This window comes from Odocoileus virginianus, chromosome 19 (genome assembly GCF_023699985.2).
Source record: "Odocoileus virginianus isolate 20LAN1187 ecotype Illinois chromosome 19, Ovbor_1.2, whole genome shotgun sequence".
NCBI classification, from domain to species: domain Eukaryota; kingdom Metazoa; phylum Chordata; class Mammalia; order Artiodactyla; family Cervidae; genus Odocoileus; species Odocoileus virginianus.
Window position 1 is genome coordinate 41,399,408 of NC_069692.1, and position 144,179 is coordinate 41,543,586.

Consider the following 144,179-nt stretch of genomic DNA (forward strand, 5'->3'; position numbering starts at 1 on the left):
AGCAATATATAATACAGTGGTGTAAAAAGAAAAAGTACATGGAAGGCAGTAGGTGATTCTTGCTCTTATACCATTTGCCTTACAGTTTAGTGGGTAAAACTTTAAATGATATTAATGATAATAAGTGGAGATAGGTAAGAAGTGAAGAAGGTAAAAAACATAAAATAAAATGGGCTAAGACAGATAGTAGATAAACTGAGAACAGAAGAAACTGGTTGTGTATTCAAATCCAAGGTAGCCAAAATTGCTGGCAGAAGAGGTGAAGTTGGCAGGCTAGATGAAGCTGGATCTCATAGTTCATAGTAAGGAGTTTGAGTCCTATTTGAAGTAGAATAAGGCACTATTGGTGACTTTTAGTAGACAATTGTTAACTAGAAAATTCACTGCTGACCTTTCCAAAAGGAATATAAAAATAGTTTTATTCCATCATTACATTAGCAATAGAAAGTATTTCACTTAACCAGGTTTGAACACAACTTTTTAAAATTGTATCTTTTAAAAAACCTGTGAGCAACTATGTTAGGTAAATGACTATGATGATTAGTTAATTTATATCTTTTCTGTCAAATTTCTACTTATGCAAAGAAACCCAAGTGCTGCTTTTACCTCCAAAATGTGAAATAATTCTCACTATGATACATTTTACAATTATTTGGAGAGGATTCAGAATGCCATACAAGTCAGATGGATTTATCAAGGGAGAAGGGACTTAATCTATGCAGATATGTAACTAATAGGATGTTTAAAGACAAGGCCAGAAACTAAGAGCTGTTGAGGACATTAATGAAAAAGGAGGGGGCTGGGTTTGGGCAGCCAGATCTCACTGGTGACAGCAATAAATGAGCTTACTTTGAGTTTCAGAACTGTTTGGCATGTACCAATCTACTATGTGAGATATAATCTTCAAAGGGAATTGATAAAAGCCTAAGCTTTGGGGACTTCTAAACTCAGACTGGATAACACATTAGGAAGGATTTTCAAGGAATCAGTTCTGCACTAGGAAGAAACTGAACTCCATTGACATGCTTCATCCTTATACTTTTCTACTGTTCAATAAAACTTTAAAGAATAGGGGAGGGGGAATTATTCATAATTCTTTTTATCTTCACATATACACAGTTTTTTCAAGGATAACTGTACTAGTACAACTAATAAAAGTGAAAATATAACTTGCATTATACACTGCAATTTTAGATGTACAGTGGGTTGTATGACATAAAAGCAATAGTTGCAATTTTCAGTTGACTGGATTTTAAGGAATCATGATTCTTTAATGAGACCTGAGGAAAATTATTTAGCTTTTTTACCACTCAGACTTTTCAACTATAAAAATGGGGGGAAGTAAGGGTGAAATTCTATACAGCATGTTTACATATCAGGGATTTTTGTCTGTGTTGCTCACTTAAACCCAGATTGTGAAACAGTTCTTGAGATATAATAAGCACTCATAAATATTTTTTGAAATAATGAACCAGTGAGTTCACACATATGTAGAAAAACATGTATAAAAATATGTTAATGGTATGCAAGTTCACCAAAACTCTGTTATAGATTGCAACAGCATTAAAAAAGAAAAAAAGGAAAAAAGCTTAAAAGAAGCTTCTTCATCTTCCATGAATGATTTGAATGGAAAGAACATGAACTGTGAAGTCACACAGATCTGGATTGATTATCACAGGTTCATCACTTATACTAACTCTGTGATCTTGGAGGACTGATCTGGTCTGCCAAAGTAGGAGGTGCAGGAGACACGGGTTCGATCCCTGGGTTGGGAAGATCCCCTGGAGGAGGAAATGGCAACACTCTCTAGTATTCTTGACTGAAGAATCCCATGGACAGAGGAGCCTGGTGAACTGCAGTCCATGAGGTCACAAAGACCCACAGCTGAGCACACTCCACATGCAGGCATGCAATGACACTGACGCTGTCAAATATGGCACAACTGATATTTGCAAGAGAATTTAACTGAGCTAAAACATGAGAAAACACTGAATATTATATTGCCTGACACGTAATGAGCCTTCATTTTAATGGTCACTTTTTCTCTTCTTTCAATTAAATTCTGTATTCCTATATACAACTTGGCCAATTACTCACTGATTACTTTCAAATAGAATCTTTGCTTTCCTGTTATTCTTGGCTGGGGCTGTTTGATGCTCACAGCATATAAAAGCAGGAACTTGATATTTGAGTTCTACATGTTTAGCCCAGTTCTCTCTTTGGTAAATTTTTATATTCAAATGTGTTAAAGTTAAAACCCTCAAAAGGAACCCAATAATAAACAAAGCTCTTAAAAAAGAATGTTAAATATTAGAACATGTCTCTGTTAATCACGGATATATTTTTGTTCTTACAGATATAAACACACATAAAATAAAGCATTTATTTATGAATTACGGCTTGCCAAGATTTGGCATCAATTACAAAAATCCAAATTGAAAAAAAAAATTAGGGAAATAATATAACGTAACCCACATCCTTACAAATACAAACACAAATAAAACACAAACAAAAAGTCCACCTAATTTTGAAATTGTTACATTTTTGCTTGCTTTAGTTGCTATAATTCTAAAAAGAAAAAATAGATGAGTCACTCAAGTGGATTAAGTCCAGTTAATATACATGTTATCTTTCACGAATCGTCTAAAGAAGTATTTGTGGCAAAGATAATCACGGATGGTTGAGTTTATTGGAAAAACTAATTTTGAAGTAGATCAGGAATTCCTTCAAAGCAGTAAATACACTTAAAAACATCTAATTTGTCAACTGTAAATGGAGGAACAGTGTTGATCCTGCAAAATTTTTTCACTGCCGCTCTGAAGTAAACTAAAAAGAACCAAGAAAATGGTCAGCACCATGAAAACTATAAATTGCTTTTAGGATTTATATTTTTCCATCCTTCTAGAAGTAGCATTTAATAAAATAATCTGGTTCTTACTCCAATTCAATCATTGTAGAACAGAGATTCTCAAAACCAATTTGCTTTTATTTCTTTACTGAGTTTTAAGCACCTTTCATCCTTAGAACCAGAGTCTTGTTATCAAAAAAAAAAAAAACTGAGGTATTTGTCCATAAGCTCAATAAGATTTATGAATTTTTGAGAGAAAATAGCAATGGCCTGCAGTGGAGATGTTCTCCCTCCTAAGTCACTTGCATGGACAGCCCATAAAATGACACTAATCCCTGGGAATTTGCTTGACCTGCATTTGTGGGGGTTTTACTGTTGTTCATCTCTTGATGGAGAAGAGCAGGCAGGGAGCTGGTATTTGCTGAGAACTTACTCTGTGCCATATACTTTACATACATTATAACATTGTATCCTCAGACAACCTGAGCAAGAAGAAGTTCATATGCTCACTTTACATTGGAGAAATTGAAAGTGGCAGAACCTGACCGAGGCAGGGCTTGAATCTGTTGACTTCTATCTTTCCAATAAATCATCTCCATGACACAACTTCACCTGCGAAGATAGCTGAGGACAGCTAGGAAAAAGATACACTCTGCCAGGAAGGTGTGGAAGGCCTGCACATTTCGAAGACAGGTAATTATTTCAGCAAACAGCCTAAAGTACAGAGCTGGCATTAGCAAAGGAGTTGTAAGAGCTTTACTTTAGCAAAGTAAATTTTCAACTCTTCATGAATTCTTCTTGTCTGCTCTCTCATGTATCCACAGATACCACAGATCATTTCAGGCAAATATTCACAAACATTTTACTTCAGGTGTGCAGCTAAGGGGATAACAAGAATCAGATTTCATTTCAGCATCTCCCACTGCTGTGGTCAGAATCATAGTAAATTCAGGGTGACAGTAACGTCTTCCACTTGTTGAGAGATTACAAGTCATTATGCTAAGGGCATTGCAAGCATTGTATTAATGAACCTTCAACAACTTTTTGAAGTAAGAACTATTACTTCTCCCACTGAAAGGTGTAGGTGATATGGCTTAAGAGGTTAAGCGAGCCGGCTGAGATCCCACAGCTGGTGAGTGGCAGTTTGGAGATCCAGAATCTCGTACGTCGGGCTCCCAAATTCATGCACATGGTGCTCTATGCCCCCGTCACTACTTGGCTGCCTTGGTCTCTCCTCCCGAAACTTCACCTCCACCCAAAGATGGGTTTTTATTCTGGCTTCAGAGTGGGTACCACAGAAATGATGGCTAGAAAATGTCAAATTTATACACTAATTATCTTCTGTAATTTATAAATTGTATGCAGTTTATACCAAAAATATTCTGCATTTCCTTTTGTTGAAATCAACTTTTTACCACCTTGCCAGGCCCCACATAGTCCAAAATGTGTCCATGATATTAAAAAGTTTTCCTAAACCCAAAGATAAGAAGGGGTTACCTGTCTCTCAAGCAATATGATTCAGAAACAAAAGAGGCCACTCATGAGAGAGACAAAAATGTGTTCCTATTCATTTTCTTCATTTATCTTTTTTGGAATATTTTCCAATTTCTTTGTTAAAGGAGTGCCTTGGTATCTTTCCCCTTTTATTACATTAGCTCTTTCAGACTTCTCTTGTTATCAGCATTTTTCCCTATCTTAAAAGCAGAGTTATGAGTTTTCTGTCCCTTTAGACTTTATAAGAGAGTAAAAAAATATAACTCTAAGGAGACTTTGCCTTATTCAATTTTTTACTCAACTTGCATGTCTGAATCAAATCATTCCAGTGTTAATTGATTGGAAATAAGTGTTTACTAGATCGCAGCTAGAAATAAAATTTGATGGATTTGACCTTGTTCCTTAGGACATATATCACCAAATCCTTGCTGGGAATTACATTTTTAGAGATGGCAAAAATGGAAGTAACTGGATGAATTTTGTTGGTGTCTGAGTTCAATGGATGTGTGTCAGAATGTGGAATACACTTGTCGATTCTCACAGACACTCTGGACACACTGTTATGTGTTATGAATATCTAAAATAATGATTTTCTTCCCCAGTGGCTCAGAGAGTAAAGAATCTGCCTGCAATGTGAGAGACCCAGATTCGATTCCTGGGTTGGAAAGATCCCCTGGAGAAGGCAATGGTTACCCACTCCAGTATTCTTGCCTGGAGAATTCCGTGGGCGGAGGAGACTGGTGGGCTACATCCCACGGGGTCGCAGAGAGTCGGACATAACTGAGAAGAAAGCTGGCTTCTCCTCATTCACTCAGCAAGCTCCTTCTTACTTTCATAGTCTCTCTATGTATACATCAGCGGGAGTATCTGCTAACATGTCCACAAACTTTTAACACCAGAATATTGTGTGACTTCTGACAATTTTTAAAACTCACAACTTTGGTAAAGAAAATACAATCTCTGTTATTAATAGTAAGTTTTCTTGTTTTTCCTGCCAGTCATCCTGATGACTTGAATTACTAACAGGACGACTTCCTTTTAACTGCGGAAAATATCCTCTCTAATTTGGGTTTAAAGGGGTTTCTAAATTACTTGTATTTCCTATTCACATGTGGAGAGTAAATACTCTATTGAAACTTGAGACTCGCTTGCAAAATTAAAATGAAGCAAATAATGCTTTAATGATATAACTTCCTTGACTATTTTTTTTTAACCAAGTGAAATAGAGGACCATCAGTTAAAGCTCAGGCACTCCTGTGAAGCTGAAAATACTTAGCGTTCAAAGTAAAAAAAAAAAAAAAAAAAAAAACTGCTGTAGGTGGGAGGTTTCCACTTCTATCTTTGATATAAATCAACCGGAAAGTCTCAGGAAACAAAACTAGGGTATTATCTCATGGTCTGGAATCATCTGGCCACAGACCCTAATTCAGAGCTTCTGGAAAGTTAAATATGGACAGCAGGTGGCTTTGGTCACGGCAGATCCCAGCTGGGAAAGAAGGAAGCTTCTGTTTTTGTCTTGGATAACCTGACATTTCTGTCCGTCTCTCCAGCTATAAAATCCACATTAAATCCTTGCTATATAGAACAGTCATGCTTTTAGGATTACTAGGGAAATATCAGAGCCTTAAATACTAACTAATTGGCTTTCAAAAAGATGATTTGATATCATGACTGTAGAGTGCCAACATAGTGGGAGAAAATGAAATCAGTCTGGCCTTTTCTCCGAAGGCCCCCATTTTTCAGGATCTGGGAAAATTACTACTATTTCAGTAGTAACAGAAATAACAATTGTTTTTTTGTTTTAAGTAAGAGGATAATTAAAAGCAGCTTTAAACCTCTCTACAGGGTCTTGTGGGTTTTTTTTGTTTGTTTCTTTTTTCCATGTTCTCTAGTCTTCAAAGATTATATTATCCCCAAATGTATTTCATATTCCCAAATAATGGTTCAAAACTCCATCTTCATGACCTCAAGAGTCTAATATTTTGCCAAATCCTTCTCTCCACTGAGGATCTTTTTATATGTTCAATAAACAATTAGTGAAGCAGAAAGACACACTGTTCTGTACACAGAAATGGTACATGAAGAGTTTTCCAAGGAATAATTAAAAGCAGAATTTAAGGGCTATTTCTATGTCATTCACACTGTGCCATTTAAATTGCATTTCACCTCATATCTAGGTAGGATCCTTGCTCCCTGAGCGCTCAGGAGACAGTGTACATTCCTCTGTTATAGATGGTACTTAGCATGGTGGAGTGTGAAGGCTCCCCTTTGTGTCTCTCTTCCTATAAGACTCTGCAAAGCATGCCAATATGTCTGTTTCATAGTCCTGACATCTATCACAATTCTCAGCATATTAACAACAATCAATATATATTTATTGTTAATATATTGCATCCTTGAAAGGAAATCTTTAGAGTTAGAAATTTAGTTGATATAGCAACTGTACCCAAGTGTTTATTTGTAATAGACTTAAGTTTCTTCAAATTTGATCTGCTCATAGATTAAAATATTATAAATATCTCCCCTATATTGTTAGAAGACTCGTAGGGGGCTTGGTTGCCTCGGCAACTTTGGTTTTACATTCATGGGAAAGTCAGAATAACATGAGTGATGGTGTTTATTGACCACATGCTGTGCTGTTCTAAGTCACTTCAGTCAGTGTCTGAATCTGTCCAACCCTATGGACTGTAGCCCTCCCGGCTTCTCTGTCCATGGGCTTCTCCAGGCAAGAATACTGGAGTGGGTAGCCATGCTCTCCTGCAGGGGATCTTCCTGACCCAGGATCGAACCCATGTCTCTTACACTTCCTGCATTGGCAGGCCAGTTCTTTATCACTAGCACCACCTGGGAAGCCCTTATCGATCACCTAAGTGAGTAGTGAAGTCGCTCAGCCGTGTCCGACTCTTTGTGACCCCATGGACTGCAGCCCACCAGGCTCCCCTGTCCATGGGATTTTCCAGGCAATAGTACTGGAGTGGATTGCCATTTCCTTCTCCATATTGATCACCGCAGTTCGGTTCAGTTCAGTTCAGTCGCTCAGTCGTGTCTGACTCTGCGACCCCATGAACTGCAGCACATCAGGCCTCCCTGTCCATCACCAACTCCCGGAGTTTACTCAAACTCATGTCCATCGAGTCAGTGATGCCATCCAGCCATCTCATCCTCTGTCGTCCCCTTCTCCTCCTGCCCTCAATCCCTCCCAGCATCGGGGTCTTTTTAAATGAGTCAGCTCTTCGCATCAGGTGGCCAAAGTATTGGAGTTTCAGCTTTAGCATCAGTCCTTCCAATGAACACCCAGGACTGATCTCCTTTAGGATGGACTGGTTGGATCTCCTTGCAGTTCAAGGGACTCTCAGGAGTCTTCTCTAACACCACAGTTCAAAAGTATCAATTTTTAGGCACTCAGCTTTCTTCACAGTCCAACTCTCGCATCCATACATGACCACTGGAAAAACCATAGCCTTGACTAGACGGACCTTTGTGGACAAAGTAATGTCTCTGCTTTTTAATATGCTATCTAGGTTGGTCATAACTTACCTTGTGCTAAATACAGGAAAGAGAGAGAAAGAAACTGATTTAAGTCACTTAGCATTGTGAGGTAGATGTTGAATCTGAGAGAAAATAGATTGAAAAGTATAAAAGGATTTACTGCACAAGTCAGACATTTTCATGTAATTGAGATTCTAAATAATATATTTTTAAAAACTAAAATGATCACTCATGTTCTAAAATATATTCTTGCTGTTCAAAAATCTTAAAGTCTCTATTTTTTGTTGTTGATTTATATCTCATATCAAAACCTGCTTCAGGTCTCTCCTTCAGCATCCACTGTATAATCTGCATTTTAGATGTTTTTTAACAAGAGGAACAAAGTATTTGTGCATGAAGTTACATTAAATAGGCCCATCTCATTTTTTACAAGATCGAAAATGAGTGTACTCCCAGCACCTCTCTATTTGAATATAAACCCTGAGGGTCAATAATTTGTTAATGTTTTATATAGTCTCAGAAGCCTTACTTCAGACAAAATCTTACTATAATCTCTCAAAACAAAAAAGTGCCTACACGGCTCCACTTCCCTAGGCTGCTGCTAGGGCTCAAGGTAAAGCTGAAAGCTGTTGCCCTAAAGATAAAGCTGATTCCTATAAGAAATGAGCTCTTAGAAAATCTTCAGGTAAATAAACATCAAGCCCAGTCTTATTGACATTTATACATAAAACAAATTACTGTGAAAAGTTTATTTATTGTAATTAGTTTATCTAAATAACTTCTATATTTCTATGATGATGAGAATAGACATTGGTTCCCTTGTGTCTGTAAAAAGGCAAAAATGAGAAAATGAAGTAGTGATTGAAAATTAATGTGTTCAATTATTCTTCTCATTTTCATTCTTCTAATTTTATTTGGTTTCCTGGGATTGTCAGTATGTTATTAAAACAATCTTACAGTGCTAAACATACATAAAAAATGTCAGGTTATAGTAGCTCTATATCAAATATTAATGCACAATGTATATTTCATTTTATAGTTTAGAAATTTCTTTCACATGATACTTAATATTTGCCTGGTCCTTGGCAGCAACCATCCCTATTTTTCAAATAAAGAAACTAAGGTTCTTCAATGTGGCTAACTATAAAACAGGCATTTATAGCAGGCTCAGGATTAAATTGTTCTACCCAAAAAGACAATTTTTTCTATTCTGCATTGTTAATAAATAATTTTTGAAAGGGTAAAATTATGACCCTCAGAAAAAGATAAATGAATACATGCCAAAGGTTTAATATAACTTGTTAATGAAGTAACTAGTAAGATGCTAAAACCAGTCCAAAGGTCACTTAAGTATCTAGATCTATGAAGGCAATTTAACAGATAGCTGAATTAGACACAAAACTGGTTAATGTCCAACATAGCCAAACCCCACAACTTTGGGTATTATCTGTCTCATCACACAAAAAGCATTTACAAATCTACCACACAAAACAGCAAGTTAACTACTGCCGATACATACTTTAAAAAATAGCCAAAAAAATAAAAAGTCAAGCTCAGCTCTATGATGAAAGAATACCCAGCATTCTCTCTTGCTTATTTCTACATTTCAGATAATTTTTGACAGTATATTATAGCTGCTTTACTAGAGACAGAAGAAAACTTAAAGACACATTGCCTTGAATGTCCAAATAATGGGAAATTGGCTATGAAAAGATGAGAAATTATAGTACAGGGCAAGCTTGGCCTGAAGGCTTTAGGAACAGTAGCTATTAATTTTCAGTGAGGGAATCAAGAGTGTCTGCCTAAAAGGAAGAATTGCAAATAATGCCAGACTTGGAAAATAACCAGGAGAGCCATAAACCAAAAGTTTGTCTTTAAGAATCCATTTTTATTTACTATTTCACGGGGTTCCTGCTTTGTGCCAAGAGAAAAGAGTGCTCAAACAATAAAGTCCCTGCCTGCCCTTCAGGCCATCCCTGTATTGAGGGGAAACTAGCTCTTCAGCAGTAATCTGGTTATGATACTAGTTAAGTTCCTATGGAAGCATAGGTGAGGGATTCCATCTGGGACGTGAAGAAAGCAGGAAAGACTTCCTGGAGAAAGTATCTAGCCATTGAACACTGGTTTGAGGGAAGCATGGAAGTTATCTGGGAGAGGGGTAGGGAGTACTATGGGGAGATTCATGGGCTTTTAAAGTGCTGAGGGTTATAGAGCAGAAAGTGAGGGTGAGGTGAGAAATAAGAAACGAGATTGGGGAGCCATCAGGAGGAAGACAAGTTAGGGGCTTCTCTGCGCTGCTGAGATCACTTCATCCTGCAGGCAAAGGAGCCTATTGTGGCATTTTCAACTGAGAAACATAGTAGGTCTCTGGTGGCAGGATGAAGAAGGGGCTTAAAGGGGAAGGGAACAGAAAGACCAATTAGGAGACTGATTTGGTTATAAAATAAGGAGGTGATAATGGAGGTAAGAAAAGTGATCCAAGACTGTGGTAAGAGGCTGGGGGAAGCGGTTATGCTTCCTGGGGATGCTCGCCTGACTAGCTGACTTTCAGCTTGCTCTGTCTCCCTCTGACAGCAGCGGAGATGGTTTCCTGCTGTATGGGCTGGCGTAGCTGGAAGAGAACCGAGGTCAGGTCTCCCCTGGGAGCCATTAGAAGCAGGTGTGGGGGGGTGGGGGCACGCAGGCTTCCCTCAGATGCCTGTGAAGCCCTGACAGTCCCTTGCCTTCAGGACACCCCGCTGCACCCTCACTACTCTGCTCTCCGCTGATCCCACTCCCTGACCCGAAGTCACAGGCATTTAGTTCTTTTCTTCACTTTTTAGTTTTCACACTCTGGGCTCCATCAATGACTTCTGAGAGGAAGCGCTTGTTCATAAAAGAGCCATCCATTTCCACACACGGCAGACAAAGGAACTTCAGCAGCTTTATTCTGCAGTTTCTTCACAATTACCCATTTCTTTCTCAGGGCCAAAAAAGTTTAATCGGCTTTGAAATCCAAATGAAACTCCCCAGCACTTGCTAGGTACTCCATTTTGAAAGTAAGGGAGTCCAGGGGAAACAGCTTTCTTCAGGCGCCAAAGAAAACTGGAAAGCCCCTTTCTCCACCTAAATCCATCAGCTCTCTCAGCCTTAGTTCTTCCTCAAACTTTTCTGTCTTGACATCTCCAAGGAAAATGCACATTGTCAGCTTGACTGTTGTTTGTTTTTTGGTTTTCTTTTCTTTCTTCTTCTTTTTTAATTTCTTTTCATGGTACTCAGCCAACTCAGTAAGAGTTACTCAACCGGTCTCCTGACATTCTGAGTTGTGCCGAAATGAAAGCACATAGACCCAGCTGAAATGCAGAAACAGCCCATGGGCGCTGAGAACCTCAAAGATGCTTTCTAAATTTGCATCCTTCAAGGCTTGAGACCTTTAATTAAGAAAGGATATAAATATAGCAAATGTAGATGAATTCCCTGAAGTTTCAAGTAGGGACCCCAAGATTATGCCAGGGATAAAAACTGTGCCTTGAAAATTCTTGATTGACTCCACTAATGAGAGCCTGAGATTTCTCCGTCATAACCCCATGCCTATCTCCTGATTAATTTCCTTCCAATACTTAATCTTCAGTGCCTGACACTTTAACCACTAAGCTTATTATTCTAAAAATAGTATTCTAGCTGTGCCAACTTAGCAGATACACATGTGACAATCTCATTTCTACATCATTTCCTTAGGTGTTTAAATGTTAATATCAGACTTGTACAAAATGTGGTAAACAGCCATCCTAACAGAGATGAGTAATTTTTCATCCAGCACAATGTCCTAACTCCTATATGTGAAAGGATTTCCACAAGTTTTTCCACTCTGAACCCTGAGTGGAATGGATAAATGTTCTTTTATGGGAACAAAAAGGAAAGCCACTATATTTCCGTCTGTGAACAGGAATGGATCTCTAGCTATACAAACCGATCAAGGTAGCTTATGCCACACCACCTTGGGCTGTGCCATGTCAGTGAATTTTTATGACAACGTCTAAGATAAAAATAAATTATGGAGGATTTTTATCGAGACTCTAGGTTAAGAAATTCATTATGCCGGGGAACAAGGCAAGAGTCAGGCATCAAGACAAAATCAGAGGGAACAATTTTAAGTTGGGTAATAAGATGAGATTTATGTCTCAATCCTTTTTCCTCTCTTGGCAGTGATAGGTGAATGGATACACAGGAAGATATTTCTGTTCACATAAAACCTTTACTAGGAAAAGGAGACATCGTTCCACCTCACTCTAGTCTACTGAAAGCCCAGCACTTGTAGTCACGAATGTGGCTGCCTCGGTCCACCTGATTTTCCTATTAGTATAATGTGCCGCCTGCTATCACCACCTGCTGGAAATACTGCTGGAAATACTGCCCTGCTTCCTGGAAATACTGCCCTGCTTCCTGGGCACACCGCTGCCTCCCTCACAAGCAGAAGACTACAGTTGCTGGAAGAAATATGAGTTTGGATCCTTGCCAGTGTGCCCAGGAACAGGTAATCAATAGGAAAAACACACTGACCTTGGATTTCTCCTTTAGCAGTCTTTTAAATGAAGGTCTTCACTTCACCTCACCCTCTGCTCCACCCCCCCCCAAAAAAACAAACAACAAAAATCCCTGTAAATTACACATATAATATTGGAGGCAGCATTGTAATATACAGTTCTCAAAATGCCAAATCTCCATGGCATGGTACAGCACACCCTAAAACTTTTTCCCTTCCTCAATGTCATATTAATAACTTTTTAACTTCAGTGGTTCAGATGTGAAAGAAGGATCATTTCATATCCATATGAAGGCATATTCACTTCATATGCTTCACAAGTCTGGGAAAGCATAAACACAGGTGAACGATATTGTACTGTCAATATTTTCCCATTCAGACCCTAACTAAGTTGCAGTGAGCTATTTATACTCTTGTGTGTTGTGCAAGGACCCTTGAAATTGCACCGCTTAATTAAGTGACAACTACTTTAAGACAGTCAGAAAATATCCCATGCATCTCTCTTTATCCTCTTACCCACCACAACAAAATAGAGAAAAAGATGGGACATGTGCAAATTAAAAAATCTTTGGGTAGAATATTGCCTAACATAATACATTGCTGCCATGTTTCCGTAATGCAACAAACTATCGGTGTCATCGGGACCTCTGTGCCACTCTTAATGCCTTCAGTTCTGTGTCCCCAGCTCAGGGTTGCATTCTCTCCCTCTGAGCCCAGCATTATCCTGTAGGCAAGACGCAAACCACCCAAGATGACTCATGCAATAACTTGCCTTCTTGGTTCCTTGTAGATCCACTTTTAAGGACATTCTCTCATTTATACACAGCCATCCATTTCATGTCCATATTATAGACACTGACTCCTCCACGTCTAAATTATAAACGTAGACATTTTGCTCTCTCACCACAGCTTTGTAATGTTCTGGCATTCTTAGGCTTCAGTACAAATGAACTTTTCTTCAAGCTTTCTGAACCACAGCCCTATCTTCTCTCTCCATCTTTATCAATCCCCTCCAGGTTTTCTTTTCTTATCCAAGTGAATCCACCACTCCCAGAATGCTGCTGACCATATCATCAATTTCCTTTTCCTATCACCTTCCTGTCCACCCACTTGGCAAAATCCAGAAAATACAGTGTCTGTCAAATGAGGCAGATTGCTGCCAACATTAAATAGTAGTCACCAGTCTCAACGGGGAACTCAACAGCATCTAGATATTATGCTCTCTTTCTCTATCATTCTCTCCAGTTCTCCACCAGAGCTAGTTCAAACATTATGGAACTGAAGAGATGAGGCTTGTGTGAGATACAGGTGTTGGGGTTATTGGTATACAGGTGGTAAGTGAAGCCACTGGATGCAATTGTCCAGGGAGAATTTGAGGAGTGGGAAGGAAATGGGCTCAGGGAGGAACTTTGAGTAACACCAGTATTGGAATTGATGTTCAGAAGAAGAAAGCATTGACCTGCAAAAGAAACTGACAAGAAATGGCTAAAACTGGGGAAGAAAACCAAGGGAAAAGTGGCAATGGTTTTGTCAAGCAAATTGATTATAGCAAGAAGGAGAGGACAATGAAAATGTCAAATGTTATTGACAGAACACATAAATGTTATAGACTAACCCTCCAGGTTAAAAGACAGAGATGTCACCGAGGATGGTGGAGAGGGAGTTTCAGTGGGAAAGTGGGCAGATGCCAGATTTCATCAGGCTGGAGCCTGAGAAGGGTATAAGGAGTAAGGGAAGGGTATAATCAGGTCTGACAAGATGTGTGGATGGGAAGGTAGACTCAGGAATACTAATTGAGAAGCATCAGATCTTGAGATAGAGGGTTGCTATCAACCCAAAACCTACCTTTTAAGTATTTAAGAGTGACTGGAGAGTCTGCAGAGATGACCTGAGATTTCCTCCAGAGAAAGGGAAAGAACGTCCACAGAGTTGAATGGAAAGGGGCAGTGGTGAGGAAGATGGCGTTTTCTCTGTGCATCCATCAAAAAGAAAAAACAAAAATACTGTTCACTTAAGAAGACTTTACTAAATCCCTTGGTTGTTTGCCATTGCTGTCAGCATATGCTCAAACTCTTTAAAGTGGCTTAAAGCCCCTTGCTAAACGCTTGTTCCAGTCACTGGGGACAATTTCTGGTTCTTGGAATGTTCGTCCCTCCCATCCTCCCCTCCATGGTTTTGGATACAAATTTCCATCTTCCAGGAACTCTATCTCCGCTATTGTCCTGGCCAACATATACCTACCTCTCATTGTAGAATTGCTTCCTCAAAGGAAGGTTTTCCTGTTTCCAAAATCAAGGTCAATGGCCCTGTCTCCACATTCCCAAAGCATCCTGCACTTGCCTATCACGCCTTCTTTCACAGGTTACGCTACAGCTGGGTCTGACTGTTTCTTCTACTGCAGGTTAGACCCCATGAGAACAGAGGCCATATCTACCTGAGTACCATTATATCCCCAGAACCTAGGACATGGTTTGATGTATAATTGCGAGATAAAAACAATTACCCAGATGACAAATGGATACAATTTAAAGAAAAGCTAAAGCATTTGTTTAATCATATGACAATTTTGTTCAAAATTAGCTGAGATTCTTGAAAATAAGAGTGTTTTATCTATTACTACCATAGTTTAAACATTTTCGATGACATCTAAAACTTTTTACCTTACTTTAGTCATTTTTATAGTACATTTCATATTCTAATATGGGCTTTCCAGGTGGCGCTAGTGGTAATGAACCTGCCTGCCAATGCAGGAAACATGATTTATTTATTCATCATGCTGACTGTGAGAGCTCCTTCTCTAGAATGTAAGCTTCCTGAGGCCAAAGACCCTTTCTGTTTTGTTCACTGATGCATCCTCATATAACCATGCCCTGGAACATGAATAAAATAAAGGGATGAATGTAATGTTTCTCCATGTTCTTTTCATTAATTAGGAATCTTATAAGATTTTTTTACTCTATGTCTGAAATTATGTAAAATAACTTACATATCAAACATGGTGCAACCTAACTTATTTCCATTTAAAATAAATTCATTTTATTATGCTAAGTGAAACAAGTCAGAGAGAAAAAGAGAAATATTGTATGATATCACTTATATGTGGAATATAAAATATAAAACAAACTAATGAATAGAATATAAAAGAAACAGACTCATAGATACTGAGAATAAACTAGTGGTTACCAGTGTGTTGGGGGGGTGGAACACAGGGGCAGGGAAGTTGGAAGTACAGACTATAGGGCGTAAGATAGGCTAAGGATGAATTGTACCACATGAGGAACATAGCCAATATTTTATAACTTTAAATGGAAAGTAACCTTTAAAAATTGTTTAAATTTTTAAAATTTAATTTTGAAAAAGAAATAGCAACAAATAAAACAAACAAATAAAATAAACCCAGTCCATCCAAAAGTAGCAGAGGTACTCTTTCCAATAGTTACATTTGAGAATATTACAGTTGGGGACAATAAATTCAGTACTAATTTTAACAGTAGATAAAGTTAACTGGGAAACCTGCAGTATTATATCGTTTTTACCTCCCTGATAGGAGAAAGGATAAAACTTTCATCTGCAGAGTCAAAACCGTTCTTGCAGCTGTTCTCATATAGGAATTTATGGCAATACTCCTTGCATAAAGTACACAGAGTCTTACAATGGATAATATCTAAAAATTACATTTTTTCACTAAAGGCATAAATAAAACGGGCAAGAGGACAATTCTCACATCAACAGAGGGCACACCACTTTTTCATAACTCAGCAAAGGCATTTTTGTAAAAGTCTGGTGAAATAGTCTAGACATTCTACTTTTGTTAGTCTGAAAATACAGAGAAAGATAATCTTTGTTGATTAAAATGAAAATAGAGGCAAATTAACATTTTATTGTAGACGTTTAAGAGGCAAGTTTTTTAAAACAGATAAATAACTTTTTCATATTGAGACAGCAGTACCACTTTCTTGGTCAAAATTTGAGGAGTAAAATAATGTACACATGCAAAGTACCCCAAATCCTGCCACTCTAAGAGAACTTACTGTAGTATATTCACTTGCACATCAACCCAACACACACACACCTTTTCACTCAGCTACATCTGAAACGAAATTATAGCTCTCCTTGAAGTTTATGATTCACCTTACACTACATAATTATATGTATTTTATATTCCAACTGAAATAAAATCTTAGTATCCACAATATTTTTAATTTTGTTTTCTCTCTAATTATAAATACACTGTGACCACCATTCACTTCAGACCAGAGAGCATGTGCTTTATACAGAGTGTCTATACATCTGATTCTTGAATAACATGAGTTTGAACTGTGTGGGCCCACTTATAAGCAGACTTTTTTTTTTTTTCAATTAATAAATACTACAATTGGTTGAATCTGTGAATGTGGAACCACAGACATAAAGGAACCATGGATATAAAGGGCTAACTATAAAGTTATACTCAGATTTTCAGTTGTATCAAGGATTGGCACCCCCTGACTTCCATGTTGTTCAATATATTATACAAAATATATAGTTTAACTTTCTCACATTTCATTACTAATGAGTCATTGTGACCTCAAAGTTCTACACTATATAGCATAAAACAAGATCAGGTGAGTCTGAAAATGCTTTAGATTTGTTTAATTCAACTGTCCCCTCCATTCAAAGAAGTAAAGTATCACTAGGACTTATAGCTATTACTTTGTATTTTCAACAAAGAATGTCACTAGGCCAATCAAAATATTTTACCTGCAAAATACATGATGTAAAGTAATTAGCCTCCAACTAATAAAAATAAATAAGTTAATATCAGTCAGTCAGTCAGTTCAGTCACTCAGTCGTGTCCAACTCTTTGTGACCCCATGAACCACAGCACGCCAGGCTTCCCTGTCCATCACAAACTTGCAGAGTCCACCCAAACCCACGTCCATTGAGTCAGTGATGCCATCCAGCCATCTCATCCTCTGTCTTCCCGTTTTCCTCCTGCCCTCAATGTTAATCTGCTGACCAATATATTCTAATCTTTAAAACAAAGTATGCTTTCAGCCTAAAGGAGAATGCTAAATTTTAAGGAGAATGCTAATCTCTCTGGGATAACCCAATATCCTTTATGGGCTCCCCTGATGGCTCAGAAAGTAAAGAATCTGCCTGCAATGCAGGAGACCCAGGTCTCTGGGTTGGGAAGATAACCTGGAGAAGTAAATGGCAACCCACTCCAGTACTCTGGCCTGGAGAATTCCATGGACAGTGGAACCTGGTGGGCTACAGTTCTTGGGGTTGTGAAGCATCAGACGCGACTGAGTGACTAACATTGTCACTTTTGTTTTTGATATCCTTTATATACCCAATTTCTTATGAGAACAAACCATGGTGCAAATTTTAAAACCACAGCTCTAATTTGGCACAAAAACATTGTGTGCTTCTATTTCCATTTTTCCGAAGTCTCTGAATTGTTTACCAAGTTGTTTCAATAAAAGGCTTTAAAAGAGCAGTGATAAGATTTTGTTTGTTTTATACACTTTGAAATCACATTTTATGAGACCATTTCTGCCTGTTAAGAGTTTAGCAGCAGTATTTAGAGACATGTTTACAAATATATATACTATACTACATAATAATAAATAAATCAAATAAAACATTAAATATTGAGCTTCTACAATCTGGCCACACAGATGACTCTTATCTGTTGTGCCAATGTTAATGATGAGTTGATGAACGCTGAAATATCCTTGAGCTATTCTAATAATTTAATCAATAATATGAAAGAGAAACATCAGTGATTAACATAATTGTGTCTGAATCTAAATCACTCTTCATACAAAATATTACTTTGAGAAATCCTAGCTCTGTAATTTAGGCTGTTGAGGGAAATGTAGCATGTTTTTCTAAACAATGTCTAATAAAATGATTGGTCTGTTCATCTGAGATAATGAAGTATTTTAGTCTTATAGATGAGATTGGCTTTGATTTATATGAATCTTGAAGGAATTAATTCCAGCCAATGGTTTAGCAAGGAAAAGAGACCATTCATAATTCCGGTAAGCTCGGGTGGTCATAACAAAATGCCATAAACTGAGTGGCTTAAAAAACAAAAATTTATTTCTCACAGTTTGAGGGCTGAAATCCAAGATCAGGATTCTAACAATGATCAAGTTTTGGTGAAAATCCTCTTCTTGGCTTGCAGAAGCTGTGTGCTTACCTGGCCTTTCCCAAGGGAGTGCAAGTTAAAAAAAAAGAAAAATCATTTCTTCTTCTTTTTATAAGACCACTGATTGTATTGGATTGATCCCCATCCTTATGACCTCATTTAACTATAACTGCCTCCTGAAAAACTTTCTCCAGATATAGTTACATTATGTATTAGGGCTTCTACATGTAAACGGAAGGAAATAATTCACTTCATAGCATTTTCCAAAACAGTCTTTGAAGAGTCTAGCAGAAATAAATTTTCTTAGCATTTAAAATTTTATTTTGACAAAACAAAAATGTAGGGCAAATAAAGTTACTAGCTCCTTGGATGGAAAAATTTCTAGCACCTAAGAAATATGTAGATGATTTTAGGGGATGAATTTTTGAAACAAATATTGGTTGAAAGAGATAGAGATTTGAGTTTCATAATTCTTCTTAACATTCACGCAATTCATTTAACAGATATATACTGAGTTCCAAAGATGTACCAGGCATGGCCTGATGCTTTTAGTATGTTTCCTAAATAAAGCAGACACAAACCTCTGCCCTGATTTAGCTTACTTTCTAGGATAGGACAATAAATGACTGATAAACTTAAAAAATAATTATTTTAATAGAACATTAGATGTTCAGCACTGTAGAAAAAATAGAACAGGGTAAGAGGAGAGGATAATTGGGGGTATAATTTTAAACAAAGTGATCAGAATTAGGACTCTTGGAGAAGATGACAGCTGTATCATATTTAAAGAACACGAGGGAGTCACATATGTGAAGATCTTATCAGAAAGCACATGAGCACACACTCACGGACTCTCAAATTGGTTCCAAATAGCTAAGGAATTATTGCATAGTGTATTCATATAGTCTATGTACTATGGATTTGTAAGAAAGCAAAACAATACTGAAATGAAGACCATCCTGGATGGTTCATTCAATATAAAGACTTTGGTCAAGGCTGACGATAAATAGACATGAGGAATGGTCTTCGCATGACAAGGCTGATTTAGCCAAATATTTGGCATAGAGATAAGTGTTAGCAATGGTAGTACACCAAGTGAATCTAATGGCCTAACAGAAGTTTTTGCAGCAAATTCTATTCTGTTGAGCAAATTCTGTTAAAGATATAATAAAATTTGAAAATCATATATAACTAGAATATCAGTTACATTTTGCATAAAATAATCCAATTAACAAGAAAAAAATATTTTAGCACACTGAACTAATGGGTTATTTTGTTTGAAGGGCTTATTAGTGGCCATGTAGGGTTCTCCACTCAAATGAAGAGGTCAGGAGAAGGGTCAAAAGGACTGGGATCCACATGGAACCTTCTGTCTCTCCATCCCAACATAAAGCGATAGTTCACTGGGTCCCAAAAACATATCTGTCAACTAATAACAGCCAAATGCAGCCAGAGAGAAGAGAAAAGTAACAAAGCCTTAGAGATGTAAAAGGAGCATCTACATGGGTAAGAGAAAAGAGATCAAGAGAGGATGAACTTTATGCTTTTTAAGGTACAAAGGCTAAATCTACTAATAGCTGCAGACTCACTAATGTCTTAGAGCTGAACAGGCAGATTGAAAATTTCCCCTCCATTGTGAGAAGGCTTAAAGAGGGTGATTAGAAGTGCCCCTAAGGGGACTTCCCTGGTGACCCAGTGGTTATGACTCAGCCCTTCAATGCAGGGGGTACAGGTTCGATCCCTGCTTGGGGAACTAAAACCCCACATGCTGCATGGAATGGCCAAAAGAAACAGAAGTGGCCGAAGGGAGGGAGAAGAGCATTCTTGCATCTTCTTCTTAACCCACCGAACACAGTAATGTTTCTGATTAAGGAAGGATGTGGCTGTTTCCAGGAAGGAACCCAACAGTATGTCTGGGGAGACGTGGTCCTCCTTTACTACAGCCATTTCTCAATACCTACGCGGCTCCTTCATCCTTTTGAGGATATTGAAATGGGTCTAGCCATGGTGATGGACTGAATGTCAAATGGGAAAACTTCTATGATATTAACATAAGTCCAATACAGAGTGAACAGTGTTGAAAGGTCATAAACACATTTTACCTGAATAATAGTTGAGATAATAACTGAAGACATTTGACAACTGAGATAATAACTGAAAATATTAATTCTATGAAAAAGAAGGCACAAAGAGACCAAAAGAATTGTATAATATTTAATTGATTGTCAAGTAAAAAGCAGATTCGATGTGCTCTATAAGATCTCAGAGGGTTCAACTAGATCTTCCTAACAAAGGTTATAAAAAAACTTAGTGAAATGTAACAGGGCTGTAATGATTTACTCACTCATAAAGGAGATTTGCCATAACATCAGTCACTACTGGAAGTGCTAGGATAGAGCAGTACTGAAGACAAAAGTCCTCTCCTATCAGCACATTCTGATAGGGGAGATGCACAGATAAAGAAAGTAGCAGTAGTTATTATTCTTCAAAAGGATGTGACCAGGGAAATGTGAGAACCTGTAACCAAAAGACACCTTTCTTAGGAGAGCCAGGGAAACCTTTTTCACTGAGGAGGTGATAGAATCAGCTGACCACAAGAGGGGCTGGGAAAGTCAGAGCAGGAAAGACAAAGGATCAGAAGCATGACGCTTGTCCAAGGCACAGAGAGAAGTCCCATGAAGTACGAGTAGAGGGAACGAAGAGTAAGGATGGTGAGAGGCGCAGTCAGAGAGGAATAAGGCGCAAGTCAGATCCGGCAGGACCTCGTTGGCTATGATGAGGATTTCCAATTGTTTCCTAAGACCATTGGGATGCCTCTGATGAACTTCAAGCAGAGGAGTGAAATAAGCAGAATGTGTGACAGGAAAAGAGTAACAGAAGACCAGCAGGAACATTTGAGACCATAAATAACTGTGAATGGCTTCTTTGTCTAGACATAGAAGAAAAAGAATGAATGAAGATGATAGAGTCAGTAGGAAACAGAAGAGAAACATGGCGGCGGCTGCTAAGTCGCTTCAGTCGTGTCTGACTCTGTGTGACCCCATAGACGGCAGTCCACCAGGCTCCCCCGTCCCTGGGACTCTCCAGGCAAGAACACTGGAGTGGGGTGCCATTTCCTTCTCCAACGCACGCATGCATGCTAAGTCGCTTCAGTCATGTCCACCTCTGTGCGATGCCGTGGACAGCAGTCCACCAGGCTCCCTGTCCCTGGGATTCTCCAGGCAAGAACACTGGAGTGGGGTGCCATTTCCTTCTCCAAGAAACATGGCAGCCATCCACAAAAATAGCTGTTTCCCACCTGATGGAACTCACGAGGGTTCTGTGACATGGAGACAAAAGAAAGAACCAGGGGGAGCAGTGGGTGATGACTTCAGGGCACATGAAAGGGGGCTAAGGAACGAGAAATTCCCTGGGGTGAAATAGAAAAACCTTTTTATTCTTCTCTATCACTGCAGCATGCTGGTCTGAGATGCTCAGTTCAGGGGGAGTGAATTACTGCTCATCCCAAAGAAGAGACAACAACTCTGTGCTAGAAAGAGAGGATTGCCTACACGTTCAGCCTTGCCCTAGAAACACTGGGAGCCTAGCAGTGAATCCAGAGAATCCCAATGATCCATGCTTGACCAGAAAGAAGGAAAACATCCATGGTTGTTACTTCTGAGGCCAAGTTGACCGTAGGAGATGGGAGTGGTATGTTATGCACTGAATGTTGGTGTCTCCCCAAAATTCGTATGCTAAAAGCCTAACCCCCAAAGTAATGGTATATCGAGATGGGGCCTTTGGATGGTAATTAGGGCTAGATGATGTTTTTATGAAGCAATTAGGGTTCAATAGGATCAATGCCTTTCTAAGAAGAGACACCCAGAGAACTTGCTCTTTCTCCCTGTGTGTGTTCACACAAGGAGGAGGTCATGTGAGTGGATAGCAAGAAGGCAGTCATCCGCAAGCCAAGGACAGATCTCTCACTGGAAACCAATGCTGCCAGCACTCTGACCTCCACCTTCCAGCCTCTAGATGTACGAGAAAATAAGTTTCTGTTGTCTAAGCCATTTTCTCCAAGAGCCATCCTTTGGACTTCATGGTCTTTTATTTCTGTAGGTGGTTGATGGATAATTCTAACTCATTTTGGAAACAGATGTGGTTCCTGAAAGCATTTTTTTTTCTTTGAACCAAAGGACTCAATATTGATGTTGGCCCTAGTATTGAAAGGAACTGATATGAATAAATATTTTTATATCCTGCACAGATTAATGTAGGCTAGCATAGTGGAGATAAAATAAACTGGTTAGAGTTTATGGCATTGGAAGTATCAATGAAAATGCATAAAGGAGGCCAACTAGAGGTTCTGAAAGGCATAGGGTCCACATATCTATTGTCTCTTGAATTTAAAGAAATAATCCTTAAAATTCAAATACAGGAAAAGGGTGATAAGAGGAGAGCCAAAATACCTTGTATTCAAGTGTCTTTCCCCAGTACTCAGGTAAATAAGCACAATTCTCACATAATTCCTGACGATCCAGAAGGCAGCCTAAGAGTCAATCTAAGTGGCTTAAACTTCCCAAGTGATGTCACTTGGTGATGTCACAACATCAATCAGTTAGAGGAAGTAGGAGACATAGAGACTATAAACTGTGCTAGCCTAATTTGAGCTTTACAATGAATTTTTATGTGCAAATTATCTTGTAACAAGATAGAGGGACAGATCATGTTACCAGCAGTATCTGGCAACCATCTGGTTGATGTGCTTTGTTTGGGTAACCGTCTGTCAGTGGTGGGCTAGGGACATGAAACTTGAGAATCTCAAAGGTTTCCGCATCCACGTGAGAACTGCAGTCACTTCAGCATCCCAGGCCTCACTCTGTGTGTGTCCGCAGTCAGTCAGTCGTGTCCGATTCTTTGTGACCCCATGGGCTATAACCCCCCAGGCTTGTCTGTCCATGGGAATTTCCAGGCAAGAATAATGAAGTGGGTTGCCATTTCCTTCTCCAGGGTGTCTTCCCAACCCAGGGATTGAATTTGTGTCTCCTGCATTGGCAGGTAAATTCTTTAGCTCTGAACTACCAGGGAAGCCCCCCTCTATATGTACAAGTACATTAATACTACAGCAGCTCGAGGAGGTAAGTTGAACTATTATCCCCAAGTTACTGATGAGACTGCTGCTCTTCTACCTTGAACTAATGGTCTCTGGGTTGTCACAACTATCAAAGCAATTCTACGAGTGGAACTCTTTCATGTACCTTACGGTACTCTGTCTCTTGCAGAAAACATCTGCCTGGCAGTTTCTGGCTACCTGACAGAGAGTGGCCCCAAAGAAGGATGGGTCATGGTAAGGAGTTCTGACAAAACGTGGTCCACTGGAGAAGGGAATTGCAAACTACATTAGTATTCTTGCTTTGAGAACCTCATGAACAGTATGAAAAGGTAAAAAGATATGACACTGAAAGATGAACTCCCCAGGTCAGGAGGTGCCCCATATCAGGGGAGAAATAACTCCAGAAAGAATGAACAGAAGGAGCCAAAGCAAAAACAACACCCAGTTGTGGAAGTGACTGTTAAGGGAAGTGAAATCCAATGCTGTAAAGAGCAATATTACATAGGAACCTGGAATGTTAGGCCCATGAATCAAGCTAAATTAGAAGTGATCAAACAGGAGATGGCAAGAGAGAACATTGACAGTTTAAGAATCAGTGAAAGAAAATGGGAGAATTTAATTCAGGTGACGATTTTATCTGCTTCTGTGGGCAAGAATCCCACAGAAGAAATGGAGCAGCCCTCAAAGTCAACTAAAGTATCTGAAATGCAGTTCTTGGTGCAATCTCAAAAATGACAGAATGATCTCTGTTCATTTCCAAGGCAAACCATTCAATATCACAGTAATCCAAGGTTTTGCCCCAACCAATAATGCTGAAGAAGATAAAGTTGAATGGATTGGTGAAGACCTACAAGACCATCTAAAACTAACACCAAAAATTCATAGGTCATAGGGGACTGGAATGCAAAAGTAGGAAGTCAAAAGATATCTGGAGTAACAGGCAAATTTGGCCTTGGAGAACAAAATGAAGCAGGACAAACGGTAATAGAGTTTTGCCAAGAGAACACACTGGTCATAGTAAACACCCTCTTCTAACAACACAAGAGAAGATTGTATGCATGAACATCACCAGATGGTCAACACTGAAATCAGATTGATTATATTCTTTGCAGCCAAACATGGAGAAGCTCTATACAGTCAGCAAAAACAAGACCAGGAGCTGACTGTGGCTCAGATCATGAACTCTTTATTCCATATTTCAGAGTTAAATCAAAGAAAGTAGGGAAAACCACTAGACCATTCAGGTATGACCTAAATCAAATCCCTTATGATTATACAGTGGAAGTGAGAAATAGATTAAAGGGATTGGATCTGATACACAGGGTGCCTGAAGAACTATGGACAGAGGTTCGTGACATTGTACAGGAAGCACTGATCAAGAGCATCCCCCAGGAAAAGAAATGCAAAAAGGCAAAGTGGTTGTCTGAGGAAGCCTTACAAATAGCCGTGAGTAGGAGAGAGGCTAAAGGCAAAGGAGAAAAGGAAAGATATTCTCATTTGAATACAGAGTTCCAAAGAATAGCAAGGAGAGATAAGAAAGAGCTTCTCAGCGATCAATGCAAAGAAGTATAGGGAAACAATAGAATGGGAAAGACTAGAGATCTCTTCAAGAAAATTAGAGATACCAAAGGGGACATTTCATGCAAAGATGGGTACAATAAAGGATAGAAATTGTATGGACATAGCAGAAGCAGAAGATATGAAGAGGTGGCAAGAATACACAGAAGAACTGTACAAAAAAGATCTTCATGACCCAGATAACCATGATGGTCTGATCACTCACCTAGAGCCAGGCATCCTGGAATGTGAAGTCAAGTGGGCCTTAGGAAGTATCACCTCTAACACAGCAGGGGGAGGTGATGGAATTCCAGTTGAGCTATTTCAAATCCTAAAAGATGCTGTGAAAGTGCTGCACTCAGTATGCCAGCAAACTTGGAAAATTCAGCAGTGGCCACAGGACTGGAAAAGGTCAGTTTTCATTCCAATCCCAAAGAAATGCAATGCTAAAGAATGTTAAAACTACCACACAATTGCACTCATTTCACCTTCTAGCAAAATAATGCTCAACATTCTCCAAGCCAGGCTTCAACAGTACATGAACCATGAATTTCCATGTTTAAGGTGGATTTAGAAAAGGCAAAGGAACCAGAGATCAAATTGCCAACATCCTCTGGATCATGGAAAAATCAAGAGAGTTCCAGAAAAACATCTAATTCTGCTTTACTGATTATGCCAAAGCCTTTCACTGTGTAAATCACAACAAACTGTGGAAAATTCTGAAAGAGATGGGAATACCAGACCACCTCACCTGCCTCCTGAGAAATCTGTATACAGGTCAAGAAGCAACACTTTGAACCAGACATGGAACAACAGACTTGTTCCAAATTGGGAAAGGAGTACATCAAAGCTGTATATTGTCACTCTGCTTATTTAACTTATATGCAGAGTACATCATGCAAAATGCTGGGCTGGATGAAGCACAAGCTGGAATCAAGATTGTCTGGAGAAATATCAATAACCTCAAATATGCAGATGACACCATCCTTATGGCAAAAAGTGAAGAACTAAAGAGCCTCTTGATGAAAGTGAAAGAGAAGAGGGAAAAAGTTGGCTTAAAACTCAACATTCAATAAATGAAAATCGTGGCATCCAGTCCCATCACTCCATGGCAAATAGATGGGAAAACAGTGGAAACAGTGACAGACTTTATTTTCTTGGGCTCCAGAGTCACTGCATGGGGTGACTATACCCATGAAATTAAAAAATGCTTCTCCTTGGAAGAAAAGTTAAGACCAACCTAGACAGCATATTAAAAAGCAAAGACATTACTTTGCCAACAAAGGTCTGTCTAGTCAAGACTATAGTTTTTCTAGTAGTCATGTATGGATGTGAGAGTTGGACTATAAAGAAAGCTGAGCACCAAAGAACTGATGCTTTTGGACTGTGGTGTTGGAGAAGACTCTTAAGAGTCCCTTGAAATGCAAGGAGATCCAACCAGTCCATCCTAAAGGAAATCAGTCCTGAATATTCATTGGAAGGACTGAAGCTGAAACTCCAATACTCTGCCCACCTGATGCAAAGAGTTGACTCATTGGAAAAGACCCTGATACTGGGAAAGATTGAAGGCAGGAGGAGAAGGGGACGACAGAGGATGAGATGGTTGGATGGCATCAATGACTCAATGGACATGAGTTTGAGCACACTGCAGAAGCTGGTGATGGACAGGGAGGCCTGGCGTGCTGCAGTCCATGGTGTCACAAAGAGTTGGACACAACTGAGTGACTGAACTGAACTGAACTAACAGAGAATAGTTCCATAAGTCAGAGTTCCAAAGAATGACACTCAGAGCCCTTCCAAGATAAGGAAGCATCTAAGTTATGAAATTCAATCTGGGCTGTGGCCATGCAGCAAGGTAGGAAGAGACTTACTTGCTAGCTGTAAACCAAGGAGGGTGACGGATCCAGATGGTGGCATCCGTGGGCAAATTCAAAACAAGGGCAAAGGTTTTGTTCAGGAAAACAAATGTCAGAAAATAAGACCACCTTTACATCCCTAACTTAAATCCCGGTGGAAATTCTAACTTTTGGATTTAGTCTTTCCTCAGACTCATGGTTTGATTTTTCTTTTTTGGTGGTTGGTGGGGAGGAGGTCAAGCATGCAGGAGCTAGGGGCTGCCATATTCAACAAAATACTAAAGTGATTTCTTAGGGCGGTAAAACCCAACGGCCACTTTCTGTGTAGAAATTTTCAACAAAGCTTTTGAGGTTCTGTCTTTCCCTGTGACTTTCCTAGGGACTTTTGTTCCATAAAAGCTATAGACTTGCTTTGCTTTCTTCTGTGTTCCTAGCTCCTTCCTAAACTGTATCTGCTAATAAATATTTGTCAATTAAAATGAACTGAAGGAAACTGCAGAGTGAGATTGGAGGAGCAGACTTCTTTTTTTTACCACATGAGAAAGGAGATCTAGGTTACAGTATTCAGGTCTCTTGGAGACACAGCCGTATACATGAGTTTCTAGAATCCTCAGAGACACACTACATCATAACTTACCCCCGGCAACACATCAAAAGATTGTCAGCAATACCTTCAAAATCCCTCCCCTACAGACGCATACACTAAGAGATTCACTCTTATCACTCACTTCTCCCTACTCCTTGCATCGTGATGACAAGACTTTGGCAGGGGGGCGGGGTGGGGAATTAAAGTATCTATGTCTTCATTAAGTTCCTTTCAAAGTGCTCAGGGACCAGTGACAGAAGGAAACAGCCCTGTTAACAGTTCCCTTAGAACTTCTTTTTGATCTGAGCTGTCCCCTTAATAGAGAGCCTACCACTGAAAAGCATTTGCATCTCATATCTTCCACTTCCTAGGTAGTCCACGGAGGTCCATCAACCACCCCCGGTAGCAGGTTAGATCCCAATGGGATACCCGGGAGCTATCTGGAAAGGCAGATAAATCTAGCCTCCCTGTTTGAGAAAACAAAAATTGTTGAACACAATAAAATTGGTTAAGATATGTGACACAATATTCTTGGCTATATGAATCTTTAGAAACCTTGTAAGTAATAAAATGAATTGAGAACTATATTATGAATAACTATTGTACAACAATAAATTAACAAACAAGAAACTCAGTATCTGACATTAATTAATATGAATGTGCCAGTAGCAGTATACAAGGAAAACACACAAAATGTAGGTTATCCTATCTTTATATGAATGAATCATAAAGCAAAGAGCACCACTGAGCTTTCTAGTTTACTTATATTAACTTCAGATATTAGCAATTACAACTTGTGCATGCAAAATTCCATAAAAATGCAAAGCTACCATGAAATAGAATTAACAAGGAGCTTTAGAAATTCATTAAACAGAACTTGAGTAGCAGCATCGCTTTTTTGGCTAATACAGGAATGTGTGTCTCTGCATACACTATTTATGACACCATTTGAGACTTACATAAAATATAAGTTGAGAGAATGTATTACCTTCAATAATTTACAAAGGTAGAAAATAATAGCAAAGGGAATTGAGAACAAACCTTGCCTTTTCTTATACTGTAATATACAGATATTGCATCTGTAGCTTCCAGTACAGATTCTTAAGTTGAACCCAGACAAGACTTGCACTGTGAAAAGATTAAAAGGTATCTTAAAAAGAAAGTAAAGATGCTGTTTCTGGTACATAATCATGTTTGCAAACATGTTAATCAAATCCGGGTGCTTGATAACTTGATAATTAAATTTACAAATGATTGGAAATATTTGCCACAGAAAGATTTAAAATCATTCCTGAAATCCTAATGACAGCCCCAGCAATATGTGTATGCCTCTTGAGGGCCCAGTGAGGACAGGTGGTATTAAAAATATAATTGGTTTTAAAGTACATTAGATTAAATTTTTTTCCTATGATTCATTCACTCTTCTTTATATTCACCTTTCAGGTCATTTCCTGCTTCCTGAATAAAGAATCCATAACTCGAACTGCCATATGAATTTGCTGATTTTTGTTCTATCCAGTCAGTTCCAAAATATTCCATGTCCATTGAAAATGATGTGTTTTGAAATGAGAAGATTAAGCTTTTGCATTAAATAATACTTAGAGCTATCAACAGATTTGAAATCTGACAAAAGGCGTGTTGTTGAAAATAAATTAATAAACAGAGTAGAAAGCAATTGAGAAGTCAGTTGAGGTCACTATAAATTTTTTTAAAAATTAATTTAGTTGGTTCTAATTTTAGCTCTTTCATGCAGTTTCATACCAGATCTGATATATTACAGTTACATGACAAAAGTATTCTGGTTGAATCAGAAGTTTTAAAATGATGCATGAACTTTCAGTTGAATTAAATGAGTTCTAACAGAATTTCCAATCCCTTGTTGTTGAAAAAAAAAAATGCCAACTTTCCAATTTTGGGTGGCTGCAGCTAGCAACACCACATGGAATGTTCTTTTGAATGCACACACTAAAATGGGGTCAAGGGTCTTAGGAATAAATTGGTTGGCAAACAATATCAGTGGTGCCCTGGGATGACCTTGCATATAATTGTTTGCATAGCAGAGCCGAGGAGCAGCAGCATGGTTAATCTGTACATGTTTATTTCTAGCCATCCAGGGACCTCAGGGGTCAATATGATTTACTAACAATCGCTAAAGGTTATTAAAATTGTTGTACAAAGTTGATGGAAAGGTGTTATTGCTTTTGTAATAAAAAATGACTTTCATGAAACAGTTTACACATAATTTTTTATTAGATTGTACTTCTTGTCCTCCTCCTCACCCCTTTAGAGTTTCACAGTTGATAACAGTTGATTATTTGTGCTGTCTAGTGGCATTCTTTATTTTTTATTTGTATAGTACCATGGATGGGATTGTACTTTCCAGGACTTAAATTATAAATGAGGCAGCTCTCTGCCCCAGATAGCTCCAAGGCTCCTGCCTTCACAAAGGATACCAGGAGGAAAGTAGTCCATTTGCCCTCAGAATAAGATGATCATGGCAACTGTTCAAATTAAGAGATTTGAATGATACTGGAACTTTCATACTTCTCCAGATTATTCCAGGCAGCCAAAGAGATGCTCTTTGAAAATGCATCAAATGAATTGCTAACCTTTTCCCCCATGAAAATAGAACCATCATTTTAGAAAAACTCCATAGTCATCAGCACACTGAGATAGAACAGCCCAGAAGTCTAGCAAAGACTACATGTAGGTATGAAAAAAAAAAAAAAGAGGAAAAAATGAAACAAAGAGGAGGAACAGAAGGCAACAGAGCATTACCATCACAAAACATTTATTAAAACGGCATCAGGCAAAGTACGACATAGATACGGTCCCTGCCCACTGGGAATTAAACATCCAAGATGTCCCTTGAGGAAAAGCCCAAGAAAAAAAACAGAAAAAAGTTATTCAAGAATGAACTTATGCAGAGAAAAGATATGTGAATAAAACATAAATGTAGGAACTTGCAGAAAAGATGGTTTTTAAGAGGTTAGTTCAATTCAGTTCAGTCAGTTGTGTCCAACTATTTTCAACCCCATGAACTGCAGCACGCCAGGCTTCCCTGTCCATCACCAACTCCAGGAGCTTGCTCAGACTCATGTCCATCAAGCTGGTGATGCCATCCAACCATTTCAACCTCTGTCGTCCCCTTCTCTGACAGATGGTTTTTAAGATATTAGTTCAATTAGAACACTATTATGGGACATAGGTTATGATCATATGTATCTAATATAATCAATATAATACTATCTCATTACTTTACCATAGCATGTTTTATTTCCCACCGAAGTGAAATGTTAGTCATGTCCGACTCTTTGCAACCCCATGGACTGTACCCTGCCAGGGCCATCTCTCCATAGAATTCTCCAGGCAAGAATGCTAGAGTGAGTAGCCATTCCCTCCTCCAGGGGATCTTCCTAACGCAGGGATCAAACCCGGGTATCCCACATTGCAGGCAGATTCTTTATCATCTGAGCCACCAGGGAAGTCCCACATATGCGTAAGGGGTAACTAAAGAAAATATCTCCATGTCTGGAAACTATTTTTTAAAACTGGCAAAAATTTTAAGTAGGAATATGATTTTAAAATAAGTAGGCTCGTCACTCATTATCAGAGAAATGCAAATCAAAACCACAATGAGGTACCATTACACACAGTCAGGATGGCTGCTATCCAAAAGTCTACAAGCAATAAATGCTGGAGAAGGTGTGGAGAAAAGGGAACCCTCTTACACTGTTGGTGGGAATGCAAACTAGTACAGCCACTATGGAGAAGAGTGTGGAGATTCCTTAAAAAACTGGAAATAGAATTGCCATTTGACCCAGCAATCCCACTCCTGGGCATACACACCCAGGAAACCAGATCTGAAAGAGACACGTGTACCCCAATGTTCATCGCAGAACTGTTTATAATAGCCAGGACATGGAAGCAACCTAGATGCCCATCAGCAGACGAATGGATAAGGAAGCTGTGGTATATGGTGGTATATGGTGGTACATATACATCATAGAATATTACTTAGCCATTAAAAAGAATTCATTTGAATCAGTTCTAATGAGATGGATGAAACTGGAGCCCATTATACAGAGTGAAGTAAGCCAGAAAGATAAAGACCAATACAGTATACTAATACTAATGCATGTATATGGAATTTAGAAAGATGGTAACAATAACCCTATATGCAAAACAGGAAAAGAGACACAGATGTACAAAACAGACTTTTGGACTCTGTGGGAGAAGGCGAGGGTGGGATGTTTCGAGAGAACAGCATCGAAACATATATATATTATCTAGGGTGAAACAGATCACTAGCCCAAGTGGGATGCATGAGGCAAGTGCTCGGGCCTGGTGCACTGGGAAGACCCAGAGGGATCGGGTGGAGAGAGAGGTTGGAGGGGGGACCGGGATGGGGAACACATGTAAATCCATGGCTGATTCATGTCAATGTATGACAAAAACCACTGCAATATTGTAAAGTAATTAGCCTCCAACTAATAAAAATAAATGAAAAAATAAAAAATAAAATAAAATCAGTAGGCAAACAGATCTCTCCATGCTTCTCTGGTGGCGGCTGCTAAGCCAATTCCTGAGCCCCACTCTGTGCCCCCCGGGGGCTGTGGCCCACCATGCCCTGGCAACTCGTCTTAAAGCGGTGAGGGGGAGAGAAGAAAATGCACCGTCCCCAGGGAAATGGAGATGCCTGAAGCTCTGGATCGCAAGCTGGGAGGAGGCTCTAACAAAAGCACTGAAGCTCAGCAAGGATGTGGGACGATCAGGATCCAGGATGTTCGAGGCTACAGATAGCAGGGACAAAAAAGATGGCCAAATACAAATCTAAGAGTGTCACACCCTATTTAAAACAAAACAAGGCAAACAAAAACCAGTAACTTATTTGCAATCTGGAACAGGTTTGTGGGAGTGTAGGCAGTACTTCACTTGACTCCATCTGGCACAAAGTCTGGAAAAATGGGCTTCCCCTAATGGCTCAGATGGTTAACAATCTACCTGCAATGCAAGAGACGTGGGTTCAAACCCTGGGTTGGGAATTTCCCTTGAGGAGGGAATGCAACCTACTCCAGTATTCCTGCCTGGAGAGTCCTATGCACAGAGGAGCCTGACAAGCTATGATCCATAGGGTCACAAAGCGTAGGACACAACTGAAGCAACTTAGCATGCTTGAAAAAATGGAGAATGGGGCTAGCTCAGCCTGGGGGCAGGCTGGAAGCAGTAGAGGGAGAAGAGGAAAGATCTGGCAATGTGAACAGATCCAGAGTGGGTATCACATCTCTCTGTCTCACTCTGTCTCTCTGTCTACACACACACACACACACACACACACACAGCACACACACATAAAAATGAACAAACACACTATTCATAACCAGGATTTCAGCTATCCTTGGCACTTCCCCAGCATGAACATTCTACAATAAATGGTCAAGAGAAAAACTCTCCACAGTCAAAAATAGATGATATAAAGAGAACCAGCAAAAAGGACGTAAGCAACAATGCCACAAGGAAAAAATAATCAGGGGAGCACTTGGGATTCACATAGAAGATGAAAAATGCTCAGCAAAAAACAAAAATAGAAATGTAGTAATGAGCAAATAAAAAAGACATCACCTGGATTTTCAAAATTTAAAGAGACAGCTTGCTATGTCAAAGAGAACAAGGAAGAAATATGGATAATCAAGGAAGCAATCTTAATAATATAGAGGATGAAACCTGTTGAGGTGGAGAAGCAGTGTGGATAATAGTAGCAATGAATTATCTGACTAAAAATTAGAGATACCAAGAAAACATTTCATGCAAAGATGGATACAATAAAGCATAGAAACAGTATGCACCTAGCAGAAGCAGAAGATATTAAGAAGAAGTGGCAAGAAAACACAGAAAAACTATATAAAAAAGATCTTCATGACCCAGATAACCACAATGGTGTGATCACTCACCAAGAGCCAGACATCGTGGAATTCGAAGTCAAGTGGACCTTAGGAAGCATCACTACGAACAAAGCTAGAGGAGGTGATAGAATTCCAGCTAAGCTATTTCAAATCCTAAAAGATGATGCTGTGAAAGTGCTGCACTCAATGTGCCAGCAAATTTGGAAAACTCAGCAGTGGCCACAGGACTGGAAAAGTTCAGATTTCATTCCAGTCCCAAAGAAGGGCAATGTCAAAGAATGTTCTAACTCCTGCACAGTTGCACTCATCTCACATGCTAGGAAAGTAATGCTCAGAATTCTCCAAGCCAAGCTTCAACATTACATGAACTGTGAACTTCTAGATGTTCAAGCTGGATTTAGAAAAGGCAGAGGACTCAGAGATCAAATTGCCAACATCTGCTGGATCACAGAAAAAGCAAGAGAGTTCCAGAAAAACATCTACTTCTGCTTTACTGATTATGTCAAAGCTGGTGGCTGTGTAGATCACGACAAACTGTGGAATATCCTGAAAGAGATGGGACTACCAGACCACCTCACCTGCCTCCTGAGAAATATGTATACAGGTCAAGAAGCAACAGTTAGAACTGGACATGGAACAACAGACTTGTTCCAAATTGGGAAAGGAGTACATCAAAGCTGTATATTGTCACTCTGCTTATTTAACTTCTATGCAGAATGCATCATGCAAAATGCCAGGCTGGATGAAGCACAAGCTGGAATCAAGATTGCCATGAGAAATCTCAATAACCACAGATGCACAGATGATCCCACTCTGTGGCAGAAAGTGAAGAGGAATAAAGAGCCTCTTGATGAAAGTGAAAGAGGAGAGTGAAAAAGCTGGCTTAAAACTCAACATTCAAAAAGAAGATCATGGCATCTGGTCCCATCTTCATAGCAAATAGATGGGGAACAATGGAAACAGTGACAGACTTTATTTTCTTGGGTTCCAAAATCAATGCAGATAATGACTGCAGCCATGAAATTAAAAGACCCCTTCTCTTTGGAAGAATAGTTATGACCAACCTAGACAGCATATTAAAAAGCAGAGACATTACTTTGCCAACAAAGGTCCATCTAGTCAAAGTTATTGTTTTTCCAGTAGTCATGTACAGATGGGAAAGTTGTACTATAAAGAAAGCTGAGTGCCAAAGAATTGATGCTTTTGAACTGTGGTGTTGGAGAAGACTCTTGAGAGTTCCTTGGACTGCAAGGAGCTCCAACCAGTCCATCCTAAAGGAAATTAGCTCAGTTCAGTTCAGTTCAGTTGCTCAGTCATGTCCGACTCTTTGTGACCCCATGAACTGCAGCATGCCAGGCCTCCCTGTCTATCACCAACTCCCGGAGTTTACCCAAGCTTATGTCCATTGAGTCGGTGATCCCATCAAACCATCTCATCCTCTGTCGTCCCCTTCTCCTCCTGCCTTCAATCTTTCCCAGCATCAAGGTCTTTTCAAATGAGTCAGATCTTTACAACAGGTGGCCAAAATATTGGAGTTTCAGCTTCAACATCAGTCCTTCCAATGAACACCCAGGACTGATTTCCTTTAGGATGGACTGGGTGGATCTCCTTGCAGTCCCAGGGACTCTCAAGAGTCTTTTCCAACACCACAGTTGAAAAGCATCAATGCTTCAGTGTTCAGCTTTCTTTATAGTCCAACTCTCATATCCATACATGACTACTAGAAAAACCATAGCCTTGACTAGATGGACCGTTGCTGGCAAAGTAATGTCTCTGCTTTTTAATATGCTGTCTAGGTTGGTCATAACTTTCCTTCCAAGGAGTAAGCATCTTTTAATTTCATGGCTACAGTCACCATCTGCAGTGATTTTGGAGCCCAAAAAAATAGTCAGCTACTGTTTCCACTCTTTTTCCATCTATTTGCCATGAATTGATGGGACCAGATGCCATGATCTTAGTTTTCTAAATGTTGAGCTTTAAGCCAACTTTTTCACTGTCCTCTTTCACTTTCATCAAGAGGCTCTTTATTCCTCTTCACTTTCTGCCACAGAGTGGGATCATCTGTGCATCTGTGGTTATTGAGATTTCCCCTGGCAATCTTGATTCCAGCTTGTGCTTCATCCAGCCCAGCATTTCTCATGATGTACTCTGCATATAAGTTAAATAAGCAGGGTGACAATATTCAGCCTTGACATACTCCTTTTCCTATTTGGAACCAATCCGTTCCATGTCCAGTTCTAACTGTTGCTTCCTGACCTGCATATAGGTTTCTCAAGAAGCAGGTCAGGTGGTCTGGTATTTCCATCTCTTGAAGAATTTTCCACCATTTATTGTGATCCACACAATCAAAGACTTTGGCATAGTCAATAAACCAAAAATAGATGTTCTTCTGGAACTCTCTTGCTTTTGCAATGATCCAGCGGATGTTGGCAATTTGATCTCTGGTTCCTCTGCCTTTTCTAATACCTGCTTGAACATCTGGAAGTTCACAGTTCATGTATTGCTGAAGCCTGGCTTGGAGAATTCTGAGCATTACTTTACTAGTGTGTGAGATGAGTGCAGTTGTGCGGTAGTTGAGCATTCTTTGGCATTGCCTTTCTTTGGGATTGGAATGAATACTGACCTTTTCCAGTCCTGTAGCCACTGCTGAGTTTTCCAAATTTGCTGACATAATGAGTGCAGCACTTTCACAGCATCACCTTTTAGGATTTGAAATAGCTCAACTGGAATTCCATCACCTCCCCCAGCTGTGCTAGAGGTGATTCTTCCTAAGGCCCACTTGACTTCACATTCCAGGATGTCTGGCTCTTGGTGAGTGATCACACCATCATGATTATCTGGGTCATGAAGAATTTTTTTATACAGTTCTTCTGTGTATTCTTGCCACCTCTTGTTAATATCTTCTGCTTCTATTGAGTCCATAACATTTCTGTCCTTTATTGAGCCCATCTTTGCATGAAATGTTCCCTTGCTGTCTCTAATTTTCTTGAAGAGATCTCTAGTCTTTCCCATTCTATTGCTTTCTTCTATTTCTTTGCATTGATCACTGAGGAAGGCTTTCTAACCTCTCCTTGCTATTCTTGGGAACTCTGCATTCAGATGGGTATATCTTTCCTTTTCTCCTTTGCTTTTTGTTTCTCTTCTTCTCACAGCTATTTGTAAGGCCTCCTCAAACAGCCATTTTGCTTTTTTACATTTATTTTTTCTTGGGAATGGTCTTGATTGCTGTCTCCTGTACAAAGTCATGAACCTCTGTTCATAGTTCATCAGGCACTCTATCAGATCTAGTCCCTTAAATCTATTTCTCACTTCCACTGTATAATCATAAGGATTTGATTTAGGTCATACCTGAATGGTCTAGTGGTTTTCCCCACTTTCTTCAATTTAAGTCTGAATTTGGCAATAAAGAGTTCATGATCTGAGCCACAGTCAGCTCCCAGTCTTATTTTTGCTAACTGTATAGAGCTTCTCCATCTTTGGCTGCAAAGAATATAATCAGTCTGATTTCGGTGTTGACCATCTGGTGATGTCCATGTGTAGAGTCTTCCCTTGTGTTGTTGGAAGAGGGTGTTTGCTATGACCAGTGTGTTCTCTGGGCAAAACTCTATTAGCCTTTGCCCTGCTTCATTCTGTACTCCAAGGCCAAATCTGCCTGTTATTCCAAGTGTTTCTTGACTTCCTACCTTTGCATTCTAGTCTCCTATAATGAAAAGGATATCTTTTTTGGGTTTTAGTTCTAAAACATCTTGTAGGTCTTCATAGAACTGTTCAGCTTCAGCTTCTTCATCGTTACTAGTTGGGGCATAGACTTGGATTACCGTGATATTGAATGATTTGCCTCGGAAAGGAACAAAGATCATTGTGTCATTTTTAAGATTGCATCCAAGTACTGCATTTCAGACTCTTTTGTTGATTATGATGGCTACTCTGCTTCTTCTAAGGGATTCCTGCCCACAGTAATAGATATAATGGTCATCTGAGTTAAATTCACCCATTCCAGTCCATCTTAGTTCGTTGATTCCTAGAATGTTGATGTTCACTCTTGCCATCTCTTGTTTGACCACTTTCAATTTGAAGTCTTGGATATTCATTGGAAGGACTGATGTTGAAGCTGAAACTCCAATACTTTGGCCACCTAATGAGAGGAACTGACTCATTGGAAAAGACCCTGGGCTGGAAAGATTGAAGGAAAGAGGAGACAGGGAAAACAGAGGATGAGATGGGTGGATGGCATCACTGACAAGACGGACATGAGATTGAGCAAGCTCCGGGAGTTGGTGATGGACAGGGAAACCTGACGTGCTGCAGTCTATGGGGTCACAAAAAGTCAAACACGACTGAGTGACTGAACTGAACTAAACTGATTGTGACTAGAAGCAACACAAAAAGAGACTGGAAATGGGCAAAATTCTATAAGGATGGTAGGAGGATGTGATGAAGGAAAAAACAAAGTGAAGTGAAAATGAAGACTCAGAAGGGATTTGGAATGAAATTATAAAAGATGGGCAAAGAGCACTTGTGTTTACAAGTAATGTTTATGTGCTCAATCCTGTCTGACCCTTTGTGATGCCACGGAGTGACTGTCTGTAGCTCACCAGAGTCCTCTCCTTGTAATTTTCCAGGAAAGAATATTGGAGTGGGTTGCCATTTCTTTCTCCAGGGGATCTTCTCATCCCAGGGATCAGACCCAAGTCTCTCATGTCTCCTGCAGTGGCAAGCAGATTCTTTACCACTAACACCACCTGGGAAGCCCTTACAAGTAATAAGTGCTGGTAAATAAGAACCAAAATAACAGAACAAAATTAATATTTAAGGCCATAATTAAAGAAACTCTTCAGAAATAAAAAATACAAGAATATATAAAATATAAAGGCACACTGTATTACAGAAAAAGAAAAACTGATTTAGAACAATCTACACAAACACACACCCTAATAAAGTTACTGGATTTCAAAGATGGGAAAATCCTTAGTAAGACAAAAAAATCAATACATGTATAAAATGCACACACACAAAAAAACACAACTTGTATTAGATTTCTCTCTATAAACATTAAAAGAGTGGGCAATTTCTATGATATATTCAAGAAAAGAAGATTTGACTCATAATTATATTCCTAGGCAAATAGTTTTTCAAATAAAATGAAAAGACACAAGTATTTACAAACATGCCTTTGAAAGTGAAATTAAATAGAAAATAAATTTCAGCCAACAAAGTGATAAATGGAAAAGCTATGTCAAAATGTCTGGCAGTGAGCATTGAATCAATTTAAGAGTAAGACTAAGATCAAAACAAATGTGAGGACTATGATTGCAGAAGAGAATAAAAATGTCATACATCTTGACAAAGAAGAAACGAGAAGGCAAAGGGGAAACTAAGACTTTTAGAGCCAGGGGAGGTCAAGATGTTTTAGTTGGTAAATGAAATACTAAGTTGGTAAATCAAATAAAAGAGCTATACATTTATTTGAAGTTACAAAGATAAACACTGAAAAAGGAAAAATTAACAGAAATCAGTTTTGTCATTATTTAGAATGTATTAACACAAAAATATGACAACAAACCTAAGGCAGAACATATATATTTTATATAAAAATGCAAATAAGATGCATTCAATCTTTAGAATAGACTCTCAGATTGGACTAGAAAGCAAATCTCAACTAAACGCTACATTCAAGAGAAATACCCAAAACACAATAACTCCAAAAAAATGATAAAAACTAATAAATAAATCTGAGAGTTGTAAATGATGAATCACTAAACACCTAGTCAAGAGAAAAAGTAAGAGAACACAAACATGCAAAACAGGGAATAATTATACAAAAATGACCCTAAACATAGGAAAATAAAAGAATCTTAAAATTTAATATGCTTAGTTGTTATAAATAAATTTAAGAACCAGAATAAAAAAGATTGAAAGTGAAAAGTGAAAGTGTTAGTCAGTCAGTTGAATAGTCAGACTCTTTGTGACCCCATGGACTGTAGACCACCAAGCTTCTCTGTGCTTGGGATTTTCCAGGCAAGATACTGGAGTGGGTAGCCATTCCCTTCTCCAGGGGATCCTCTCAACCCAGGGATTGAACCTGGGTCTCCCTGCATTGCAGGCAGATTCTCCTTCATCTGAACCACAAGGGAAGCCCTAAAAGATTTTTTATTGGAAAATACAAATCTGATAAACATCATAGAAGAGAAAGTCTGTGCAGAAATAGAGAACATTACTCAAGCCCAGTACACCGGCATTGTGCTGGGAGCAGAGAGATCCACAGGAGAGACCAGGGGAGCAGATAACTCTAAGGTGACTTTAAAAGATCCATGGCATAGAAAAACAATGAAAACTTCCAAAATCTTTTTAGAAGAGAAGAACTAAAGTATTTCCAAATCATTCTCACTTTCAGGCATGGTTGCAAAAAACACTACATAAAATGTTAATAAACAATAGAATAGGAAATAAAAAATTTTCTGTGAGAAGATGTGGTTTATTTTAGGAATACAAGGAAGTCCATTGTTAAATTTATTTGCCTTAATAACATATTTAAAATGAAAACCTATACTATCACTTTTATGGAAGCCTAAGAGTCATCTAATAAAATTCAGCACTTAATCCTGATAAGACCAAAATTCTTAATAAAACATAGCTATGTATTTTTCTAGTAGCATAATATATATCTTAGTATGATAATTATCAAATTTGACTTAGAAGCAAGCATTATGCTTTATAGGGAAACACCAAAAGCTTTTTCACTAAAGTCAGAAACACAGTATGAATATCTTTTATTTCCACTATTATTTAATATTTTCCTAGAGTTACTGGACAAAGCAATTAGAGTATATAGATACATAAGAGGGATAAGAGTTACAAAGGAGTATATGAAATAAAAATTTTTATAGGTAATATTCTTAATCTGGATAATTTAAGAAAATCAACACTATTGTAAAATCTATGAGGAGGTGATTTGGCAAAAAATAATTGACAGAATATAACCTTCATATTTAAACCAACAATCATTTAGAAGATGTATTAGAAGAAAATAAAATATTTTCATCACAACCAAAAAGATGAAAATTTACAAAGACAACTAATTAGATCCCCAGCCTTTATTCTCTCCTTCCGTCCGAATAACCGAACTCTCTGAGTTTTGTTTCATGCATGTTTTCCCACCTGAACAAGACTTTCTTTCAGCTAAGTGCGCTATCTGCCTATTTAGGGGGCCAATAAGAGTGTGCAAAAATAATATGAGAAGCTTCCTGATCATCTCCTTAAAGAATCTAAGTCTTTTTCTTTCCTCTCCAATAGTCTTAAAGATGGATTTAATGCTAGTAAAATTAATTTAGCCACAAGAACAAAACGAATACCCTGGGATTCCCAGGTAGCTCAGACAGTAAAGAATCCGCCTGCAATGCAGGAGACCCAGGTTTGATCCCTGAGTCGGGAAGATCCCCTGGAAAAGGGAATGGCCACCCACTACAGTATTCTTTCCTGGAGAATTCTATGGATAGAGGAGCCTAGCAGACTACAGGCCATGAGGTCGCAAAGAGTCAGACATGACTGAGCAAGTAGCACTTTCAAACTGAGTTTAGCCACAAGAACAAAACTAACACTCTAAGATAGCAGAACAAGAGAGAAGCAACCAGTGTTTCTGAACGATCTAGTTGAGCCCAGAACCACTCAGCTCTGAAATGTTACATAAAAACAAATTTATCTTGGTGTTTTGTTTATTTCTTTACTTGTTTGTTTAGACAGCTATTGTTTGGAGGCTGAGTTCATACCGTAACTAATACTCTCAAACAGGTGAAAGTTCTGTATGCTCTTTGTGCTGAAATTTTTAAAGTACTAATAATTGGCAGAAATTTTTTGAATAAGTTGAGAGTGGAAAGTCACATATTGTTTTAAATAAAATGACAACATACCAAAGATATCTCTTCTTCTCTGGCTAATTTACCAACTTAACACAATTTCAACAAAAATTTCAATGCACTTTCTTTGCAAATAAGGATACTGAAATGGAAAAATTAATAAGTAAAATTCTCCATATAAATTCTGTCAAATAATATAGAAAGGAACCTAGAACTATCAAATAATAAAACATATTGTAAAGTATCTATTGCTGCTACATAAATGGGACAAATCAGTGGGTCAGAGTACAAACTCCATAACAGATATCAGCAATAAATCTGATATTTCAAATCAGTGAGAAAAAGATATATTGAAGATAAATGATACAGATATAGCTTTCTAGCTATATGAGAAAATAACATTGGACTCGTATCTTAAAGATAAATTCCAAGTGACCAAAGATTATTTAAAAAAATTTTAAATAAAGCCCCCAAAATATTTAGACAAAACATTTTTAATAACAATTTCTCCAAGATTGAGAAGGAATATGTTAAACAAAACTTAAAAACTAGATGCTATAAAAGAAAAATTAATAAATTTTACATTCACAAAATATAAGGTATAAAAGCACCTTAAATAGCCAAATGACAAAAGCAAATATGGTGAATATTTGTAACTCATGTCACAGACAAAAGCTAATTTTCTACTATTTAAAAAATCCGTATAAATTGATTAGAAGAATACCAACAACACTTTAGGGAACACACAGGCAATACTTTGGCCACCTGATTCACACAGACAACTCACTGGAAAAGCCCCTGCTACTGGGAAAGACTGAAGGCAAGAGGAGAAGGGAGAAGCAGAGGATGAGATGGTTAGGTAGCATCACCAACTCAGCGAACCTGAATCTGAGCAAACTCCAGGAGATAGTGAAAGACAAGGAAGCCTTGCATGCTTCAGTCCCTGGGGTCACGAAGATCAGACACAACTTAGTGACAGCAACAACAAAGGCAAATATTCAGTTTAGAAAAAAATGCAAATGGCTATAATAATGTGCTAGTCTTTCAGCATGAGAAATAAAAGAGGGCTTGCAAAGAATAATTGCTGATTTCAGGTCTGAGGCAGAAAATATACAGAATGTACCTGGTATACCTGGTTGTGCCAGGAAGCAATGAAATTATCAAGGACTAAATGGTCCATGACAGAAGGGACACAGGAGCCAGTGTGAAAGACTGCCTTTGGCCAATAGGTAATGACTGGAGCTTGGAAGGGAGTAATGAATGCAAATGACCGAAGCACAAAACATAAAAACTCAAGAGTTCTTACTGACAGCCCCTCAATAGGCAAGAGAGAGGGGGAATTCCCTGGTGGTCCAGTGGTTAGGACTCCGGTTTTGTGTTTTTGTTTTTGTTTTTTAAATGCCCAGGGTGCAGGGGATTGGGGGGAAAAGAGAGAGAAAATCTAAAATTTAAACAAAACTAATAGAACATCACTAGAAATAAGTAGGGCCCCAAATCCCTATACTGAAAATGGACAGTTATAAAGAAATAATTCATTCTGCCTTTCTTCTATGAAGTATACCTCAGGGAAATTATTTATCCCTAATTGATAGGAAAAGTTATTGCTTATTCAGATCAGTGATTCAATCATATCCAACTCTTTGTGACTCCATGGACTGCAGCACGCCAGGCCTCCCTGTCCATCACCAAGTCCCAGAGTTTACTCAAACTCATGTTCATTGAGTCAGTGATGCCATCCAGCCATCTCATCCTCTGTTGTCCCCTTCTCCTCCTGCCTTCAATCATCATGGTCTTTTCCAATGAGTCAGTTCTTTGCATCAGGTGGCCAAAGTATTGGAGTTTCAGCTTAAGTATCAGTCCTTCCAATGAATACTCAGGTTGGATTTCCTTGCAGCTAAGGGACTCTCTCAAGAGTCTCCTCCAACACCACAGTTCAAAAGCATCAATTCTTTGGTGCTCAGCTTTCTTTATAGTCCAATTCTCCCATCCATATATAACTACCGGAAAAACCATAGCTTTGACTAGGCAGAACTTTGCTGGCAAGCAATGTCTCTGCTTTTTAATATGCTGTCTAGGTTGGTCATAACTTTTCTTCCAAGGAGTGTCTTTTAATTTCATGGCTGCAGTCACCATCAGCAGTGATTTTGGAGCCCCCAAAAATAAAGTCTGTCACAGTTTCCACTGTTTCCCCATCTATTTGCCCTGATGGGACGAGATGCTATGATCTTAGTTTTCTGAATGTTGAGTTTTAAGCCAATTTTTTTCACTCTCCTCTTTCACTTTCATCAAGAGGCTCTTTAGTCCTTCTTCGCTTTCTGCCGTAAGGGTGGTGTCATCTGCATATCTGAGGTTATTGATGTTTCTCCAAGCAATCTTAATTCCAGCTTGTCCTTCACCCAGCCCAGTGTTTCTCATGATGTAGTCTGCATATATGTTAAATAAGCAGGGTGACAATATACAGCCTTGACAGACACCTTTCCCGATTTAGAATAAGTCTGTTGTTGCATTGTTGTCCAGTTCTAACTGTTGCTTCCTGACCTGCATACAGGTTTCTTAAGAAGCAGGTGGTATTCCGATCCTTTTCAGAATTTTACAGAGTTTGTTGTGATTCACACAGTCAAAAGCTTTGGCATAGTCAACAAGGCAGAAGTAGATGTTTTTCTGGAACTCTCTTGATTTTTCGAAGATCCAACAGATGTTGGCAACTTGACCTCTGGCACCTCTGCCTTTTCTAAATCCAGTTTGAACATCTGGAAGTTCACGGTTCATGTATTGCTGCAGCCTGGCTTGGAGAATATTGAGCATCACTTTCCTAGTGTGGGGCATGAGGGCGATTATGCGGTAGTTTGAGCATTCTTTGGCTTTGGCTTTCTTTGGGATTGGAATGAAAATTGACCTTTTCCAGTCCTGTGGCCACTGCTGAGTTTTCCACCTTTGCTGCCATATCTAGTGCAGCACTTTCACAGCATCATCTTTTAGGATTTGAGATAGCTCAACTGGAATTCCATCACCTCTATTAGCTTTGTTTGAGATGATGCTGCCTAAGACCCATTTGACTTGGCATTCCAGAATGTCTGGCTCTAGGTGAGTGATCACACCATTGTGATTATCTGGGTCATGAAGATCTTTTTTGTATAGTTCTTCTGTGTATAGTGGCCACCTCTTCTTAATATCTTCTGCTTCTGTTAGGTCCACACCATTTCTGTCCTTTATTGTGCCCATCTTTGCATGAAAAGTTTATTTAATATTGCTTATTAAAAAATTCTAACTAAAACTTGGTGAAGGAAAGGTAGAAATTTTAAAATTGCCATTCTGCCATTTATCACATAATAAACTATTCAAGCAATAATCATATGCATGAAGCCATTTGATAAAATGTAAATGAGAAACTTTACAAGGAAGGGATCAGGTTATCACCTGTGTCCACTGGTCAGCAGTCTGATCATCACAGAAAGTTCAAGAACAGGTTTGTATGCCTTATTTTGATGCAATATGAAGCCCTGCCAACATGTGGAGCCTGGGTTGGCCATAAATTATTGGGTTGGCCACAAAGTTACTTAGGATTTTTCCATACCATCTTATGGAAAAATCTGAACCAACTTTTTGGCCAACCAAATATATTTGTTGTTGCTGTTCATTTGCTAAGCTGTGTCTAACTCTTTGTAAGCCCTTTCATACTGTTCATGGGGTTCTTGGGGCAAGAACACTGGAGTGGTTTGCCATTTCCTTCTCCAGGGGACCACATTTTGTCAGAAATCTCCGCTATGACCCACACATCTCGGGTGGCCCTGCACCCCATGGTTCATAGCTTCATTGAGTTATGCAAGCCTCTGTAGCACAGCGAGGCTGTGGTCCATGAGAGGAGGGATAACTTACCAGCATAGGCTTAACCCAACATATGCTGGGTGTCAATGTTTCTCTACGGGGAAGAACCAGATGAACACCAGAAGGAAGCAAGCAGACAAACCCAGAATGTAGGACCCTGCATAGGACAATTGATCTAGCTTCTATAAGCCAGTATCAGTAGGTCAAAATGAAAAGTTACTGGTCTAATTTGAAAGAGAGTTAGGAGACATCAAATTCAAATGTAATGGGTGTAACTTGTATAATTGAACAGATCAGCTTATAAAAGCACAATTTTTTTTTCACATTTGGGAAAATATCAGCTGATAAAAAGAAATTACTTTTTATTAAATGATATGAAGCAATAGACGTTCATTAGTCAAGATTGCAGTTTTGTGGTTACACAATAAAATATCTGCATCTTATAGAATGAAATGAAATGATATTTGGATCTTTTTCTAATACTTCAGCATTGAAAAATTAAAATGTTAAAAAAAATAAGAAGAGCAGAGAGAACACTGAAACAAAAGTGGCAAAATTCTGGTAACTGTGACTATGACTGGTGGTTACAGGAAGGTTCATTCTTTTTATATTTGTGTATCATGAGGTCTATTTTTTAATCAGTTTTAATTTAAACCCATGTAAGGAAAATTTACTTTCCTATAATTCCAGAGGGAGGGTAAATCATAAATCCTATGTGGAGAATATGGCAGTATTTATCAAAATTTAAGTTACACATACCCAGCATTTTTACTCTTAGGTGCATTTTCTGAGGAAATACTGTCACACATATGAAATGACATTCACTGGAGCATTGTTTGTAATTGATTTAAAGCCACTTTAAGGTCCATAACTAAAGACTAATCTAACAAAGTATCACACAGTCAATGAAACACTCTGAAGCCATTAAATAAAGAAAAGTAGGACAAGCAAAATAACAGATAAGAAAATCTCAATACTACGTGTTTTTAAAGCAGTTAAAATAATCTGAAGTCCTTTTATGACCATGGATAAGCCTTCCAGAAGGTAAGAAAATCCCTAAGACTAGAACAAAGCAGAAATAAGAGTCCAGGGCAATAAGCTGAAGCCACTGGCTGCCCTGAGCCACCTCCAAGTTCTGTCTGACCTAGAACACAGTTTCTCAGTCCCTGTTGGTGACTAGTGAGATTTTGAGGCAAACAATTCTCTGCTGTCTGTCCTGTGCATTATCGGATACTTGGAGCATCCCCGGTCTCTACTGGGGCAACAGAGGATGAGATGGATGGATGGCATAACCGATTCAGTGGACATGAACTTGGGCAAACTCCAGGAGACAGTGAGGGGACAGAGAGGCCTGGTGTGCTGCAGTCCATGGGTCGCAAAGAGTAGGACCCGACTTGGCAACTGAACAACAGCAACAATGATCTCTGCCTGCTGTCAGAGGCATCTTTCCCCAGCCTGTTATGTTAGCCAAAAAGTCTGGATTTTGCCAAAGGAATTCCGTGAGGCCAAAATTACCCCCAACTGAGAATTCCTGATGTGGAGAATCAGTGATAAGGGAGTTCTAGAAAAGAAAAGTATGAAGACTTCCCTCTCTCAATAAGGCTGAAATCCATTGAAAAGAGGAGTAAATATAAGATCTAATCAGTAGAGTAAGACAGTAAGGAATTATCTATCTTTATATTCTTTTTTACAAGGTCCAAAGAAATAAAACACAAGTTAATAATTTAACTAAACACAGACATACTTTGGTAGTAGCAACTGACAAGTAAAAACACCCTCAGAAAGAAAGTAACAAAAATACAATCTTCAAATAATTCCCAACAAATTTCCAATAAACAGAAGCTCTCTGAATGTAAATAAATCCACAACCAAATACATGATTAAACAAAATACCATAAACAAGAGTCAGTAGAAGCAACAATCCATAAAACTAGGTACAAAATATAAACAAATATAGCAATTATCAAATACAAACTATAAAATAAATATATTCAGTATCTTTAAGAGACTGAAAGAAAATGGAAAACACTAATTATATGATAATTATGAAAAATTGGCAGAGACTTATAGAATAGTTTAAATAAAACTTTTAGAAATTTACTACATAGAATGACTGGAGATTCCACTGAAATGAACAATCAGAGTAGTCCAGAAAGGATAAAACCATGCTCGATGCAGCACAGAGAAATTGACTTGTAAACTGTGAAATCAAGCTTAAGACTCATAAAGGATAAGATAAGGATATCTAATATACATCCATTAAACTTTTAGAGGGAAGCAGTAGAAAGAACGGAAGGAGAGTAGGTAAGGGCTTAAAATTTTCCAGAATGGTTGAAAGACAGTAGCCCTCAGATCCACAAACTACAAACTATTAAGCAAGAATAGTTCATATTCTAAAATGCCATCATGACAGATAGCAATAGCATTAGCTCCCAGGTTGAGTGCTTACTCTATACTAGACACTATACAAAACACAGTGCATAAATTCTCTTAATTAGCAAGTAACTTTTTTATAAAAGGAAGACAGATGGATCGACCTTACAAATTAAAGATAATACATTGCAAGAATCTCATGAGGCAACAGAAGCCAAATGCAAACTTCCAAACTCATTCTATGAAGCCACCATCACCCTAATTCCAAAACCAGACAAAGATGCCACAAAAAAAGAAAACTACAGGCCAATATCACTGATGAACATAGATGCAAAAATCCTTAAAATTCTAGCAAACAGAATCCAAGAACATATTAAAAAAATCATACATCATGACCAAGTGGGCTTTATCACAGGAATGCAAGGATTCTTTAATATCCACAAATCAATCAATGCAATAAACCACATTAACAAATTGAAAGATAAAAACCATATGATTATCTCAATAGATGAAGAAAAAGCCTTTGACAAAATTCAACATCCATTTATGATTAAAACTCTCCAGAAAGCAGGAATAAAAGGAACATACTTCAACATAATAAAAGCTATATATGACAAACCCACAGCAAGCATTACCCTCAACTGTGAAAAATTGAAAGCATTTCCCCTAAAATCAGGAACAAGACAAGGGTGCCCACTCTCACCACTACTATTCAACTTAGTTTTGGAAGTTTTGGCCACAGCAATCAGAGCAGAAAAATAAGTAAAAGGAATCCAGATAGGAAAAGAAGAAGTGGAACTCTCACTGTTTGCAGATGGCATGACCCTCTACATAGAAAACCCTAAAGACTCTACCAGAAAATTACTAGAGCTAATCAATGAATATAGTAAAGTTGCAGGATATAAAATTAACACACAGAAATCCCTTGCATTCCTATACACTAACAATGAAAAAACAGAAAGAGAAATTAAGGAAACAATAACATTCACCACTGCAACAAAAAGAATAAAATACTTAGGAGTATATCTACCTAAAGAAACAAAAGACCTATACATAGAAAACTATAAAACACTGATGAAAGAACTCAAAGAGGACACAAACAGATGGAGAAATATACCATGTTCATGGATTGGAAGAATCAATATTGTGAAAATGACTATACTACCCAAAGCAATCTATAGATTCAATGCAATCCCTAGCAAGCTACCAACAGTATTTTCACAGAACTAGAACAAATAATTTCACAATTTGTATGGAAATACCAAAAAACCTCAAATAGCCAAAGCAATCTTGAGAAAGAAGAATGGAACTGGAGGAATCAACCTGCCTGACTTCAGGCTCTACTACAAAGCCACAGTTATCAAGACAGTATGGTACTGGCACAAAGACAGAAATATAGATCAATGGAACAGAATAGAAAGCCCAGAGATAAATCCACAAACCTATGGACACCTTATCTTCGACAAAGGAGGCAAGGATATACAATGGAAAAAAGGCAACCTCTTTAACAAGTGGTGCTGGGAAAACTGGTCAACCACTTGTAAAAGAATGAAACTAGAACACTTTCTAACACCATACACAAAAATAAACTCAAAATGGATTAAAGATCTAAATGTAAGACCAGAAACTATAAAACTCCTAGAGGAGAACATAGGCAAAACACTCTCCGACATAAATCACAGCAGGATCCTCTATGACCCACCTCCCAGGATATTGGAAAGAAAAGCAAAAATAAACAAATGGGACCTAATTAAACTTAAAAGCTTTTTCACAATAAAGGAAACTATAAGCAAGGTGAAAAGACAGCCCTCAGATTGGAAGAAAATAATAGCAAATGAAGCAACAGACAAAGGACTAATTTCAAAAATATACAAGCAACTCCTGCAGCTCAATTTCAGAAAAATAAATGACCCAATCAAAAAAATGGGCCAAAGAACTAAACAGACATTTCTCCAAAGAAGACATACAGAATGCTAACAAACACATGAAAAGATGCTCAACATCACTCATCATCAGAGAAATGCAAATCAAAACCACAATAAGGTACCATTACACTCCAGTCAGGATGGCTGCTATCCAAAAGTCTACAAGCAATAAATGCTGGAGAGGGTGTGGAGAAAAGGGAACCCTCTTACACTGTTGGTGGGAATGCAAACTAGTACAGCCGCTATGGAAAACAGTGTGGAGATTTCTTAAAAAGCTGGAAATAGAACTGCCATATGACCCAGCAATCCCACTTCTGGGCATACACACTGAGGAAGAGATCTGAAAGAGACACATGCACCCCAATGTTCATTGCAGCACTGTTTATCATAGCCAGGACATGGAAGCAACCTAGATGCCTATCAGCAGATGAATGGATAAGGAAGCTGTTGTACATATACACCATGGAATATTACTCAGCCATTAAAAAGAGTTCATTTGAATCAGTTCTAATGAGATGGATGAAACTGGAGCCCATTATACAGAGTGAAGTAAGCCAGAAAGATAAAGACCAATACAGTATCCTAACACATATATATGTGGAATTTAGAAAGATGGTAACGATAACCCTATATGCAAAACAGAAAAAAGAGACACAGATGTACAGAACAGACTTTTGAACTCTGTGGAAGAAGGCAAGGGTGGGATGTTCTGAGAGAACAGTATCAAAACATGTATATTATCAAGGGTGAAACAGATCACCAGCCCAGGTTGGATGCATGAGACAAGTGCTCGGGGCTGGTGCACTGGGAAGACCCAGAGGGATCAGGTGGGGAGGGAGGTGGGAGGGGGGATCAGGATGGGGAACACATGTGGATCCATGGCTGATTCATGTCAATGTATGGCAAAAACCTAGGCAGCATATTAAAAAGCAGAGACATTACTTTGCCAACAAAGGTCCATCTAGTCAAAGCTATGGTTTTTCCAGTAGTCACGTATGGATGTGAGAGTTGGACTATAAAGAAAGCTGAGCTCCGAAGAATTGATGCTTTTGAACTGTGGTGTTGGAGGAGACTCTTGAGTCCCTTATACTGCCAGGAGATCCAACCAGTCCATCCTAAAGGAAATCAGTCCTGAATATTCATTGGAAGGACTGATACTGAAGCTGAAACTCCAATACTTTGGCCACCTGATGCGAAGAACTGACTCATTTGAAAAAACCCTGATGCTGGGAAAGATCAAAGGCAGGAGGAGAAGGGGATGACAGAGAATGAGATGGTTGGATGGCATCACTGACTTGATGGACATGAGTTTGAGCAAGCTCCCGGAGGTGGTCATGGACAGTGAAGCCTGGCATGCTGCAGTGCATGGAGTTGCAAAGAGTTGCACATGACTGAGTGACTGAACTGAACTCAACTGAACTGTAAGCCAAAAGAAAAAAAAAAGTATAAGTAAATTGTCAACAACAATCAGACTTATGATACAGATTTAGTCAATCATTTCTATTATGCAAGCAGTTATCCCAAGGACTTTAACATTGAATACAAAGAAATTTTCAGTTTTATCAGACAATTTTGTAGCAAAGACATAAGAAATGTATTTTTCAAGTTTTTATTTAAAACTAAGGTGTTAAACAATATGCCGAAGGGACCAAACCACTCCCGGACTCCATCAATACTCCACACAAATTCCTAATTTATAAGTGATGTTCTCTGAAGAAGAAAATTTCACATGCTTTTCTTACAGCTTCCAACAGAAGGAAATAGAGCAAATCTCTTTCTGAATCACCACAGTCTAGCTCTTATTCTCAAATCAAGAGAACAAAAATAAATCCAAACTGAGCCCTAGGAACGGGTTTACAGTCAGGGATCATAGAGGGTGGGTGAGGAGGTAAAGAAGACCAGAATCACCATCAGTGGACACTGAGGACTGGTCTTTCATATGAGGTGAGCCTAGGATAAGAACCGCTATAGGAAATAAGGAGGTTCCAAAGTGGTAATAAATAGGTCCATGGACTGTAGCCCGCCAGGCTCCACTGTCCATAGGATTTCCCAGGCAAGAATAATGGAACGGATTGCCACTTCCTTCTCCAGGGTATCTTCCTGACGCAGAGATTGATCCTGGGTCTCCTGCATTGTAGGTGAATTCTTTACTGATTGAATCACCAGGGAAGCCTTCTGAACACTGTTGTAGATACCATCACAGAGGATGCTTTATGTGATGCTTTTCACAACAACCCCAGGTGCAAAGTGTCCTGCCTCTTGCTTAAAGAGGTCAAGTGAGACAGAAGAACTTGAAGGACGGACTGAGATTATTCTACAGTAAGTGGTTGAAATGCCGTTTAAACCCAGAATGTCTCTAGATAATCTTTCGATGACTGGTGATTTTGGTAATTTGCCTTTAATAGATAAACCTATATACTGAAAATGAGTGGCTTAGCCACAAATGTGTGAAAAGTCAGTCAATAAAAATGGCTTGGTGGTATCAATTTCAAGTAAATTTCTCTTTGGTTAGTACTAAAAGTCAACTTTGCTACTCCCCACACCATCTCCAAGTTCACATAAATTGTTCCTATCACAGATGAAAAATAACTATTTTTGAAAATCACTCATTCATCTATTCAACATATATTTACTAGGCTCCTAACTATCCCACAGTTGTGTCGTACACTGATTGGCACAATGAGTGCAAATAGCACAGACATGATCATACATAGCTTACGGTCCAGGAGGAGGTCACTTAATTATCTTCATCTGAAATATGGAAAAACAGATCTTTAAATATTGGCTAATTTATTCCCATAACCAATAGCATTTTTCCTCTCCATTTACCAATATAGTTATACAACTTCTTAGAGACACAAAGGAAACTGAACGGAATAAAATCAGATATTATGACTTTGGAATATAGATAAGTATCGTACCATCAAGCAATTGTCCAACTCAAATAACAGTGAATAACAAAATCAAATTTGGTCATCATACAGCTTTCTCAGGTTTTTCAAATTGGTTTTATTATCAACAAGATGCATCTTCTAAAGCAATTAATGGTACTTCTTAACTTTGAATTTGGCATATTCTGTGCTTCAAAAGTGCATTGTTAATAAACGACTACTTTATTGACTCGTTTCAGAAAAGTGTCACTAAACTTACCTTATCCATCTTCGCTGCACACACAGAAAAAGGGATTTTGGCAAGCACTGATACAACTGCGTAGGAGGGAGATTAATGGAGAGCAAATTGGAGCGTAATTAATCAAGCTGCATAAGAAAGGGAAAAGAAGAAACAAAGATGCAAGGTTTGACGGGAAAATTCTAAGCTCTTTGTACTTGGCACCAGTCAAAAAAGAGAGGCATAATAGGGCTGAAAAGTTCATGAATATGCTCCAATTAGTCTGTATGTGCACTGAAATGCTTTTTAGTTTGGTTCATTTAAATCTGAAATTCCCTTCCCCATTGATGTCAGCTAGTTAGCCAAGATGGCGCATTACTGTTATGATCACTGCAGCGCACATAATTTAGATTTATCTCTTTGGGGACTCAGCTCCACCCCCTGCTAGCTAATATGCTCACCATGTTTAATGATGCAAAAAATTTCCCTGAGTACAGGTTATTTATCTTTATCAGGGGCTGCATTTGGCTGGCTGTCTGTTATCAGCCAGAATATTTGCTCCTAAATGGTTGGTTCTCATCCATATTCCAGGGCAATCCTGAGGCCCATATTATCACTCAGATTTGCAATGAAAGTGTTTTAGTTCTTCAAATATACCTTAGTAATACTGATTTATGAGTATGAAACAACTGAAATTATGATTCATTCTATGAACCCTAAAATCACTGTCATGAAATACAAAATCAATACAAAATCTAAGAAAAGATTTTCTTTGGGGGTGGTGAGTGGGTCTGTAATAAACAATAAAGGAATACAAATACATTGCAAGGAAAACAGTTATAAAGGATTTTTAAGTAATGATGTTGCCAAAAATATAACCGGAGAAGAAAAACCTAGGGATAAACAAGTAGGTTCAAAGAAATAAAATCGTCAATAACCAGGGGCCATTATCATCATCTCTCCAAAATTAAATGAAGGAAATAAGATTAAAGGTACTTGACTAACTGGTGAAGAAACACAGGCATTCGTTCCCTCACATGAACCCAAACTCAAACTCAGAGATGCATAGTATTAAGGGGGATGTTGGTAGTTCTGAGACTATAATTTAAAATGACAAGAAAACTTTAAGAAGATAGAAGATTTTGAAGTACAAGAGCATAAGAGGGCTTCAGGGAACAATGTGAGTGTGAAGGGAAAATCCATAGTTAAGTTCCTTTTTACCCTCAAATATCTTGGGTGAATCTCTGCCCACCCATTTCAAATGCAAAGCAGACAGACAGCAATGTCAGCAGCCTAGCCCAGGCTAGGTGGTGTGGGAATGCCAGGGCAGAGCTCTACCTGGCTAAGGTAGGGGTTAGGTAACATTTACAGGCAGATGTGGAAGCAGTGACAGATTTTATTTTCTTGGGCTTGAAAATCACTGCTGACAGTGACTGAAGCCATGAAATTAAAAGACACTTGCTCCTTGAAGAAAAGCTATGACAAATCTAGACAGTATATTAAAAACGAAAGACATCACTTTACTGACAGAAGTCCATATAGTCAAAGCTATGGTTTTTCCAGTAGTCATGTCCATTTGTGAGAGTTTGACCATAAAGAAGACTGAGTGCCAATGAATTGGTGCTTTTGAACTGTGGGGTTGGAGAAGACCCTTGTGAGTCCCTTGACAGCAAGGAGATCAAACCAGTCAATCCTAAAGGAAATCAACCCTGAATAGTCATTGGAAGGACTGATGCTGAGGCTGAAGCTCCAATACTTTGGCCACCTGATGTGAAGAACTGACTCATTGGAAAAGACTCTGATGCATAAATCACAGCAGGATCCTCTATGACCCACATCCCAGGATATTGGAAATAAAAGCAAAAATAAACAAATGGGACCTAATTAAAAGCTTTTGCACAATAAAGGAAACTATAAGCAAGGTGAAAAAACAGCCCTCAGATTGGGAGAAAATAATAGCAAACGAAGCAACAGACAAAGGACTAATTTCAAAAATATACAAGCAACTCGTGCAGCTCAATTTCAGAAAAATAAATGACCCAATCAAAAAATGGGCCAAAGAACTCAACAGACATTTCTCCAAAGAAGACATACAGAATGCTAACAAACACATGAAAAGATGCTCAACATCACTCATCATCAGAGAAATGCAAATCAAAACCACAATGAGATACCATTACACGCCAGTTAGGATGGCTGCTATCCAAAAGTCTACAAGCAATAAATGCTGGAGAGGGTGTGGAGAAAAGGGAACCCTCTTACACTGTTGGTGGGAATGCAAACTAGTACAGCCGCTATGGAGAACAGTGTGGAGATTTCTTAAAAAACTGGAAATAGAACTGCCATATGAACCAGCAATCCCACTTCTGGGCATACACACTGAGGAAACCAGATCTGAAAGAGACACGTGCACCCCAATGTTCATCGCAGCACTGTTTATAATAGCCAGGACATGGAAGCAACCTAGATGCCCATCAGCAGATGAATGGATAAGGAAGCTGTGGTACATATACACCATGGAATATTACTCAGCCATTAAAAAGAGTTCATTTGAATCAGTTCTAATGAGATGGATGAAACTGGAGCCCATTATACAGAGTAAAGTAAGCCAGAAAGGTAAAGAACATTACAGCATACTAGCACATATATATGGAATTTAGAAAGATGGTAACGATAACCCTATATGCAAAACAGAAAAAGAGACACAGATGTACAGAACAGACTTTGTACTCTGTGGGAGAAGGCGAGGGTGGGATGTTCTGAGAGAATAGCATTGAAACATGTATATTATCAAGGGGTGAAACAGATCACCAGCCCAGGTTGGATGCATGAGACAAGTGCTCGGGGCTGGTGCACTGGGAAGACCCAGAGGGATCGGGTGGAGAGGGAGGTGGGAGGGGGGATTGGGGTGGGGAACACATGTAAATCCATGGCTGATTCATGTCAGTGTATGGCAAAACCCACTACAATATTGTAAAGTAATTAGCCTCCAACTAATAAAAATAAATGAAAAAAAAAAAAGACTCTGATGCTGGGAAAGACTGAAGGCAAGGGAAGAAGAGGATGACAGAGGATGAGATGGTTAGAGAGCATCGCAGCTCAATGGATGCGAAGTTGAGTTAACTCTGCGTGACAGTGAAAGACAGAGGAGCCTGAGATGCTACAGTCCATGGGGTCACAAAGAGTTGGACATAATTTAGCAACTAAACAACAACGTAACCTCCAAGCTTGAGTCTACTGGTCCAGAAAACAAGTGAATTCCTTCGGGTTAAAGAAGTGAGATTGGATTCTGTTCACAAGTAGGAACTTGAAAGTACAGTATTCTGTGCAACAGACAGAAGCGTGGAAACGCATACACAGTGAATTAACAAAAATATCAGTTTAAAAAAGTAAGAAAGACCACAACATGTATTTTACACAATATAAATATCTTTGTGTCAGACATCTTTTGTGCTTCTCTTCACATATTTTTCTCCTGTTTTTTATTCCCACATATTGCCTCAACTACACCACTTACCTTTCATTCCTGCCCTAGAGGGTCACATTTGATGCCTATAGAAGACTGTTTTCAGTTGCTAATTTATGTATGAATCTTTATGACCCCATGGACTGCAGTACACCAGGCTTCCCTGTCCTTCACTATCTCAAGGAGTTTGCTCAAAGTCATGTTCGTCTAGTCAGTGAAGCTATCTAACCATCTCATCCTCTGTCAAGCCCTTCTCCTCCTGCCTTCAATCTTTCCCAGCATCAGGGTCTTTTCCAATGAGTCAGGTCTTTTCCGATGAGTCAGCCCTTTGCATCAGGTGGCCGAAGTATTGGAGCTTCAACTTCAGCATCAGTCCTTCCAATGAATATTCAGGGTAATCATTTAGGATTGACTGGGTTGATCTCCTTGCTGTCCAAGGGACTCTCAAGAGTCTTCTTCAGCACCATAATTCAGTTTGAAAGCATCAATTCTTCAATGCTCAGCTTTCTTTATGGTCCAACCCAGTCTTCCTGTGTTGTAGGCAGATTCTTTACTGTCTGAGCTACCAGGGAAGCCCAGTAGCAGCCTCTTCAGTTTTATGATGTGTGTGCAAATACAGCAGAAGGCAGTTTGACCAGGGGTATAAAGCAGCAGTTAGATAAACCCTCCCCTCTCCCACCTTTGGGGCAGGTAATTCTGAGACACTTTCCACGGCTCTTCAGAGGGTTCCTATGGAGATCAACTCTCACTTCCCTACAATGGCCACCATCCTAATAACATACTTTAACACATTCTTCATCATTTTTCCTTGAGATCACTTACCAAAACTAACTCTTTGCCTGTAAACCGTCATCTCCTATTGTGGTTTGAATGGGTGGAGGGATCCTGACTATCTCATAACATTTGAATATTTTTAAATGAATGCACACAGCATTATTTAGCTTTAAACGATATATTTCGAGGCTGTACAACAGACTCATTAGAATGGGTCCCTATGTGGGGAGGGAATAGAAATAGGTGTTATGAACAAACAGCAAGCAACAGAACAAAGGAGGGAGGCTTGTTGTATGGAGCAGTGTGCCGGGAGCTGAGAAGAGTAAACATTATGGTCCCTGGACCCCGGATCAGAAGGAAGAAAGGAATGCAGGAAAAGAAGAATGGAAGCCAGGGTCAAGGACCCCTCTGTCAAGCTCCATTTGTGCCCCAGACCATCCAGAAGGGGCCTCCTGATGTGCACAATTGCTCAGTCGATCCCTCGTTGTACCTGGAGTTCTGGGTTCTGTCTTCTTTGCTCAGACTCCTCTCTCTGTCTCTCTCTCATCAATTACTTTTCCTTGTATGGTCACACCCTCTCTATACAAGACTCACTGTCTCTACAATCCAACAAGCAACCAATAAACAGACAAATCACCTGTAAGTCTTGAGAGGGTTCATATCCCTTCAGAAATAGAGGGATACTGAGGGAGCACAGAGGTAAGAATTTTCACTTTACACATTTGAGGGCTTTAGGCCATACATTTGAAAATATTACCCACCTCTCCTCAAATCATAAAATTTGGTAGCATTTTTAAATGAATGATGCTTAGAAAATGATCGTGATTTTTCCCCTGGTACATTACAAATAAAATTCCTTATTGTAAAACCTTTCAAGGAGAAATTCAAACTGGCTGTGACCCTTTAAAATGCCGAGGTCATGAGGAACAAGAGAAGACTAGAAAAACAGTTACAGATCAGAAGAGACCAAGGTAAAATGAAGGCTTGATGCAACATCACTTGCTGAATTGGGTCCTGGGATATTGGCTGATCTATCTGTTTTGCCTCATCTCTTATTCTAACTCATATAGCGACTCAGAACAAAGAACCTCTTCTCCCTACTGCCTTGCACACTTTCCCAACCTAGCATTAACAGTCCCAAATCCCCTGTAATCTCTTTCCTGCAATCTAAATTTTTCCCTTTTTTCAAGGCACAGCTCACTTTCCATCTCTTTTACAATACTTCCTCTGATTAACACAGCCTATGATTTTTCTTAGAGCCTCAAAATTCAGAAAGCAATTCCAGTCCACAACATGCATTCTATTATTTAATTGATTTTATTTTATCTTTCACTAGTCTCTAGATGTTTCTTGAAGTTATCTCTTGATGTACAAATTATATTTTGAAATCCTTGAAGCCAGATTATCTTTTAGTTTCTGTTAGGTGTGTGGGTGCATGAGTATATGTTTTTATCTTCTACAGCACCTAATCTATTACCAGCTGTGCATTTGCCATTTAATGAATCATTTTCTTCACTACCTCATTGCTGGGAAACTTAGCTCATTTGGATTGATATTTGTGAAGGGATTAACTGATATAAGATGGAAAGTAAATGCAGTTGTCAATAAAGTTCTTATTGCCATTTGGTGAAAACAAAATTACGTCCAAATTCTGATGAAAACACTTGAAAGAAGCAATTTCCCCAGAAAGCTTTTAATTTGCTAAAACACTGAGACACACAGATCACACTGAAATGGACCTTGGTTGTGTACTCCCTGACACCACTGTTTAGATAATGTACATTCATTCACATCAACAGGTGAAATCCGGCGTGTATTTTACACAGAGGTGTAATGAGACATTAGTCCAGCAGCACAGGTTACATTACGGAAGATAAAGGAAAACTGAGAAGCACTTGCTCAGTTACACTGATACATACCATATGACCTCCAACAGGATTGTGTTGGGGAAGTCTACTTTTTCCCAAAGTTACTTATCCCATGAGCACGTGTATTGTCCCGACTTCATCCTTTTCTCCTGACTCTGCCTCCACTGGGTAAAACGTGGGCCATTATACCTCCCACCCCTTTCTCAGAACCTTTCATGCCTTTGATTCCCCAAGATTTATGTTCCTTCCACAAATGTACACAAAAGGGAAGCTGGAATGGCTGAATTCTTGCTTGTGATGTAAAATGATTCTTAGACTATAACATATCTATAACCAGCATATTTGTATAATGGAGACATTCATTCTGATTTTAGTTTATGTGTTGCCAGAGCAATCATGAGACATTCTGAATTTACATTAATCAAATTTTTTGTAAAAGTGGGGAAAAAAAAGGACACTTTGCAAAACGTATATATTAGCATATCAGAAAAAAAAATGTGTTTGGAGACTCTACAAAACAACCAAGTTTGTAAATGTGTGTATTTTCATGGAAGGGGGATAAAAGACAAAAGTTTAGATGTTGTGGGTGGGGGGTTATTAACCTATTTAAGGCAAGTCCTACATATATACTTCAGAAAATATCTCAGTTCCTTAACGTGGTGAGATGCTGGCTGCGGGTGATTATAAAGAATGCTGGCCTCTGACTGCCGTTTCTACAGACAGACTGGAAACACAGTCCGCCTTCCCATGACAGTCTGATCTGTCTTTCCTGTTTGCCATCTTCCTTTGAAATCATCAACAGAACAGTCCTCGTCTGTGGTCTTCTCCAAATCCATTCCAAATCAGTTGGAATGCACTCCATTCACTTTTGGTGGAGAGTTAAAAACACACCATTAGGTCCCCCTCTTGATATAAGTAGCGCTTACAAGAGTTGTCCCATCGGCCTCCAAATGACACATTCCTTCTAAGATGAGAATGCAAATCAGTAGAGCAGTATCACTGGCATTAGCAGGCACATTTTAGGCAGTTAAGATGTCAACATACAAAAGGCAAGAGACTTCATATAAGAGACTTCATATGAAAATAGAGATTTCTGTATTTCTGACTTCTTTTGAAAAATTATAGCATATGTCAAAATTCTGACATATCAGCCAGCAGGGAGCCTTGCTTTAGATAGCAAGTACCTTCCCCCAGGCTTGTTGTTTGTGCTTAATACTTTCCACCTCCCTGCAAGACTGCTTCCTTACAGTGTAACCGGGGCATCCCCTTCCACTTTATTACTCAATACGTGGGAAAACCAGTTTGTTTGAAACCCTCATCATCGAGTCCTTGTCATCTTTTTCGATGTCTACCCAGTTCCAAAGTCTATTGAGAATTCTTATAAATTCCTGTGACCTTGAACTTCAGTGTTATAGGTCGATATAATCTGTGGGTGTGTTTCAGATGGAGAAAAGGGGATCACAATGCTGGTGCATCACGGGGCTAACGAAGGGCAAATTTGCACATGCCTTTGAGCATTTTTGCTTATTTATCAAAACACACTTAATACAATTAGGCTAAGGAAACTGGATAATTTCAGAAAAATTTTGAGATATTTTAGCACGCTTTCTGGGCTTTTTGAATTTTAATTATTATTCAGGCTTTTAATTTTTAGACTAATTTTTGTCTTCAAATTATCTGGTAATATTTTAGGAATGTTAAAATTTTGCTTCTGTCTCTAAATTCAATGTCCAAAAGCAAACTGGTCACAAATGAATGAGTCTAATCATTAAATAAATAGTATTTTTGACTAGCAAGCTAATTTCCATTCTCCCCAATTTTATCAGCTTTTAGCAAAGTTACATACTGATTTATTTTTCAGCCAGCAATTACATCTTCAAATATTTAATCATGCTTCTACAATGCCTTTAAATTTCAGCAGCTACCATATAGTTACTTTCACTTAAAAAAAAATGCCACAAGAATGAAGAAATGGTTAAAGTTTGTGTGACGACAACATTAAGATTTTAAGTATTTTAACATTGGAATGAGAAAGAAAACAGTGAACCACAATTGTCAGGATCATCATTAATCACAGGCATTACTCTACCAGTTGTCCTAAACATCCAATTCGGAACTAGGAAGATTTTGCCTATTTCAACTAATCACTTTATGAAGTTCAAGCATGCTCAGTGGTTGATCACTATCAGTATAAAAAATGATAGAGCTATTCTTTCAGCTTAATCTTTGAACAAGTGAAATAAACCTAACCAGCCATATTTTTAAGTTGCCAAATAGTAACTAAAAATATTCTATTTTTATCATATTCTTGTTCCTGCCATTTAATAGACTAATAGAATTCTTCCAAGATTATTGGCACCTTGAATATAGGTCTAAGCTATGGGAATGAAAAATAGGGGAAAAAATATGTGTCATAATTGCTTTGAATACATCAGTTTTTCAAATCAAACTAAATGGTTCTAGGTGAAACCTAAGTAATAGTTTTCCCAAATTTGACAAGCCTAATATGACAGAATGAAAACTGAAAGTCAGTATAAAATTCTACGCTTCTTAGTTAAATGAATGACATATAAATTATATCTAAACTCTGGGTATCTTGAATCTATTATTATATAGTCAAAATCTCAGGTATAACAGTCTTGTAGGCCTGGAAGCAGAGCAAGGATTCAATGATTCAGTGAGCCTGAAGATAAAAAGATAATCACCTTAAAGTGACTCTTCGATGCTTCCCAGGGAAATGAGCAACTGGCGCATCATCTTCGAGGGTTAGGAAAGTTAAAAGAGATGAACAATCCAAAGAAAGATGTGTATTCCAACTTCTGGGCTCTACATCTCAAGAAAGTCATAACGTATTCAGGTGGACACATTTATTAGTAAAATATAGACTTAGATCAACGAGAAAATCTAAAAACTTACAAGTAAAACATAGTTTCTGTACATAGATATTTGAGGAAAATAACTTACTAAGAAGACCATATCTTACAATGTGGCCCAAACATTTGAAAGACAAGAGTGATGACGGGATGGTGGCTGTCACATCGGGATGCCATCAAGCACCCCCAGAGAACGTCATTCAGAGTCTAGCAACACCAGCAAATGAGAACTCTCCGACAACACTTTGAAAGGAGCTTCCATCTATTTGGGGGGGAAAATAATACACAGCAGCATTTTCCAAATGTGCAGAGGTGGAAAAACAGAAAATTCAGCTAAAACGTTTAGACCATTGTGGGAATAGGCTCACTTTAATATGCTTTTCAATTCTGAACACATTGGCAGTGCTCAAAACACATTACAAAAGTAATAACATGATAATGGAGTTGGGAATCCTGTAAAGGTTACATAGAATTCAATTTATACATCAAAATGCCTAAAAATCAAACTTAGGCCAACTGCCTAAAGGTATTGGATTTTCACTACATTGAATAAGACAAGGATCTCATAACCATGAAAATAAACAGTGACCAATATGCCCAGGGCCTAATTTTAAACTATTTAGATTCTCTTAGCTTTTCTTCCTCATTCCTTTTAAAACATTTTTTTCCTAAAATTTTCATTAAAATCTAAGCTTAGGTGCTAGCAAATCTGAGCATTTGATAATGGTTAATTAATTCCAAATGTAAAGATGCAGAAAACAGGATAGCTCATAGAGAGATGGCACTTGTCGAACCACATGATTCCAATAGTAAAATTAAACACAAACAAGCAAATAAAAACATTGAAATTTTTAGTTTTAAAATCAGCTGAATTATTTATTTTAAATCTTTTAAATATTATTCTTGTGACATGATTACCAATGGAAATAAACAAGATGTTGAACTAAGAGGCATGGTTATTTCCTAATGCCCTTTGTATATATTAGATACCAGTTTGTAAATTTTGTTATTTCTTAAGATGATCAGGTAAATAAAAGTAGATACCAAAGTTTTTTTAAATGTCCATATGTGGATCACATTGATTGGGTACTACTCTGCACGCTGCTCTTTTGATCCTCTCAACAAACCTAGCAGATGGGACTTAGTGTCATCCTCATTTTACAGATGAGGAAACTAAGGAGAGAAATACAAATTCAAACATGTATGTATGCTTTCAGAAAAACGAGAAAGATCACTATTATTTAGTTAAGCAATAGACCATCTATGGTTCAGTTGGCAGAATAATAATGCATAGTTTAAGAATTACCAGTTTAAACCATAGTTGATAATGTTTAGAGAGAAAGTTATCAAATAGACTCTGATAGTTCTTGCATCTAATAACTTTTGTTTTAAAAGCTTTGCACCTTATTTAAAAAGAGAACTTTAATAAGTGAAATAAGTGAGGCAGAGAAAGACAAATGCTATATGATCACACTTTTATGTAAAAGTCTGAAAACATACAAACAAATAAGCTCATAGATCTGGAGAACAGATTACAGTTGGAAAGAGAGGGAGTGGGTAAAACAGGCAAAAGTAGTGAAAAGGTGCAAACTTCCAGTTATTAAATAAGTCCTGGGGAACAGCATTGTGACTATAGCTAATAATACTATATTGCATATTTGAAAGTTGCTAAGATAACAGATCATAAGTCTCCTCATAAACAGAAAACATTCTGTAACTATATGGCAACAGATGAGATCTAGACTTATTGTGGTGAAAATTTCATATTAGGTACAAATATTGATTCATTAAGTTGCACCCTTGAAACTAATGTAATGTTGTAAGTCAATTATACCTCAATAAAAAATAATTTTAGGGCTTCCCTTGTGGTCTAGAGGTTGAGAATCTGCCTGCCAATGCAGGGGACAGGGGACCGATCTCTGATCCAGGAAGATCCCACATGCTCTAATGCAACTAATTCTGTGCACAGTTTCTGCGCTGTGCTCTCGAGCTGGCGAGCCACACTACCGAGCACATGGGCTGTACCTACGGAAGCCTGTGCACGCTACAGCCCGTGCTCTGCGACAAGGGAAGCCGCCAGCATCAGCCCGCACGCCGCAGCTACAGAGGAGCCCTACCCTTTGCAACCAGAGAAAGCTTGCACACAGCAACAAACACCCAACACAGCCCCCGAAAAACAAATAAATAAATCTTCTAAAATATTCATTTTAAAAGGGGGGAGAGAAAAGAGAGCTTTAACTTTTATGTTTGAACCTGTTGCAGGCAGGAATAGAGAAACAGATACAGAGAACTTCAGGTGGATGGGGAGGCAAGGGGAGGATGGGATGAACTGGGAACTGGCGTACACGAACGCCCTTGTGTATAAAACAGAGCGCTAGAGGGAAGCTGCGGTAAGCTCAGCTTGGGGCTCTGTGCTGACCTAGCGGGGTGGGATGGGGGAGGAAGTGGGCAAGGGGGAGGGTGCACATGTGGACATACATAGCTGATTCACTTTATTGTACACCAGAAACTAACAACTTTGTGAAGCAACTATACCTCAATTAAAAAAGAAAAGACACTCGTCAGAAACATCATTGCTCAGAATCTCAGATTCAATCTCAGGCCTGGTCACTCAGGCTGAGGACTGTACTCTGGGCCTCACGGCTCACCTTATCCTCACTGAAGACAAAGTATCTCAGAAGAAATAAACAGCTTCTAGAATATGTGTTTTACAAATCAAACTAAAAGGTTTCAAAATATTATAGCAAGTCAAAATTTAAAATACATTTGTGCCCAAGAGAGCTCAGATAGATAAATTTCAAACTCATAGGATGCTAATAATATACATAGCAAAGTCCATGGAAAATAGTGAGTCAAGATATTTTGAAAGTAAAATGCAGAGAGAAAAGGTTGTCCAGGATATCCAGATTATATCAGCATAGTGCTTTGTACATTTGAATCACTTAAATATTTATTACATTAAATGCATGCATGAATAAAGGAGAATGAAAACTAAGTCCCATTTCCTAGGCAGGAAAAGTACAAGTAAAAGTCATTCTGAGAAGTTACTCTTTCCCACCAAAATATCTTTATTTTATCTGGAGAGCAGGATGCCTAATGTCAACAATAACCAAAATCACAAGAATAAATAGAAAACCTGCTCCTCTGGGAACCAGGCTCAGATACTGCGTAGAGATAAAACAATTAAGAATTCCAGCTAATGTTGTTGGGGTTATGTACACTGAGTACATAAGAGTAACTGCTTCAATTACTGGTCAACCTCATTCTGATTATCTTTCTAGAATTGAAAAAAAAAAGTCACCTCTTTTAGTTTCAATCTTATGTACCATATTTCTGAAATGTATTTTAAACTAGGTTACTAAGCTAGTTAAATAATAGGAGCCCTCTCTTTCTAACAGCACATTCCAACAGAAGCTAAAATAGTATTTTAACAATTCATTCAATTCTCCAAAGAAATAATCATAAGCAGTTTTGGAAATGTTTCATCTTTATGTGGCTTATCTTGGGCCCATACAATTACAACAAATTTTTATATTACGATCTTGAAAGAACAGTGATTTGTATGTGTACATAGAGGGTTTAACATGAGGATTATGCCATTGACCTCTCTTCTCACATATTTTTAGACTCTCCAAATTTTCTTTATTGAATACATTTAAATTTTATAATAAAACATGAATATATAAACTGGATGTATATCAGTATAGATACACTGAGAGAAAGGTCTCAGAAGAGAGGAAATCTCTGATGGTTGACAATTCTCCTAGAAGAGTTTTTGGCTGCTCTACAAAGTCCTATTAGAACACATCTTTCAATCAAGTATTCATGATTGGTGTGTATGATTTCTTTATATTGTCATATGTGTACTACTCTATCTTATTATGAAATTATGAAACTTACTTTTGGCATCAATGAGAGAATGGCATAAAATAAATACTAGTGGAAGTTCAAACGCTTTCACTTCAATGCATTCTTGTGTTCACCACAGGGTGACATGTATTCCACTTTGAGTTTCCCTGCATTAGACCACAAAACAGCAACAAAAAAGAAACAAAACAAGAAAGAAGGATTATGAAAGAAAGGGTATGACACTGTTATTTTGGAATTTTCAACACAGAATTCATTACAATTAGAATGTGAGCTAGAACACACACACACATATATATGTAAGGACTAACCTAGATTTTTTAAAAATCTAAAAATATTGCCCTTGTCCCAGGTGATGCTAGTGATAAAGAATTTGCCAGTGTTGGAGACTTAAGAGACTTGGGTTTGATCTTTGGATCAGGAAGATACCTTGGAGAAGGAAATGGCAATGGACTCCAGTATTCTTGCCAGGAGAATCCCATGGACAGAGGAGCCTGGTGGGCTATAGTCCATGGGGTCACAAACAGTCAGACACAACTGAGCATCTGAGCATACAAAAATACATTATTAAATTTCAAGGAGAAGAAGCTGAGATCGCATTAGTTTTATTGAAAATATACCTGAAGTTAGATTATTTTTTTCAAAACCTCAGATTGCTTGCATATTGCCTGTGTTTTAAAATCTATGCCATCTTCCCTTTTATTTTTATTCTTTCCATTTTATATTCCTACATTCACTGTTTTTACTCTCCTTCTTCAATCTGTTACTTTGAAGTATTCATTTAGATACCAGCAAACTACCACTCATGAAGTGAAGTTAGAGATCCTCTATCACACCCTTGCTAGAGGAGTTAATTTCTCAAGGCCATCCAGCTAACTAATACTAAATTTGGGACTGAAACTCAAATTCTCTACCTGTAAATACAGAGTCCTTTGAAAAACTGCAGGAGCAAGTTTCCTCCCATCATTTTGAGTTCTTCTAAAATACATACACATATATATACAAAATATGTGAAGTTGCCTCTATCTAGCTAATCTATTCTGATGGAAAGTGGTCTCTGAATTTATTATTTCATAAACACTATGCTCTGGTTCATATAAGGCCAGTAGTTTAAAAATTATTCCTTAATGCCAAGTTTACTGAGGTTAATTTTTCCTTTATACTTTGAAGCAGTACTGTGAAGCACTTTGAAGCCACATTTTGGTAACCTATTCACTCTGCTTTTCTTCTTCCTATAACTATTTCTGGTTTATTTCATTTAAGCATAAAAGTTATCTTCTGAGAAGGCGGGCATACACACCCCCCAAAAACAAGACTTGAGCCTTCTGTTTTTACTCAGGGTCAAAGCACAGGGCTCTAAGTAATAGAAATCCTACTAAATGATAATGATTAATTTGAAAATCCCTGTTTCAAATCAAGACATGTGTTACAGAGAGAATATTAATGGCCATTAGCATCATCCATCTAAATGCTTTTATCTGAATTAAAATTTCCCTAACCATAGCTTTACTGTTTCTATAAATAAGAGATTGGACTTAAAATCACTTATTTGACAAGTCTATAGGAAAGTTCAATGTTGTGTTTAAGAAGAAATATACTATAAGCAGAGTACAATATATTTTTGTGTCATTAGCTAATTCAATCAAACAGCATTGTTGGTGGTGTTTTCTTCCCTACTTCGAGCTCAGAAGCGAGGAACATGTGGTAAGCAGCAGTATGTAGAAAAAGAGCCTCCCCCCCAAAAAAAACAACTATGAACATAGGCACAGAGGCACAAAGAAGACAGCAGTTTTATGGAACCTTCTTGCTGGACCAGTGTTTAAGACTTTGTATCTCCAGTGCAGGGGGTGAGAGTTCAATCCCTGGTTGAAGAACTAAGATCACACATGTCTACAAACAATAAATTCTGGAGAAGGTGTGGATAAAAGGGAACCCTCCTACACAATTAGTAATAAAGCAAATTGGTACAATCTCTGTGTAGAACAGCATGGATATTCCTTAAAAAAATGAAAATAGAGCTACCATATAAGCCAGCAATTTTACTCCTGGGAATATATCCAAAGAAAACCATAATTCAAAAAGAGGCATGTACCCGAATACTTCTAACATTTCTTCCATTAGAAGAAATGTAGTAGCCCTCATAGTCAACAAGATCAAAGTGCAGTGCTTGGGTGTAATCTCAAAAATGACAGAATGATCTCAGTTCATTTTCAAGGAAAATCATTCAACATCAAAGTAATCCAAGTCTATGTCCCAATCACTGATGCTGAAGAAGCTAAAGTCAAATGGTTTTATCAAGGCCTACAAGACCTTCTATAACTAATACCCAACAAAGATGTCCTTTTCATCATAGGGGACTGGAATGCAAAATAAAGAGATACCTGGGGTAACAGACAAGTTTGGCCTTGGAGTACAAAATGAAGCAGGGCAAAGGCTAACAGAGTTTTGCCAAGACAACGCACTGGTCACAGCAAACACCCTCTTCCAACAACACAAGGGGCAGCTCTACACGTGGACATCACCAGACGGTCAACATGGAAATCAGATTGATTATGTTCTTTGCAGCCAAAGATGGAGAAGCTCCGAAAACAAGACCAGGAGCTGACTGTGGCTCAGATCATGAATTCCTTATTGCAAAACTCAGGCTTAAACTGAAGAAGGTAGGAAAAGTCACTAGGCCATTCACGTCCGACCTAAATCGAATCCCTTATGATTGTGATTGTTCTGGGAATGACGAACAGATTGAGGGGATTAGATCTTCTAGACAGAGTGCCTGAAGGCCTATGGAATGGAGGTCCATAATATTGGACAGGAAGCAATGGCAAAACTATCCCCCTCCAAAAGAAAAAGAAATTAAAGAAGGCAAATGGTTGTCTGAGGAGGCCTTACCAAGAGCTGAGAAAGAAGAGAAGCGAAAGACAAAGGAAAAAGGGAAAGATATACCCAACTGAAAGCAGAGTTCCAAAGAACAGCGAGGAGAGATAAGAAAGCCCTCTTAAGTGAACAATGCAAAGAAATAGAGGGAAACAATAGAATAGGAAAAACTAGAGATCTAGAAAAATGATATTGATATGGAATCTAGAAAAAATGATACTGATGAACCTATTTGCAGGGAAAGAATGGAGACATAGATGTAGAGAATGGACTTGTGGACACAGTGAGGGAAGGAGAGAGAGGGACAAATGGAGAAAAAGCATCAACATAGATACACTCTCATGGATAAAATAGATAGCTTGTGAGTAGCTGCTATATAACACAGGGAGCCCAGCTTGGCCCTCTGTGATGACCTAGAGAGGAGGGAGGCTCACAAGGGTGAAGACGTATGTATACTTACAGCTGATTTGCTTTGTTGTAGGGCAGAAACCAACACAGTATTTTAAAATATGTTTCCAATCAAAAAATAAATTTAAAAAAGAACATTGACAAAAGAGTTAAAAGGAAATAAATAGAACTAAAAAAACGAAAGTGCTATTTTCATTGGGTCTCCAAGAATGAGTTGGCTATTGTCATGTGCAGTCCAGGAGAAGGACATTCCAGGTCCAGAGACAGCATATACAAATGTCGCGAAAGAGAGAAACAACTTTGGGTTCCAGATTTAGAGAGAAATTCAGAACACTTGGAAAGCAGGAGTTGAGAAGGTCAGGGCTGACAGGAGAGAATGGGGAACTTGTTTATGGCTCACAGAAGCCTGTGACTTTTATGCTACAGACGTGCGACCTTTATACTACATGGATCCTGTGGAGGTGTACATAGAGCAAATTGATTGTCTCTGGGTCTAATTTTATTCTGAGCAACTTTGATGTGGGGAAAGGGGCAGGACCAGCAACTGTAGCTTTCTTTATTTCTTATAAATCTCCATTCTAGCTGATGAGAAAAAAAAACAAAGAATAAAAATGTGTCAGTTAAAGATAACTTGGTTTTATCCAGCTTTAAAAAAAAAGCCACACATGAATCATTTCAAAGTTTAAACTCCCTATCACATGTATGCCTATGGCTGATTCTCCCTTTTAGGGGCGTCTTTCCCACCTCCTTAGCCTGGGTTTGCCCAGGACACTGAAGCTTTCCAGGGAGGCAGGAAGACAGATCTGCAGGGAGCTTGCCCTCTTCTGGGTCCTTGCCAGCCCTCACTTAGACGGCAGTGCTGCTGGGCATTGAAGTGTGGCTGTTCTGGTCTTTGGGGGCACATGCTCCTGATACCTCCTCCCAACCCACTCTACCTGATATACTTGTGCCCTTAAAGCTCCCACCCTCCTACACTGGTGGAGATGGGAAGTTACTGGTTTCTTGCAGCCACACTCTGACCCTGTAACAGAGAGAACCATCCTGGTTCTCATTTTTCTAAATAATTTCCTCCATCCCTGCTGATAGCAACCCAACGCTGAAAAAGGATCTTCTTCAACAAACCTGATGACTTTTCAGGAGTGCCTAGATAGGCAGGACACCACTTTCCACCTTTCCCTGATTCCTAAAAACCCATCTGATTTGTTCTAGAACGTTCCCATCTCAAGAGCTGCAGCCATGCAGTAGGAACCTGGACATTCAAATCTCAACTCCTCCCTGTCGCCTCTCCTGCCCAGACTGCGCTCTCAGGACCGTGGTAGGAAATGTGGCGTCAGTATGTTAGTGTCAAGAGCTGGCTTTCATACATCAACCTGCCTCTGGTTCTCTATTTCACATGTGGTAACATACATGTTTCAATGCTATTTTCTCAAATCACTCCACTCCCTCCTTCTCCCACTGAGTCCAAAAATCTTTTCTTTATGTCTGTGCCTTGCATGTAGGAGGGAGGGAACACACATATGCCTATGGTCAATTCATGCTGATATATGGCAAAAACCATCACAAAGCTGTAAAGTAATTATCCTCCAATTAAAATAAATAAATGTGAAACAGAGCTGGCTTTCTTCTTTTTCCCAGTAAAACAGAATGGATAGTCATTCATTTAAGTGAATTGTGAGGCACAGCTAACATTAAAACAGAAGTCTATGCCTAATGTATAATGTATAACAGGTAAAATTCTATGATGCTATTTGGTCCGGTCTGACAAAGGTGAGTGTGTAAAGGCTAAATCTATAAAGGGGTATTTGGGAATCTAGAAAACCCTTTGATGATGCAACAACCTCAAGCTTCCAAATAAAAGTAAAGTCTCATTGAAGATGAAAGAAGTCTAGTGATTTAAGGGTTCATACTGTCTTAATTACAGGAAGACACTAGGAAGTAGGCAGGCTAGGAAGGGAAGGATTATATGTGAGTTGTTAACAAAGCACAAAGAGATGATGGGGCCCAAACTAACGTGCATAACCGAGGTGAGGAGAGGCAGAATCTCAGTGATACCTAAAAGGGTGGAAACGGCAGGAATTTGGCGACCACTTGGATGTGGAAATGTGCAGCTAGAGAGAGAACTGAGGATTATCTGAAGTTTAGCTTGGACAACCTGGTGGGTAGCAATACCAGCAGTCTTAAGCAGGGATACAGGACTGCTGAGTGGGTTGGGGTAGCAGAGTAAAGCAGGGTGAAGTTCAGTCTGGAGTGCTCATAGCGGGAGCTGTGACACTTAACTCTGCCCAGGAAACACAGGCTGCATGAAGGAACAAGCATATCAGGGAATGCGAAACAGACAACACGCTAAGGTTTGAAGTCAGCTTCTCTTTGTTCTCCAAGTAAAACAAAATGCAACACCATTCATTTAAGTAATTACAGGGCTGCTGCGACAGCGAAACAGCAAGCTATGCCGACAAAAGGAAAGCAGCAAGAGGAAAAAAAGATGCTATGCAGATTATTTCCGAAAGTCCGAACATGCACCGTTAAATGCAAATTACTTTACCTTTCCTATTGTGTCCTAACATTTACTTGAGAAATGTTCCATAGGGAATTATCAAAAATAAAACTAAACAATATGTTTATTCATCTTAATAATTCACCATAAAGGCCTAAAAAACGAAACCATCATAATTTAAAGCAATTCATGATAACCTGCCAAAACACTTTACCTAAGAAGCAAAAACCTAGAAATGAAAGTGGGAATGAGTTAATATTAGGTAGGAAACCAAAACAAAATGAGCACTAGGTTTTGTTTAGTGGTTTGTTGTTTTGTTTTTCTTTTTAATATATAGGGCTAATATGACAGGGACTTGAAGCAAAAGAGTTAAGATAAAAGTAGCAATATCACATAGGGAAAAAAAAAAAATCCAGTATTTCTCTCCTGCTTAACAGTTTAGTCCCATCATTCATTTCATATCCCCAGGACTCATTAATGAATGAAACGGATATACCCAAAGGATCTAGTGAAATTCTTCAGCAGAAATTAAATGGAGAAAATGACAAGTTACGGACCCCATATTCTTTCTAGGAGTACATTGGGCTTCCTGGAGCTGCACCGGCCATAGCTAGCCCTGTCATTTTTTTTTTAATGCCTTAAGAAAGTCATAGGTTAAAAATCAGGTTTTTGAGATCATGTTTTAATTCTTTTATACCTACTGGAAATAATGAAAGGTTAAATATATATGATCTATCTTCACAAAATTATAAATCAAGGAATTAAATTGGAGAGGTCTGAATTTGGACTATAATTGATCCTACCATCTATCATAGCTTAAAAGAATATGACTCTTTTCAAAGGAAGCTAGCTTATAGTTTTTGTCTGAGGCAGCCTCAAGAGAGAAAAATTCAAATCAACTGAGTCTAAGTAACATGGGCCTGCCCTCCTCAAGGCAGAGCTCACAGGGGCAACCAGGTTGTGGCCTGCTTGGCCAGAAAGACACCGCAGTGGTTTTCTCTGGCCGCCATAACAAACTACCGCCAACCGGGCAGCTTAAAGCAAGAGCGCTTTATTCTGTCTCAGTGCTGGAGGCCAGAATCTGAAATCAAGGTGTTAGCAGGATTGCTTCCTCTGGAAGGCCCTGAGGGGGTAACCATTCCATGATTCGACTCTAGCTTCTCGCAGCTGCCAATAATCCGTGCTGTTCCTCGGCATTCCTTGGCTGGCAGAAGCATCACCCCAAACTCTGTTCCCTCTCCACATTGCCTTCCCTGTGTCTGCCTATTTCCTTTTCTGGCTCTTCTAAGGACACTCTTATCAAATTTAGGGTTCCCTCTAATCCAGGCTGATTTTATTTCAATTCTCACCTTAATTTTATCTGCAAAGATCATATTTCCAAGGATCCAAATGAACATGCATTTTAAGGGAACACTATGTGACCCACTCAACATGCTTACCAGGAAGAAAAGGCAAAACCAAGAGAAGAAAATGAAAGGACCACTAGTGACACTATTAACAACTTAGAATCAGCAAATTTCCATCACCAAGACATGTAAACACCAGGATTTCCAAATCAAACCCCTTCTAAAAGAAGAAGTAGTAGTAGAAATAGAAGAGGTATACATCATTAGACGGCCTGATGATCGGACCTACATGGCTTAAATCCTGATGAAATAATGCTGAGACATAAGAGATTGGAGGGAAATTATAGTCAATTTAAATGGAACAGATGCACATATTCAGGCAAAGAGGATTTTTTAAATTTCTCTGGTATAATGTAGTCCATTTCTTCATGCTGATAAATAAATTACTGCTGAAATTATAATTTAGTATTTCATTATTAAATAGACACACTATTTTCCCAGAAATTATTAGTTGTTTGTGTGGGTTTTTTTCCAAATTTCTAAAACTTTCCGTATCTGAATCACTCTGTGTGGAGCTTTTAGGCTCTGCAATTAATAGATATAAGCTGCTATACATAAAGGAAAATTTCAGAAAAGAAACTTCACAGATTTAGTTGGAATTTTACTAAAAATTCAATCAGGCTAGATGATGATGCTGTGTATTTAGACTGAAACTTCTGACTATTGGAGGAGGTTGTAACTTATAACCTTATCATCCTTTAGGAGATTCATCCATTCAACCAGTATTTATTGCCAATATTTGTTGAACATCTATTTTCTATTAGACATAGTTCTAGGAAATAGGGAGAGGCCAGGGACCGAAATAAATGAATGCCCTGTGTTCAAAATGTCTATTATCCAAATAGAATAAAAATGTAAACAAATACCCAAATCATTTAGATAGCAGGAAATGCTATACAGGAAATATGACAGGGTAATGAAAGAACTGCTGAAATGTGGGGTGGGGTTTGGGACTTGTACTATTTGAGCTGAGAAGTAAAGGATGCAAAGGTCTGGAGAGAAAGCCCTGTAGACTTGGAGCAGAAGCCCAGGCTCCCGAAGCGGGAGGGAGCTGATGAGCTCCGCGCAGCCAGTTCCCCCAAAGAGCGGCCGGAGGCCCAGGGGTAAGTCTGTCATCAGGCGCTCAGAAACCAATCTGCTCAGAAGTGAAAGCGAAACTGGCTTCCTGGAGGAGCGGAGCTGGTGCCCTGAACCCCAAGAGGAAGAAAGAGACGCGCTGGTCCACAGGTTCCACCGAGGCAGAAGAAATCAGAACACTGCGAGGACTCAAGCCTTCAGCTCCAGCAGTAATTTCTCAAGTCCGGCACTCAATGCCGAAGACACTCAACTCTCTGAACGCAGTTGCCCCTGGGAGCAGGATAAGCTTCTGTAACAGACAGTCCCCAAATACTAAGTTAGACTCTTTCTTGTATTACTGCCCAAAGGCAGCAAAACAAATATTTCAGGCTCAACGGCGGCATTCTACCATCCTTAACACCTGACGTCCATCTTTGGTTTGAGGCGGTAGATCCAGTGACCACTACTTCTCAGGAAAAGGAAGTGAAAAAAACAGAGTGGAAAACACGTTAGACAAAGAAATAGAATAAACTTCTCTCACTCCTGTCTCATTGTCCAGAAGGTAGTCACATGATCACATCTAGGTGCAAGAGGCTAGGAAATACAGTTTCTTGCCAGGTAGACGTTTGCCAAGATCAAATGGATATTGGAGGGAAATTAGCAATTCCTAACATAAACTAGGAAAAGTCATTTTGTAAAAGAGGTTATAGCCATGAGTGGTGGTGGAGATGGAGGTGGGCTGTCATCAAAGCACTGTCTCAGCTCCTAACCAATGGCAGTCCACTTAAGAGATGGAGATACAAATGAGAACAGCAATACATAAGCGACCACTGAATGTAGCTTGTGAATCACTGAGTCCTTGCTAGGATGATCAGTGAACCACAGTGAAGTGGGAGCAGAGGTACATATGAGAAGAGATGCGATCCCCAAGCCCAAGTGTAGCAGTCAGCAAGCTGTGTTTCCAAGCATCTGGCCCATGGGTGCTAAGCCAGAGATTAACTATTATTTTTATTAATTCTTTGCCCTCCAGACTGAGGAAAATGTTCTCGGAGCTATCAATGATGTCAATTAAAATTGTTGTAAGTCTATGTATGTACAAATATTCCTCTCTAGGTGAATACATTCAGTTCCTGCAGTTAGATTGCTAGAGTTTGGATATTGGATTCAGATAAAGAGGAATGCTGAATAAGCCAAATTTGTCTGCACTTGAGCTTTACACAGAAAGACCTTAGATAGCAGGGGATAGCTATAATCGTATTACTGGATACCATATTACAAGTCCTACTGTTTCCCTATTTGATAGATTTTTTTTTAACTCTGCAAGAATTTTTATTGCCATATTTTATTATAGTGCTTATTCTAATATAATTCTAGTAAATTTCTCTAGTTAATTTCCATTGTTCCAAGTAAAATTACCTATTTCCTGTTCTTCCATTGCTCTAAACTGCCAAGAAAGTATTTGACTCTCTGAAAATTCTTATGTTTAGACATGTGACTTATAAATTACCTAAGGATGATCTACACATCTGGATAAGGGCATGGCAAGCCACTCCAGTATTCCTGCCTGGAGAATCCCATGGACAGAGGAGCCTGGCAGGTTACAGTCCATAGGATCACAAAGAGTCAGACACGACTAAAGCAACTTAGCGTGCATTCATGCATGATACACACACTGCTTTTTCTTTTAATTGTTATCATCAAATATTTATAAAGGAACTACTTCATATGTATATTTGCGCATATTTTGTGAACCTGTGGCATATTCACTGAAAAATGTTTACCTTTAAGTGATTTGATTTAAGTAGAAGAGATTAAAAAAGATATATGTCCAACTGCTTCCTCTCCTACCTCAGCATCTTGACAGCTGGTCCCCAAAAGTGGAAAGACAGGTGAGGTGAGTAGATAGGGACTGGTTTGTAACCAATTTTGTTAAAATTACATACATGATTTTTGATAAAAAAAAAAAGAATCTCCCTGCAAAAAAAAAAAAAAAAAGAGAACAAGATGGTGAAGTAAAAGAACATGCACTCGTCTTCTCCTATGAGAAATCCAAAATTACAAATCTGCTGAACCATCAACAGGAGAATGTAGGATCCCACCAAAAACAGATGCCCCACATCCAAGGGCAAAGGATAAGCCCTAGCAATACCGTAGGAGGGGCAAAATCACCTTTAGAATAAAACACAATATACACCAGGGACGCTCGGAGGGCTCAAAAAAAAAAACCTCAAGTGCACCAGGACCCAGAGACCCCACAGAGACTGAGCCAGAACTGTATTTGAGTGTCACCTGCAGAGATATAGGTCACAATGGTGTGATCACCAACCTAGAGCCAGACATCCTGGAATGTGAAGTCAAGCAGGCCTTAGGAAGCATCACTATGAATAAAGCTAGTGGAGGTGATGGAATTCCAGTTGAGCTATTTCAAATCCTGAAAGATGACGCTGTGAAAGTTCTGCACTCAATATGCCAGAAAATTTGGAAAACTCAGCAGTGGCCACAGACCTGGAAAAGGTCAGATTTCATTCAAATCCCAAAGAAAGGCAAAGCCCAGAAAATGCTCAAACTACCATACAAGTTCACTCATCTCACACTCTAGCAAAGTAATGCTCAAAATTCTCCCAGCCAGGTTTCAACAATACATGAACCATGAAATTCCAGATGTTCCAGCTGGATTTAGAAAAGGCAGAGGAACCAGAGATCAAATTTCCAACATCTGTGGGATCATCGAAAAAGCAAGAAAATACCAGAAAACCATTACTTCTGCTTTATTGATTACAACAAAGTCTGACTGATTATATCACAACAAACTGTGGAATATTCAAGAGATGGGAATACCAGACCTCCTCACCTGCCTCCTGAGAAATCTGTATGCAGGTCAAGAAGCAACACTTCAAATCAGACATGGAACAACAGACTTGCTCCAAATCAGGAAAGGAGTACATCAAAGCTGTATATTGTCACTCTGCTTATTTAACTTCTATGCAGAGTACATCACGCAAAATGCCAGGTTGGATGAAGCACAAGCTGGAATCAAGATTGCCTAGAAAAATATCAATAACCTCAGATATGCAGATGATACCACCCTTATGGCAAAAAGCAAAGAACTAAAGAGCCTGTTGATGAAAGTGAAAAAGGAGAGTGAAAAAGTTGGCTTAAAACTCAACATTCAATAAATGAAGATTATGGAATCCAGTCCCATCACTTCATGGCAAATAGATGGGGAAACAATGGAAACAGTGGCTGACTTTATTTATGGGGGGGCTCCAAAATCACTGCAGATGATGACTGCAGCCATGAAATTAAAAGACACTTGCTCCTTGGAAGAAAAGCTGTGACCAACCTAGACAGCATATTAAAAAGCAGAGACACTAATTTGTCAACAAAGATCTGTCTAGTCAATGCTATGTTTTTTCCAGTAGTCATATACGGACATGAGAGTTGGACTATAAAGAAAGCTGAGTGCCAAAGAACTGATGCTTTTGAACTGTGCTGTTGGAGAAAACTCTTGAGAGTCCCTTGGACTGCAAGGAGATCAAACTAATCAATACTAAAGGAAATCAGTCCTGAATATTCATTGGAGGGACTGAAACTGAGGCTGAAACTCCAATACTTTGGCCACGTGATGCGAAGGACTGACTCCTTGGAAAAGTCCCTGATGGTGGCAAAGATTGAAGGCAGGAGGAGAAGGGGATGACAGAGGATGGGATGGTTGGATGGCATCACTGACTCAATAGATATAAGTTTGAGCAAGCTCTGGGAGTTGGTGATGGACAGGGAAGCCTGGCATGCTGCAATCCATGGGATTGCAAAGAATCAGACAGGACTGAGCAACTGAACTGAAGTGATAGTTGTCTTTATATGGTTTGGATGGCAATTTAATCTATTTTATTACTAAAATACTAAAGAACTGAAATGAATCTCTATTAGTCTCAAGGTATGACAATGAATCTACATTGAGATGTAGAAGGAAGAAGCTCTGTCATTGGCTGGGCCAGCCAGCCTCTTTCTTGTACTCTTCTTCTCCAATCCCCCCCTGTACTGAACTGGTTCGTCTATCAGATAAAGCAGGAATTTCTCCAACCCTTGTTCTTCTCATATGTAAACCACTGTACATACCTGTAGAGCTCTGTACCCCACATTTACACCCCTTCAAAATATACAGGGGGCACCCACTTGGTAGCAGGCTATTTCCTAAGCACCAGAGAGACAGTAATAAAGAGGCAGGCAAGGTTCCTTTGCTCACAGAATTTCCATTTTAGTGGTTTTGCTCTCTAAATTATCTTTACTACAGCTTTCACCTGGAGTACTAGTCCTTGGCTTCCCACATTGATTCTCAAATGTCAGTTGATACATTTCCCCTCCATCACAGCTTCCCATTTGGATAGCAGGAACTACATGTTTGAATTCCCAATCCAGATCCCATAGTTACAAGGTAATCCCCTAGCTTTCTTTTCTACTTAAGGCTCTACTCTAATAAATATGTTTTCCAGTTCTTTTTTATGGCTTGAATCACATCCAATTCTTGCCAGTTTCCTGAGTTAAAATCCAGAGACATTTCATTAACTGCAAGTAGTCCAAATATTGGAAGTGAGTATCCAGCAACTTCGGCTCATCTAGCCTTTGAACATCACCTATCTCGGTCCTTGTGTGTGTGTGCTAAGTTGCTTCAATCATGTCTAACTCTTTGTGACCCCATGGACTGTAGCCCAACTGGCTTCTCTGTCCATGGGATTCTCCAGGCAAGAACACTGGAGTGGATTGCCACTCCCTTCTCCAGGTGATCTTCCCGACCCAAGGATGGAACCTGCATCTCTTATGTCTCCAGCACTGGCAGGTAGGTTCTTTACCACTAGCGCCACCTGGGAAGCCCTATCTAGGACCTTATTTTTATACATAAATCACCAGTTAGGACCCACTGGTACCTAGACTTGTGAAAGCAAAATCCTTATGGTCTCATGCCTTGCTTACTTGGCTATACATCCTCTTTTGTTTCCTATAGTTGAGAAAAATATCCCTCTCCTCACCATACTGTCTCTTGTCAAACCATTCATCAAAAATAAAATTGTGGACAAAACCATAGCCAAAGAAACTCCTGCATCTTTTCCCGCAACCCCTTCAAGGACGGAGACTACACTCTATTTGTAAATTATCATACCAAGTTTGTCACTGCACGATGGGATGTAAATTTATTCAATTATGACTGATGAACATCATAGGTTTCTCTGGATCTTGGCTTTGTTGTGACATCAATCCTTCTCAAAAAGCCATACTCAAAACAAATGTGCTGCTACTGCATTGGTTCATAAACCATTAAAAGGAGCAGTTGGTCATGAGTTAACGTTTTATTCAAACCCACCATGTTGGGAAAAAACCACATATCAAAAAAATTAACCTTAAAGTGAAATATTTTAATTTAAATTATATTATCCCTTACTCTGTATTTTCCTCTGTAACTACACTGCTAACTGATGCTATAACTTATTTCAACTCCATCCTTTCTAAAGTGTAACATATCCATCTTGCTGAGACACTTAAGTTACAGGCAGTTTACTCACATTAGATCTCATTAGCAATTACACTAGTGTTCAAAATACATTACTTCATTTGTCTCATAGCCCATATAGTTTTTTACATAATGAATTAGACCAATTAGTCTCACATGACAGAAGGAAATCTTAAATAACACTGTCCTTACTTTAAGACAAGCTTGACTGAAGCACAATGAAAGAAACTGTAAAATTAATTTGTTTTATAAAATGAATAGCAAAAGGAATTAGATAACCAAACTTCAGGCTATAGGTTTGTGGTTGGGGTTAGGCATCAGAGAGAAGCAGCAAAAGAAAGGATAAAGCCTCACTCAATTTGTTTTCTGCAAGACATGAATTCATTATTTGCATAGCTAAGGGCCATGTTTAAATGTCCAAACTAACTTGCTTATAGACTTTTCAATTGAGACCATAATTGTCCTTTGGGAAAAACCTTGCTGATTGTAATCAGCCAAGAAGTTTACAGCTATCACAATGATCAATAGCTAGAGATTTTTGGAAGCACAAAAGCAGCTCTCCAACCACATGTCTATTTCACCTAAACAAGTTCTTTAGTTTCTTAGTGATCCTCATACTTCCTTCAAATAATTCTTTGCAACACGGAATCCAATTTCCTATCTGCTATTAGAATCTCTTTCTTCAAACTTCAGATAGAAGCATAAAATACAGGGTTGATAGGTGTTACCCAATGAAGGTAACCTGAGGAGCAAGTCCTCAAGACTCTCCCAGCACTTTCTCCATGCGCCCAGTGACCCTACAAGGAGACTGTGCCCTCTTTCTACCGGTATAGTAATTATCTGTCTTCTTTGCAGATCATAATTACTTTCCTCATTGCTCGATCAAGGACTGTCATGCAATAAAATGACCATGGGCTGGTTAGCTAGTTGAAAGTGCCCCCCAGTCCTCCCTTTATGGACATAATAAATTGTGTCACCTAAAGAGTCAACAGAAGATACAAATCTGGTAGCAAATCGGTTCCTGAAAATATGCACATAAACCTGGAGGCAAAATTTGACCCAGTCATTCCTCTTTAATCAAGGTGACTCTTAATGTGTCTTTTTTAATGTCATAGTAGTTAAAGATAATTTATCACTGAAAGGGGAAGTAAAATTAGGATTCTGGGTCAATAGGGGAGGAGGTTTTCAAAAAACTCTCATACTATGAGAATGAATTTTCCTTTTCCTTCTAAAACAAGCATCTTTTTCAAAGGAAATGTACTTTAGAGAAAAGAAATCACCAAGACAATAGAATTAGTCTTTTGAACATGTCTGATTGGAAAGTTCATTTTCCTACCATTTTCTTCTGCTTTTACAAAAATATCTCACATACAAAAAGTTATCTACCAGGCTTCACTAATGCATGTGACTTATGTTCAAATTACATCTTTTAATGTAACATAGTTTTTAAAAAAAATTAGGCCTTTGAAAATGGTTATCCCTGGCAGTTTGGAAAATATTGACTCCAGTATTTATCATTCAGAGCTGAACTCAGAGTGTCAAGAATTTGCCAAGTTAACTTTTCTTTTTCTCACTCCCAGAGTTCCACAAAAGTTCTCATTATACCTGGTGGGCAACTCAGGGAATCATGTACCGCTGAGTTAGGACAAAATAGAAATGTTAATTCAGAATTTGCATCCTTAAGAGACCTTCAATATTGCCTTAAAAGCTCAAAAATGACCCAATTTTACCAAATGAAAAATGCAGTATGTCCTCTACACAGGTGGTTGAAAACTCATTTCAATTAGTCTTTATTAATGAATTCCTGATATTTAGCCCTCTGATAGTCACATTTGAAGATCTCTAGAATTACAAAAAACATCCCCTCTCTCAAAGACTGTGCAGTCTACTTAGGGAAGCATTTATATATGTTAAACAAATCGAAGTTATACCAGAAATTATAACTGAAGTTAACAACTGACACCACGAGGAGAGAAGAGATCAAATTGAAACAAAGATAATGAAAAGACGGCCCTGAGTCTCCTCAACGCTAGGAAGGATTTGGATATGGTTCAGGGATCCCATATGTTCTCTGAAGAGAATTTTTCACTTTGCCTAATTGATCTCCAAGCAAAACTCAGTCCTTCTCACGTCTAAGAACCTCCCTGGTACAAAGGGGCCTGTGGCTCCCATCTGCCCTCAATAAGCAACTCACACTATGTGGCCCAGAGTCGGACAATGAGGCTCTTCCCAAGAAACAGTCAGGGGCTGCTTTCTGCTAGCCAGGATTCAGTAATCATTAAAAACAGTAGATCTGCAGTATCCTGAATATCTTTTTTTCTAATATTTATACCAGTATTATTGTTTTTAATGGTAGAGTCCCATCGGCTTCCTTCCTTTCTTGGATGATGATGATCGAAAGCACATCAAGGCAGACAAGGCCCCAGTGATTGCTGCAATTCAGGGCCTCCCTGCGCAGTGTGTCAGCATCACCTTGTATGCTTGGACAGCATAGGCCAGAAAATTCATTTAAAGTTCTCTCATGGACTAAGATGCTGACGCTACAAGTACCCTCTCCTGTCATTTCCAAGCCCAGTGGATTTGCAGTGATAGATCGGGTTTCATCAACATGGGTGTGGCCTCCACAAAGATCACTTCTTCAGTCTTCCCTGGGATTGAATCATTCAGTTCTCCAGTCCCACGTGTAACCCATACCCAGGGAAAGCCTGTACCTCTATCTTAATCTAGGCAAAAAATAACTGCAGTAATATATATTGAACACTTATTGCATGATTATTATGTGCCAGTCACAGCACCATGAAATTTATGTGTACTAGCTCATTTAATCCATAAAATCATGCTGCAAATTCACACTTATATCTCTGTTTTATGGATAAGAACCAAGGCTCAAAGAGTTTAAATGACTTATCCAAGGCCACTTAAAGTAGCTGCATCATATTTCTAGGTCATTTCTGATGCTGGAGCTAGCATAACTGTAGGGCATTGTTTAGTGATGAAAACCAAATCTCCCTTGTTCTTTCTCTTGCAGAAGAGTGCTTGCCAATTTTCTGTCTATCAGAGAGCACCATAAGACACTTAAGGGAGAATGTTGTTTCTGCTCCATATACTTTGAAGACTATGGAAAGCCCTTCGAAATCATAAAATCTTAAACTGAAAGAGACCTTAAGCATTAACTAGCCCCAAACCCACTGTTTTTTTAAAAAAAAAATATCCTTAGCATCAAGCAGTTCCTTATCGGCAGGGCAAGGTTAGAAGCTATAATTTCAAATCTAAGTGGCTATTCTTTTCCTATTACCTCACATAGATGTCACATTACTTTAAACACTTTCTCCCTGAAATACTTAGAATAGTGAAGATGTTACAAGCTATTGTAACAAGTAAATTTCAAAATTTCATGGGCCCAACATAGTCATCGCTCATCTACCAGTCCAGTGTGGGTATGTCTGGATAGCAAGTGGCTTTTCAGCCTTCGGATGACTACTGCCCTGGCCAACAGCTTGGCTGCAACTCTGTGAGGGATCCTGAGCCAAAACCATCTAACTAAGCCACTCCTGGACCATTAATCCTAAAAAAGCAGTGTGAAATAACACCCACTTGCTTACACACTTGCTTGCAGTTGCTAAACGGGAGTAATTTGTTAGGCAGCGTGTGCTAAGTTGCTTTAGTTGTATCTGACTCTTTGCAGCCCCGTGGACTGCAGCCCTCCAGGCTCCTCTGTCCATGGGATTCTCCAGGGAAGAGTCCTAGAATGGATTGCCAAGCCCTTCTCCAGGGAATCTTTCCAGCCCAGGGATTGAACCCACATCTCTAAGTCTCCTGCATTGGTGGGTGGATTCTTTACCACTTGCACTACCTGGGAAGCAAAGTAGATAACCAATGCACACATGTCAAAGTATTTTTGCAGTGTATGTGACACAGAGCTCAAATAGTACTAGAATCTACTAACATTCTACTAACAGTCAATAATGACTGCGACTTATCTCCCAGTAAGGATGCTTTTCCCCCCGCAGCCTCTCCCTCCTCCACCTCACATACCATCTCAGAGATTCCTCACAGAAGGGGAGAGTTTATCAGAGGCAACATTTGAAAAGACAACGACTCAGAATATTCTTAACTATTAACAAAAAAAATATCACACCATGGATCTCCAAGCATGATAAATGAAAATAGCGTTCGTATCTACATGGGCTTCCCTGGCGGTTCAGACAGTAGAGAATCTGCCTGCAAAGCAGGAGACCCAGGTTAGATCCCTGGCTTGGGAAGATCCCCTGGAGAAAGGACCCACTCCAGTGTTCTGGCCTGGAGAATCCCATGGACAGAGGAGCCTGGTGGGCTACGGTCCACGAGGTCACAAAGAGTTGGCCACGACTGAGTGACTAACACACTACAAAACAACGTTCATGTCTGTATATATCACAGTGAACTACAGAGTCTATAGCCAAACGGAAATCCTTAGACGTATTCAGAGAAGAAAATCATCTTCCAACATGTGACTACTTAATTGCTGACTTGTTCTATAGCAACAATGGAAGCCATAAGAGAATGGATTGGTATCAGTCTTCTGTCTACCCAGAATCTATACCAATTGAAATTATCTTTTAAGAGTAAAAGCAAAATAAAGATATGTTCAAACAAACAAAATCTTGAGAGAAGAAACTATCAATACATTTCAACTAAAGGAAACTCAAAGGATATACTTCAGGTTCAAGGAAGCTGAGCTCAGATGTAGGTTTTAAGAAACAAGAAAGAATGAAAAGCAAAATAAGTTGTAATATTTAGGAAACTTTTAAAAACACGAGTGTCAAAAAATGTTCACTGTGTTCAAAACAGATAGAATTTAAATACACAACAGTTATATTTAAGTAGGGAGGAGATAATTGAAGTTAAAGTAGCTGACGTTGTTTTATCTACGACTAAATTTAAACAATGGGAAATTAAGGAGGCATATGATAATTTCCAGAGTCATCACTAAAAGAGAAATGGTGCATACATTTTGAAATATTATGGGAACAAATGGAGAGATAAATCAACTTGAATGAAAACAAAACAAAGCATTCAACAAGTATGATAAATGGAGAGTAGAAAATCAAATGTTGGATTTAAACCTCTATATATAAGCAGTTATACAAAATACAAATGCACTAAGTGCTCTATTTGATTTCCAGACTGGAAAAAGAAAAAAACTGCAATCCAACCATATGCTCTTTACAGTAGACAGATCTAAGATGTAAAATCCAGAAACCTTGAGAGGCAAAACACCATTCAAAAATAAAACTGGTATAGCTATACTAATTTCCAAAATAGGTATTAATGCAAAATACATTAGAGATAGAAAGGGCCAATTCATATAAATAAAAAATTTTATTCACCAAGAACATTTAACAAATTTTACTTTGTATGCACCAAATATATATTTTTCAAAACATATAAAGTAAAAGAAAGAATTTCAAGAGAAGAACAAATCCACATTCATAATGGCATATTTTAATATTTCTCTTTCAGTAACTAATAAAATAGAAAAAAAACCTTAACCTAATGGATATATTTAGAATATTGCACTTCACAAGTGCATTGTGCACATCTTTCTCAAGTGCACATGGAACATTTACAATAGGTAAGCATAACCAGGATCTTATACTTAAGTCCCGATAGCTTTCAAAGGATTGCGATAATACACAGTATGTTCTCTAATCAAAGTGGAATTACTCTAAAAACACAAAAACCTATATATGTGAAAATATGCTAAAAATAAGCCAATCTTTGAGTGCTCCAAAGAAATAATGAAGAAACATATGATTTAAATCTGAAGTATTTTAAACTGAAAAATAATACAGTACTAATGTTACGGATCAAACTTGTAGTGATGCAGTTAAAGCAGCACTTAGGAAAAAACTGTTGATTACATGTGTTTATTAGTTTTGGGGGGATCACAAAAAGTCAGATGACTGAACAGCGACAGCAAGTTTTTAAAGTTTCGAAATTAATGAAGTAAATATACAAAGAGTTAAGAGAAACTCAACAAAAGTCAAAGATAAAGAAATAAACAAAATATTTAACAAAATAAACAAACATATAATAGGATAAAAAGTTCTAAAAGTTTATTCTTTGAAAACAATAAAGAAAGCACGAATAATCACCGTGAAAAAGAAGACACCACTTCACTGCAAATTTCCCTCTGAAAGAACTACTGTGAACAACTTAATGCCAATAGACTTGAAAATTTAAGTGAAATGGATGACTATTTAGGAAAAATAATTTTGCAAGATGGACTTTAAAAATAGAAAATATCAGTAATTATATAAATATTAAAACATTGAATCAATATTCAAAAATCTTTCCACAAAGAAAACTTCAGGCCAAGATTAACTCTCTGGCAATCTCTACCAAATATACGAAAGCAATAATTCTAATACTACCAAAACTCATCCAGAAAGAAAAGTGGGAAGATGGGATAAAATAGCCTCCTAACTCATTTAATGAAGTCAGCATAAAAAAATCTGCACAGACAGTACAAGAAAGAAATGTACAGGCCAAAGTCACTTATGAACCTAAACCTTCTAAATACAACAGTAGCAAGTAAAGTCCAGCCTATGTGATATAGATAATGCATTGGGACTAAACCATATTTATTCAAGGAATTTGTTTGATTTAACATTCAAAAACCAAAGTAATCACCACAATATATGAAGGGGGAAAGATAAGAGTAAGACCATTTGAATAGAGATAGAAAAAAATTTTTGATAAAATAAAACTGCTAAATACTTACAATTAGATTTTTAAAAATTAAGTGACTAGGAATCAATCTAACAAGAGAGTCTCTGTCTTAAAAAAAAATAGATAAAACTTTATTGAAAGACATTAAAGAAGACCTAAATGTTTCAGGAAATGAATCATTTTTAAGGATTAGGAAAACCAATATTATAAAAATGAACACTGTCTCCAAATTGATCATTAGATTCAATGCAATCCCAATTAAAAACTCAGTCCTTTTTAAAGATTTTTGCAAAAAAGGAGAAATGGTTATTAGAATTAATATTCAAAAAGGGGAAGAAGAGCCAAGACAACAACTGAATAAGAAAAAAATAATTTTAAACTTATCCAACTGGACGCACACCAAAATTCATTAAAAATGTAATATTGGTACAAATAGAAAAAAACAAGCAAGTGAAACTAAATAAAAAGCCCATCAAGAAACCATAATTGTATGGATACTTGTTTTATAAGAGACATACTAGTGGTAAGCAATGTGGATAGAACAACTTTTAAACAAATGGCATTGGGACAATTTGATGTGCAAATGGGAAAAAATCAAATTAGACCTTGAAGTTAGACCATATACTAAAATCAATTCCAGGTGGCTTAAACATTAAATAAAAGAATATTAAGCTTTTATATAATAATATAGGACAATATCTGCATGACTTCAGGGTAAGGAAAAATTGCCTAAACAAGTCACAAAAGGCACCAAGGAAAAGGACAAAACTGGCAAATTTACCACATTAAACCAAAACTTCTCATCAGACGACATCACAAAGAGAATGAATTAGCTAATACAGAGAGAAGGAAGAAAACACATGCAATGGAAGACAGCAGAGAACACAGGAAAGAAGAACACAGAGAGACAGTTTTTAAATGGGCAGAAGAATGAAAAAGCCGTTTTTAAAGAGATCCAAATGGCTAATAGACATAGAAAACGGAGCGTGAGGTCACTGGTAGCTAGAAGCACATACTGAAACTCTGGTTCCTGTTCAAACATGTTCACAGCAGCATTTTCCTTAGGGACCCCAAACTGAAAAAAATCTGAAGTAGCAATAGAGTGGATAAATAATGATGGCAGCCTGAAATGCAATGCTAGGAAATACTCTAAAACAGTAAACATTACTAGACTATGGTTACATAAAACTTGGGTGGATATCATAAACATAAAACTGAGTAAACAGGGAAGACACGGTAAGGTTCAGATTCAATGATTTAATTCAAAAAAGATTTTTTTGGGGGGGATACAATAATAAACATTTACTGAATAAGTAAATGAATGATAACAAAAAACATCACAGAATGACTAGGAAGAATCTAATATGAAATTCATAGGGCCATTAGAAAAAAATACACCAGCAAATTTGGAAAACTCAGCAGTGGTCCCAGGACTGGAAAAGGTCAGTTTTCATTCCCATCCCAAAGAAAGACAATGCCAAAGAAGGCTCAAACTACCACGCAATTGCAGTCAAGTAATGCTCAAAATTCTCCAAGCCAAGCTTCAGCATTATGTGAACCGTGAACTTCCAGATGTTCAAGCTGGTTTCGAAAAGGGAGAGGAACCAGAGATCAAATTGCCAACATCTGCTAGATAATCAAAAAAGATAGAAAGATCCAGAAAAACATCTATTTCTGCTTTATTGACTATGCCAAGGCCTTTGACTGTGTGCATCACAATAAACTGGAAAATTCTGAAAGAGATGGGAATACCAGACCACTTGATCTGCCTCTTAAGAAATCTGATGCAGGTCAGGAAGCAACAGTTAGAACTAGACATCAAACAATAGACTGGTTCCAAATTGGGAAAGGAGTATGTCAAGGCTGTATATTGTCACCCTGATTTTTTAACTTATATGCAGAGTACATCATGAGATGCTGGGCTGGATGAAGCACAGGCTGAAGTCAAGATTGCCGGGAGAAATATCAATAACCTCAGATATGCAGATGACAGCACCCTCATGGCAGAAAGTGAAGAACTAAAGAGCCTCTTGATGAAAGTGAAAGAGGAGAGTGAAAAAGTTGGCTTAAAGCTCAACATTCAGAAAACTAAGATCATAGCATCCAGTCCCATCACTTCAAGGCAAATAGATGGGGAAACAGTGGAAACAGTGACAAACTTTATTTTGGGGTCTCCAGAATCACTGTAGATGGTGACTGCAGCTGTGAAATTAAAAGACAATTGCTCCTTGAAAGAAATGCTATAATAAGCCTAGACAGCATATTAAAAGCAGAGACATTACTTTGCCAACAAAGATCTATCTAGTCAAAGCTATGGTTTTTTCCAGTAGTCATCTATGGATGTGAGAGTTGGACCATAAAGAAAGCTGAGAGCCAAAGAATTGATGCTTTTGAACTGTGGTGTTGGAGAAGACTCTTGAGAGTCACTTGGACTGCAAGGAGATCAAACCAGTCAATCCTAGACGTTATCAACCCTGACTATTCATTGAAAGGACTGATGCTGAAACTGAAGCTCCAATATTTTGGCCACTTGCAATGAAGAGTCAACTCATTGGAAAAGACACTGATCCTGGGAAAGATTGAAGGCAGGGGAAGAAGGGGGTGACAGAGGATGAGATGGTTGGATGGCATCACTGACTCAATGGGCATGAGTTTGAGCAAACTCCAGGAGATTGTGAAGGACAGGGAAGCCTGGCATACTGCAGTCCATGGGGTCACAAAGAGTCAGATGGGACGGAACAACTGAAAAACAGCAACAGATGAATACAAACTTTTATCTACTTTCATGCATATGTACACACATGACCAAATATAAGAAAAGATTAAGAAGTGATTTATCACAGAATTCAGAGTGAGCAGTCACTATCTTATGAGAGGGAAGAAAGTTCTAATAATAAAGGAAGGCACAGGGGATATACTTGCTCTTGGCAATGTTCTATTCTTGACCTTGGCCATGATAATGTCTATGTTCCCTTTCTACTATTTTTTAAACTATTCACAAGAAAATATTTTTAAAACTTAGATGAAAAAGACTATCCTCTGCTTATTTGTTTTTCCCTGGTGGGTCAATCCTAAAAACTATGCAATTATTCTTCAGACTGTCCATACAAGATGGCCATGTATATAATATATACCATGCCAGTGGATTTCTTACAGAGACAAGAAAGGAGATTAAGGTAATGATTGTATCAACAGATTCATCCAGGCACTAAAACTGTATTTGTAAAAAGCCATATCCTCCTTGGATAAATAATCATGATGCTGCAGCATTTGAAGTTTCCTCCGAGGTAGTTCGGTGATGTGGAACTGAATCGTTAGCCAGCCCCGCAACATGTAACTTCCCTTACCTGTGAAGAGAAGCGGAAAATGAAGTGTTTGGAGTAGAACAGAAAATTCTCGTTAGCTGAATGCTGAGAGAATGACACAAATGGCTATTTCTGAGATTCAAATACCTCTTAAAGAAGTGTCGAGGGATGTGGCAGTCCCTACACCTCACCAGGTTGATGACGATTACCTGGAGACCTTTAAAAAGCGCAGTTGGTGAGCAATGGGACATGGAAGTGCAGAGAGCCTCAGAGAGCTCACTGTGAGCACAGATGTGCTTAGGGAAGCCCCTCTCCCGTCCTTGCGTGAAACCATCTTTTCATCACACTTCTCTCTACCTTTTCCATTAATGTATACTAATCTCTCACTAAATACTGACCTTGCTTTCATCTGGCTTTTGGGCAGTCACAATGATGATGAGGGACGGGGGAAGAGAGGGATGCCAAATGGGCATCAACCAAAGATTTCTGATTCTAGCAAAGATGGAGGAACAGGGACCACATATACCCGCCAAATCAAATAACTACAAATGGGACCAAATGTCTGAAACAATGATTTCACATAGCAGTCAATAGAGAATACAAGACTGCTCCCTGAGGAGAGGAACCAAATTAAGGTGAGCCCTGCCATAGTCCCAGCTTACTGCCGAGAGAGCATCCAGACCATGGGGCAGAAAGGAGGACGACAGACAAAGTTCAGTTGTAAGGAGACACAGATCACATGTGCTTGGAAAGGCCACAGCAGCTAGAACGTGAAGGACACCGTAAGCATGAGGAGGGAGCTGGACAGAGGGAAGGCTCTGGAAGGCTTGCAGCAGGGTGTCTCCAAGTCTTTGGCTGAGCCCTACTCTGCACATGCATGAGAAAACCCACCAGAGTAGTTAAACAATAGGTAGAAATTGCACAGAGGTAGGAATAGTTTCTGTTCTCACCTGCCAGAGTGATAAGACATGTGGAAATGGATAGAATGCTCAGAAAGTATTACCTTAGTAAACAGGGCTAAATTAGTAACAGATCAAAGGCAGCTCCAGATCTGCTATATAAAAGCTTAAAAGGAAATCAGAATGATCCTACTGAGTTCATGTAACTCACCTGCACACCAGAACAAGCACCATCGTTATTTAAAAGAATGTAATAAAATCCAATAGTGTAACATTCATAGTGTAGGTCATCCAATCAATAGTCACAATATCTGGCATCCAAAGAGAAGTGATACTCTTTACATTTTCCTTATAAACAAAAAAGCAATATGATCCATAACCAGAAAAAAAAAATTAATCAATAGAAAGAGACACAGAAATCATAGAGATGACAGAACCAACAGACACAGATGTCAAAACAACTTTTATACATTCCAAAAGTTAAAGAACATAGAGAAAAAACATTAATATGATGAAGAGACAAATAGAGGATATTTAAGGACACAAATAAAATTCCTAAAGATGGAAAATACAGTATCTGACATTAAAAACACACTGAACAGAAATTAAAAGCAGATTCAATACTGCGATAGAAAATATCCATGAAACGGAAAGCATAGCAATAGAAACGTGTCCAAAATGATAACATGGAAAGAAAAAATGTAAATGAACACAACACCAGGAATCTGTGACACAAGTATCAAGCAGCCTAAAGCATAAATTTTCAGTCATCACAGGAGACAGATAAATACTTGAAGAAATAATGGCTGAAAATTCCTGGAACTTGATGAAAACTCTAAAACACATTGATTTAAGAACCTTAAACCAGAAGTAGACGCAATCTAAGGTTTTAATTGAAAAACAAAATAAAGAAAGGTGAATATTTATATAAAATAGGGGCTAAGAAATAAATGTTTAAAAAATATACAAAAAAAAAAACTGAGTAGATGAAAGGGAAAAGTCAGATTTGCCTCTGCATTTAACCAAACAATATAGCAACGTCTCCAAAAGAAAATGAGGCTAATAAACTGCAGAGCATAATTCTAATCCTTGGGACAGAGAGAAAATATTAATAAATAAGGTGTTTGTCTTAAATTAGTTTTTAAAGAGTCATATCATGAGACAAACTGTGTGTGAAAGTGATTTATTACTAAGTATTTCCAGGAGGGAAAAAATGGCAGAGGGACAGGAAGGGAAAGGAAGCCAGGCAACGTTACCTGAAGAGGCTAGCCTGGGCTCATTCACGTGGGGGACCCTGGCCACACTGCTGGCCTTACCACAGAGCTGTCCCCCTCAGGGTGTGAGGAAGCTGCAGGATCTGAATCCCCGCCCTCATCAGTCAGCCATGGGTTAAAGAGACCATCTTCCACCCTTCACACACACCCATCCCTGTGAGCGAGCACAGAAGCAAAGCTACTTCTGGAAGCCTGGATGCATCCATCTGCAAAGACATACACACTCTGGTTGTCAATAGTAAAAGTTCAGTTAAAGCCAGTGTCCGCAAAAATAGATACACACACCGAAAAGAGAAATTTAAGAGTATGCTGGTGGGATACCAAGGTCTTCTGCTGCAGCGCTCATTAAGTTAAAGGAAAACGACAGGATGCTTTTAGACAAACAAGCAATTCACAAAAACAAATAAAAAAGTCAATGAGCCTAACAAAATATGCTGATCCTTACAAGTAATCAAAAAAATACAATTAAAAGACTAAAGAAATAGCATGTTACATTATCCAACTGGCAACATTTTTAAAGACTATTAATATTCTAGGGGACAAGATATACTTTTCAAATGCTAGTAGAACTACGCTGCTGCTGCTGCTAAGTTGCTTCAGTCGTGTCCGACTCTGTGCAACCCCATAGACAGCAGCCCACCAGGCTCCCCCGTCCCTGGGATTCTCCAGGCAAGAACACTGGAGTGGGGTGCCATTTCCTTCTCCAGTGCATGAAAGTGAAGTCGCTCAGTCGTGTCTGACTCTTTGCGACCCCATGGATTGCAGCCCACCAGGTTCCTTTGCCCATGGGACTTTCCAGGCAAGAGTATTGGAGTGGGTTGCCATTGCCTTATAGGTTGAGGTAAACTTAGAACAGGTAATATAGAAACATACCTTAAATGATACATTGCATTAAGCCAGGATTTCCATTTCTGTGATTCTGTCCTAAGGAAATAATTGCACATGTGGACAAAGATGCATGCAAAAGTATGCTGAGAAAAATATTATTTTATTGAATTTCTCAATTTAGAGATTTGTTTTTAAAAATTAAAATGCATCCATATAATAGAAAAAGAATGCAGCCATTAAAATGAACACAAGATTTGTATTTGTTAAAAAAAAAAAACAAAACCAGCATTAACCAATCTTCTCTTACGTGTGTATGTGCTTAGTTGCTGAGGTTGCTGAGTCGTGTCCAGCTGTTTGTGATCCCTTGGACTTGTAGCCCACCAGGTTCCTCTGTCCATGGGATTTTCCAAGCAAGAATACTGGAGTGGGTTGCCATTTCCTTCTCCAGGGGATCTTCCTGACCCAGGGATCGGACTGACGTCTCCTGTGTCTCCTGCATTGGCAGGCAGATTCTTTACCACTGAGCCACCGGGGAAGCCCATCTTCTCTTATACAAACACAAGCGCACACACACAGACATTCACCCCGAATTGCTTCTAGAAGGCCTAGTCTAGAACCATACTCTCAGCAGTTCCCAAAGTGACTCTCCACCTTTGAGTCAGTTTATTCAGTTGGAAGAAAACCTGAAAACCATCCAGAATGATGTGATATTTTAAGATGTACTTATAATTAATTTAATTAAAATTATTATTTTGTTAAGAAGTTCAGAACATCCTTGAATAAATAGTGACTTGATAAAAAAATATTTCTTGGTAATTCTAAGATTTCTCCTGCTTCACTTGAGGTCAAGTTCCTCCAGCAGTTCTTTCATTTATTCCATATTTTGATCGATTCTTCGGACCCACAGCCACCAAGCTGGACAGACAGCACACAACAGCAGAAAGCACTGTTTCTGCTAGGAGACAAGTTCACTGCTTTCTCTGGGGCCTCCTTCCAGTCCCATGAACTGGGGCATTGTGAAAACAGACCGAAAGAAACACACACCACATTTGATCTCCCCTAAAATAACTATCCTTCAGATTCTCTGATAATGGCTTTTCTTATGTCCTAGCCACCAGCACACAAAATCCTGAGCTTGCCAAAGGCCCTTCTAAAGTGAGACTCAGGCAACCCTGGTGGTTCAGATGCAAAGAGTCTGACTGCAAATGCAGGAGACGTAGGTTCAGTTCTTGGGTTGAGAAGATCCCTTGGAGAAAGGAATGGCTACCCACTTCAGTATCTTTGCCTAGAGAATCCCATGGACAGAGTGGCCTGGCAGGCTATGGCCCATAGGGTCACAAGAGTTGGACATGACTTAGCAACTAAACCACCAAAGTGAAACCCAGGATGCACTGAGCATGGCTGGATCCAGTTTGTATCTTTCTTCGACCTACAGTCCAAAAGTTTATGAATTCTTAGAGTGAGAGTGTCTCTGCTGTTAGAATTTGTAATTATGAAAATCACTAAGTATTCTATATAAGCTACTATCAAGTCAGCCAGTCACGTACTTCATTAAACTAGTTTAAGGTTTTACCCCCTAATTACATTTCTTTTCCCCCTAGTCAATCAATATCATTTTTACTCTTAATTCTATAGTCCAGCATATTCACTATGCAGCTATTTGTAATCATAAATTTCAGAAACAAGTACTCTTTCCTTTCCTCTTAGTATGTATCATGTAGTACAGTATGGTATAATGTAGTATAGTATAGTTCACTAAATATTAAGGTTGTAAAAGAAAAAAAGAAAAACAACCTGCAGCAAAAAATATTGATAAGAGGGAGACCAGGCTGTGGAAAAAAAGGAAGACAGAAGTTTTGAAATGCTGATGGATAACATGGATTCCAAGTGCACACTTGGTCTTTGGAGTTCTTGCCATGGGCTTTTAAATGCATAGACATTATTGAATGGATCTTATTAGAGCCATGACTTTTTCTCCTCCAAAAAAAAGCAGAAATAGTTTACCTGAAATTATTCCACACCTACAACTAAAGCTAACTCTGCCTAAAGCTAAATTTTAACCACCATTTATTTTTGCAATTTCTCGTCCATTCAGAAAAATAATAATGGGTGGCACAACCTGCCTGTTTACAGAATTAATGCATTTCAATAAAGTGTCTCCTGTGAGAAGGAATCGTGTGGTGCCTTATATAAGTGCCAGTGGAGAGACTTCTGTTGTAGAGTCAGTTTTCCATAATTTATATTCTAGTTCTTATATTTACTGTGTAGCTTCGTTATTTAACACCCTGTGCCTTAGTACATCAGAAATACATCTGTAAGAATGCTAAGCTATCTGTAAGATTATATCTTGAGAGCTAACATTTATTGTGTATTTATTATGCACCAAAAACTGTTCAGAGAGCTTTAAAATTTTGATTAATTTAGTGATCATAAGCTGGCTTAAAACTCAACACTTAAAAAACTAAGATCAGTCCCATCACTTCATGGCAAATTAGGTGGGAAAAATTTGAAACAGACTTTATTTTCTTGGGCTCCAAAATCACTATGGATGGTAAGTGCAGTCATGAAATCAAAAGGTGCCTGCTCTTTGGAAGAAAAGCTATGATAAATCTAAACAGTATATTAAAAAGCAGAGACATCACTCTGCTAACAAACTCCATATAGTCAAAGCTATGGTTTTTCCAGTAGTCATGCATGGATGTGAGAGTTTAACCATATAGAAAGCTGAGCACCAAAGAATTGGTGCTTTCGAATTGTGGTGCTGGGGAAGATTCTTGAGAGTCCCTTGGACAGCAAAGAGATCAAACCAGTCAATGCTAAAGGAAATCAACCCTGAATATTCATTGGAAGGATCAATGCTAAAGCTGAAGCTTCAATACTTTGGCCACATGATATGAAGTGTCAACTTATTGGAAAAGACTCTGATGGTGGGAAAGATTGAAGGTAGGAGGAGAAGGGGGTGACAGAGGATGAGATGGTTCAATAGTATCACCAATGCAATGGACATGAGTTTGAGCAAACTCCATGAGATAATGAAGGACAGGGAAGCCTGGCCTGCTGCAGTCCTGGTATCACAAAGAGCTGTACATGACTGAGCAACTAAACAACAAAAAGATAAGGACCCATTTCACAGCTAAGGACTATAAGACAGAGAAGTTAAATAATTTTCCCAAGATCACATATTTAGTAAGTAGATCCCAGATTTAAACCCTGTCTGGATCCAAGATACATGCTTGCATTCATGACACTGCCTACTTCTCTCTAGAGTAAAAGTAATGAATACCTTGAAGAGTTGTTGTAAAAACTACAAGAGACATTAAAAGGAAATGCTTGGAATAGTTGGAGCTCAAATATGTAGCTATGGTTACTGTTTTAAAATGAGACATCTTTCTGCCTCTAATAACACATTCCCCACACACCTTTCAAAGAGTTTTCAATGTATCTCAGGACAACTTATCATTTTAAAATACTACATCCATTTGAACCGTTTCAAAATGATAATTCATTTTAAATATGGCTTAAGCCTAGTGTCCCTTATAATGTGTAATAGACACATGTACTAATCCATACAACACACATCAATTGAGTATCTAAATAGAGTGTTCACAACTAGAATTAATTTGAAATGTATTTGGAGAGTTTAACATTTAAAGAAATGCCCAGATAAATTCTTTCTCCGAAAAATAGCTCTTTTGAAACAAGAATGGTTTACCTTACCTACCCACATCGTAGCCTTAGGGCAGAGCTAAACTAGGATGATGTCAAAAGACAAAGGCAGACACATCCTGACCTGTTGGCTACCAGAGGCCACAGGGCCATGATGGAAAAGTGACGATGTCACATATTCACGATCATCAAGCAAGCAGCCAGTCACCTATTCTGAGGAAGCGCTTAAGAGAAAACAAAAAAATAAAAAGTGACATCTAGCTAGCAAGACAAAGCTTTTGTTTCTTCAAGAAGTAAAAGTGAAGAATGAGAGAGAAAACATGGCAAGCCAAAGCTATGTAATTCTGCAAAATGAACAAATGGAGAGAGTGAAAGAGGGTAAGGGGAGGAAATACAATCCCCTGGGTTTGTCACTGTGTCGTCTGCTGGCACCTGTGAAGAATTCTTTGCTAAGGAGCTGTCTGAGCCTGTGAGACTCTCAGAGACACAGGAAGTATAACACGGTCTCCTTCTCAAAGGAGAGGATTGAAACCCTGACCAGCATAGCCAATAGTCTTAGTGAGTCCCAATACAGCCTGAACAAGAAGCCAGAGAAAGGAAGCCAAGAAGGAGGTTTATGAGTCCCTGAACAAGACCAATAAATCCTTCAGCACGTGGGTGTCACGGCCTCAGTCTGCGCACCAGATGCAGCCTGGTGGATGGGTTTATCTGTCCCAAAAGGCAAATAGAGATCATTCTGCCTTTGGCCCCACACAGAGGTGAGACAGAACTACAGTGTCCCCCTCCTCAAGCTTTCTTCAAGGGTACGGCATGTGTCCCACTCAGTATTTCCGTTTCTCTGCCTTCCAGTTTTAGCGTTGAAAGGGCAATCTTAGATCTTCCGTGTGCAAGGAGCGTGTCTACCGTCCTTAGACAGCAGGACAGCCTACTCTCGAACTAAATTATAAAATATATAATGTCTCCATGAATTCAATTCACTTGGAAGACACTGGTAGCCTCTTCTTGCTTCTCATAATCAGCATCAATGTAGCACACCTTGGACCTTCGTCCAGAGCTCTTTGAAAACATATAGAAGACCGTATTCACCAGTGCAGATGCAAGCAGTGTTAGAGCATGACTCAGGCATGCTTCCTGTTCACTCATCACTGGGTATAAAGCCAGGTTGAATGTTGGCCAAGAGGCCCCAGGAGCAAAGTGTTCACCCTTATCACAGAAGGTCAGCCCACGGAAAGGTGTCTTTTTGAAACAAGGACTAAGTTTGGCTCTGCCTCCAAACAGCTGAAAGAGGGTTACAGGTGTGACCTGCACAGAGAGAATAAGGGTGGAAGATACTCGGATGCATGTAAAGAACACACTGCCTTGAGAAGCACCCAGTTCCTAGCCTCGTGGAGTATAAGTAGAAGAGTAACCTTACGGTTTTGATTGCCTAGGCATGCGTTTCAAAGACACCCACCTCGAAGAAGCACATCGCCAGACATGAGACACATGCACGCATGTATGTGTTGGTTCAGTTATGGCAGATTCTGTGCAGCCCTACGGACTGTAGCCTTTCAGTTTCTTCCATTCCCGGGCTTCTCCAGGCAAGAACACAGGAGTGGAGGCCATGCCCTCCTCCAGAGGATCTTCCTGACCCAGGGACCTCCTGAATTGGCAGGCAGGTTCTTTACCACTAGTGTCACCTGATGAGCTCATATGACACAGCTACTAGCAAACCAATTGCTTAAGGAACCAGGTCACCCCCGCCTGTGATTTTCTCCTTCTAGAAAGCTGTGGGTAACCCAGATAACCGATCACTTCTCTGACCCTGCTTCAATGATCCCTTCTGACTCCCTGTTCCTGCTCTTAGCATCTGAAACTCACCAATAAAGAGCATCCTTGAGAATTCCCAGACACCCCGCCTTTGGACGCTGATAAAGGTAGAGCCCAGGTTCAACCCCGCCCTTCTCTCTACCCCCACCTTCCTGTGTGACTTGGACACACAGTGACTCTTCAGGACTGGTGAGCAATAACTTGACCTTCAAAGTCCACCAGTGGTTGTTAACTGGGTTGAAATCCATCCTGCTATCAAGCTAAAAACCACAAGGGCTGGCCTAGCCACAACACTGGTTGCAACACAGGAAATGTGTGTGGGATTTGCCACAAGTATGCAGGCCTAGGCAAGTGTGTAAGCATTCCTAGCCAATTGCATCCTAATGACAGCTGGAACCAACACAACACCTGGATAATTTGCTGCCAGAGATGTCCTGATCTCCTTCATCATTCCATGCTACAGCCATCTTTTAGAAAGACCAGACACCCTGCTAGCTCTGCCCTTGCTGGCCCCTCTTCTTGGCATGTTCTTCTTTGTTTATATGGTTTTCTCCCTCTCTTCATCCATAACCATGTCATTCTTATCCCAGGAATGCAGAGATAATTTATATAAAAAATAATCTATTAGTGAAATATGCTATGTGGACAATCTAAAGTAGAAAGAACTAAATGATTAGCTCAGCAGCTGCAAAAAAAATTTTTTTTATAAAATTCAAGACTCGTTATTTAGGACAGAATTACTAGAAACATATAGTGCTATTATAGTAACAGGAGGAAAGTTTCCTCAACCTGATCAAAGGCATCATTCCAAAAGCTACAGTAATCAGCAGTCTGTGACCAAATTAACACTGAGGTCAGACAAAAGACAGCCTTCTAATCTGGTTTCTATTCAACACTGAGCTATATATCCTAGGTAATACACTAAGACAAGGAAAAGAAATGAGTTTAAAGAAAGACCAAAAAATGTAATTATCTACATAGAAAATTCAGGCAGACCTACAAATACATTATTAAGGCTTTTAAATAGAGCATTCCCATATACCAGTATAAAAAAAAAAAAAAAACTTCAGTGGAAAAAAAGCCCTTCCTTATTATAGCAATCAAAATTTTTAGCTACTTCATAATAAACCTAAGAAATGAGATTCAAGAACTCTATGGAAAAAAAATTATAAAATGTCAGGAAAATATGAGTGAAGTACACAAAATATGACCCAAATAAGCAAAGCACACTGACATGGTAATGGGTTAGAGACATCATATTATAAAGATATCAGTTTTTCACAAATTAATCTATACAATAAAGTACTCAATTCAATAAGCCTGCAGAGATTTTCATGGAATTTGATACACAAAAGTACAAAATTTTAAGAAAAGCTAAAATCGGAGGGAGGAGCCAAGATGGCGGAGGAATAGGACGGGGAGACCACTTTCTCTCCTACAAATTCATCGAAAGAACATTTGAACGCTGAGCAAATTTCACAAAACAACTTCTGATCGCTAGCAGAGGACATCAGGCGCCCAGAAAAGCAGCCCATTGTCTTCGAAGGGAGGTAGGACAAAATATAAAAGATAAAAAGGGAGACAAAAGAGCTACGGACGGAGACCCGTCCCGGGAAGGGAGTCTTAATAGAGGAAGTTTCCAATCACCAGGAAACCCTCGCACTGGCGGGACTGGGGGAAGTTTTCGGCAATATAACTGGGAGGAAAAATTAAATAAGGCCCACAGATTACGTGCCTAAAAGCAACTCCCAGCAGAAAAGTACCCCAGACGCCCGCACCCGCCAGCAACAAGCTGGGGCGGAACGGAGAGGAGCGGGCGGCATTGCTTAGGGTAAGGACCGGCCCGAAGACCCTGAGAGCAATCGGAGGGAGCTTCTTTAAACGGTGGGATAGCAAGGGTCAAAATTAACCGGCCCGAACACACTGCCGGCGGTTCGCAAAACAAAGGGACTGAAAAAGTCCAGAGAAGAGCCGGCCCATCCCCGCTGGAGGTAGGAGGCAGGGGGGAGGGGAAAAGGGCAAACTCAGCCCCTGAGAAGCCACCCCCTCCCACACTGCAAACAGGCCCCGGTTCCTATCTGAGACTTCCTGAGACCCGACTGGCGGTGCGTGCTGGGGCCGCGGAGGGAAAAAGTGCACTGTACCCGGGGAGATTGCTCCCAAGCCTCTGGCTGCCTGGGCCGCTCACCGCAGAGGGAAAAGGCGCGCTGCACCCGGGAGAGTACGCCCAAGCCTCTGGCTGCCTGGGCCGCTCGCCGCGGAGGGAAAAGGCGCGCTGCACCCGGGAGAGAGCGCCCAAGCCTCTGGCTGCCTGGGCCGCTCGCCGCGGAGGGAAAAGGCGCGCTGCACCCGGGAGATTGCGCCCAAGCCTCTGGCTGCCTGGGCCGCTCGACGCGGAGGGAAAAGGCGCGCCGCACCCGGGAGAGTGCGCCCAAGCCTCTGGCTGCCTGAACCGCTCAGGCCGGGGAAGGCACAAAACGCAGGAGCAACCGAATCTGCGCTTTTGTGGAGTACCCGAAAACTGGAACCGCACTCAACGCAGGGCCCGCTCCATATAGAGCAGCCGGGAGCCTGAGCAGTGTAGACGGCGAAAGCACAGACACCCGTGAGCGGGGCAAACCCAGTGTGGCCGGAACACGGTGAGTGCTATCCACACAGAGCGGTGTCTGTCTGCAGCGCCCCGCCCTCCCCGTAGCAGGACTGAACTGAACTAGAGAACCTAAATAAGAGATCACCTCCGCCCGCCTGTGTCAGGGCAGAAATTAGACACCAAAGAGACAGCAAACAGAAGCCAAATAAACAAAGGGAACCGCTTCAGAAAGGACCGGTGCAACAGATTAAAATCCCTGAAGGTAACACCGACTAAACGGGAAGGGGCCTAAAGATATCGAGAAGTGTAAGCTGGAAAGAGGAGCTCTCTGAAATTGAACTGAACCTACACTGACCGCAACAACCCCAGAGAAATTCCTAGATATATATGCTTTTTTTTAATTTAAAAAAAAAATTTTTTTTTCTTTCCTTTTTTTATTTTTTATTTTTTCTCTTTTATTTTATTTTAAAATTCCCTATGACTCCCCCATTACTCTTCAACTTTCATTTTCATATATTTTTATGATTTTTTTAATTAGGAGAAAGAAACAATTTTTTTTTCTTTTTTGTTTTCTTTTTCTTGTTTTTCTCTCCTATTTCCTTTTAAAGTCCTCTAATACTCCTCTATTATTCCTTAATTTTCATTTTCATTTCACTATAACCTTGCCAAAAAAAAAAAAAAAGAGAGAGAGAGAGAGAAATCCTATTTTTAAACCAAACTTCATATACATTTCTAAATTTTTTGTGTGTTTTTGTTTTTGTTTTTAAATATTGTGTTTCAAAGAGTCTAACCTCTACACTAGATTTTTAATCTTTGTTTTTCAGTATGTGATATAGATTTTGGACATTTAAGAATCCAATATTCAGTTCCCATTTCTATTCAGGAGTGTGGTGATTACTCTCCCACTTTTGACTCTGTTTTCTACCTCAGAACACCTCTATTTCCTCCTTTCCCCTTCTCTTCCCAATCCAAATTCTGTGAATCTTTGTGGGTGTCTGGGCTACAGAGAACAGTTTGGGAACAGATAACTGCGTACATCTGTCTCTCTCCTCTTTTTTTTTTCTTTTTTTTTTTTTTTGTCTTTTTTTTTGTCTCTCTCCTCTTGAGTCCCCTTTTTCTCCTCCTGCTCACCTCTATCTCCTTCCTCCCTCTTCTATTCTACATGTAACTCTATGAATCTCTCTGGTTGTCTCTCACAGTGGAGAATCTTTTCACCATTAACCTAGAAGTTTTATTATCAGTGCTGTATAGTTGGAGAAGTCTTGAGACTATTGGAAGAATAAAACTGAAATCCAGAAGCAGGAGACTTAAGCCTAAAACCTGAGAAAACCAGAAAACTCCTGACTACACAGAACATTAAGGAATAAGAGACCAACCAAAAGCCTCCATACCTACACTAAAACCAACCACCACCCAAGAGCCAATAAGCTCTAATACAAGACATACCACACAAATTCTTTAGCAATGCAGGAACATAGACCTGAGTGTCAACATACAGGCTGTCCAAAGTCACACCTAACACAAAGACCCATCGCAAAACTCATTACTGGACACTCCATTGCACTCCAGAGAGAAGAAATCCAATCCCACGCACCAGAACGCTAACACAAGCTTCCCTAACCAGGAAACCTTGACAAACCAATCGTCCAACCCCACCCACTGGGTGAAACCTCCACAATAAAAAGGAACCACAGACCACAAGAATACAGAAAACCCACTCCAGACACAGCAATCTAAACAAGATGAAAAGGCAGAGAAATACCCAACAGGTAAAGGAACATGAAAAAAGCCCACCAAGTCAAACAAAAGAGGAGGAAATAGGGAATCTACCTGAAAAAGATTTTAGAATAATGATAATAAAAATGATCCAAAATCTTGAAAACAAAATGGAGTTACAAATAAATAGCCTGGAGACAAAGATTGAGAAGATGCAAGAAAGGTTTAACAAGGACCTAGAAGAAATTTTAAAAAGTCAATTAAAAATTAATAATGAAATAAATGAGATCAAAAACACTCTGGAGGGAACCATGAGTAGAATAACAGAGACAGAAGATAGGATAAGTGAGTTAGAAGATAAAATGGTGGAAATAAATGAAGCAGAGAGGAAAAAAGAAAAAAGAATCAAAAGAAATGAGGACAACCTCAGGGACCTCTGGGACAATGTGAAACACCCCAACATTCGAATCATAGGAGTCCCAGAAGAAGAAGACAAAAAGAAAGGCCATGAGAAGTTACTCGAGGAGATAATAGCTGAAAACTTCCCTAAAATGGGGAAGGAAGTAGCCACCCAAGTCCAAGAAACCCAGAGAGTCCCAAACAGATAAACCCAAGGCGAAACACCCCAAGACACATATTAATCAAATTAACAAAGATCAAACACAAAGAACAAATATTAAAAGCAGCAAGGGAGAAACAACAAATAACACACAAAGGGATTCCCATAAGGATAACAGCTGATCTATCAATAGAAACCCTTCAGGCCAGAAGGGAATGGCAGGACATACTTAAAGTAATGAAAGAGAATAACCTACAACCTAGATTACTCTACCCAGCAAGGATCTCATTCAGATATGAAGGAGAACTCAAAAGCTTTACAGACAAGCAAAAGCTGAGAGAATTCAGCACCACCAAACCAGCTCTTCAACAAATACTAAAGGATCTTCTCTAGACAGGAAACACAGAAAGGTGGTATAAACGTGAACCCCAAGCAACAAAATAAATGGCAACGGGACCATACCTATCAATAATTACCTTATGTAAATGGGTTGGGTTTGCCCCAACCAAAAGACAAAGGCTGGCTGAATGGATACAAAAGGAAGACCCCTATATATGCTGTCTACAAGAGACCCACCTCAAAACAAGGGACACATACAGACTAAAAGTGAAGGGCTGGAAAAAAATATTCCACACAAACGGAGACCAAAAGAAAGCAGGAGTCGCAATACTCATATCAGATAAAATAGACTTTCAAATAAAGGCTGTGAAAAGAGACAAAGAAGGACACTATATAATGATCAAAGGATCAATCCAAGAAGAAGATATAATAATTATAAATATATATGCACCCAACATAGGAGCACCGCAATATGTAAGGCAAACACTAATGAGTATGAAAGAGGAAATTAATAGTAACACAATAATAGTAGGAGACTTTAATACCCCACTCACAACTATGGATAGATCAACTAAACAGAAAATGAACAAGGAAACACAAACTTTAAAGGACACAATGGACCAGCTAGACCTTATTGACATCTATAGGACGTTTCACCCCAAAACAATCAACTTCACCTTTTTCTCAAGTGCACATGGAACCTTCTCCAGAATAGATCACATCCTGGACCATAAATCTAGTCTTGGTAAATTCAAAAAAATTGAAATCATTCCAGTCATCTTTTCTGACCACAGTGCAGTAAGATTAGATCTCAATTACAGGAAAAAAAATTATTAAAAATTCAAGCATATGGAGGCTAAACAACATGCTTCTGAATAACCAACAAATCATAGAAGAAATCAAAAAAGAAATCAAAATATGCATAGAAATGAATGAAAATGAAAACACAACAACCCCAAACCTATGGGACACTGTAAAAGCAGTGCTAAGGGGAAGATTCATAGCATTACAGGCCTACCTCAAGAAACAAGAAAAAAGTCAAATAAATAACCTAACTCTACACCTAAAGCAACTAGAGAAGGAAGAAATGAAGAACCCCAGGGCTAGTAGAAGGAAAGAAATCTTAAAAATTAGGGCAGAAATAAATGCAAAAGAAATTAAAGAGACCATAGCAAAAATCAACAAAGCTAAAAGCTGGTTTTTAAACAAAATTGACAAACCATTAGCAAGACTCATTAAGAAACAAAGGGAGAAGAACCAAATTAACAAAATTAGAAACGAAAATGGAGAGGTCACAACAGACAACACTGAAATACAAAGGATCATAAGAGACTACTACCAGCAGCTCTATGCCAATAAAATGGACAACTTGGAAGAAATGGACAAGTTCTTAGAGAAGTATAACTTTCCAAAACTGAATCAGGAAGAAATAGAAGATCTTAACAAACCCATCACAAGCAAGGAAATCGAAACTGTAATCAGAAATCTTCCAGCAAACAAAACCCCAGGACCAGATGGCTTCACAGCTGAATTCTACCAAAAATTTAGAGAAGAGCTAACACCTATCTTACTCAAACTCTTCCAGAAAATTGCAGAAGAAGGTAAACTTCCAAACTCATTCTATGAAGCCACCATCACCCTAATTCCAAAACCAGACAAAGATGCCACAAAAAAAGAGAACTACAGGCCAATATCACTGATGAACATAGATGCAAAAATCCTTAACAAAATTCTAGCAAACAGAATCCAACAACATATTAAAAAAATCATACATCATGACCAAGTGGGCTTTATCCCAGGAATGCAAGGATTCTTTAATATCCACAAATCAATCAATGTAATACACCACATTAACAAATTGAAAGATAAAAACCATATGATTATCTCAATAGATGAAGAAAAAGCCTTTGACAAAATTCAACATCCATTTATGATTAAAACTCTCCAGAAAGCAGGAATAGAAGGAACATACCTCAACATAATAAAAGCTATATATGACAAACCCACAGCAAGCATCACCCTCAATGGTGAAAAATTGAAAGCATTTCCCCTGAAATCAGGAACAAGACAAGGGTGCCCACTCTCACCACTACTATTCAACATAGATTTGTAAGTGTTGGCCACAGCAATCAGGGCAGAAAAAGAAGTAAAAGGAATCCAGATAGGAAAAGAAGAAGTGAAACTCTCACTGTTTGCAGATGACATGATCCTCTACATAGAAAACCCTAAAGACTCTACCAGAAAATTACTAGAGCTAATCAAAGAATACAGTAAAGTTGCAGGATATAAAATTAACACAGAGAAATCCCTTGCATTCCTATACACTAACAATGAGAAAACAGAAAGAGAAATTAAGGAAACAATACCATTCACCATTGCAACAAAAAGAATAAAATATTTAGGAGTATATCTACCTAAAGAAACAAAAGACCTATACATAGAAAACTATAAAACACTGATGAAAGAAATCAAAGAGGACACAAACAGATGGAGAAATATACTGTGTTCATGGATTGGAAGAATCAATATTGTCAAAATGGCTATACTACCCAAAGCAATCTATAGATTCAATGCAATCCCTATCAAAATACCAACGGTATTTTTCACAGAACTAGAGCAAATAATTTCACAATTTGTATGGAAATACAAAAAACCTCGAATAGCCAAAGTAACCTTGAGAAAGAAGAATGGAACTGGAGGAATCAACCTGCCTGACTTCAGGCTATACTACAAAGCCACAGTCATCAAGACAGTATGGTACTGGCACAAAGACAGAAATATAGATCAGTGGAACAGAATAGAAAGCCCAGAGATAAATCCACGAACCTATGGTCACCTTATCTTCGACAAAGGAGGCAAGGATATACAATGGAAAAAAGGCAACCTCTTTAACAAGTGGTGCTGGGAAAACTGGTCAACCACCTGTAAAAGAATGAAATTAGAACACTTTCTAACACCATACACAAAAATAAACTCAAAATGGATTAAAGATCTCAATGTAAGACCAGAAACTATAAAACTCCTAGAGGAGAACATAGGCAAAACACTCTCCGACATAAATCACAGCAGGATCCTCTATGACCCACATCCCAGAATTTTAGAAACAAAAGCAAAAATAAACAAATGGAACCTAATGAAACTTAAAAGCTTTTGCACAACAAAGGAAACTATAAGCAAGGTGAAAAGACAGCCCTCAGATTGGGAGAAAATAATAGCAAACGAAGCAACAGACAAAGGACTAATCTCAAAAATATACAAGCAACTACTGCAGCTCAATTCCAGAAAAATAAATGACCCAATCAAAAAATGGGCCAAAGAACTAAACAGACATTTCTCCAAGGAAGACATACGGATGGCAAAAAAACACATGAAAAGATGCTCAACATCACTCATTATCAGACAAATGCAAATCAAAACCACAATGAGGTACCATTATACGCCAGTCAGGATGGCTGCTATCCAAAAGTCTACAAGCAATAAATGCTGGAGAGGGTGTGGAGAAAAGGGAACCCTCTTACACTGTTGGTGGGAATGCAAATTAGTACAGCCACTATGGAAACAGTGTTGAGATTTCTTAAAAAGCTGGAAATAGAACTGCCATATGACCCAGCAATCCCACTTCTGGGCATACACACTGAGGAAACCAGATCTGAAAGAGACATGTGCACCCCAATGTTCATCGCAGCACTGTTTATAATAGCCAGGACATGGAAGCAACCTAGATGCCCATCAGCAGACGAATGGGTGAGGAAGCTGTGGTACATATACACCATGGAATATTACTCAGCCATTAAAAAGAACTCATTTGAATCAGTTCTAATGAGATGGATGAAACTGGAGCCCATTATACAGAGTGAAGTAAGCCAGAAAGATAAAGACCATTACAGTATACTAACACATATATATGGAATTTAGAAAGATGGTAACGATAACCCTATATGCAAAAAAAGAAAAAGAGACTCAGATGTATAGAACAGACTTGTGGACTCTGTGGGAGAAGGCGAGGGTGGGATGTTTCAAGAGAACAGCATTGAAACATGTATATCTAGGGTGAAACAGATCACCAGCCCAGGTTGGATGCATGAGACAAGTGTTCGGGCCTGGTGCACTGGGAAGACCCAGAGGGATAGGGCGGAGAGGGAGGTGGGAGGGGGGACCGGGATGGGGAATACATGTAAATCCATGGCTAATTCATTTCAATGTATGACAAAAACCACTGCAATATTGTAAAGTAATTAGCCTCCAACTAATAAAAATAAGTGGAAAACAAAAACAAACAAACAAACAAAAGAATAGCTAAAATCATTTTTTATAGGAACAAGTGGGAAAACTATTTCTAACAGATAGATATCAAGATGTATTTTGAAGATATTGTGCAATATCATATTGATGCAAAAATATAAACATTAATGAATAAAACAGAAAGTAACCTTGCATAATTGGTTATTTTAATATGACAGAATTGGCATTACAAATCTATGAAAAAATAGAATATTATATTTTACAAAAATAAAATACTGCTCAAAAAATTTTGCTAAGACAATTGTTTTCTATATGGAAAAAAAATAGAAAAACACTTTATACCATAAACAATAATAAACTCCAGCAGAACTAAAGATCTATGCATAAAAATCAAAATTTTGACAATTTTAAAAAGAAAATGTAGACATATGACTTATCAACATGGTTCAGGTAATTTTAGGGCAGAATTTCCTAGACAAGATGCGGAAGCCTAAGCCATGAAAGAAACAACTGCTACATTGAAGTAATTTTAAAATGTAAAACTTGTTCAACAAAAACAGTGTAATCAAAATTAAAGATAAGTCATGAGCTTGGAACAGATTGTTGCAACCCATATAATCAACAGATAACTATTACCCAAAAATATAGATAAGGAAATAAATAAGGAAGAAAAAACAGTAGAAAACTGAGCAAAGGATAGGAGCAGAAAAGGAATCAAAATGGGCAAAAAACACATGAAAAAGGCTCTCAGCCCAGTTGGTAATAAAATGTAAACAATGAGATGCCATTCACTCCCATTTCACACCCACCGGATTGGTAAAGATGTCCAAGTTGGCAACGATGTGGAGCAGTGGAAATGCTCAGGCGCTGACATTAGCAGCACGAATTGGTCCAACTGTTTGGAGAGCACTTTGGCAATACTGAGTAAATCTGCTGGCATTCATACCTTATAAACCAGAAACTCTTCATCTTGAGATATTTTTGCACATTGTACTCAAAGCAATGAGTGAAAAAGTGATCCTTCTCTTATTGTTTGTGTTGCTCATTGGAAGAAGTAATTGTTGGTGAACAGGAGAATGGATAAATATGATAGCATATGTAGGTGATGGTGTATGATACAGCAATTAAAATGAGCAATGATATGGCATCTCCAATAACCTGTGAAAGTATATCAACTCCAAAAACATGCTAACAATAATAACAGCAAATACAGTGTTTACAATATGCCTGGTGTTGGTCTAAGTGCCTTACATACATTATTTAGTTTTCTTCACATTTATGTTTAATACCTACCACAAGCAGAATAGATCAACACTATTACAATCCCATTTAATAGATTAGGAAACTAAGGCGTGGAAGGAGGGAAGTAACTCACTTTAGGTCATAGAGCTTGTTAGTGTTAAAGGAGTTTTAGACCAGTCTAGCTCTTAATTTCCTAATTTCATTTCTATAACTCCTTCTGAACTTTTTTCAAAATTGCATAGTATAATACCACTTATATTTATCTAAAAGTAGTAAAACCATATCATGTAATGTCAAAAATATTCAGGTATATTATAGATTTATAGAAAACATAAATCATAAACATTTTAATACTTTATAAATATAAATCATAATATAAATATAAATCATAATACTTGATAAAAATTGAGAACGCAAGTCCCACATTCTACGTGTTTGACTCTATCCTTAGCCCCGATGCCAATCCCTCCCGGGTAAGGAAACGTGAGGTCATCGGCTGTGACTGAAGACCTCACAATGCACTTCCCGCTTCAGTTCACTCCCCTCCGGCAGTGGAGAGCCGCGGTCGGTACCGCAGTCACTTTCAGCCTCTGTCGCCGCAGCCATAGTCGAGCTGGCTTTGATATGTCTGCGACTATAGCAGGAGTGTTTGAAGAGACTGACAGTGGAGACGGGTGGGGGTCAAGAAAGGGAAGCCAACACCACCCCTTCTCATATCCTGCTTCAATTTCTACCCCCCGATCCCAGCTTTAAATGGGCTTGTGCAGTCGAAACCACCAGTTTGGGCTTCACCACGGGTTCAGCCTACAATGTGGGCACTTCAAAGACTTCAAAGGTCGGGGACACAGTACCGTGTCTGGAGTGAAACCAAAAATGTGGGATTTAGCAAAGCTTCCGGAGGGTGGTTCAAGGGCTTGAAGTGATTTCCACTTAAATACAGTGTAAGTGAGTGAACAAAAAGAATCAAGAAATAATAGGCCCGAGGAAGAAAAAAAAAAATCTCATTTTTCTCTTTTGTTAATGCTGTAGAAATATCAATCCAGAGGGCTTGGTGAGATTTTATAAAGCCTGATCCATGAATCTGAGCCTGACTTTCAGCAGCAAAATTCAGGAAGCTCTACTTTTATGCTTTTCTCCTCGGTTCCATTTTTAAATAATTGATAGGTAAAAGAGGAAAAGAAAGGAAAATTTAATAGGCGACTACTCTATGCCAAGTTGTATGCTAGGTACTTTTATTTACATTTCATCTCATACTCATAACAACCCTATGAAGTAGTATGATTATTTCCAATTTACAAATGGGTAAACTGAGATTTCCAGTGGCTTAGCCAACTGGTTCCATTAAGGCACAGAACTGAATTCAATGCAGCTTTTATGAAGCTGAAAAGTTCATGCCTTTCCACCATACCACACAGTTTTATGATAATTGAATATGAAAATGGCTAACCTAATAAGCCCAAATACCGTTAATTACTCCTCGTTTAAAATACTCATTTTTAAATTTACATACAAGCTAAAAATGCTTTTTGGATCTCCTGAAAAACTCACTGGGGGGTGGATATTGTTTGATTTTGGTTTCCTGTGATATGTTTAGTGGTTTCATAAGGTCTTAACTAGTGCCCATCAATAGTGATGGTGTGTGTTGCAATGGGGGCCTGGGGGCCTCCGAGTCCATTCTCCAAAGGTTTTCTGAATTCTAGTGTTTGGGTTCTAAGCAATTAGGGAAACTAGACATGGTTACAGTAAGAGCCTTTCTAATTGAAAAATATGGGGTTTTTAAAACCAATTTCTCTACGAACTGCCTTGGCAACATGAACATTGTTTAATTTTCATTCTGAATTAAAGACTCAGAAACCTGAGTAATGCAGAGACTAATGATAAACTGAGCTGAGCGGAGAATCCTCTGAGAGCCATAGTGATGTATTAAAACAAGAATTATTTTGTACACTGCGCTGTACTTCAACATTGGACCCTCAGCAGACTGCAAAATCGCTTTCTAGATAATGAAATTATAAAAGAATTTTAATTTCATGTTAGAACTTGTATTACAAATTACTAGGAAAAGAAACAGGGGAGAATAATTTTCAAGCAAATTCCTCCCGTGGATTGCCAAGCCGGTTGGACTTTCTGCTGAGAAGACTTGTGAAAAGCGGTATCAGAGGCAGCAGAAATACTTTAAACTTCAAAACATAAACTCTGTTTAAGGGCAATGAATATCCTTAAATGTCAAGGACATTTCAGGGCTGTGATTCAACAGCACTGAGAAGAATCGTTTCCAAAACTGTGCTGGATGAACATCATACTCTTTTTGATACCATGGATGCCATCCTAAGAGGCCCCACTGGGCCAAGGATAAGGCGTTCTTGCCTGGAATGAGCACAGACCTGAGCAACAGGAGGAGGATCACACTCATGCATCTTTGGAGACTGATGCTGCCAGCCGCATTTCCACGGAGGTGATAAATTATCCTAGGCCCCACAGAGCTGAGGAGCCCATGGGGTTACAAATTAGCTGGGTTAGATCAAATCCCTATAGATGTGGGACTTGGTCTGTATGAAATAACATATATCAAAGCATCCCCAGTTTGATGAAGCAAAAGGAAAGCCCTCAAAAGCCTAAGGCAGTAGGGGCCTTCACTGCAGCAGAAGAATGTTTAGGAGTTGCTTTTTAATGATTGGAATCTTCTCCATCCTTAGGGGCTTGGAATTCTTTTTATCCCCACATCTCAACACCACTGAGGAAACTAGGTGTTCTCCTAATGAGTCACGCCAAAATTAGGCATGAAAGCCCTTTCAAATAGGTAGAAGGATTTTCACTGGCCCACAGGAAGAAGTGCCTGCCAAAATCCCAAATTGATTCCAGCCTATCATAGATGTCCTTTCCTCTACTAAAACACAAGACTGCATTCAGGTGTCAAGTATATTTCATCAAAATATTCTTAGCGCTCATTAAATTAAAACAGTGTGGGTCACAAATAAGCTTAACTGCTAAATAAAATATTATTGCAACATTATAATAAGTGTCATGAATATATTGAAACACATCAGATGTTTCAATAGAGGAGAACAGACATATATATATATATACACATATATACAGATACATACTTACTGGTATATATGTATCTATATACACACATACCTTCATGTCTACATATATTAAATTTGGCATAATTTGAAAGCTTTGGAAATTATTTGATGCAGCAAAGCAGCAAGTTAATAAATGAGCTTTCATTGACATAGGTGTTTTTTCATTCATTAGCCTAAAGAGAAACATTCTACAAAATGATACCTAGCTTATTTGTCTAAGAAACAAATTTACAGCTGGATCATCTCATTTTAAACCTGACTTTTAAATGCCCTTCATAAATATCCTCAAAGCGCAAACCTGCTGTAGACTGGGAAAACTAGAAACATGAAGGCCAAAAAAAGCTAAGGCAAAAGTAGATACGTGTGGTTTAATGTTTGCAAATTCACCTACCTTGGAACTCATGTTTAAATGCCAGCAATAAAATCATGCCTCTAAAATCCATTATTTTATTCTAAATTCAATTTCAGGTCCCAAGCACCTCTAACATACTGTTAATGTGATGTGAAATCCACTGGAAATTCACACCAAAAGAACTCTGGTGGTAAGGAAAAGAGCCACCATGCTCCTCAAATTTCCTTTCTGTTGCCTTGTTACCAACAAAGGGCAGTGTACCATAGTGAAAAACCTCATAACTCCCAAGTATGAAGAGTAATTTCTATGAAAGAGGCAGAAGTTAAGCAGAGGGTTAATAGCTAGTGTCTATATCCAGAGCCATTTCAGCCCCATTACCTAGGACCTGAGGGTTCTCAAGCATGTTACTCAACCTTTCTAAGCTACAAGTTTCTTACCTCTAAAATAAGGACAACATGGTGCCCATCTCATGGAGCTGTGAAGGGAAAAGACAATAGTACCTATAAAGCTCCTGTACTTCGGCCATCTGATATAAAGAACCAACTCCTTGGGAAAAGCACTGATTTGGGGAAAGATCAGAGGCAAAAGGAGAAGGGGACAGCAGAGGTTGATGTTTAGAAACCATCAGTGACTCAGTTGACACGAATTTGAGCAAACTCTGGGAGATAGTGGAGGATAAAGGAGCCTGGCAAGCTGCAGTCCATGGAGTCACAAAGAGTTGGACACGACCTAGTGACTCAACAACAACCACCTGTAAATCTCTCAGCTTCACAGTGGCCTGGCATGCAGGAACTGTGCAAATGCTGACTTCGTCTTGCTTTTGTCTTCATTATTATTTTAATATTATTCATTAATATTAATACTAATTAATATTATCTATATTATTATTGTAAATGTCTCTTGCAACATGCATGAACTCATAGCACTCAATCGGTTGACTAGATTTTAAAAAGCAGTCACACATATGGAAGGGTGATCTTTGAGATCTTTTCTTTTATTCTCACTCTATTCTTTGTTTTCTTGGTCAGAGCAAGCCTTAGGGTGTTAGCAAAAAAAAAACCCTTAATCACTTTCTAGCACTTGGTTTCAAAAGCTTAAACTCATAAAGGGCCTTCTCAAAGAATTTCCAAGATCATGCAGAAAACTGAAAATAGTAGAATCTGTATCCTCCTCCTCCTAGGGCCCCAGGAAGGTATTAAGACCTCAAACAGGTATTGTTTCACAGCACCTGATGGAAGCTGGGTTGGGATTTCTGGACTCAGCAAAGATTTCCAGAACCAAGAGTGGCCTGGAACCAAGAGAACCATTGAGAACCAAGAGGATACCAGGTTGACCAAGGAGGGCTGAAAGCTAAAGGACTCTCCTTGAATATGTTGCTGCATATAAACTTCTGAGCTTTCTTACCTACTCAGAAGAGGGGACCCAGTGATGAATGGCACCGAATTCCCCACCACCTTGGTGTGGCAGACATTCAGGAGAAGACTTCCTCAATTGTCAAAAAAATGATGTGACATTTCTCGACAATTGTGTGAATACATACACATATGCACAGATGTATGTGTAGTGTGCTCATGTGCAGTCGCTCGGTCGTATCTGACTCTTGGCAACCCCATGGACTGTAGCCCACCAGGCTCCTCTGTCCGTGGGATTTCTCAGACAAGAATATTGGAGTTTCTTGCCATTTCCTCCTCCAGGGGATCTTTCCGACCCAGAGATAGAACCTGCATCTCCAGCATTGGCAGGCAGATTCTTCACTTCTGAGCCATCAGGGAAACCTTATATATGTGTATAGTAAGTGAGTGTTAGTTGCTCAGTCGTGTCTTATTCTTTGCAGATCGATCCCAAGGACTATAGCCTGCCAGGCTTCTCTGTCCATGGAATTCTCCAGACAAGAATACTGGTGTGGGTAGTCATTCCTTTCTCGAGGTGATCTTCCTGACCTAGGGATCAAATCCAGGTCTCCTGCATGCCAGGTAGATTCTTTACTGTCTGTGTCATGAGGTAAGCTCTATAAATGTGTATATACATACACAAATATGCATGTATATTTACATGCACATATATTAACTAATAAAAGTTAATAAATTTATTCTCACTTTGATAATTCTAGAAGATGGAATTCTTAGAGACTAAAGGGAAGAGATGACAGTGACAACGGCAAATCTGTTCTTCACAATATTCATACAAAACAGAATTAAACTGATCTAACTTCCAATAAATTTTTCCCCTTCACATTACTGCCTTTAAAAATATCATATCTCAGAGGGCTCAGCAAGTCGATTGCTTATTGACTTTCCAGTGGGTCCATATAGTGTAATGAGTGTTTATATCTCTATTTTAAAATTACTTATTGGATTTTTAAGATTAAACAAAGCATATGAGAAAAATTACAGTGTTGGAAATTGAGAGAGTTGGTCAAATGAGTACATTATTATCCTACCAAAACTATATTTAAGCTTTTTAGAATGAATATTAAAACACTACAAAGCATGCTTTTAAAAAGGTTTTTACAACAAGCAGTTCTTAATAAATTGACTATCTTTTTACAATTTTAGTTATTATAATATGAGCTCCTTTCCCCATATAAAAGTCTAATGGCCTTCTCTAGATTAGGTAATAAAGTCAGTTCCCAATATGAATGAATTTGTGCTATTCTGTAAGAGCTATAATGAGACTTTCCCAAAAAACTTAAAAATAGCAGGAAAAAAATCAGAACTTTTGACTATGATATAGTGTAATCAGAATATTATTAGAGAGGCAAAACTGCAAATGGCACCCCTCTGTTTAAAGTTCTTCTAAAGTGTCCTGTTACCCTTAGGTTAGAGCAGAATATTCTGAATAGAACCTATAAGTTCCAGCTTTGCCTGGTCCCTGCTTACCACACCAGCCTAAGCACAGGCCACTCTCCTGTTCACTTGGTATTCACACACTTTGTTTCCTGAGCTGGAACCGTCATCTCTTGCCACCTGCCCCACTCACCCAGCCAACAATCTCCCATCTCTTCTTCTACCCTCTATATTCTTCTGTAGGGCCCTACAGACCTCCAAAATACTCGTTCTTCATGTAATCCATTGTTGTATGTTTGACACCCTACGTGTTTTATTTATTCTCCATTGCTTTGAGCCTTATCATTTAGCACCAGTAACTCAGAATCATATCTGCTGAAAGAGTGACTTTATCGTGAAACCTGAGCCCAGCTTCCCTGTCCCAATAGCAGTAAAGTCCTCTCTTCCACCACCACACAGACATTGTAAAGAAACTTCCCTCCTCACAGTGAGACAAAGGGAATTCACTTCTTACCATGATGACAATCTGTGAGTTCAAAACAGATGTATTACTATTTTACCCATAAATATCAAATATTACATTTGTTTGGGGAAGATTTTTCCCCCCACCCAACCAGCAGAGATAAACAACAATTAGCAAATCTGATGTCTTGTAACGGCACTCTGATTTCAGAAAGTGGAAAGGAACTAGAGCCTCTTGATGATGGTGAAGGAGGAGAGTGAAAGAGCTGACTTAAAACTAAACATTAAAAAATCTAAGATCACAGCATCCGGCCCCGTTCAGTTCAGTTCAGCTCAGCCACTTAGCACGTCCAACTCTTTGAGACCCCATGGACTGCAGCATGCCAGGCTTCCCTGTCCACCACCAACTCCCAGAGCTTCCTCAAACTCGTGTCCATCAAGTCGGTGATGCCATCCATCTGGCCCCGTTACTTCATGACAAGTAGTGGGGGCAAAGGTGGAAGTAGTGACTGATCTCCTCTTCTTGGGCTCTAAAACCACTGCAGATGGTGACTAGCCCCCACTCGCTCCAACTCGAGAAAGCTGGCACACAGCAACAAAGACCCAGCACGGGCAAATAAATCAATGAAAGTTCTTTAAAAAAGATTAAGGCATGTTCTTCCATCCCCTACATAACTTTGATAAAAAAAATTTCCCTTGGAAAACAATAGCACTGAAGTATGTAAAAGCCTCACAAAGAAGACATAAAGCAGAACATAAAGAATACAGCTAAAAGTATAAAGCTTTCATGGGGTAAACAAATCACCTCTATAGAACTTTTGGAAACAAGGAATCCATATTCACCAGAATAAATGGCCCAGAACTTAAATGAACCACATAAATCAGAAAATAACATAATCAGTTTTCACTCTACCTATTTATTGCTTTTGATGAAATTCTCTTACCAGGTCCTACTGAATTTGCCATTATATGCCAAACCTGAAATAAAATGATTTTTTAAATTCCCTAAATAACATTTGAAATGCATTTTAAATATAGGGTCCATTTGGTTAGTGTTCTGTATTCCATTTTAGGCACAATGCTAGACTATCCCGTATTTATTTTCATGGCTTTCTTTACTTATTTGGCACTGTTTAGTTCAAATTGTTCTTGTAAAACCTAAGACAGACAAATGTTTAGGTCACATTTATTCTGGTCTTTTAAACTGTTCTGTTGTATCTATACAATAAAACTCAAAAAGACGTGGTTTGAGTAGTTGTGAGGATTTCTATTCATTTGTGCCAAGTTCCACATTATATTTATCTCCTTGCTATCACTCATACACAGGCTTGATTCATAAAAAAAAGTGGGCTTTGTGGTACCCTCTGAGTCCATTCTTCTGGCTATATAAAATTAACTCCAGTTCTCTTTGCCTTTGTCTCAAAGTTTTTTTGTTTCTTTGTATTCTCTAGTTGCATTTCTTCTATTGCTCAATGAATGAGGGAAAAAAGCATGTAAGAATTCAGTGTATAAATTCTGAGTCTCAGGTCCTCAGAGAGCCTGTTTCTGCCTCGGGTTCCTTAGACCAAGCAATAAAAATGCTCCATGAGGTGGATGTTCGTAAGACTGTGTGAAGAGGCCTCTTTTCTCTTAGTCTTAAATTACAGGATTATGAATCAAGTTCATTTTCATTCAGCCTTATCTATTTGGAATGGAACACTTCAAATTTAAAACTATTTTTCTTTTCATAAGCCTCAAATGAATTAGATTTCAATGTGTTCAAGTAAGTGGAAAAAAGTAAAGTGACAATTGATGGTATCACCTAGCCAAGAAACATCAGAGGTGGATCGGCTCTGGTGGAGATCCATGATTGGGTCCTGTCATAGGATGACCCAACCTGTCTTGAGAACCACAAGAACTGCCAGTTTGGCAAATCAGGATGATCATGGGAACTAAGTCAGATGGAAGGGCAAATATCACACCATTTACATGTGGAATCTTTAAAAAATGATACAAGCAAACTTATTCACAAAACAGAAGCAGACTCAGAGACTTAGAAAACAAACATATGGTTACAGGCTGGAGGTGAGGGCCTGCGGAGAGGGGCAGGTTGGGAGTTTAGGACTGACGTGTACACACTGCCGTATTTAAATAGATAACCAGTAAGGGAACAGGGAGCTCTGCTCAATATTCTGTAATGGCATAAAGGGGGAAATCATTTGAAAAAAGAATAGATACAGGTAGATGCATAACTGAACCATTTTGCTGTATGTCTGAAACTAATACAACATTGTTAATCATCTCTACTCCAACATAAATTAAAAAAAGAAGCCTGATCACCCCTGAGGATAGCAGTAACCCATTCACATGGTTCGACTTCCCAATACCTGTATGCCACATCTGTATTCTGGAGACAGCACACAGGATCTTGAGTGAGGGGACCCCTCATTTCCAATCACTCTTGTCACCATGAGGAAGATGTATAGATGCATTTCTTTAGTAGGATGTAATTATGTTAAAAAGATATTTTAAATCTTTCAAAATGAACATATTCTTTTCATAAGTGCCTACTTGGTGTTGGGAGGACCCAGAAGCCAGGGGTGGCAGGGGTTTAACCCAACGTCTCATTGCATGAAGAAGTTGGCCTTCTGCAAGAGAGGAGCTTGGGCTGGGTGATCACCACCCCACCACTCAACATGAAGACATAAAAAAAGTCTGCAGACTTGAGAACCTGGGAAGACCCCACAAAAAAGGAGCTCAAGGAGCAGTTATTTCTTTCTCTGCTTTGAGCTCAAAAAAGCTCACTCAAGAAGCCTGAAAGAGGCTTCACCATTTTAGTAAATGCTTTCTCCTCCTCCTGTAGCTGCTTTTGTTGAAAAGCAGAAAGGGTCCTCAAAGAAACTTCTGAGAGAGTTGTTCGCAGGCTTTTGACCTATATTGTTGTTGCTGTTGTTGTTTAGTAGCTCCGCCCAGCCATGTCCAAGACTTTGTGACGGGCTATGGACTGTAGCCCATCAGGCTTCTCTGCCCATGGGATTTCCCAGGCAAGGATACCAGGTTGCCGGTTCCTTCCCCAGGGGAATCTCCCCAACCCAGGGATCAAACCTACACCTCCTGCATTGCAGGCAGATTCTTTACAGGGGAGCTACCAGGGAAGTATCTATATAAGGAAATGTGTTGTTAAGGAGTTTGCTTTTGAACCAAACCTATGTTAATTTGTATTCCTCTGACATTCCAACCAACAGCCTACAGTCTCACAAGTACTTCTGAGGAGAGTAGTTCCAGGAATCTGAGGGGCTGAACAGAAGAGATGAGTTAGAAATGGAAGTGGATGTCAAGAGGCAGACCTGGCCATGAAGCTTCAGTAGGTCAAAAAGTTGCCTAACGTAAAAAAGAAGATGAGGAGGAGCTAAGGACTTTAGAGTCAGAGAATGATCAAATTAATAAAGATTTAATGGATTTGGAGGCTAGGATGTCACAAACCATGCATAAGTTATTTTGGGTTTCTTCTTGATACCTTATTATTTCCATGCTCAGTGACGTTTGTTTCATGGGTAGAGTCTCAGTAGTCATATGCCAGATTCATTAACACCTTAAAATTGAGAAACCTAGTATAGACCTTGTCTGCACAGGGGCCAGACTTCTTAAAGCAGCACAGCATCACCATCTAGTGTCTAAAACCTAAAAGTTAAATCAGATGCCTCGTTTTCTCGCTTAAGTTGTATCCACCTCTTTTGCGATCCCAAGGACTTTAGCCCACCAGGTTACACTGTCCCTGGGATTTCCCAGACAAGAATACTGGAGTGGGTAGCCATTCCCTTCTCCAGGGGATCTTCTCAACCCAGAGATCAAACCCATGTCCCCTGCATTGATTGGCAGGTGGATTCTTTACTACTGAGCCAGTAGGGAAAACCCTATAAAATGACAAAGTCACTCACCTATAAAATCACACAGGATTCTCTAGAAGGAACCATTATTCAATAGGTAAGGAAACAAATACTGAAAGCTTAAATGATTTTTTTTTTTTTTTACTTACGCTTACAGAGCTATGACTAGGGGAGACTTCTGATCAACCAGCCCAATCCTGGTGATCCAAACTCAACTCAGTGATAAATGAATGAGCAGCCACTTAGTGTTCATATGTTCTCAATAATCCTGGAATGTGTTGGAAGAAAAAGCAACCAGAGGGGGAGAGCCTCCTGTGTACCAGTCTTCACCACTAATCATCAGGATCTGTCCTCAAGTTAGAATATTTTGATGATAGTTGGGATGTTACCAAATGTAGACAACCTGTTAAAAGAAACTTAAATAAATATAAATGTGATTAAATAAGCATCCAATCTCATCCTGGCACATAGTAAAACAACAGAAGCATTAGGTAAAAGCAAAGTTATTAATATTCTACAAGATTCAGTACATCAATATCAAAGGAAATGGATACCTTAACCACATTTACTATTTAGCTTACAAGTAAAAATAATTTTTACTGTTTTTCATTGGGATATAGTTGCTTTACAATGTTGAGTTCGTTTCTGTTGCACAAGGAAACGAATCAGCTCTATGTACACATACATCTCTTCTCTTTTAGGCCTCCCCCCCCATATGCCACCCTCTAGGTCAGCAACGAGCATCGGACTGTGCTCCCTACACTAGACAACAGGCTCTCAGACACGCGGCAGGGCCCACACATCAACCCCAATCTCCCGACTCATCCCACCCCAACTCCTTCCACTATTTAAAACATTTTATTTCTCTCCACCAGCTGTTCTATTTCATCTAAACCTTCAAAATATAGATCATAACAGGAATCCAAAACAATGACTGTGGTGGTTTCATCTATGAGCTCGCCTTTGGCAGCGGATTTCTTTATGAGCCACTTCAGCAGCCTCTGGCTGAGGTTGGAGAGGAGGTGAGGAAGCATTTGAGTGGGGTTCTCTTTTCCTTCTCATCACAGATCCAGCATCAGACAGCTTGACTGTCAGTCTCTGCCTGTTGCACCAAAGGGCTTCCTTTTTCCTTTCAGCTGCTCCTGGTTTATCGACACCGTGTATTCAGTATAAATGGTGGTGATAGCTCGTAGTGCTGGCAATGCTTTGGCGCCTACCATAGCTTAGATTCTCTGCACCTTAGCTGACCACTCATGACAAAACCCCCTGCCGTGAGAGCCCCAGCTTAGCTAGAGTCCTGGCAGGGCCCCCCACTGCCCTTCCTGCCCCATTTCCACACTTGCCTGAGGGTTACAAGGTTTTAATCAAAGGCATAAAGCCAGAAATTCTTAAGAAGGGGCAGGGAGCTTATCAGAATCACCTAGGGAGATTATCCTAATTATAGCCCCCCACACACCTCATCTTTTCCTTGCAGAGGGAGTGTTTCATAGCCCTCAGGTATGTTAGGGAGGGAAAAAAGAAGTTGAAACCCATTGGCTTCAAGCAAGGAGAAAGGTGAGGTTAATCTTCTTTTGATTTAGATTGAAAAGACTTCAAAAGAGGGAAATGAAAACTTGTCTCCTAAGGATGAAACTATAATAAAACCTTAATTAATTTGGACCCCATTAATTCAAAACGTGTGATAATTAGAAAAATGGTTAGGTTAAAGTTTACCTTTCCTCTAGCTGGGGAAAAAGGTGGCTGCAGATTACTTTCCCACACCTAGGAAAAATGAATTTGCTAAGCAAATTAATACTTACACAGAGAAAAACATTTAACTCCTTGAGCAAGCAGTTTTCAGAGAATTTAGTTATTTCTAACACATCAACAAGTACTATTGTGATTATAAATAATCTCTGGTCATTAGAGTAGATTCCCCCAGGAACCTTTCCTAGGCATCACTTGAGTCATCAAAGTTATCTGTTGGAGTTAATGAAATAAAATTTCTTCTCAGAATTCCACAAGTCTGACAGAGCTTCCCTCCAGTTCAGCTGGATTTTTTACGGTTTTACTGAATCCCACCTACGGGTAAGCTCAGAAGGCAACCTTAGCATCTCTTACCATTTGTGTCATCAAATGTACCTAAATATGTTCAGGTCTTTATTTCAGCAAAACACAAATAGAAAACACGTTTAAAAAACAGGAATTAAGGATGGGAGGAGTCCAGCTTGGCAATACATACCTACAACCGGTTCAACAACAATCAACAATATTGGCTTAAAAATATAGATGTGTTTCCTCAAATGTTTTTGTAGTACCATAGTTTGTGAAAAGGTGTTTTTTGGGATAGGGGTTAGGAGAAAGGAAGACAGTGAAGAGCTCTATGGACAAAATATTTGGGGAACTGATAGTTTAAACAAGTTAAGCAGGTTGCTATATGGCAGGTCTTCAAGAGCCTTCCTGGAGGAGGAAATGGCAACCCAATCTAGTATTCTTGCCTAGAGAATCCTTTGGACAGGGGAGTCTGGCAAGCTACAGTCCATGGGGTCGCAAAGAGCAGGACACGATTTAGCAACTACATAAGAGCCTTTCCTAAACAAATAGACAATGTCTACTTTCAAGCAAGTGGTGCAATACTTTCTAAAGTTACTTTAAAAGAAGTCCTTTCTTCAAAAAGCAACCTGGGAGCACTATCCCAATGCTCCATTAATACTCTGGAAAACACTAAACCAGTTATGTGGCAATTAATTAATATCCTCAGAATACCAATAGTTAACCAAGATTTTCTGTTGCCTAATTATTTCAACATAGCAAATAGAAATAATAAAACATTATACCCTATATTATTATATTCATCTACCCTATTCCATTTGAGTTTCTTACAATTGCCGGCTATACCCTGAGGCTTTATGAACTGAAGTTCCTGTGGTTTGATTTAAAATATTTTAATTAAGTGAAGCTTTCTGCCCCAAGGCTTTCTAAAGCAATTTTCAAAACCTCAGAAACAAACAAACGTTAGACCGATGGCATTACCATTGATAAACCACGGCCATTTTCAAGCCTTCATTTCTTGCTTTGTTTTACTATGCATAGAAATATTTTATTTGAAATGACAACAATAAATCACAGAGCTAGACAATGTAGGACCAAAGTTATGTGCAGTGGGAACAGCGAGAAATACAAAGTTCACCACAAAATGCCTTCAGCCACTGGAGAAGTCATCTAACACAAGAGTGGTTTTCCCTCTGTCACAGGGAAGACCCAAATCTGACTCCATGCTGGATCTGTTTCTTTTACTTTAACCTTTGTCTTCCATTGCTTCAGTTACTATAATCACTAAAAAGATGCTATATAGAGATATAAGCATACAAAATGGCCTGCCCCAGGGAACATGACCATCTCCCTGAATGTTAAACTAAAGCGCCTTTGTTCAGCTCACAGAGAAACACCCTGTTCCTCTCCACCTGTGAATGGCTGCAGGAAAGAAGAAATTAACAGACCCACTCCCCGACGCTGGCCAAACCAGGAGATATTTTGCAAGACTTAGGACCTTTTTACTTCCTCACCTTCTCCCCCTCTCTGTTCTATAAAAGAAACTAGCATCCAGACCCTGAGAAGATGATACTCTAGGACTCCAGTCTGCCATCTTCTCAGATGCCCAGCTTTCTGAATAAAGTCGCTATTTCTTGCCTCAACATCTCATCTCCCAATTATGGGCCTACGATGCATCGAGCAGACCAAACTCAGAAACACCTGTATCGAACTTAAGACTGGGGTCATCAGTGTTTCCCTGGTGAAGAGTTATTTGCGATTTCCCTTCAAAGTGTTAGGTTTAAATTTTAGAGGTGTGCATGTTCACTTTTTGTGGGTTTTAGAGCGACTCAGCTATGGTTGGTTTTCTCAAACTGTCCCAGGACCAGTAGCTTCAGCATCACAAAGAAAAAAAAAAAAAATAGAAATGCAAATTCTAAAGTATAAAGTTTGAAGTCATAAAGACCTACATTTGATGTTACTTAATCTTTCTAAGCTTTAGTGTCTTATCTATAAAATAATTTTTTAAATATTACTTTCCTCAAGGGATTGCTTTCAGGAAAGGAAAAACAAGATGATAGATACGAAACACTTTCTTGGTGCTGCGCAGTGTTCAGCATGGAGACACGTGGCTCAGATAGTAAAGAATCTGCCTGCAATGCGGAAGACCTGGGTTTGATCCCTGGGTCAGTAAGATCCGCTGGGGAAGGGAATGCAACATACTCCAGTATTCTTGCCTGGAGAATCCCATGACAGAGGAGACTAGTGGGCTACAGCCCATGGCTCATAAAGAGTTGGACGTGACTGAGCAACTAACTCTTCTGGTCCCGCTATTTAGGGGAGAAGGGGAGCCTTGGTTTAGGAGGAAAAGAAACCTTCTATCCTTTCCCTACAAAGTTCATTCTTGAATGGCTATGTCAGGCACCCTAATATGCTATGAATGGTTTTCAGGTGTGTCCCCAAATTTTGATCAGTGTATGAAACTGGTCTTTGCTAGGCTGGTACATACACTCTGACTACAATGGCTAGTGGACAGGACATTTTGGTGAGCAGGTCATGTGGTTTGGTAAGAGCAGAACTACTACAACTCACTGTGAATGAGGTAAGAAACACCAGGCTTTTGCCCCAAAAAGAGTTCGTGTTGACTGAAGCAGATGAGAAGCTGGCCTCTGGAGCAGGAGAGAGTACTGTCAGGACACGAGACTGTGCCAGGGCCTGCGGAGCTAGGGGACAGGAGAGTAGCGAGCATTCATAAGAGCCAGGGGCTGTGACTTCTCCACTGCTCTTTTATTTAATCTTCCTAACACCCCATGCGGAGAAGGCAACGGCACCCCACGCCGGTCCTCTTGCCTGGAGAACCCCATGGACGGGGGAGCCTGGTGGGCTGCAGTCCACGGGGTCGCTAAGAGTCAGACACGACTGAGCGACTTCGCTTTCAATTTTCTCTTTCATGCACTGGAGAAGGAAATGGCAACCCACACCAGTGTTCTTGCCTGGAGAACCCCAGGGACGGGGGAGCCTGGTGGGCTGCCGCCTCTGGGGTCGCACAGAGTCGGGCATGACTGAAGCGACTCAGCAGCAGCAGCAGCGGCATCACCCCATGGGAAAGGTCCTGCCCTTCTTCCCCACTTTATAGATGCAGCCCTAAGGAAGGGCCCAAGATGATGGAGCCCAGAGCCCAGACCTCGCTCTGGCTCATCACCTCGCTACCACCGCCCAGCCTCAGCTTTCTGTCCCTGGGGAGCTATTATAGGCACTGTGCCATTATCATTACACTGGAGCAGTGATTGTGTTGAGATTATTGCTGAATCGCTTCTCTGTTTTGTTTTGAGATTTTCAATTCCTTCATGCATGCCACCAACATTTCTAATATCCCAAAGTATGCCAAGAACACAGAAAGGATGATAAACACCAGGTAGGTTTTACTGATAAGTTTCTACTCAGGTATTCTGCCACTGCGCCTTGCCTTTAGAAACCACACTGCAAAGCTTCAGCCTCCTTTGATCCTGCCTTCCACTTAAAATGAGTTTCTCTAGAGCGGGTTTAAAGCTCATATTTGTATTCTACCTCGAATTCCTACAGTGACCCGAAGTCACATTTCCCACCTTCCCTTTTGGAATTCTCCCCATGGTTTCTGTTTCCTGCTTCCCCAGTCTGAATTCTTAACTGGCCTTATCTCCCCTTCATCACCTCTGGCCCTGCTGGTAACCAGTCCCTGGAGAAGAGGCTCAGTTGTAATAGAGCAGGGACGGTTCTCCTTCCATTTTCTGGAAAAACCCAGGACCGCAGCCTGCACACCCGGCATCAATTGAAGCCACACAGCTTAGCACTTGTGAGGCTTTTCGACCCCCCACTTGCTTTTCCAATATCATCTTATCAGTTCCCTTCTGATCCAACCCATTACATGAAACTGAAGTATACTTCATTTATTAGCTGCTCTTTTAAAATTCTGTTAAGACGCGGAGAACGGAAAAAGGCGGAATGATAAACGCTCAAAAATGGAAATTTCGGTCATTTTGGGAAAGGGGTGTTGAAGTCTGAGTACTTGAGGGGTTTCATTATATACTTCAAAGTAAAATTAACACTATTTCTGGGTTTTATTCATGCCTTTTGAAACACATATCCACGCTGGCAGCATCCGTCTCTTACTCTTAGTAAACTCGTATTTAAGACTGATTGATCCTCTTACCTTGCACTAAGACTTCTTGGCCTTTGAAGAGCATTTCCTATATCATTAAGACTTTCATTTCCAGTTCTTGAAATAGATGACAAACAGCACTTTCTGAGTTTTGTGGGAGAGTTTTGCCCTTGTAATTAGCAAGCACTTCGGGTTTCTGAACTGACATTTTGCTCGAGAGGCCATCACAGGGGCTAATTAGGCTGCATCTCTTCGCTTTGGAGCTCGTGGCCTTGGTAGAGCCGCTCCTGCATTCAGAACTTCGCGAGCTGGGCTGGGCTGCCCTCGGGCCAAAGCAATCCCTAACACAGGATGCCAAGACTTCAGCTGAGTTACCCGGTGCTCTTGCTGTATCTATCTTATGTGGTCAAGCAGCCTGCAGGAGCCTTAAACTGACACTAGCCCCCTCATGTGAGGGACCTGAAAAACAGCCCACAGATTCATAAGTAAATAAAAGCTCCCAATATGACTTCCCCAACAGCCCTTGTAGTCAACAGTCTCCCCACTTCTTAGAGCCTTCCCCTTCTCCTTACGCACACTCCGTGGGAGTCTAGTCTACCAAAACCCTTTGCTTTTTGGTGTGAATTGACCAATCTGACTTTAACCTCAAAGCACTCCACCCACAGACCCTAATAAAGGCACATCCCCTAGACACTGCCTGTCTCTCTGCCTACACTGCCTTGACTCCCGTTGGGGCCCCTCAGGTACTTCCTCCAGAACCTGCGAGAGGTAAATATCTCTATTTCAGTTTCTCTAGCGGCCTTCTTTGCACCTGGCTCATCATCCAGAACCCTGTGCTCTATGTAACGAACGGTAATTTAACAGTGATAGCAGTCAATGACATGACTGGAATGGCCAAGTTTTCCGGGACACCTCTGTGTCTTTATCAAAGATGCACTCAGAATTTACCTGCATAAACAATAAGAAGAGAGACCAAGACAAGGAAGAGTGGGTAGGTTTTTATAATTATCTCCCCATTAACTTAACTAAAAGTAGAAAAGACCAAATGATATTCTCAAAACGAATTTTTTCCAGGGCACCTAATTATTTGGTTTCCAAAAAAATAAAAACAGCAGGTACATTGTTAGTTCTAGGAACTCACTCTAAGGACAGAATGAAGGCACTTGGTTTTAGGAGATTATTTGTCTTAATTTTGAGATCCATCCTGCACATCATCACTGGAGATTTTGAGGATGCTAAGCTCCTCCAATTCCTGACTCAGAAGACATACGAGATTTCTTTATACTGTAGTTAGTGTCATAACTTATGTGTTGAAAGGCATTTCTAACACTTCTTCTAAAAAGTTAATCACAAAACCCTAGCTCCTCTAGCAAAGCATTAACTGAAGACCTCAAATGTTTGGCAATTAGGCACCAGCTGCCTTTCTGATGTGCCCTCCTGCTGACCCTCCGCATAGGTCTTACAAAGGAAGCCTCCAACGTCTTAATCCCAGCTGCATGTCACCATTCACAGGTCCAGATTCTCTTCATAATATTTAAACACAAAAGTGAGTCTTTTCTGCCTAACTCGGAGAGAGGGAGAGAAAGACAAAGCTCTCCCTTTGTCCTCAGTTCAGGTTAATCAAGGTTTCCATCATCTTTAGCCAACTTCCCAACAAAACCACCCAGATCTTTCATTTCTTTATCTACCATGACCTCAAGATGGCGTGAGCCAGAGTGCCGTGGATTACTTTCCCTATATTCATGGAATCTTTCTTCTTCTTCTTATGCTCACAGTAGCTCCTCATTAACTGAATCGCAGCGCCTACAAGACATGTAGGTGACAGCATTCCTGAGAAAGAATAAGGAAAACCTATGCTATGAAATACAAAATCAATAGACATCTTCAATGTTTGATTCATGTGCTAAAAGAAACATACAATGTTCACTGAAGTTACGATCCTTCTCCCAAGACTTCTATTTCTAATGGGATTTCTTCTAGCTGTGACTATTATTTTTACTCTCAGTAAATGTTATCTTAGCCCATCAAGGAAAGGTGAAACCTAGGACTTTCAGTTGTGAATTTGTTGCTGATTCATGTTTCATTATGTCTTTAAATTGATACCTGGAAGACATATTTATAGTGTTGTCTATATCTATAAAAGCAGCTACAGTATAAGTGGCCTGAGAATGTGAAAGTAGAAAAAGTAATCTGTGATTAAACATTTCATAACCTCCCAGAAACCACAGGCCAAGAGAAAATGTAGCTTTCATTTGTGGAGAAAAAAGGTGAGAGATGTGAGGGAGGCCATGGTCAGCACTTTGATGCACTTAAATAAAATTGCGTCAGAATTTAACAATTAGCTACCTGGTAGCACCTATGGGTTTACAAACAACCCTTTCTCCCAACTGCTTCCATTTATACCCACAATGGGCCATTTTTCCCACATGTAGATGAAGTAATTGCCTTTACAATCTTAAAAAGCGAGTTATTTTGAAAACTTACTACAACACCACAACTCATTCAGGGGGCACCAGCTCCTCGTTTTCAATTCTGTTGATTTCTCTCCCCTGACCATGGGGAGCACAGTGAAGGGGATCAAGTGAAGCAGGCCCCTTCGACTGTGTGCCTGTGAATTCACACCTATTTATGATTCAGGCACAATCACTGTCTTCTGTTAGTATCACCTTTCTTGCTTTTGACAAGGAGGAAAAGAATAAAAGAAAAGCCAGAAAAAGAGCGTCTGTAATTTTTGGCATTTTAAATGTTTGTTTTCAGTGACAATTCTTTCATAAATAAATGATTGTTTAAAAGGAGACTGTTATTTCTTAGCACATATTCACTTGGTTTTGCAGAATAGAATCCTGTTACCATTGCGAAACTGTTCTGGGACAGTGGTTTTTCATGAGCTCCAGGAAAGAGATAACATTGCTATCCTTTCCCCTTATTATTTCAAGATTTACATGGAATATTTTACTTGAACATTCTTTTCCTGTAAGATTCCTTTCACTGTTGTTCCTTCATTGTTAAGCAATTCTCTATCTTGCACATTGCAAAGGCATTTGCCAGATTTTCATAGTTAGATTCAGACATTCTGAATGCAAAATAGCACAATTAGTAACTATTTTACATGACAGTATTTAGATTTGCATCTGGCAAGATTATTCCTACTTATCACTTTATTTCTTTAGTCTCTTATATATCTTTTGTATACAGTATCCATTCAAAATTATTGATGGATTAATTGATTAATAAACACATTCAAGTCCGTGTTGCTGTGGGTGTTATTTAGTTACTAAGTCGTGTCCAGCTCTTCTGCAGCTGCATGGACTGTGGCCCACCAGGCTCCTCTGTCCATGGTCTTTTCCAGGCAAGAATACCAGAGAGGGTTGCTATTTCCTCCTCCAGGGAATCTTCCCAAACCAGGGATCGAACACACATCTCCTGCATTGGCAGACAGATTCTTTACCACTGAGCCACCAAGGAAGCCTATGGTTCATAGAAAATTGTTTTCATTTGAACTTTTCTATAGAATGTGGACCTTCCACACTGCCACAGTTTCTTTTCAAAAAGCATCTCACTTCCTCAGATGTCTATATGCTAAAAGAACAATTAATGTCATCACAGAAAATATAGACTTTGAATCTATATTCTAGCTTGTCCATTGATGGTTGTATGATATTGGAAGTTAAAAATAGAAATAATAATACTTATAGAGTAAGGTTATTCTCAGAACCAGAAATAATGTACTTTAAATGCCTGTCACACAGCAGGCATTCTCTATGATGAGATTAGTATTGGTTTTGCACTAAAAAAAACTATCCAAGAAGCCGTGATCACCTAGCATGCTCACCAATTCCTTCTGAAGAAAGCATCAGTAAACAATTTCCTAGGTATGATCTTTGGTTTTTAAGACCGCAATCAAGGTTATCACTTGAACCAAGGTTACAGTGCATGGGTAGGCCAGCAACCTGTGGCATAACCTAGAGTGAGAAATTTACCCAACAGCAAGACTATAATAAATAGTGACAACTAAGTACAACGCACCCCCTATGTACAAACAATTCCATTCCAAGAGCTAATTTGTTAAGTCCAATTTGTCCGTAAATCCAACAAAGTCAGCCTAGTACCCAACTAACACCATCAACTTTAATAGGCTTATAATACTTTTCACACAAGTAATAGATAAAAAAGCAAACAAAAAAAGAAAACATTTTTAATCTGACAGTACAGAGTATAGTACCCTGAAACATACAGTAGTCAGTACAATAGCTGGCAAACAGGGGCTGGCATCGACTGAAGAGGCGAGAAGAGATACTGGCTGGAGGAGGAAGAGATGGTGGGAGATGGCAGAGCTGAAGGTCATCAACAATAGGGGATGGAGGGCAAGCTGCAATCTCACTCACACCTGCCACGGATGACATTGACGGCAGAGGTTCTACCTCCTTGCTGGATTCACTTCTGTCTTCCCTCTCGAAAAAATGATCCAGTGATGTCTGGGTAGTAGCTCTTTTTTTTTCCTTTTTCTTCATCATAGATGACACGGTGGCACTCAATTGCATTCTGAATGGCTGCGGCAAGCTCCAGGTACCATTCTACATGTGGCCGGGTCCCACGTCTCAAATCCTAACAGCGCCTCCTCAGATACAGCACTGCTGCCCCGATCCCTCTCTCAAGAGTCTGAAAGAATTCCAGAGAAGAGGTCCTCCTACCAGCTCGTGCCTCTTCTCTTCCTACTCAGCCAAGAAGTGAGCACACATTTTTAATCTCAGTAGATCCAGTTCTCTCTTCAGAGACTTTACAACTTCTCAGGAGAGACTCAGGTCAGAGATACAATTGGCATTCCTTTATTTTACCACCTCCCTCCCCTTCGCTCACCGTGTTCTGACCCCACTCCTTCCTTCTACACATGTGTAGAGGAGTCCCTCCCTCTGCGGGACTCTTCATAGAAGGCATGGCACCCACTCCAGGACTCCTGCCTGGAAAATCCCATGGACAGGGAGCCTGGTGGGCTGCAGTCCATGGGGTCTCAAAGAGTCGCACACGACTGAGCGACTTCACTTTCCCTTTTCACTTTCATGCACTGGAGAAGGAAATGGCAACCCACTCCAGTGTTCTTGCCTGGAGAACCCCAGGGACGGCGGAGCCTGGTGGGCTGCCGTCTATGGGGTCGCACAGAGTCGGGCACGGCTGACGTGACTTAGCAGCAGCAGCAGCTAGACTCTTGCTTCGGGACAGCACATGGCTCATGTCACCCAGGTCTCTAGAACCTTCCCATTATTCTGCTCCTTTAGGGTGCTTCCTGTAATTTCTGCTTTCATTATTGTTCCCAGTCTGTATCACTACTTCAGGCGTTATTCATTTGCTTGCTGGTGTAGAGTCTGTTCCCCCAATAATATTTAAGTAAAACAAGAATTCAGTCATCTTAGTGATGACCTGATTGTGGAGTGGCTATGTTAACTAGAGCTTTTAGAGTTGACTGGATTTTCTCTGTTCTAAACCTGGCTCATTAGATATCTTACCCAACTCCTAGCTCTCTCAGATCCTTTCAATGCATTCTCTTCTTCCATAAGTTTCCTAGGATGTTTAATTTTGCTTTGAATGAATGGACTCTGGTCTACATACTTCTTTATTAATGTTGGATTTCACATAATACATTCTTCGCTCAACCCTGAGTAAACACCAAAAAAATAACAAAAAAAAAAACCTGGAAACTTACCGTCCCACAACTCTCCATCTTAGAAAATCCTTTCCTTCTATTACAGATGCTAGTTCTGCCTGCTGGGGCAAAAGTAAACCAACTGAATAATGCCTCTTTCACTAAGGAAATTAAATAAGATTAAGGTAATCAACACAAAGATTACATGAACAGTCAATGTTATTTACCTATAAGTAGTTAGTTGTATCCCAGACAAGGCATTTATTAATCTAAATGAATTCAGAGTTTCTAAATGAACATTGAATAATAAGGGGTTTTTTTTTAAGCTTATGTTATGCCTCTTGCCTGGTCCAGCTTCTAATCTTTTCCCAACATTTTGTATATCTTCCTCTCTCTATTAGGACAACAAAGAGAAGACAAAGAAAACTTTTTTATTTAAAAAAAAAAAAGAGGAAAAAAGAATAAAAGTACTAGAGCAACACAAACATTGTTTAGCAATTTCCAACCCCACACCCCTCCCCTCCTATTTCTGTATCATGAGTCTGTATAGGCACTGTTGTGATGGATTATACACCACACCTTGTCTGACATGACACCTTGGCTAGACGTGACCTTATTCAACTAACATACATTTGCTAGTAAAATATCCTCTACTTCCTAGAAGATAAAACCTTGAAATTTTTAAATTAGAAGAGAATCAAATTTTTTTAGCTGAGAAGAACAGGACAGGTAAATAGAAAAGTAAGATGATTTCAGAATAAGTAAAATCAGACAATAAACTAAGAAGTTTGGAGCAAAATAGCACAGTCCTAGATAGAGAAGTGAGAAGAGTCTCCAGAATAAAATGACTAGGTTTTATAATACAGTATTTACCTATTCCTCATGCAATTTGCAGTGACGTATCTTTATGTGGTTTTGACTGTGCTAAAGAAAACCAGCCTAAGAGCATGTGGCTCTGTGATGATTTGCTAGCCTGGAAAGGGAAAGGAAAGCAAAGGGTTCAGGTTCCTGAGGCCGCAGCTCGCGCGGGCACCCTGCAGAGCCTGAGCAGCCATCACTAGCAGGAGTGAGTCTCCTCTTTGCTCTCAGAACCAGGCTTCTCAATGGTTCCCATCCTCCGAGCATCATTAGCCCAAAGCATCCCTGACTTAAACTGTGCTCCACAACCCTGCTTCCTATCAGGTATAAATCACTCCTGCTCCCACTACATCCACGCCTTTTATTTCCTTTAACAAAATTATCCTAATAGGAATTCTCTTATTCAAGTAATTCCTAAAACCAATTGTATGGAGCTATTAGCTAGCCCTCTTAGATAAAGTTGTACTGTTTTGCTAGCAATAAAAGTGAAGAAGCAATAGGCAAGAAAAGCACTGGACAAGCATGTAAGAAAACTAGCTTTCACATGAATATATTTCTCATATCTTTCCTGTCTTTCTACTTCCATAACTATGATCTGGTTCAGCCTTTTGTCACCTCTAAATCACACAACTGCCAGTTCTAATTTCACCACCTAAATGCCCCTCACTTATAAACACCACCACCCTCCAATTCAGTTCTCATGGTCCTAAGCAATCTTTCTAAGCAACAGGCAGAGAGTACGAATCCCATTGCAGGTACACAGGTATGAAATATTACATTTAAAAACCAGAAAATTGCCAAATAGGTATTTTCCTATCTCAGGATTTAGCAAAACACATATCAAAGAAGTACATTTAAAAAAATAAAAATAAAAAACCAGTTTTGCTGTGGTTTAAACTGGACATAAATAAAGCTGCATCATACTAATGCCTTTGCAGCTATTGTCAGATACCATGGTATCTTGGATTGAACTATTTCAACCCCAGTATTTATATTTTCTACATTGTTGTAGTACTAATTATAATGTTCACATATGATGAAGTGAAGTTTTAGAAAATTCAGGTCAAAAATTACTTTTTTCCCCCAAATCCAACTCAGTAGCTAGAAAATTGAGAATAAAACATCAAATTCAATTTTAGGTTTGCATTTTAATTTTGGAGCTTAAATTGTTTTGGAGCAGAAGTAGCAATATTCTCTTAAAATCCACCAAGATTTTAAGCAAAATGACAGTGAAGAGATTGTAGCGGTCATCTTTACTAACACATGATATTGATCCCATCTGAGAATGAAGCCTTCATCAAGGAAAGCAGAGCCCAGAGAGGGACATAAACAGATTCTTATTAGATTACAGAGGAGCTAAATCTAGCTCTGCTTGAAACCAATTTATTAGCTGAATATTTCAGGTGAATCAGGCAATATGATGCCTTTTAGCAATATAAGCTCATTTTCTAGTGCCTGAAGAATAATGGCTAATACACAAGTCTATTCTTTATAAGATGGCTTCCAAGGTGGCTCAGTGATAAAGAATCTGCCTGCCAATGCAGGAGACACAAGTTCAATCCCTGGGTTGGGAAGATACCCTGGAGAAGGAAATAGCAACCCAATCTGGTATTCTTGTCTGAGAAATCCCATGGACAGAGGAACCTGGCAGGCTACAGTCCATGGGGTCACAAAGATTCAGATGTGACTCAGAAACTAAACAGCAACAGCATTCTTTATACGATATCAAGGTGAGAAAGGAAATATAAGAAAGGAAAGAGTGGCTTTCCTCCTATGTAAAATATACATCCTCTTTGATATGGAGGATTTGCCAGGCTTTCATTGTGGAACTTGGCAGAGGTTGACTAGAGGGTGCAATCTAATCATTGCACCTTGCCACAACTCCTCTTTTAAAGGAATTTGTTTACACCCCGTGGGAATCCAGGGCTTGCTCCCATAGCCTTGAAGAAAGGGCAGTGAGTCACAGGATGGCCTACCAGGCCTAACTGGTTTTACCAGGAGTGGGCACCATACTCAAATTGGCTGATCCAATTCTCTCTCCTGAAAAATTGATATGTCTAGTATCTGGTGACACTTAGACTAAAAGGGCATACCTTGGTGTGGACATTTTATATGCATGCTTATTAAAAAAATAAATCAAACCAACAAGGAAAAAACATCTTGCAGAGGAAACAAAGAATTAAGCTAAATATACAACATGTATCAAAGAGACTCAGAGAGGCAAAAGTCCATTGCTCTTAGACTTGTTCTCATTCCACGCCCCAGCCATAGGCCTCCTAAGGTCTGGCTATCTTGTTTGCCCTTGTAATCATTCAATATATTCCACTCTGGCAGCTTGAGCTAGTTTGAATGGGTGTCAGCTACCTGCAACCAATCTCTCTCTGAAAAACAGCCCACCTAGTGTATGTGAAATTACTTGAGATCCTTTAAATAAAAAAGCCAAATCAATTCAAAATATGGATAAAGGTGGTTCCAACTTTTAGATTCAATTTGTGTTTTTGGTGACCTCATCTTTAAGAGAAAACCCACAAAGGCAAATTCTCTTGCATATGCACTGTTTACAGATTGTCCATTTCAGGTCCTTAGGTTTAGCTGTTTGGACATTCATGGAAACCATGGAATGATTCAATATAGGCTGGGAAAATGAAAAACAGGTATAGGGACCATGTTTTTAAAGTATGAACTCAGATGTACTTATGGGTGTTTTTCATCAGAGTGATCCTTCTAAAACCCTAAACTGATTATGCCATTCCTTCTTCAAATCCGCTTCATAAGCACTCTATTTTCTTTAAAATAAAATGCAATCTTATAGCCACTTGGTACCTGCTTACCTCTCCAGCCCCATGTCCGTCTCGATTCTTTATGCATACCCTGCTAGCACTTCTCAAAGTCTCTGCACACAGTATCCCTGACTCTAGCACAAAATGAACTTACTCTTCCGGGATCTAGAGGAATCGCCAAAAGCTGCTCTCGCAAGTGCAAAGTTTATGTGAAATATTCATGTTCGATTGCATAAATCCATACTTCTATTCAATATTATATACATATTAATATTTGTTTCGAGATGTATTTCCCCAGAATTGACAGTCCATGATGAGTTTTAAGACTATCTCACTTGTTTCTCTATCCCTAGTGTCTGTTAGAGTGGCTAGCACAGATTAGGTGTTCAGTAAATATTTGCCAAATGAGTAAATACGAAAGTCTGCATGGATAAAATTATCTATTTCAGGCTCTTATCTATCTCTGGCACAAAACTTGTACAACAGCTTGAGAAGCAGGGCTCTGTTCATTATGAACTGTTAGTCATCTTGTACCTCAATCCAATACACTCTTCAAGATACAATTAACCGTCATCTACTTGAAAGCTTTCTTCCACTGCTCAAAGGAAGAGTATTTCTCCTGTACTCTGTAAGCATCTCTATTATAAAATTTAGTATATTGTATTATAATTATCTGTCTCCTTCCGTGTCCTCCCTACAATACTGGAAATTCCCGGAGGCAGGGCTTCCCAGGTGGCTTGGCGGCTAAAGAATCTGCCTGCAATGCAGGAGATCCAGGAGACCTGGGTTTGATCCCTGGGTTGGGAAGATCCCTGGAGGAGGGCATGGCAACCCACTCCAGCAATCTTGCCTGGAGAACCCCACGGACAGAGGAGCCTGGCGGGCTGCAGTCCACGGGGTCAAGAAGAGTCGGACACGCCTGACGCTGCTGAGCACACACACATGCATCCTCCAGTAGCACCAGCACCAGGACCACAGTAGGCTGGAATGAACATCACGCTGAAAGAGTCAATGAGAGACTAATTCAGATGACCTGGCATAGACACGTGGTTGCCATGGTTAGGGGCCTTGCCAGGTCACGCTAAATGCAGGCAACATAGTGAGGAGCTCTAAAGCCTGAGACACATCTCTGACCAAAAACATCATCTGCAACCTTTCCTTTATAAAAACTGAGTGGATGATGAAGTTAAGATCAGAAATACTTTCAAGGCAGAGACACCAATTTTTTTTTTTTTATTGCGTGTACACCTAGAGCTTGGAGAAGGAAACGGCAGCCCACTCCAGTCTTTTTGCCTGGGAAATCCCATGAACAGAGGAGCCTGGTGGGCTACCGTACCTTCACAAAAGTAGGACATGACTGAGCGGCTGACCATGCGAATACCTAGAGCTACTGTACACTTCTGTGTCCCTCACCTCAGGGAGGCTTATGACCAAGTAGTAGTCATGAACCCCAAAAACAAAGCACGTTTCTCTCCCTGATCCTTTCCTTCAGCTGCAGGACCTGATACTCAAAGAGGCCTGGTTACCACTGCCAGAACCTACACCCAGTGGTGAAGGGATTCCAAACTGTATTCTTAGCACGACCAAGCAGTTAAATATGCTACAAAATTAAACACTAATGAATTTGTCTGACAGCCCAAATATTTATCTTTTGCTGTAGAAACACCAAACGGAGAAAATAGAAGTTTATGCAGTGTGGGTCACGGGTACGTAGAATAAACAGCTAGCGCAGTCTGTACCCTACTCAATGTTAGGAAACCCTTCCAACATTACTGTGTCCTTTATAATCTATAACACTTTGGGGAATCTGGAAATTGTTCTGCTGCCAAAGCATAGTCAGGGAAGGAGGGAAAACTTGCCAGCTCCTCTTAAAGCAAGCACAAAAGTGCCATTCTCTCATCCAGCGAAACAATGAGATTAGCTCTTTTATCGCTAATTTTTCACTCTCCTCGCCTACTTTGTAAACACGGCATGGGATGACTTTGCTCCTTATCAGCTGCAGACTGAATCTGCCTTTGTTGAAGCACCGTCAGTCAGCAAGCTTTCTGTGCATACGCTCAGTGATAGACCCAGCAGAAAAAAGACAGACTTTCATTTTCCCCAGCAATATCAGAAAAAAAACTAAAAAATACAAAACAGAATGAAAAACAAAAAGGACTCTTCTGCACAGTGTAACCTAGAGTTCATTTACTCTGCCAGACAGAAGGAGATTAAAAACCAATGAAGGTCAAAGCTATTAACATTTGGATCAGAGGGCGTTTTGCCTGTTAGGATCTAGTTAGACTGGGCCTTTGTAATTGCCCAGTTTGTTTCCAACATGTCATGTAAACACTAACATTTGCTAAAGCCTGGGTGGTCTCAGGCTCCACATAGGCTGCTCAAAGGCCAGCTTTATCTTTGATTGGCAACGAAAACACACAATTCTTATATACCAATTTGAATAGTCAATGAACCTCTTCATTTTGCTGGTGCCACTTGATTGTGGCATTTCCAAATGGACCGTAATTTAATTTCCCTTTAGAACTCTTCTGCTGCACACTTTTTAAAGTCTATGATTGACAGCTTCCTTGCACACTAGGCAATTTTGAGGGCCAGCACATTAAACTTAACAAAGAATGCCCTTGATCATCAGGAGAGACTAAGGAAATGTGAGTGCTAGTCCAGAAGATAACCTTTTTGATTAAATTACTGTCAATACACCATGAAACAGCTTCTTCCTCAGGCTCTGGCAGTAACATCTTTTCTTTGCTCTTAAGCTTCCTAAAAAAAGTTGTAGTTTTGAGAGCTACAACTCTGAGAACATTTTCTAGACTAAATTGACTTCTCTCTACTCATATTGCCCTCACCCATTCCAAGCAAAAAAAAGGCATTGGTAAGCTGTAAGCAACTTTGAAAGAGGGTCCAAACCCTGCAAAACTAGCTAAACAATATTTACATTTCTGTCATCATTGATACATGTGAAGGAAGCTCTTCTATTTTTCAGACCTCCATTTTCTTCTCTACCTACACATACCTTCATCTTCAAATCCCAAATCCTTTTGAAGTTTTCTGTGTCTACACCAAACCTCAGGAGTCTTCCAATGCTATGAGTGCTCATCACTCTTGCAGGCTTTTTGTGTGGACTAGTCTGTGCTGTGTTTAGTTGTTCAGACGTGTCTGACTATTTGAGACCCCATGTTCTATAGCCCACAGGTTCCTGTGTCCATGAGATTTCCCAGGCAAGAATAGCAGAGTGGGTTGCCATTTCCTTCTCCAGTTGACTAGTATAGTTTGCTATATTTATTTGTTAATTCCCACCTCTCCTGCCAGTCTCTAAGCTTATGAAGGACAGACTGATCATCTGTTTTTCTCACCGGCATCTAGTACTTGGGACTGACTATGAATGAATGAATCTTCAGAAAAGCAAAGACTATTTCAAAAAGAGGACCACTCCTTTACTCCCAATGGGGCTGAAGTTATTTAAATTAACCATACATGGCTGCATGTATCAATATTAGCTATATGAATGTTATAACCGCCCTTAATAAAACCTTATATATACTAAGTCTTTGTATATATATTTGAGAATTCCAAAAATTTATAAAGTCTTCTCACCCTCTAGGTGATTTTTTTTTTTAATTTTATATTCTTTGTTGCATTGTTCCTACTACCTTGTTTTGGTTAGACAGTTTAATTGCAAGGAGACAACCCCTCCACAAAGTTAGCCTAAAACATGGGGATTCTCAAAAATCTCAGCCCAGCCTGGGGAGAAGTGCAAAGCCAGACATCTATTCCTCTGTTCTAGTTTCCACTTTTGCTTTTCAAGTACCTGTTCATTTTCTTCTTCACATATTTCTTCTTCTACATAGTATAGCACTGCTGCCTCAACACTGTGGCTCCAGTCCTTGAGTTTACATAGTATTGCAGACCCAGAATGGAGAGCAATTGTTCAATCCATATCCCTGTCTGAATTTGGGGGATGGAAAAACTGTTTTGCCCAGTTGGGTTTCTGCCTCTGGTCCAGTCATTTATGGCCAAAGTCACAGGACATTGCCCCCTTATCAGGGCTGAGTGAGCTATGCTCTCTAAGACAGGGATGGACGAAAGCAAGCAAACAAAAAGACGTCTCCATTACATGCATTGCTAAATGCTTTTACCATGCACAAAAAAAAAATCTGAATTCATTGTTTTATTATTTATAAGTCAAACTAATATTTATTGAACATTACTTGTAAGGTTTTAAACCTACTAGATACAAAGATGACTTGCAGACTTGGTGAAGAAGAAATAAACAGTTCAATGAGAAGACAGACATGGGAAGAGTTAATTAAAATATTAATATATTGTGATGTAATATAGGATAGTGCTATCTTTTCAACAGTGTCATAATATTTAAATATTCATATGCAGAAGAATAAGTTTTGACCTAAACCTCACATTTCAAATAAAAATTAACTCCAAAGGGATCAGAGGCCCAAGTGGATAATGTAAAACTATAAGAAGCTTAGATAAAAACATGAGATAAATATGACCAGGAGCTAGTCAAAGTGGTCTTATATATGAAACCAAAAGCATGATCCATAAAAGAAAAAAATTGATAAGAAATTCCTAAAAGTGTGAATATACAAGACTGGGGGGGAAATATTTGCAAAGCACTGATGAAAACAAGAAATTCAATATATAAGAATTAAAAAGGAGGAAACAAACTATTCACAAATAATAAAATTGTCTTATGACCTGCCTTTTAAAACATTTTTTAAGTTCTGTTTTTGATAACCCTGACATCTGTTTCATGTCTCAGTATGTTGTTCTTGTTGTCTGTTTTGTCTTGGTATTCGTTAATTTGATTCTATATCCTGACAAGCCTGATCTGTTTCTCTTAAATGTTGGACGTAGTGAATGAAAAATTGGAGAAAATCTGAGGATGTTTCATTCCCTAAGGAAGAGGCAAATTTCTTTTGTCCAGCAGTTAGACTTGGGGCAGATGTCCTTGATCCAATTAGGAAATGAGATATTTCAAGATGAGGTTTTGTGAGTTTGTTCTTGATACTCCTCTGTAGCTTCCAGAAATCTTAACTGAAAGGATAAAGCATTTACTGGAGCCCCTGGTAGAATTCACCTGTAAAACCATCTGGAGCTAATGTTTTCTTTGTGGAAAATGGCTAAAATAGTAATGTAAAAATCTCAATGACAATAAGGACTATTTAAAGCTTACTTTTTCATCTGATGTCAGTTTATAATGTATGTTTATATTTTCCTGGGAATTCTTCCATAAACTTTGTTTTCCAATTTATTGAGAATAATAAAATTGTGTTTAGTATTCTAATATTGCCTCCTTGGGCTTCCCTGGTAGCTCAGCTGGTAAAGAATCCACCTTCAATGTGGGAGACCTGGGTTTGATCCTTGGGTTGGGAAGATCCCCTGGAGGAGGGCATGGCAACCCACTCCAGGATTCTTGCCTGGAGAATCCCCATGGACAGAGGAGCCTGGCGGGCTGCAGTCCCTGGGGTCGCAGAGAGCTGGACACGACTGAGCGACTCGGCACAGCATTATCTCCTTATCTCTGTTGTAGCTGCTTTTCTGTTTTATTCCATTTATGTGTGTCTTCTTTCTCACTCTCTCTCTCATTTATTTTATCTAGGTCAATCTTGCAAAAGACTTTTGTACCTTGCTGCTGCTGCTGCTGAGTCGCTTCAGTCGTGTCCGACTCTGTGCGACCCCATAGACGGCAGCCCACCAGGCTCCCCCATCCCTGGGATTCTCCAGGCAAGAACACTGGAGTGGGCTGCCATTTCCTTCTCCAATGTGTGAAAGTGAGAAGTGAAAGTGAAGTCGCTCAGTCGTGTCCGACTCTTAGCGACCCCAGGGACTGCAGCCCACCAGGCTCCCCCGTCCACGGGATTTTCCAGGCAAGAGTACCGGAGTGGGGTGCCATGGCCTTCTCCGTTTTGTACTTTACTCATTAGTCTTTTCAAATGACCTATTTTGACTCTTGTTTTGCTCAATAGTACCTTTGTTTTCCGATTCATTTTTTTTTTTAACCTATTATTTTTCCCATTCTACTTTGTCTACGCTTATTCTGGAATTTATTTTCACCTTCTAACATTAGCAACTTAGCTCATTAACTTTTAGCTGGTTTTTTTTTTTTTTTGGTGTTTTTTTTTTTTGGTGGGGGTTTACTAATATAAACATTTTAAGTTATAAATATTCCTTGAAACACATTTTCAGATTATCAAACATTATAAAATAAAATGTTTACATTAACATTCAGTTAAATATATTGTGGATTTTTGTATTTTATTTCTTATTTGGATAACTTTTATTAAAGAACAGTTTATTCATTTTGCATGTGTAGAGTTATGAGTATCCCTTTTTTACTGATTTTTAATTGCATTCTGATCAAATAATGTAATCTATGTGATACCTTTTTGAGATGTGCTAAGATTTGCATTATTGCCTAATTATGTTTTTTTAAACAAAGATTTCATGCTTGCTGGAGAAAAATACATACAATATAATTGCAATTTCATTAGATCCATCTTACTAATTCAGTTGTTCAAATATCTTGTATTTTTATTATCTTTTACCTATTGGTTCCAAAGAGTTGCTTTTGAAATCCCCTTCTATAACAGTGAATTTGTCAACTTTTGCTTTTTGTGTTGAGACTCTTTCATCAGGTGAAATATCACTAGGTAAAATTTTAGCATCTGCTTGGTAAATCGAATCTTTTATCATTATGTGATGATGCTGTTTATTCCCGTATGTTACTTTGATCTCTATATAGACTTTTATCGGCTTTTTCTAGCGATAGTTTAGATAGCTCAGCTTCCTTTTGGTTAGTGTTTGCTTGGTCTACACTGTGTCCTTCGTTTACCTTCCCCTTCTCTGTAATCTTTTATGGAATCTCTCATAACTGTATAGAGTTTGATTTTTTTATATACTGTCTGACAGTCTTATCTGGTTGGTCAGTTTAATCCTATGCATTTATATACTTGGATTTTTTTCTACTGTCAAATGATTTTTCATGTGTCATGTTTTTTTTGTGGCTTCTTTCTTCTTTTGGATTGTCTGCTTTTTAGATTTTTCTTATTTAATTTTCCCCCTTTGTTAATTGGAATTTGTATGTATCATTTAAAGTTTTATTAGTTGTTCTTGATATTTTATGATAATATTTAGAATAACAAAGTCTATAATTAATGTATATCTCTACCCATCTTCTAAAAATCACTAGGTTAAAGTACTGAAACTTGATTCAAACCCCACACCTGGATTATAAACTATTATTGGTCAATACTTTATATATCCTTTGCTAGTGCTATTATTTTTTGATTCCTCACATTATTTCTGATTTTATTACTATTATCATTTATTGTTGTTTTACCAAGTTTGTTTTGCTAATCTAAAAACGTCTTTACCTTTAGTCTTGAAAGGTATTTTCCTTTATATAAAATTCCAGGCTCACAGTTGTTTTCTCTCAGCATTCTTATAAATTATCTCATTTTCTTTTAGCTCCACTTTTGCTATTAAGAAATTTGCATTAATTCTGTCATTGCTTTGTAGGAAAGTTCTTTTTTCTCCACCTGTTTTTAATATCTTATGTTTGTCTTCATTGCTTTACAGTTACACTGTGGTGATCTAGGTGAAATTTCTTTTTATTTATTCTGCTTGATATATAATGTGCTTCTTTTATAAATAGATTTACATCTCTTACTAGACATTATCTCTTCAAATATTTACTTGTTCCCATTCTATTTTCTTGTTCAGGAAGTCCAATTAGATATAAGTTAAACCATAAATCCTCCCTTTTGAAAACTTTTCTTTCACATTTTCCACTTTCTTATTTTTCTATGTTAAATTCTGTATACTTCTTCCCCCATCTATCTTATTTCTAATTCTTTCCTCAGCTTCCTCTAACCTATTGATAAACATCCATTTTGTTTCAATTTTGATGATTATAAATTTACCTGGTCATGTTAGATAATAATTTACTTCTGGCTTTGTATTTCAAAGTCACCCTTTATCTCTTTAAAATATTTTATATATAACTATTTTATTATCTGTTTCTAAATATTCAAATATTCATAGTCTTTGTAAAGCCACATCTGTTTTTTCTTTTTCTGTTGAATCTGTTAGTAAACTGTTTTCCTGTGCAGTTGATAATTTTTTATTGCAAATTTATATTTGGCTAAATTTAATCTATATGATTCCTGAGAGGTGTGAAGGATATATTTCCCCCAGAAATTTCACATTTGCTTCCTTTTGGTGTCTGGGATGTTATCACACTTAGCCTATCTTTTTTAATTGCTCTAACTATGGTCTCTTCTGTCTATGAGGTAGCATAAATTCAAATCCCTAACTTGCACAAACAGGAATATAGACAAACAGGTTTCTTAACTGATTATCTTCATAGGCTGGCACACATTTTGCTGCCCATACTTTCACAGAATTAGGCATACTTTATGTGTCCTGACTGTATAAATGTGGCCCAGGCGAACTCATCTCCCCCACCCAACTGCCGTGACTGACCACCCTAGCTTTGGTCCTCTTTCACTCTAAGCAGCTACTAACCTCCTCAATTCTGGTTTTCACCCAGGGGATTTTAAATTTAACCCAGGAGTGAAAACCCATACCAGCTTCTGCATCAGTATTTGTCTACATCTACAGTTTCAGATTTTCTTCAATATTTCCGGTTTTCAGAGATTTTTCTCAATTTCCGTGTGGGTTTAGCAATACATTTTAAATTACATTTGTTATAATTTATTCACTACCTGCATGTTTTGTATTAGTGCAAGGCTTATGGAATGCCTTGTCTTTGATAATGCCAGAATTAGTTAGGTAAATCATTACTACTTTTCAAAATTTATTGAATCAGGTAATATTTCAACTTTTATTGACATTCTCTGGACACTTTAAAAATGTGTGTTTTTTTCCCTAAAATTTAGTGTTTACTATCTGTTCATTGGACCAGTCTTATTCACTTTACTATTGTCTCCCATATCCACAAATAATGTTTTAAACTTGTATTTTATTACTGTTGATACTAGGTTATTGGTACATAGATCTTCATTGTGGATTCACTCCTGTAAAATACCCTTCATGTTGTTTAAAAGTTTTTCTGCTAAATTCAATGTAATCTAATATTAAGATTTTGATCGTTCTTTTTTTTCAGTACTTCCTTATGAAGCTTTTGTTATTCTTCAATATGCAGTCTTCTTACTTGGTATTCCCTGTATGCAGACAGAGTTGGATTTTAGCCAACTACTCTTAAATCTTTCTTCCTCTGCTGAAAGAAAGAAATCTCTAAGATGATTATTTTTCCTTTTAGGATTTGATATGAGAGAAAGAACATACCCTGAATCTGGAAATAAATGAGTTTTAGTATTGATCTTCCTCAAATTAACTTTCTGATTTTTGAAACTTCCATGAAACATCTGGTTACCTCTTCCCAACTGTTAAATTAGAAAAATAGTACTTTCCCCATTTACCATCCAAGTTTTTGAAAGATAAATACAGAGAGGTTACCAAAATTGTATAGAAAAGATATCGTTACTTTTAAAATGCACTTTATCTTTCTTGTTAACTTAATTGGGAAGAGTTCGATTTAATCTTTTGTAAATTCACAGCCATCAATGAAACAGTCCAGTAACTTGCCAAGTCCAGTATGATTTACTACATCATAAATCATGGTGGAAAGCTGAGACCACTGCTCTGAGCTGCTAGAAAGTAAGATTATTTTGAGGACAAGAGATACAGTCATGCAAAGTACTCATTACAAAATAATTTGTGAGTTAATTCTATGTTACTGATTAAACTGGGCCAAAAATAGCTTGATGCTAATTCTGATTTCTGCTTTTGAAAGGTTGTTTTTTTATTATC